The sequence below is a fragment of the Peromyscus eremicus genome, chromosome 6, assembly GCF_949786415.1.
Source record: "Peromyscus eremicus chromosome 6, PerEre_H2_v1, whole genome shotgun sequence".
In the NCBI taxonomy this organism is placed as follows: Eukaryota; Metazoa; Chordata; class Mammalia; order Rodentia; family Cricetidae; genus Peromyscus; species Peromyscus eremicus.
This window is the reverse complement of record NC_081421.1, coordinates 110530870-110675048: the sequence shown is the minus strand read 5'-3', so window position 1 is coordinate 110675048 and position 144179 is coordinate 110530870.

Here is a 144179-nt window from a genome sequence, read left to right as displayed (position 1 = left end):
AAGAAACATATATAGATGTAGACACTCACATTTACCCACAGAAAAATCCCATAAAAACACAAAACTGGAAATCATAATATAAATATAGGCTGTCTTGGTAGGCCTTGGTAAATAGTGTGATTAAAGGTTTATAGTTTTAAAAATACTGAGAAATTAAAGTTGGAAATGATATTTGCAATAGAAATATCATTAAATTCTTATGGAAATATGTTTAGTATTTTGAACTAAACTTAGTTTTACAGTCCGTGTGAGTTTATGATTACCCTGTACTAGATATTCTCTGACATGCATAAGAGATTATGAGATTTTATTCAGTTGAAACACACTGTATGCAAAACTGTGAAAGATTCATTGTACCAAGGAAAATATTGATTTAAAATACTTTTCACACTACACAAAATAGATCAGTGCTTAAATGACCTGTACCAGCTGAGGTTATTACTACATTATAAAGTAAATCATAAGGTCATTTTATTTTTAATTTTATTATTAAGCTAGAAGGCACTATTTGGTAGGACTTCATAATTTCATTTGTTTTCTTATATTTACTTGAAAATATGTGCAGTATATTAACTAACATAAAATTATAAAATGCTATATTTTAATATTGATACCCAGAATTTAGTACTGATTAATTTTGACTCTGACAGTCTACCAAATACATGATCATTACTTAAGTTAATGAATACTTGCTTGAAACCCAAATCAAAGAGTGCTAATTCATGATTGATTATCTGGCTCATGTCCATTGTGTTTGAAAAAGCAACTTGTTCCTTTTACTAATCCCATAAACTGTGCTCATCACACAATAGTTACCTGATACTATTTCATGGAGAAAGACAGACCTGCTTAGGAAGCCATTTTCTTTTTCATCAATCTTGTCAGTACATAAATAAGTGAGGCGCATATATATATATATATATATATATATATATATATATATATATATATGTATATGTGTATATATATATATATAATTTCTAGATACCTACACAATGTTATTAATCAATGTCTGTGTGCAATTGTAGGACTTGAAAACCTACACTTATTTCAGTAGACATTTACCTAAAAGTGCCATAAGATCTCTTAAGGAAATCTCCCTAGTATTTAGATCAAAACTTAGTTTGAAAGCACCCATCTATGTATCTAAAATGATGCCTTGAAAGTTTGAAACCTCACTTGAAGAATGGCTTTGGATACACTGTGATTTCCTAATGGTGAAGAACAGATGGGATTGATTGCAAGCTCAGTGTGAAACAGGAGGAAAATGCCTGCAGACATCCAAGCCTGGTAGGGATCAGTCATAAAAGCCCCACTAGCCCAGGCTTATCAGGGTGAACGATCCAGACTGATGAACACAAGGCAAAGTTTGTGCAGAAGAAGTGAAATTGGCCTAGTAATGACTTGATTACCGAAAGCAAACTATCACTTATGGAAGAGGATGCTCTAAGTAAACTAAAAGAGAGAGACATTCGGGTCTCACTAGGCTTCAAATAAAATGTTGCAAGATTTGTTTTAGTGGCAGTAGGAGATGCCCAGTAGTAATTTATGTTCTGGGAGGACTTTCTTATACAGAGTTAGCTCATCTCTTATTTCGGACCCCCTAAGTCTCCAAGAAAAAAAAAGAATGCAGTCAAATGGCAAATGAGAAACAAATATCCAGATAAGCCACAGTGGGATAAATTATGTAAATACCTAGGACTGTGGTAAATGGGCTCCTTGGAAAGCTCATTCTGGTCTACTTAACATCTGAGGAAGATAAAAAGAAGTAAATTGCAATTATGAAATAATAAAGGGCAGAAAGATCTTAATTGCCATCTGAGGATGGATAGAAGAATGGACTGCGGATTCATTTTGGTGTGCATTTTTTATAGCTCTTCAGGTACTTAGAAATGCATGGTGTGTATAAGCCATTATTCAGTTAATGAGATGCTAAACTACAATTTGCGTTGAAATTGTCCAGTGCTGCTTTTCATTAAAGAGATAATGACTCAAAAGATATTTTAGGTGTTGCTACAAGCTGCTGTTTTCATTCAATTTTTATTTGGCAAATTGGGTCACATTGTATTACAAGATGATCATCTGTCCTAGAACATGTTCACATTCCGTGATTGTGAAACAGGGAGATGATGGAATGTGATCACCCCTTTGCATCTGGCATGTGGCCCCAGCAGAATATCTCGGTGAAGCAAGTCAGCAGACCTTTATGCAATAACCTCAATTTTGCTCTAAGGCACTTTTGCGTATATTGAAATGTGCTCTTAGAGGGCAAAGTACCTGCAAGCATTCAGTCTGCTCCAACAGATCGAGTAGCACTGTTTGATGAGCAGAGATCTTGAGCTTTCTTAGATTTGTTGCAAAGAAGCTGAGGGTGTGGTCACCACAGAACTCATTAGCTGAAGGTAGGAATCACCTGGCAGTCACTAGCAGTTCTTTTGGAAGGAAAGCCTAGCCAAGCTCCAGGTAGCTTTCTAATCTGCCAGTTCTCTTGGTGCAGAGCTCTGTATCTAGAGTCTACATCTGGCAAAAGACCTTAGGGGGCAAAGTTGTAAGACTGGCTCAAAGAAGTAAAGTGTTTTAGTATAGTCGTGATTCCAATCACTGATGAGAATGTGGGGGAACTGTTCTACACATATTTTTGGAATTGAAAACTGTAGCACAGAAGTATGGTTCTCTGAAGGGTCTGGCATTTTCTTCTCTGAAAGGCTAGGGTGAAAATAGTCTCAGCTTTGTAGGCTTAACGATTTAACTCTACTCTTTAAAAGCAGACACACAGGGAATCAGAATGAATGAGGATGGCTCTTACATTAAATCTTTATTTATAAAAGCAGCAGTGGCCTCCAGCCTATACTTTGTACGCCCTTCTAGAAAGCCATGCAAAAACTAAAGCCTCGATCCACTAAACCTATTGCTATGTTGTGCCCAAAGCAAGGCATTTACACTAACTTTTAAAGTATTTGCCTGGACTAGGGAGATGTTTCACTAGACATGGCACTCAAAACCAAAACCAGCAAGCTCCAGACTTGCACAAAGAACCTGCTTAACCAGTGCTAGGGGAAGACATTCAAGGTCAACTTCAACCCTCCACAGATTCTCTCTCTATTTTTGTCTCTCTCTTATTCTCCCTCCACCCCCACCCCATCACACACACACACACACACACACACACACACACACACACACACACACACACATACACACACTGATATGCAAAATATAAATAAGGTTTACCCCCTAGGAACTAGGTGGGTAGCTGAGTTGGTAAATGGTTTGTCCCACAAGCATAAGGACTTGACTTCAGAAGCCCAGCCCCCAACTAAAAAGCTGGGCATAGAAGCAGGTACTTGCAATTCCAGTGCTGGAAAGAAGAAACAATATTTCATGGACTTTCTGTCCAGCAAGCGCAGCCAGCCAATATTCTTCAAGTTCAGAGAGAGATCTTGTCTCAAAAAATAAAGGGAAGAGTGATTAAGACATTTTATGTCAATATCCTTCTTCCACATGTGCATAGATAGACACACTCACTTGCCACATACATGCATAGACACATGTCATACACATACAAGCACTACACATTCAAATACCTTCCCCCTAATGTTCATTACAGTATTATCCATAATAGAAATATGTGATTTTCTTTAACAAGAAAATATTCAAAATGCTAACAAGAAGCAATCTGAAAATGTGTAATAATGTTGAAAACATCAGTGGATAAAATATGTATAATTAGAGACAGACAAAGAATACTCAAAACTACAATATTTCAGAAGTCTAGAATAGTAATAGGTATTAAATTTTTCAAACATAATACATTCGAAACAAAGAGAAATCACTGGACATATCCACATGTTAGGACAGTAGTCTTTCATTGACTATCTCGTATGATAGGATCTGTGCTTAGCTTTGGGGTCAGAGGAATATGTGGGAGTTCTGCCCTGAAATAACCATACAAACCAACAGAGTAATACAGCAGAGATGATGAAATTATGATATATCTTGTGGGCAATGAGGGAGGATTTTCTAGGGAGCTGTAACAGAATAAAGGTTAGGAGAATGACTCCACCAGAAAGGAATGTAGTAGTTTAAGGCTAGCATTGTTTAGTGGGGTAAGGGGAGAAATGAGGTCTACAGATCCTTGAGAACTTACTCTGACACACTGCAGAGCATAACCTTTATTCAGGGGGTCATATGGATGACAGAAGTAGACTGCAGTGAAAGGATTTAAATTTCAAGTCAAATAATCTTCTTTAAAAAATTCTTGCAATAATATGAAGGATCTATTATAGAACACAAGGAAAACAGATAAAAAGAGTAATTACGGGGCATATCACATTAAATCATTAGAGTTTTGTGACCTGGATATTACTTTTGCTAATTTTATGTTAGTCTTTCTGTCTTCTGCCTTTTGTTTGTAAAAATAGGCATAGTAATGCTTTCCCAGATGCAGTATTGTGAATGCAATAGAAAATAATGTCTGTAAAATCACTTTCTCAGTGCATATTTTATGGACTACATATATAATTGGAAGCTGGTATTGCCAATTATAATAATACTTGTTAGACATATTAGATAATTTAACAAATTAGTTTGAGAATAATGGGGAGGAAAGTACAGAGATATTAAATAGATCAGGGAAGAGAAGGTAAAGGAGGCATCTGAAGGACTCTTCTGTAGGATTAAATCATTAATCCACACTGGAATTGCAAGACAAAGGACTAAGCATGGAGTTGCATGCTTAAGAATGTTGCTCACAAACTAGGCATGGTGACACACAAAACACTTGGAAGGTACAGGTAGAAGGATCCCCTGGTGTTTAAGGCCTGCCTGTATTATGTAATGGTTACCAAGGCATTGATACATTATTTCACCATGCCTTCCCCAAAACAGAATGTCTCTAACATTGGAAAAAATAAATATTTTTATGTATAAAATAGTTGGAATGGGATCAAGTACTTATATAAAAAAAAATGTAACCTCAGTGGAGTTAGCTGTCAAAGGATGTGGATGACAATGCTGGCCTAGGCTGGGTTTATGGGTAATCTGAAGAAGAGAGAGGAGAAAACATCTATAGATACATGACAGGTACATGAAAACATAAATGCATGACTCTCCACTGAAGTACAGGAGATGCAGCATTACTTGATTACACCTTTCAACAGAGTGTTATGTTTCCTTCTGCATCAACTCTTGGCACAATTTGTACGCATCCATTAGGGTGAAATCCAGTTAAGTATGAAAGATGTGTCTATTATTGATATAAAACTTAAATGTTTTCTAAAGAATTCAAAGTCAGTGGGGAAACAGAGAAATAAATGACTAAGAAAAGAACCAAGTTTACTGTAATTTTATTGATAATACTATTGTTTGGTAATGTCACTTTCCTCCTAAGCTTCAATTGTGTTCTTTTTAGTGGATGTCTGAGCAGATGACACACAGCAGACCTGAATTCCTTCTCCTTCTCTTCAGATTCTAGTTCAGTCTGCTCTGAAATGTCTGACCATGCTCTGCACCATCATGCACTTCTTTATGTAGTGGAATCAGTTGAATAACTGTCTGATATATAACTTGCTAACTTCATGTTTCTGACTCTGATGTGGTAACATGTGCAAAGGATTGTATATATGCAAGTTAATTATGCATATTTCACTACCTGTGACAAGACCTCATTGACTCCCTTGACTTAGGAAACTTACTTGGTTAGGACGGCAGACTCCATCTTTATATCAGTCACACTGTTTTCCACACTATTCTGTCTTTGCTGAGTGTTTTTCATGTTGGTTTTAATAATCACCCAATATATTTAGCCTAACCTCTGCTATAATCTTTCCTTTGTGGACATAGTATTTGTTGATTATGCATTTGAAGAGGCTATTTCGCTGAAATTTGTTCAACTTTGTGTGGGACGTTTACCCAATCACCCCCACAGTTCCCCAGAGTTTTCTTGAGTGTGAGCAGCAGGAAATATTAGATAGAAGGATTTATTGTGGAGAATCTTGTGGAGATAAACAGATAGAAAATAAAGGATAGCCTCAAGAGGGCCTGGAACCTATTCCAACGGGCCCCGACTGTCTCTGCCCCAGGGTTTTTATAGAGACACCAAGGGGTGGAGCAAAAGACCTCCTCCCCCAGCACAGCCAAGTACAGACCATCTCAGACACCTGCACTCAGGCCCGTGGTCCTAATCATCCTCTATGTGGACCTGCTGGGTAAAGCCACGAGGAACCCGAGAACGGGTTCCCACAACTTTGCATTCATATTATAACACAGCAAATTAATTTACCCAAATTGGAAAGAAATGCAGTGACTTCATTCAGTTTTCTCTGTCAAAATCTCTTGGTTCCAAGTGTAAAAAGTTCATGAGAAATTAAAAGATGCAATTAGGTAGTTATACATCTATTTGTAATGCAATGAAGACAGAAAGATTCTAGAAAAATCAATTCCATATTATATCTGCCTCTGTGACATGTAATTTTTTTTTACTAAGTCACACTCTTTGACAGTGACATCACGTTAATATGGAATGCTTATCCAGGGATCAACTACTAGAAAAGTGTGACTTTTAGATATATGTTATCTTAGTTACTTTAGATACTAAAATTATAACTTTTATCAACCATAATTTTATTAAGCTCTCATTCTAACTTGATGAAATAGGACACAATATACCATTAATCTAAAAATATGACATTATGAAGTAATCAAATGTTGAGAAGCTATATTAAGCTTTCTATCTCATATGAAATATATCTGTAAAATGATATTGTATCCATTTAGAACCAGCAAGCAGGACTCATAAATTATGCCTGAAATGGGTAATTCTGAACAATGGAGTAAAATGGAGCAATAAAATATGAATTTAATGATTGACAAGAAATCAATGAAGAACTGAGTTGGCCATTTGGCCACATGCTCAAGAATTATAAATTTTGGTAGAACTGGTACAGTGTTAATTTTATGCACTTCACAGATTATGCATAATTTACTTAATCAAATTAATTGTGCATATATTTTTCAAAAATACTATGTTATTTGTTGAGTGAAAAAAGAAACACTTTCTGTGCTTTAAGATGAAGTGGGATGTGTATAAATGATGCCAAGTGTTGACCCCAAAGGCAACAAGAGATGCACATGCCATCTAGATATGACCAGTTTCCCACTTCAGGAATGAAACACATTCTCTGTAGAGTTGAAATCTCAGTCTAGCAAGACTAGATCCCAGAGGCTATGTCCTTGAATCTGTAGCCCCAACACTATTGTACCATCTAGCTTTTTATTAATTAAAGGATTGTAAATTATTCATCAAATGCCAGGATATTCCTCAAGTAACTTACATTTTCGCTTCAACACACACACACACACACACACACACACACACACACACACACACTAAAGTCTAACCACAAAGCTAATAAAAATGAGAAATTTTAAGAAACGAAAAAAAGAAAAAAATGTACACAAATAATTTTTATTAATAATTTTTATTTAAAGTACCTAGTCATAGACAGAAACAAAAGTGATAGCCATCATGTGTTTACCCATTTTAGTGTTTTAACTGGCATTTTATAAATTACATTATGACAAATTGAAAAGAATAAATCAGGGTCCATAACTTTAATGCCAAGGCTTGATCAATTTTAAAATAAATCTTGGAAAATTTTTACTCAAATAATGTTTGATCCTTTTCCACATATTAACTTAAGAAAGACTAGTATCGCCGGGCGGTGGTGGCGCACGCCTTTAATCCCAGCACTCGGGAGGCAGAGCCAGGCGGATCTCTGTGAGTTCGAGGCCAGCCTGGACTACCAAGTGAGTTCCAGGAAAGGCGCAAAGCTACACAGAGAAACCCTGTCTCGAAAAACCCAAAAAAAAAAAAAAAAAAAAAAAAAAAAAAAAAAAAAAAAAAAAAAAAAAAAAAAGAAAGACTAGTATCTATCTCTTATTTCTGTAAATAAAAAAAACATAATTGTTAGTGAAGATGATATGCCAGAAATGTTTTTGTTAAGAAGAATAAGTCAATGCTGCTAATTTCATGGTGGAAGATATAACAACAAATGACATAATTTGGAAGGTGAATAGTAGCTTGGCACAGAGAAGAGATGGTGAATTGGCTAAGTAGGAGAAGTATCCCCTTGCAGGGAGATTATTGAATATAGAAAAGTCAAACAAGCAATTGATTAAATTAACTTTAGTGTTTAGATAAACTCCCGGGTGTCTAAGCAAGTTAAAATCAAACAAATATAGAGGGATACTGATGTATTGCTTGCAGCCTGAATAGAGACAGATGGAATAGTTCATTCTAGGCCAAACTACTTAATAAAATATTTGCATCAGTAAACTCTGAAGTGCTCTCTGGAAGATAAATAGGATGGTGAAGACATTTCATCCTTTGTATCTAAGGGCTATCCCCCAGAGTTGTAGAGGGCTTTAGCCTGTACAGAAGCCTCATGGGAGTGGTAAAGTCTCTCTAGGAGCACAAACATATCCCACACTTGCTAAAGGATGATTGCTGTAGTTATGATAAGGGCATCTTATGAATTCAAACCTCACAGGGCATCATCTCATTTCTGATCTAGCTCCAAAAGCCTGGCACAAAATCTAAAACTACATTAGCAACATTGGTTCAGAGTAGCTCCCAGTGATACATTAGTCCAATGAAAAAGGAGTCCTGTAGAAGTTTTGGGGCCCAGGGAACCACTGAATTATCCTGATGGATAACACTTAAGAGATTCTATCAGAGAATAGATGTTGTTTATTTGTTGTTTCTCTGAGTTGCAGTAAAGGACTTTTAGGATAGAGCATCATTGTGAACATGCAGCTGCATCTTTCCTAACAAGGCCCTGCAGTCCAGAATCAGCTTGGGCATCAGCTCATTAGTAACACTCAAATTCTCAATCCAGCCCATTTGATTCACATATCAACCTGGATCAAAAGCACTGTTTCCTTTGGTCATTATATTTTAATTCTAACTTTAAACTTCTTCCAGTGTCATCTGTACCTCAGACAATCCCTTAGTCCCTAACTGGTACAAAGATCTGTGCAAATTATGCCTATAATCTACAACCTTGTAACTTCCTATCATTATAATACACACAGTAATTTGCCACCAGACTGCCTTGTTGATGCCTACATACTGCATCTTTGGTGATGATTCTAGCAAGGTTTAGTTTATTTCTTGTGCTTCTGGAGATGCGTGTGAAGAAACACATGTTACTTTAGGATTAACATGTGTATCAACATCACACTTTTCTTTAGTGTCTTTAAAGGAATCATAAGACCATAAGGCTTCTAATCTCTTGCTCTGTCTCCAAACATGACCAGCTCAATCACTTCAGACAAATGTAAATATATTCTTAAAAGGCCCTGAACTAAGCCATTCAACCTCAAGCAAGTACAGCCTTATATACTAGAAATGCAATAAATATTGAATGATGAACTGAAGCCATTCATAACCAACAATCTTCATCATCAGGAAATGTTTCCTCACTGCTGCTCTAGGTCCTTCCTATTTTATTTCCCCTTACTATGATCTCAGTAATGTAGAGAATATCTAGCAATCAATCTTTGTACTATATCTGTTCCTTACACGAAGACTATTATTAAATTTCCTTCATGATCCTCAAACCCACTTAGCTTTCTCTTCTGTAAGCTAAATAATTCATCTCCCTTTTCTACTTTAGTCATGTCTGGGATTTTTGAATTAAGCAGACGGAGAAATGCTGAAGCCACAGGCCATTTTTTAAAATCCAACATTACTTAATTGTGTTAAAAGTAATAAGTAAACAGGAACAGCGTGTGCAGATACTATCAGAATATGGATAAGTGATGTAAATTATCTAAGAATTCACTAACATCTGGATCATTTTATAATTTGCCTTTTCTATAAGATACAGTGTGTAGGCATCAATGATATTCAAAGAGAAAGAATAAAAAGTTGCAAGCTTCCTCCTACTCTATAGTCCTTAATTATACATACCCCTATTTCGCAGTTCCTCTGAACCACTAAAATTGTCCTGTACATTACCTACTAACTTCATTCTATAAAATAAAAAGTGTTTGGAGTCTTCCCTGTACTCTTGGTTGAACACTAGAAAGAAGAAAAATGGTTCATATATCTCTGGTGGTTTCAAAACAACAACAAAATCTTGAATTCCATTTAGAGAAGCTAAATGCAGAGAGTATAAGCTATTTATCAGCCTGGCACTCACTTTCAAAGAAGCAAAACATACAAAGTTCTTAAGTTGAAAAAAAAAATCATGGCAGAAGTTTGTCCATCATTTGCATTCCAAGTAATATAGCAGAAGGACATCCTAAATTGGTTTCTGTCATCACACCATGGACTTAAGAGAAATTAAATATCTTCCTACTAGGAGAGAATAAACTGTTCGGCATTGCTGGACAGATTCCAAGGTTAATGTGAAAGACTGGACAGCTACAGCTTGACTTGCCTTGTTTATGTGAATGAGTGACAACAAGTGACATGCAGATGGTAGAACTTCAATAGATGATCCCTCAAATTCTACAGCTTTTAATCTTTAATGTTCCCAGGAGATTGATGCACTTCCAAATATTTCATTTCAATGCAGTCTACTAGAAATAGCTGTGTCCTATCCCTCCCAGATATGTAACAATTTCTTGCCTTGAATCCAGGAGAGATCATTGAGAAAAGCTGCTCCCTCCTCAAGACAGGCTTGTTATAGGACTCTGTCATCCCCTTGACCTATATATGTTTGATAGTATTCTGTTGACACAAGGGGAGTATACACCTCAATTTTATTTTATTTTTTCGCCATCATTTATAGCTTTTTAAGAGTTCAATTCTACTAAGGGTTTGAGGAAATAAGGTGGGGTGTGGCTCAAATTTTGGAATGTTGTTATTAGTGAGGCAAAGTGGATAACTGGATTTCTGCAGAGTGTGTTTTCCCCAAGGAATGTACTCACTCTGCTTAATCAACTGGCAAACAAGACACCTAGGGTTATCTCTTTACCATGCTATTGCCCCATCAATAATGTAGACTGTCATTAAGAAGTCATTTCTCCCTTCTGGGCTGAATTTTGAGAGGTCCATCATATGGAGAAAAATAGGAGTTATGGTGTGGAGACCATGCATCACATTGTAATCTCAGAAATATGTTGTGCTATTCACCAGACAGTCCGTGAAGATACATTCCAAGGCATGCACCAGTGCATCACAAAATCTATAGGCTGAGACCACTGAACTCATTTCATTAGGACCTCTCAGTATTAAGATTATAATCATGCTTCAGGGCATACACTGATCACCAGCTGAGCTCAGGAAGATATTTTGCTCCCATGACAAGACTTCCCAGAGGTCAAATGCATTGCTGGAAGGTTTTTATTTTGCAAATATTTCTTTACTATCCCAAAATGTATTTTATTAGCTCTCTCTTCATGTTATAAATTTCTCAGATCATCAAGCAATCCTATAAGCAATTATGGTTATAAGCAATTACAATCTGAACTTTGATTTTTGTCTTCTTAAATTATTTTTGTCTCTCTTTTCAAACAGTAATCTTTCTGTTTTACTAAAGATGTATATAAGAATTACATATTAAGATTAATTGTTATTTAATAATAAGGCAGTTGTCTGAACTAGACACCAAATATATATATAGCCAGTAACAGCATTGAAACAAATAGATTCTATTTTCAGAAAATGTTTGTCTGTGTGCAAGATCATGTAGTAGTTTCCTGATGGCTCTGGTCACTCACCTGGTCAGCAGCTCAAAGGACACAAGAACAATCTCCCTCACTAGCTCTTGCTAAGGGCACATCCCTCATAGTAGCAGATGAGATGTCCTTGAAATGACACCCTTCCAACATCCTATCTGTCTAAATTACAGAAGTATAAATACAAAGGTAAAGAAATGGAGTTTTCATCTCCCTAACCAAGTAGACAGTGGAAAGAAGAGACATGATATACTAGTTAGATTTTTGTCAACTTTGAACACACTGGGTCATCTGGGAAGAGGGAACCACAACTGAGAAAATACCTCCATCAGATTGGCTTATGGGAAACTCTGTGTGTCATTTTCTTCGGTAATGATTTATGTGGAGGGGGGCGGGTCTATGTGGGTCATGTCACCCCTTGACAAGTGGCCTTGCACTGTATAATAAGATAGGAGGAGCAGGCCACGGAAAGCAATCCAGTGAGTGTCTTTTCTCAGTAGGCTCTGTTTCAGTTCCTGCTTCTAGGTCCCTGCTTAAGATTCTGTCTCAGCTTTCCACAGTGATGGATTGTAGCATGAAGTGTAAGTCAAACGGTCCCTTTCCTCTTCAAATTTCCTTTGGTCATGGTCTGTATCACAGAATAGAGAGCAAACTAAGAAACGTGAATATTAGAGGCATATCTTACTGCTGCTCTGTTAACAGGCTGCATCTGGAATGTTTGCCCATCGCTTCTTCTTTTTGACTATGGGTTCTTTTATCTCAGTTAATAACCCACAGATTCTCAAGGAAAGTGAGATACATTCCTAAGCAGTGACTTCTGGCCCCCCTATTGATAATATTAGTGAAAAAGCATAGCTTTAGATTTTTATTTTTACTATTCAGGGCATACTATCTGCACCATCACAATCTACCATTGAGTCTTCATCAGCTTAAAATATTACCTAGAGTGGCAGAGCTAATGATTTATCAACAGAGGGGGCAGCAAAGCAAATGACCTGGATTCAAAACCCACCTCTACCACTTAATTAGACAGTTATTAACTTTTTGTAGCTTCAGTTCCCAGGACTATATCTAGCTGCATTAGGAGTGATCTTCAGGGTAGGTGTAAGGATTACATTATGTAGCATATAGTAGATATTCAATAAACATTGAATAAACAGGTGTGCATAGGTATATGTGTGGCCCGCCATACATACTCATTCACTTGCATTACCAGAGCGTGAGAATGGAAGTCTTGGCTTCATTTAGAAATAGTATCAAAGAAAACTAACTCTTTGTAAATGCTGTCTGAGGCAGGGGTTTTGCTGTGCATTTCAGAGATTCAAGAACTTCAGAATAGGAAGGCATTTTTAGGAAGAGACTATCAAATTGCAGAAGGTGAATTTACTTTAAATCAATTGGCATATTTATCAATTTGTCTAATGACATTCGTCTAAAATGCTCATTTATCAAATATACTTTTGTCCATGTTAGGAGACTGTTAACTTGAGGGATTTTGGTGAACTTTCATAGTGTCTGTTTTGCCTGCTTTTGAAGGTTCCAAGGCATTGCCACCCAACTACAATTAACTGTTTTAACTGTTGTAAATGAATTTTAAAAACTGAAACAATTTATATTAAAAACTATTAAGAGTAGCATCATAGTGTATACGAAATGATATATCTATGATAATTTTTATTAGTAATATGATTATTAAGCTAATGGATATTTTAGGGTATTAGACATTAGAATAATTGGTTTTAGACAAGCTGACCCCCAAATCTCTTAAAGAATTGAGTGTGAAAGTAGCACCATCAATTTGAACTGACGTCATTTTGATGGGTTTTCTTTGTGATGAAATTCAGCTGTGGTTCAATCTATTGTTCCATTCACCATGAGGATTGCTAGCTTCAAATCCGTGACAGATTTCCAGAGTTGAAATCTGTGTGTCACATTGGCTGACCCTAGAGCCATGTGGCAAGAGTCTTTTTTTTTCTGCACCACCTTGACAAGAGCAGAGAAATCTGTTTCGACCTGGCTTTGAACTCAAACTGATATGCTCTATTTAATATTCTGGCTTCTTTCCATTTTGCCTGTTTTGGTAATGCACATTTCAAACATTGTCTCCTATGGTAAGATTTACTCTTAGCATCAGTTGTTCAGAATATAGGAAAAATAATTAAGAGGTGGAGGTGTGAGAATTTGCCTGTGGGGGAAAAATACAAGAGAATTCACAGATATTGGAACATGCAATTTCTACAACAACAACAACAAAAACGTTCTAATTTAGGAATGAATCAACAGTCTCTTTTGTTAAAATGGTGGCAAACACATGAGAACTTTTTTTAAAAAAATCGGTTTAATTCTCATTGATTCCTGCTCTTACACAGGAAGAGTCAATTCTTTCCTATTTTTTTTTGCTCAATAAAATTCTTCTCCAATTTTACAAAATTGAAGAATATTTGTTTTAATAAGAGTAGTTTTCCTGGCATTCAGAAGATGTTGAACTGCTAGGCAATCAGAGTTTGTTTAAAGTTCTGTCTGACTAAGTGATGATGTGAGCACATTGGTCCCATTGTAGTATAGCTAGCAGTGTGGAAATTGTCATCTGCCAACAAGTAATGGTGGTCATACTTCACTGCCACTCCAACTGCTCACAGTCCGGTTCAGCCTGCCACCCTGAGCTCCAGCCAGCTGTCAGGACTGTCACAGCTGCCATCTTATTTACTGCCATAAGCTTTCTTGGCATTGTGGACTCAGACACTGCTGAGATGGCTCCTGTCATTGGCTGTAAAAGGTACAGGGAGGAGAGACTCCGAGGAACCCTGGGAAGGTGCAACATGTTCCAGCCACCTGACTGTGGAACCAGCCGGTACTGAGTCTCTGAGGTTGTTCTTTCTTGACTGATAAGATTGGACAAGGCACAGTGGGCCCTCCAGAACTCCTATTCAGAACTGTTTTAATTGAATGTGTCACTGACAGGGCACAATCATTTGGGCTGTGGCATCTATTCCAAATAAAACAATTGTTTTAAAGTAATTGGTCTGACAGGAAGGCTGGCAGCCATTGAGGATAAGATGCATGTGTTGCTATGAGAAGAGACAGAAAACATGTTCCCTGTAATTGCCATGGCTGAGCTTTTAAACTTTTCCCCTTATTCCACATGAAATGCATCCTTTAAGAAATCTCTAATTTGAATAAACATTGAGCAATTCTGGAGACAACATTTTGCTTTTCATGTCTTTTACACACATAAGAGGTTCTTTCTTTGCTTTCTTAAATTATGCAGCCACAACAATTTACAATAAATTCAACAGGGGAAAAAATAAGTGGGACTGACTAGCTTGTTTCTGAATTTCAGTGTCGCTCTCATGGTTAGCAAGAGCTGATATGAGGATTGCAATTATGCAAACATAAGACAGAAGGTCAATTACATCACCTAGTTAGCATATCCAGACCCAAATTTCTACAGTATGTAAGCGGCTTCTCAGGAGAGTCACTATGTCTGCAAGAGGCAAAAGCAGCAGTTTTCTCCATTTGTCACATCCACACAAAGGATTGCATGGTAAATTATCCACTCTGGCTCACAGTCTTTGTATATCCAGACAAGAGCATGTCCCCTTCTATGTGAAAAACAACTATCCTTATAATAATGCTTTATAAATGATTTAATAAGTACAATATTATACTATTGCATTTTATATCTTTATATCATAATTTTAATGTAAGAATTGACTATACATGTGTATGAATGTGTGTGTGTGTGTGTGTGTGTGTGTGTTTCAGATTAATATAAAAGCCACATTTTTACTCTAGGTCACGAATGACTCTGTCTTCAACTTTCATCATATTTTACCACACGGAATATATTTTTTTCTATGAAAGTTCTAATTAATTCCCCCAATGCTTTCTTTTATAAACTGGAGTTTCTCCTATGAGTTACCAGGAACATCAAGCTACTATAGAGGTTAAACATGTGGGTTTAATACTGATATTGCTGGATTTGAAACCTAGATTGCAACATCTAATAGCTGAAAATTTAAAAGCATTACTTATTTCTTTGTGCCTCAGTTTCTTCCCCTGTGTAAAGGGTTCTATCTATTCATTTCTGCATCCACGCAGCAAGTATTCTATGTCCATATATATGGTGTAAGTGTTCTCAGTCTTTGGAATATAACAAGGAACTAGCCAAATATAATACTAGGGAAAATTCAGTTAACAAATAAATAGTATATATTTTAGGTAGAAATATTTGCAATTAACAAGGATAGAAGGATGGGGAATTCAGAGGTAATAAAAAAGTAACAATAATCTTGTATTAGATGGAATTTTCTAGAAAGTTTTCTTTTCAGAGTTGGCATTTGGTCATTTGAAGCTGATTGGGGGGGAGGGGAATCCTGTGAAGAGGATCCCAGGTGGGGAGAGAAAAAAAATACATAACTCTTAATTAACAAATTAAATACATTGTGTCTCTGTGCATTTGCGGAAGAGCAAAGAGATATGGTAAGAGTCATAGAAAAGACTCCGAGGAAACTGATGAGTAGTAGTCAGATAGGTAAACAGGGTTAGCTTTAGCCTTGGTGGTCTCATAAAAGAGCTCCATGTAAGGTGTGAGATGGGGACCTACTCCCTCCTCTGGGTCCTGGAGATCGTCTCTCCAAACACTGTAAAAAGAGCAGATTGCAAAAAATCAAGGCAAGAAAGGGGAGGCAGTTCTCTTGCAGTCATAGGTAACGCTGGAGAAAGGACATCAGCTTTGACTAAGGCTGCTGCCGTGGAGGTGGTGAAAGGTGACACGTTATTTGAGGATGAATTTGATGCAGGATGGAAGGAAAGGACTTTTCAAATATGGTGACATTGGCTCACAGCATCTAGGTGAAAAGTCATGCTGACTGCCAAGCTAGGACATGTTAGGGGAGGGGATAATTTGGGGGGATTCAAAATATCAGGTTTTTTTTTTTTTTTTAATGTTACATGTGGATTTGCAGCCAGTCATTAGTGTCTGGTCTGTGATAACTCTTTAATAAACTTCACACATTCTTGTAGCTATTGTCATTACCATTATAAATGATGACTAAGAATTTTTAGTTCCTAAATAAGTCTCATAAGCATAGTTTCCTCTCCATATACATGACAGCATGTTAGTTCAACCTCCACTATCTTTTTCTTTCGGATTCTTGGCATGGTGACCTAGCTGAGGATTATAACTCTCCCTCCACTGTAGCATATTTAGTGTGTTTTATTCACTGCCTGCAGAATCTCGTTCCTGACATGCAAGCATGATGGCTCTCCTCCCAAACTTAAGCACGTGCCTCAGAGGCTCTCTGTGCTCAGGAGAAAGAGCTCTGAGTCTGCAGTGATCCACTCCACTACCCCTTCTCTACGCAACCCTTTTATTTTTTCCAAGTTCCCAAATCCAAATCCCTTTAAATTTATAAATAATGACTGTTTCTCTGCGTTTTCACAAACCATTTCCTTTGCCTAGAATATCATTTTACTTCACAGTGTGTAACATAAATTGTCCTTAATTTAAGTCCTAATCGGGACTCACCCTTTCCACTGAAGCATTTTATAAATCCTGCCAAACAGTAGAGTGCACATTGTTTCATGCTTTATACTTAGCTATTTTACTGGAAACAGCACATTTCTTTATATGCAGAAATGCTACAATATTGTGTAGTCCTTAAAGTTTAGGAATTAGCTTCTTTATCTCTGAATGAATAATATGACTGTTAATGGCATATATATTATATTATATTCCTTTTCACTACTGCTACTACTAAGATCCAGATATCAGACAGAGACTGAAGTTCATTAGTGTACCATCAACATTATATCATGACATGCCATACCATATATATCACACATCATATCCATCATCATATCATGGTTGATTAACATAGGTTTTATGAAATTTAACTGATTCTTTTATTTTATTTTGAATTTTTCCATGACATGTATTTTTTGAAGCATTCAAATTCAAACTACTTGAAAAAATTTATTCCTGTTTTCTCAGACTATAGATCTCTCATATGCTATTTATGAATCACCTTTTCCTTAAAGTTTTATTATTCATTGGGATTTGGCCTACCCCTTCCAACTTATCATATCAAGCTGATATTTTTATTTTGGTTTCTAAATATGCAAGTTCTCATTATTTTACTATAATTGCATTTGTACATTTACTGTTTCTTTTTAAATTTTCTGATATTCTTGTTAATTTTTTAAATTAAAATAAAATTAAATCACTTACCCACTTCACTTTCTCCCCCATCACCTTTCCCACATTCCATTTAGTATTCTCTTCTGGACAATTCTATTATTTTACTCTTTTTCATCTTTCAATGATATGCCACAATTTTGACCTTGGAATAGGTGTTTGATAGTGACATGTTGGAATGAAAAGAACAGCACACCCATGATTACAAATCACAAATCAAATTCCATAATCACAAGTCCTCAAGCACAGGGTGATGGACTCCTGCATGATCTCTAGTGAAGCATCTTTGTGAAGACCTCAAGACAAAAGCTAATGAACATCTTATTTTTTACTTACATCATATGTAGAAATGAACTAAGGTAAAACTCAAACTTAGATTATCAATACTATTTTATATTTGGAGGCAGGTTTATAGTTAGTAAAATAAACACAGACTCATTTCACCTTGAATTTTCTAAGGATGAGGTCATAGGTGATATCTTCTTACCAATGAGGCAGGAATGCAGAAGCAATATAATCAAATCTTCCCAATTTCTTTTAGCATCAAAGTAGCCTCTATCTAAAATTAGCTGTTTATGGTGTTGTTGTTATTGCTGTTTTTATGTTATGCTCATCAACCTCTTGTTGGCCAAAACAATAAACTGGAAGTCTGGAGAACCACCTTTGTTCTACTGAAGACACCATGGAAGTAAAATTCTGCCTTCACCATGACTCAAATGGTTCAACTGGCATGGCTCCCAGAAACTCAGTGTTATCAATGGTAAATCCACCATTTCATTTGATTATATGCCATGCTTAGTTTTCACTCCTAACACCATACATTTTTAGACAGAAATTTTAAAAGAATCACTTCATTTGGCAGGGATTAAAAATCAAAATGAGAAAACATGAAAAGCTACTTCCAGTTCTCATATGAAGTTTAATGCCCAGGTTCCTCATCAGACACTGTCGGGGCAAACCCTCCTCTATTACTTTTTGTCAATGAAATTTTAAGAATAAAATCCCAGGACAAAGGACATTTTAAACTAATTAAAAACTGTCACAACTGTTCTAAGCAACCTGGGAGATATATAGAAAATTTACAGCCCATCATGTTACGTTTCCTTAGCAGAGCCATTGGCAAATGGTCAGCCTGTCATAAGAGTCCAATTAAATTATATAGCATTGCAAGCTTTCACTTCGCCAATGTCAGTAATGGGGCTCCTTCAGATGGCCCTTGATATCCACTCCTGGGTATTTTAATTTCCTGACAAATCTATCATCTAAAATTTACCATCAAGAATAGTCAGTCTCGGAGCTGTGATAAAACAGCACAACTTCTAGTATTTCCCTTAACCATGTAACAAAGGGACAATCTTTCTAGACCTTATTGTGGTTAAATACTATTATAACCTTCCCTGTGTATCTGCATACACACACATATTGACTTTCAGCCACGGATTTGATCAACTTGTAATGTATGAATATACAATATTTTAGACTATTTTAGAATATTTCCAAATATTCAAAATTCCCATGCTTCCTCCAATTCTCATTATGTTGTTAATAGTATCTTATATTTAGTCTGATGATCTAAACACAAGCTATTCATTCCCACTGAAAAGTCTTAAAGAGTATGTTTCAAGCATGAATGAGGACAGCTTGAAGTGGAAAACATTTTAAACACACGAGGTCAAAAGTACAAATGTAGATTGTCACTGGCTTTGAAACATTTCATGAACTGTATAAATATGCTTAGAATTTGAAGGGATTGAACTATACTTAGGATCCAAGGGGAGAAAGAAATTTATTGTTTTGAATTAACAATTTGTTTTTGACAGATCATATTAGAAGCTAGGATATTAAATAAATCATTTGCAAAAACTGAGCTGGGCGAAAAACAACAATGCATTCCATGTATTAGAGGAAGATGTTTCCTTTGTTTTCCAGTAGTGATGAACAGCTTTTTGAGAGATCAGATGATCTCTTGAATAGCTGGCGTGTAAGAACTGCTAGGTAGCATGATAGGGCAGTACATATGTGATGTCACAGGATGAATTGTGCCCCTTCCAAAGATGTGTTGATAAAAACAGAACAGGGGGCTTTTGTAGGGAAGAAAAGAGAACAGAAAACATGAGGCAGTCAGAATCAGGGAAGCCTGTGGCCAAGGGTAATAAATATGAAAGAGGAAACAATCTTATACTGGGATAGTAACATCTGACCCCCAGATAAGTATACTGGGGTGCACAATATATCAACCACACCTAGTAACTCAGAATGTAAGTGTATCTCAACAGAGTTTAGAGGTAATTAAAAGGAAATAAGTCTTTATCTAAGCTGAAATTCCTTTTAAGGGAAGGAGAACTACACACATATTTACATACACACACGTACATGCACACGCACACGCACACGCACACACTCAGCCTACAGAAGAAAGACTACTGTTGGGAGGCCCTGCTGGTTAGGTGTGGTAGTCTACCATAGCCTGGAAGCTTTCTCTAAGCTCAGCAACATGGAGGACTTCCCTCCTTAATCCCCCTCTCCACCACCCGGCATGGGCTTCCTGCTTTCTACCTGCCCTTATCTGAAGAATGTCTCTAAGCCTGGAGGACTGACATTATCTAAAAGCTGACGCTAAAAGCTTACTCTAAACCTGGATGCCTGATTTATCTCTAGTGTGACCCTTGGCTGAGTTTCCTGCTGGAAGCCTCGCCTGCTGCACATATGGTAACTAAGACTTGTACTAGGAGCTTTGCTATAGGGCCTTGCTGCCTTATGGTAGGAGTGTGCCACTTAAAGCGGATTAGGGTTTGTCTCCAGGCTTCCCAATCCTATATATTTCCTATACTTTGGAATAAAGTTGAGCTGATTCACCAAAGTCATCTCCCGGGGGTCCATCTACATCATATCCACAGCCGTCCAAACCCTGTTCCCTGCTTCTGCTCCCTCCACCTTCATGGACCAGTGCACCAATGATCCCAAGGAAGACATAGAGTCAAAGACTACAGGACAAAGGTAGCTGACTGCAAGGCAAGGAGCGAGGACTTAAAAGTAGCTAACCAGCCTACACCTAGGAGATGGACTTCAAAATTCCCAGAATTGTAAGAAATTACTTGGTACCCTTAGCCACCTAATCAGTGGTAGCAAAACACAAACTCATTATAAATCAATGGCATCCAGAATGGAACTGACAAATTTAACAAATATCTTGCACAAAGTCCATCAACCTAATTCCTGTAATAAGGAAGAAAGAGAACAAGAGTTTCCATTGAAGCTCCTTTGTCAAGGAGCATATGGAGTTGGACGATGTGGAAGACATGTGTCCCAAACTGCATTCTGATCTATACTACTCAATGGATGTTAAGCAGCAAATGGATTTAAAATAAGCAGCAAATGGAGTTAAAATAAGCAAGAGTGTTGTATTGTGGTAGAGAAGTTTGTTCATAAAATGAAAGTACTTCCTAAACACAAGCTTAACAAGGAAGACACAACACATAAGTGGTGTGGGAAAGCCCACAGGACCTCAATCCTACACGAAGAACTACAAGCAACTCAAGAATGCTGAGAGTTGGAAAAATACTGTTCCCCATGGAATAATCTTTCTCAGGGGAAGAGTATTTATATTATATAATTATGTAAGTATCATATAGCACACCTATTAGTTATCCAATACCAAATGGTCAACTCTAAAAACATACATGCATCACAATATTACTACATTATACAAATTGAGCTGATTGTACTTATTATTAAAAGATATATATGTATATGCATATACATGTAAGTATGTAAACAGAAATTAATAAAAAAAAAAGAGGCCAACAATTTGAAAGAGAACAAGGAGAATGTCCTGTATAGTTTTATGTCAGCTTGCCCCAAGCTGAAATTATCTGAAAGAAGAAAACCTCAATTGAGAAAATGCCTCCATAAGATCTGGCCATAGGGCTTTTTATTAATTAATGATTGATGGAAGAGGGCAGAGCCCATTGTGGGTGGTGCCATCCCTGGGCTGGTGGTCATGGGTTTTATAAGAATGTAGGCAAGCCATGATAAGCAAGCCAGTAAGCAGCACCCCTCCATGACATCTGCATCAGCTCCTGTATCCAGGTTCCTGCCCCGTTTGAGTTCCTGTCCTGACTTCTTCAATGATGGGCTAAAATGTGGAAGTGTAAGCTGAAGAAACCCTTTTCTCCCCATCTTGCTTTGGTTGTGGTGTTTCATCACAGCAATGGTAATCCTAACTAAAACAGAGAAGTATATGGTATGAGTGTTTATAGGGAGGGAAGGGAAGGGAGAAATGATGTAATTATAATATAATATATAAAATCAAAGAAATTAAAGAGGAAGCCCCATTGACATGAGCTGGGAGTAAGACAATAAGGATTTGAGTCCAAGATGAGAAGGTCCAGTAAGACTTGTGAAGAATCAGACTCTTTCACACTAACTGAGATTGAAAGAAGGGCCTCTGGTTTGATTAGCAGGGAGACTAGAATAGAGAGTAAGTAAATGGATTCCCTATGGCAGGTAAAGGTAGGAAATCCTATAACCCCAAGGTAGAACAAATCTTCACTTCCTTCTGGTTTATCACTCTCCCTTTCAGCACATCAGATATTTTATCTAAATATTCACACACAAGACAACAGGCTGTTAGAGAACTGATAAAGAGGTAAGGTTTGTTTGAGCAAGTATAGAGATCTAATAAGGATAAGGATTCAGTGGACTCTAGGTCTGGGGGTATTTGAATAAATCTAGTTAATTTATAAAATTCAGATGACAATGAAATGAGAATATGTATGGGAAAAACACAGTGCAAGCTTCTTTCTCCTACTGTTAATCATTGGTTGGTACTGGAGATAAATGGTAGGAGGACTAGTGTGGGGAGAAGGAATATTCTCAAATATATGTTTCAAATGAAGCAAGATGTAAGAGAAGGTAAAGAGGAGTAAGGGAATAATATACATTTGGATAATTGACTCCATAAGTTCTTGTTGCCCTTTTATAAGTGATCTAGTTTTGCACAGGCTTTATTTAAACATTCAAGAATAGCTAAAACTATAGATTTGGGTCCTGGAGAATTAAGAGCACTGGGTGCTCTTTTTCTAGAAGACCTAGGTTCTAATTCTAGTGTCTACATGATGGCTCACAACCATCTGTAACCCGAGTTCCAGGAGATCTCATGCCTCTTGACCTCTATAGGAATGAGATATATAGGTGTTACACAGACATATACACAGGCAAAACACCCATATTGATAAAAATAAAAATCACTTTTAAGTTTCAAAAATAGAATTTTAAGAAATAACTCATATTTATTAGAGAAATAACTTTACATGGAATACACACATACACGCACACACACAAATTCCCACATAAAGAAGAAAGGAATAAAAACAACCATGGAGATCAGAGAATGGAATTTTATAACTCAATTGAGTCTTTAACTGTGCTTTGTAAATAGAGTATGATTAGGGCTGGCAAGCATTAAGACAACCGGTTAGGCAAGATCTGTTCATTGATGCAATAGTAGCAGGAATGTTATGAGAGGAAGCAATCATTTTCTGGTTAGATTTTGGGCCTGTGCCACAATATGTAACTATGCCTAGTACCTTTAACTGAGCTAAGAACTATTATCTGGTCAGGTAATAGACCCTAGGATTGAATCTACTACTATAGTTCTGCTAAATGGACATAATAATACGTTTTCCACTGAGTATTTATCTTTATACTCATAGATTAGTAAAGCTCTCAACCATCATCAGAGAAGTTTATTTTTAAGTAAATAGTGGTTAATAGAGCAATGCATAGCTGCTCAACATGCAGAGAATAAAAGAGTGTGGACTGCTCATTACTAAACAGACTTCTATGTCATACCCCCTTTTCCCAAGTGGTGGGAAGATTGTGAAAAGCAGTTAGTAGAGATCTTGAGGTAGTAGATGACTACAATAAAACAGTGTTTTCCAAGCATGACAGGGCCAATGCACATGTGAATTCATAATGACTATGACTACATTCACAAGACCTACACAAGATCAAGCCAACAAAAATCCAAGCCTGGAAGAAGAAGAGGCTCACAAAGTCTCATCACTAGCTGAGAAGCTATTGGTAATTGATGACCGTTGGAGTAGGAAAGTCAGTTTTCTTCAGGGATATGACTCCTTAATGGTACCTATGCTACAGTAGATGGACTCAACACCCATGTGCATACTGGCAACACTAAGTGGACTCAGTGGACTTAAAAGAAAGAATACATAACACTAGGAGGAAATAGTGCTTTGTGAGCATAGGGGAAGAAATGGAGAGAAAGAAATGGTTGTGGATTTGATTAAAATACAGCATGTGCATGTATGAAATACTCAATACATATAAATCTAGAAAGGTTTTAAAAAAACAAAAGTGTTTGTTCAGCCACTCTGAGCAAAGTTTATGAATTAGGAGACTGGTGGAAATATTTAACCTGCCTGAGTGAGACAGCTTGAGAATATAAAGATTTTGAAGGCATCTTCTTACCCAGGAAGAAAATTATGCAGCAGAAATGGGCATTAGCACATTAGTATTCAGAAAGTGCAGGAAAGGGTGCACTCGGGAACTGGCATCTGTGGCAATAAAGAAAAGGAGGGAACAGAGATGGAATATGAGCTACAAGCTTTTGTCAATAAAGCTGGACTTGACCCTAGCAGAAACTCTGAAGCTAAGATGAACCTTCAGACATACAGCAACAGGATGAAGTCTTTGTAGTTTTATACAATTGCAGCTACTGAGAGAAGATTCCTTGTAGGAAGCAAGGGCAATTTTCTTAGACATGGCATTTGACTGCCTGCTGGAAGATTGACTCTTTGAGCCCTAAACATATATAGTCAACATGGTAGCATTTCCTACAGTACATTCTTTGTATTCTGAAATCCGGGGGTTTGTTTTGGCTTGGTCTAGTTTGGGGTTTTTGTTTGTTTGCTTGCTTGTTAATGTTTTAGAACAGATCTTCCAAGATTTGTGCTTCCTATTTTTCTTAAGAGAATGTAGAAGGTGAAGAAGAGTGTGACAAACTGTAGCCCCCCTGGTTTCAGGAAGGACAAATAATGCTTAGGGCCTGCCTACCACATCATGCTCTACCTACCACATCATGCTCTACCTATCACATTGTGCTCCACAGCTTTGTTTCCTCAGCTAGTACTTCAGTTGGACTATGCTGCTTACCTAGTAATATAAAAATGACTCTGATCCATATGCAATCTGAGCATAACTTCCCAGGCCATTAATTATATCTATGATATTCCAATCCCTGTAAAAACTGAGCAAAGGTGTAGAAATAGGTACTAAACCAAACCACAGGTGACTGTTTCCTTTCTGACTTTTTATGAGAATAAACAGTTTGACTAACAGAGTGAACTGGTCTTGGCAGGATGTTGACTTCTCCCCTGGCCTTTGGCCTAGGGAGACCTCTATTCTCAGTCAATAGTCACAACTTATTGTGTACTGTCTTAGTTAAGGTTTTTATTGCTGTGATAAAACACCATGACTAAAAGCAACTTGAAGGAGTATGTTTAAAATTACAGCCCATAGTCCATCATTCAGGAAAGTCAAGCCAGGTAATCAAGGCAAGATGGAGATGTAGGAGCTGATGTAGAAGCCATGAAATAATGCTGCTAACTGGTTTGCTCCTGTAGCTTACTCTGTTTACTTTCTTACACTGTCTAGGATCACTGTAGCTGGAGAGTTTCTCTCTGGACCCACCAAGCCCCAGCAGTCCTGCAGCCCACTTATAAAATAAACATACAGACACTTATATTATTTAAACTGCTCTGCCATTAGCTCAGGCATACCATTGTCTACCTCTTACTCTTATACTCAGCCCATTTTTGTTAATCTATATGTCGCCATGTGTTCTGTGGCTTTACCTGCTGCCTTTACATGATGCTCCCAGGACGGCAGGTTGGTGTCTCCTCCTCTCCGCCTTCCTGTTCCCAGAATTCTCTTCTCTGCTAGTCCTGCCTATAATTCCTGCCTGGCTACTGGCCAATCAGTATTTTATTTATACAGAGCAATATCCACAGCACTTCCCCCTTTCTTTCTTTTTTTTTTTTAAAAAGGAAGGTTTTAAATTTCACATAGTAAAATTATATATAACAAAACAATTATCAAGCAAGAATTACAGTTACAATATCTAGTCTATTTATAATATCTAGTCTATTTGTATTTGGCAAAATTAAAGAAGATATCCTATCTATCCTATATTTGTGAGTCTAAGGTTTCACATCTAACTTATCTTTTATCATAACTAAGAAAAATTATAACTATCTAGTCTTCAACTGCATCAAAGATCTCAGAAGGATATAATATTACCTGATGAATGGGAGAAGGATGAAGGATGCAAGCAACTTTCAAGAGTCTTGCGAGAGTATATATATATATATATATATATATATATATATATATATATATATCTGTATATATTCCTTTTTCTCTCTTCCAAGCCTATGTACATTTTTACACACATTATAAAGCATTTAAAGTCTTGTTCCATTTGAATCTGTCTTATTGTGAAATTATTGTTTTAAACTGCAACATTACTAGGGTTAAAATAGCAGCTTTGGATGGTGGCTCCACCCACCTCAGTTTCCCAACATGGCAGTGGTACATTTACCACCAGCTCTGGGAGCCATTAACTCTTAGAAACAGTGGTTCTATGCTTCTATCAAAGCAGTGTGTAGCTCAGAAACCTTTTTTTTTTTTTTTGTACTAGCAAAGACTAAATCTACCACACAGCATAATGTGCTGCTACTGCAGGTCAAGCGTGCACGCCAGGAACTTGCCATAGTAGCTCAAACCCACAGGCTGCTGCTAACTTGAGAGAGACAACTAGGAAGCTGTTTTTAGCTCTGTTTTAGAATCTTTTTTCTCAGGTTTTAGGTGGAAAGTCTTGTCAACCTGTTGGGCGCCATTTATAGCTGGAGTTTTCTAGTTTTCTAGTCCTACCTGGCCCATGGTCAGAACAAATTTCTCTCACCTGCCAATCCCGCAGCCACTCAGACCTAACCAAGTAAACACACAGAGACTTACATTGCTTAAACTGTTTGGCCTAATGGCTCAGGCTTCTAGCTAGCTGTTCTTATATCTTAAATTAACCCATTTCTATTAATCTATTCTTTGCCACATGGCTCATGGCTTACCAGTATCTTACATGTTGGTACTCATGGCAGGGGCTGGCAGTGTCTCCTGACTCAAGCCTTTCTGTTCCCAGAATTCTCTTCTCTGCTTGTCCCACCTATACTTTCTGCCTGGCTACTGGCCAATCAGCATTTTATTTACTCAGAGCAATATCCACAGCAGATCACCAGTACAGAAGGATACTGCCTACAGTGACCTGGATTTCCCGTATCAATCAGCAATTAAGAAACTGTACCCACAGATTCGAATACAGGCAGTCTTATAGAGCCATTTTCTCAATTTAAAGTCCCTCTTACATCCTGTACAATAAAACAACCTCTGGAGGCATCACGATCCCTGACTTCAAGCTGTACTATAGAGCTACAGTAATAAAAACAGCTTGGTACTGGCATAAAAACCGACATGTGGACCAATGGAATCGAATTGAAGACCCTGACATTAATCCGCACACCTATGAACAAATAATTTTTGACAAAGAAGCCAAAAGTGCACAATGGAAAAAAGAAAGCATCTTCAACAAATAGTGCTGGCAAAACTGGATATCAACATGTAGAAGGCTGCAAATAGATCCATATCTATCACCGTGCACAAAACTTAAGTCCAAGTGGATCAAGGACCTCAACATAAACCCAGCTACTCTGAACCTGCTAGAAGAGAAAGTAGGAAGTAGTCTTGAACGCATTGGCATAGGAGACCACTTTCTAAATAGAACACCAGTAGCACAGACACTGAGAGAAACAATCAATCAATGGGACCTCTTGAAACTGAGAAGCTTTTGTAGGGCAAAGGATACGGTCAACAAAGCAAAGCGACAGCCTACAGAATGGGAAAAGATATTCACCAATCCCACATCTGACAGAGGACTGATATCCAGAATATATAAGGAACTCAAGAAATTAGATATCAAAATGCCCAACAGTCCAATTAAGAAATGGGCTATAGAACTAAACAGAGAATTCTCAACAGAGGAAACTCAAATGGCTGAAAGACATTTAAGGAATTGCTCAACATCCCTAATCATCAGGGAAATGCAAATCAAAACAACTCTGAGATACCACCTTACGCCTGTCAGAATGGCTAAGATCAAAAACACTGAAGACACCTTATGCTGGAGAGGATGTGGAGCTAGGGGAACTCTCCTCCACTGCTGGTGGGAATGCAAGCTTGTACAACCACTTTGGAAATCAATATGGCGTTTTCTTAGAAAATTGGGAATCCATCTCCCCCAAGATCCAGCTATACCACTCTTGGGCATATACCCAAGGAATGCTCAACCACACCACAAGAGCACTTGTTCAGCTATGTTCATATCAGCATTGTTTGTAATAGCCAGAACATGGAAACAACCTAGATGCCCTTCAACTGAAGAATGGATAAACAAAATGTGGTACATATACACAATGGAATACTACTCAGCAGAGAAAAACAATGACATCATGAGGTTTGCAGACAAATGGATGGACCTAGAAAAAATCATCCTGAGTGAGGTATCCCAGACTCAGAAAGACAAACATGGTATGTACTCACTCATAACAGGATACTAGATGTGGAACAAGGATGACTGGACTGCTACTCACATCACCAGGCAGGCTACCTGGAAAACAGGACCCCAAGAAAGACACAGGGATCGCCCAATGACAGAGAAATGGAATGAGATCTACATGAACAGCCTGGACATGAGTGGGGGTAGTGAAGGGCGAGGGTCGAGGGAAAGAGAGCTTGGGTGAGTGGGAGATCCCAGCTGGATCAACAACAGAGAGGGAGAACAAGGAATAGGAGACCATGGTAAATGAAGACCACATGAGAATAGGAAGAAACAAAGTGCTAGAGAGGCCCACAGAAATCCACAAAGATACCTCCACAACAGACTGCTGGCAATAGTCGAGAGACAGTCCGAATTGACCTACTCTGGTGATGGGATGGCCAAACACCCTAATTGTCGTGCTAGAAACCCCATCCAACTACTGAGGGATCTGGATGCAGAGATCCATGACTAGGCCCCAGGTGGATCTCTGGGAGTCCAATTAGCGAGAATGAGGAGGGTTTATATGAGAGAGAATTGTTGAGACCAAGGTCGGATAAAGCACAGAGACAAATAGCCAAACAAACGGAAACACATGAAATATGAACCAATGGCTGAGGGGTCACCAACTGGATCAGGCCCTCTGAGTGGGTGAGACAGTTGATTGGCCTGATCTGTTTGGGAGGCATCCAGGCAGTGGCACTGGGTCCTGTGCTCATTGCATGAGTCGGCTGTTTGAAACCTGGGGCCTATGCAGGGTCGCTTGGCTCGGCCTGGGAGGAGGGGACTGGACCTACCTGGACTGAGTCCACCAGGTTGATCTCAGTCTGTGGGGAAGGCTTTGCCCTGGAGGAGATTAGAATGGGGGGCGGGCTGGGGGGAAGGTGAGGGGGGCGGGAGGGGGGAGAACAAGGGAATCTGTGCCTGTATGTAGAACTTAATTGTATTGCAAAATAAAAATTAAAAAAATAAAAAAAATAAAAAAAATAAAGTCCCTCTTACCAAATAACTCTAACTTGCATCAAATTGAAACACACACACACACACACACACACACACACACACACACACACACAAAAAGCAAAATTTTGGGCCTTGGTGGAAATGTTATCTTTTTGAAAATCAAAAGTATTACTCTAAAATGTAGTAAGAAAGTTGATAGAATAAGACATTTGTACTTACAACACAATTGGGTGAAGGGAACATCTCCTGCTTCATTTCTGGATCCAAACATTTACCTAGTGGAGATACAGCACTTTTGGTGTTTGAGGAATCCTTTGAGGGATGGTTGTCCATGATCTTAAGGTTTAATCTACATGCTCATACTTTAAACATGACTGACAGACAAGTCTATCGTGATTGCCTTTCCATAGTTTTCCTGGAAGCTCCTGGGCACTGTGCTATATGATGTAGGAAGCACATTCCTGTTCTGAAAACTCTTCATTGTGTAATGAACTCTTATTGCAACAGCCTCCTGATCATCATCTTTTATTGGTTTTGTTTATTCATATTAATTTGCATTCTTAGCTACCATCTGTCTTGCTCCTAAGGGAACCATGTTCTATTAACTATCTCCACAACCCGCTATGTGTCAGAAACACTTCCTTTTCTCTCCACCAATGACCCTACACCTGATTACAATTGTATACAGCTGGATTCTCTCTGTTATTTCTCCACAGCTCTCCTCCATTGTTTGAAAGATCTATAATCTGCCTTTGATACCGAAGAATATAGTCCCATAAAGTAAGAGCTCACCATAAACCTTAGTCCAATGGAAAAGTAGAACTGAGCTTTTTAGTGATATGGTCTCCTCACCACAAACATGCACCTTATTGCTTTGGTAAATGATGAATCCTCTGGGAACCCAGAGGAACATAACCACTGGTGATATGTCAGAAGCCACATGGTGTAATCCTTCTAATATGGCATGCTGTATATGGACTGGCACCTCTCTTTGTAAACTATGAGAATTATGGCATTTATACTCTTTGCTGATCTGTCCCTAGGTTTTGTTTTTATTTTAAGTATGTAGGACTCCTTCTAGCATAGCAGTGTGTTGTTAAAATCTGTTTCATTGTTAACTCTCATACCTCACCAAACGGCACCTGTATTTATAACTTATCTAGTATAAGCTTAAAGACAGTGGATAGAGACTCTTGAAGCATTCTTAGTGGATGTCAACAGAAGGAGGAAAAATCAATAAATGAATTGATAATATAATATACAAAATAATGAGCTTATGATCATGGTTGTGTATCAAATTATTTTTATTTGATTAGTGTTATAAAACAAACCAGACTGAATCTTGACTACTCAGACAACACTTAATTTTTCTGTAATATGCAATTTCTTTAGGACCCTGTAGGAATAACTTGTATCTCTTCTACTGAGCACCAGTCAAAATAGCTAAGGGCCTGAACCTGCAATCATATAAAGGGTTAATAGCGTATATGCTTGGAAATAAATGCTGTCAATCACTTGAAACCTTAGCCATAGATACTAGTGGAGACATGTGAATGAGGCAGGCCTAGAACTATTGTGTTGGGTGCAAAAAAAGAGGAATGAAGGGAGGGAGGAAGGGAGAACAAGACGGAGGGCTTGGTATTCCTCTGGCTTAGGCTTAGATTTTATACAGTACTTCATCTACCACATGTCATTTGTCACAATAGTCATAAAACCCTGATTTAATTTTAACTGGAGGGCAAATATTCCCAGCTCAGGTCTAGGATGGTGGCAAACAGAAGAGCACATGGCAAGTGGAAATGGTTCCACTCCATCTCTGAAAACTGCAAGTCACTGGACTAGAAATGCACAGCCCAAAAGGAATCTTATCAATTTGACAAACAATTACTTAGAGTTAACACCTGTACCTACTTATCTTGCTTTAGCACTGCTATCTGGGATAACAGGGGATTCATGGCCAACTTTGCTCAGTTTTATTTTAAAAGGTAAACCAATTTTTGAACTACAAGTCTTGTTAGGCTACCTAAAACTTATTATCTAAAGTAATTAACTACTATCACAAGCAGTACTTTATTCACTGATATGTGGAAGGAGTTGAATAATTGCAGTCTGAATGGGAGAGGAACATGGCCTACTTTATAATTGCTTTTCACGTATTTTTTTTTTCTATTGAAACCTCAGACCAGGAAACAGTTTGGACAACATTGTGAAATATTCTACAAAATATTTGTATATTTAATGCTCAATGGGGGAACAAAAGAAGTTCTTATTCTAATAAGAAGGTATTTTTTCTTAGTAAATATCAATGCACAATTATATTAAATTTTTATTAGCAATTATCCTGTGAAAAAAATAGTCCTTTGCTTGTTCATTCATTTCTGCCTTACTCTCTTTTAGGTGATAGCATTTGTGGATGTTTTTCCACAATTTGATTCATTCATAAATATGTTTTGTTTAATGTAAATATATACACTCACATTTCACAAAATGAAATGTGATTTACTAGAAAAGAGTAGCAAAAATGTAAAGCTTATTAGAACCAATTCTACACTTATCCACCATCCGAAATGAAAAGTCCATGACAAAGTTAAAACTTGAAAAATAATGAGCTTGATCTCCTATCTTATAACTCATGTCCATTACCTGTGTTCAGTTCTTTCTTAGCCCTTAATAGCCTTTATTGCTCTCTTTTCTACATTTTATAATGTACCAACATGTACATTTGTGGTTTTGTATAAGGTTGTTTGGCCTCATTTAATATTATAAGTTCTAAGTCCATTCATTTTTTACGAAGATTTTATAATTTCACTTTTCTTTAGTGCTCAATAGTATCAAATTTTCATTATTGATTCATCTGTTGATAGAAAATAGGTTGATTCCAATTCTTTGATGTCATCAATAAAGCATCAATAAACACTGGGGTGAAAATATCTCTTCAGTCTCATGGTTTTAGGGGTATATGCTCCAGAAAGAAAGAGTTGTCATACAGTATATCTGCTTTTAGATATTTGAGAACTCCTCCAACTAATTTCCACAATGGTTGTATTAGTTTGCATCCCTACCAACAGTGAATCAGGTTTCCTTTTTTTCTATACCCTCATCAATGTATGTTGTCATATTTGTTGATAACAGCCATGCTGAATGAGGTACTATCTCAAAGTAGTTTTAAATATCAGTCCCTGTGGCTAAGGGTATTGAATAAATTTAAAAATAATTATTGGCCATTTGTGTTTCTTTTTATGAAAACTGTCTATTCAGTTCATTTGACTGCTTGCTGATTGACAGTTTTATTTACCTGGTGTTTAATTTCTATAATTCTTATTAATTTCACAATGTTTGTGCCTTGTCTGCAGTGTGGCTGGCAAAGATTTTTATCCCATTCTGTGGAATGACAATTTACTTTGCTGATCATATCCTTTGCTCTACAGAAACTTTTAACCATCACACAAGCCCATCTGTCAGTACCTAGGGTTAATTTCTGTGATATTAGTGTTCCATACAAAAAGCTGTTTCCTATCCTAAGTCTTGAAGAGCAGAAAAAAAATATATTCAATCAGGAGAGTGGGAAATCAACTGGGAGGCTCAAAATGGCTATTCCAACATTACAGAAGTTCATGGAGATGTATAGAATGAAGCTCTTATTAATTTTGGTGTGTGACATTTATTTTATTTGCAATGGTTTTTTGATATTGTTTATATTTTTTTAAAGGACCAGTGCTAACATTCTTACTGACAGTGGGCATCTTGCTCTATAGATTTCAGTGCAAATGCTTGCAAGGTGATGTGTATTCGAGCCGGCTCTTAGCCCTTGCCTGCCTTACTCTCAAGATAGCACCAATGTGAATTCTGCACTTTAGCGTTAGCCCCTCTAAATAGATTCAATGGGAGATAAAAATTCAGGGTTAGGAATAGATCCCTGAAAATCAGACTGTCACTATGTGAAAATTCTCTTTTAGAAGAAAAGTTAACTATCATTTACTTCCCAATTTCCATTAAGAAATTGTTATTTTAGTCTACTGAATCCTACCTTTAGTCAATGTAGATACTCCACTGCCATATCTGTAATACTTTTCTTACTTTGTTTATATTCAGTGTCATGAAATTCCATGGCAGTTTAGCCTCTTTCTGCCTGATAATATTCTACCCAAGGATCTGAGATTCAAAAACCCAACTCAGTGATCAGTGCTAAAATAGCAAAAATTAAATAGTTACATAGCAAGTTGTGTAGGAATTTTTAAATGAGAAGAGCATGATCTTACTTTGGTATTAGTTCATGTTCCTGGCAGGGGTAGCAGAATGACATGGGGTACTAGATAAAAGTGTGAGATGAAGGAAGGCATTCTAGGGTGATAGCCTTGATGGTGACAGCATGGGACTCATGGTTAAAACTGGGGAAAGGGATCAAATTTTCTCTGTATCAAAGAGAAAACTCATTCCTCAGAAAATACTAGAAACCAAATTCAACAGCACCTTCAAAGGATGATTCACTATGATCAAGTGAAATTAGGGATGTAAAAATGACTCATTGCACACAAATAAAATATGTTGCATGTTACAATAACTTGTGTTCCACCGTTAAATGTAGAAAACTATTTGATAAAATTCTCTATATTTACCTGATAAAACTATCCATAAAGCACTTACAGAAGGAATGTGCTTCAACATGAGGAAAGTCACATTTAGCAAAGCAATAACTAGTGTTATACTCAATAATACAAAATTGAAAACATTGCTTTAGAAACAGGGACAAGAGAAGGATGACTGTCTTCAACATTTTGATTTAATATATTACTATAATTCCTTCCCAGGGTAATTAGGTAAAAATCATTATAATAAATCCAATAGGAAAGGAATATGTGAATTGATAATTTGACATGATATTAAATTTAAAACAATACCTAAAACTAGCAGAACTGACACATGAAGATACTAAAGTGGTAAAATAGAGTCAATACCTAAAAATGGGTAGCAGTTTTATATTTTAATGAAAAACAATACAAAACATTCAAGAAAATAATCTCATTCACAACAACTAAAATTCTTTAGGAATAAATGCAACAAAGGAGGTAAAATATCTGAAAACTGGGAACCATACTACACTAGCAAAAAACAATGGAATAAATATAAACAAGTGGAAAGATATTCTACTTATGTTTTGGAAGAATTAAAAATGTTAAAGTAGCCAATCTAACAGAGGTTCTATGCAGATTAAGAATGGTATAGATTATTTCAGTGCCAAAAAACACCATGAAATTACAAAAGTAATCCCAAGTAGGTAAGGTACTCTTCCATCCAGAAGAATAAAATTAGAGGCACCATACCACCTGACAAGCTGTATTAAAAAGCTATAGTAATTAAAATAGCATGCTAATAGGAAATAGTGGACAAATTGAGCTACAGAATAGAACTCTATACAGAATTTAGAAAAAAAAATCACAAATTTATTGTTTGTTCATTTTCAACAAATGTACCTGAAACACAAAATAAAAATACAATTTGTTCAATGATAGATTTTGGTTAAACTAGATATAGAGATGCAAAAGATGATATTGGACTTATCTCAAACTATCTACAGAAAACTCCAAATGGATTGATGGTGCCAATGACGACCTGAATGAATAAATCTACTTTTAAAAAAAGGTTAAAAACTACACGATATAAACTAGTCAATAAATTTTGGATTTGCTTGCAAATACATAGGCAATGAAAGCAAATAGAGATAAATAGAGTCATATCAAACCAGAATAAGATTCTGCATGGAGAAAGAAATAATCATTATAGAGAACCAACAAGCTACAGACTTGGATAGTTTTAAAACACACATTTAATATGGAGTAAATATCTAAACCACACAAGGAGCACAGTAACAAGAAAACACTCCAATTAAATCCACACAAAGAATATTAGTAGGCATTGCTCAAAAAAGACATACAATGAACAGATATCTGGAAAATATGTCATGGTAAATGATCAGGTAAATGCAAACTAAAACCATAATGAGCTAAGACTTCACAACTTTCATAATGATTATAATACAAAAAGATACCTTTACAGAAAGGGGAGAAAAGGTGTGGAAGACAGGACGCTTTGTGCATTGTGGGGGAGAATGTAAACTAGTATATCCTTTGTAGAAAACTATATAATATGATATTTTCAGTTCCTCATAATCAAAAGTAAAGTGAATATATAATGGGAAAACCTCAGTTCTATGGGACATGTAATATAAAAGCAAAGGATTTGTGACCAGAGATAAGAGATCAGCCTAGAAATCTTTCTGCTAAATAAGTAGGTCAGACACTGAAAGACAGATAAGGCAGGCATGCTCCCACTTACGTGTGACGCTTAAAACAACTTGGGGAGTAGACTGGCAGTTCCAGATTCTGAGAAGTGGGGAGTGTTTGGTAAAAGGTCCAGAATTTAAAGTATTTCAAAATAGTTAAGAGAGTACATTTCATTTTCCACCGAAAATAGAGATGATAGTCATGCTAATCAGCTTGACTTAATAATTGAATATTTAAGACATGGATTTTAACTGCATGTGCATCCCATGCATATGTGCAAGTATGCTTTGTCATTCTATATTAATGAAAATATAGGAGATCAAAAAGCCTGGGTTAGAGACGAGATAACGAAGAAAGAGTCAGAGGTGACTCCAAATCCCTCAATCTGGTTACTTAAAAATGACACCAAGCTTTTAAACAGATCAGTGCAGATCAGTTTCGGTCATCCTCAAAGTCTGGGTCAGTAGTTCTCACTTGAGTGGACAGGACCACCTGGAGGCCTGACAGACCACGCACAGGCCCAGCTCATGGGCATAGGTTTGGAGAGTCTGGAGCTTCAGCAGGTTTCCAGATGATTTTAGCAGATGTTCTAGTTTAAGAACCACTGGTTTAGATAAATCATCATTTTAGGGATATTGATTAATAGCAAAGATAACTTTTCAACGGAAGTCAGAAAATGTAATTCTATGACTAGGGGCTGTTTCTTTTTTAATGTGATTAAGCCTTTACTGGATTATAAGCAATCGCTTATTATCAAATAAATGGCCAGGCAATTGAATGATTATTTTAATTTCTGACATTTGGTTTTTTGCTTTGATTGAACTCTTCGACTAAATAAATCTTGCAGTTTTCCCTATTGTGTTAGATGGCTGCATTAAGCTGCGCCTGTTGCCTGTAACCAGTCAGGTGAGTATATAATTTTCTTGCTGTTCCCACACACACAGGAAGCAATACTTGCTAGCATAATGGAACACCAGGCACATATTTTCTGCTTTGTTACACTCACCCTCTTGCTCTTTGGGGTTTTAAATTTCCCATTGTGCCCTCATTCTTCCAGCAGAGGAAATTACACCACCCGCAGAAAGCATGCTGTGTTTTCCCATCCTGGTGGAAATGCAACAATGGTCATCCCGGAAGTGGGAAAGCACAGAGCACAGACAGCCATCACTGGATCTGGGTCATCCAGCTGCTGCTGGCTTGGGAACAAGCCAAGCAAGTTCCAAACTCCCCAGAACCTGTGTTTTATATGCAACTCATTTTCGCACAGCAAGCTCCTTCTGTGTGGCTGAAGTGGTGCCTGATGAGATGCACTGGAGTGATGGAGGCTTCAGGGGAGCAAGGACCCAGGGAGCGGATGCGGAGAGGACTGGGCTAAGATGTAAATGAGGTAAAGGTAATGGTAAAGGCCATCACTACCAGGCTTCGTTGCTTTCAATAACACAAATGCTTTCAACAAGATGAATTTCTAGGACAAGAGGAAGACAGCAGAAACACAATGCGATTGACGGACTGCTGTGGGCAACTGATTCTATTATGTTCAATAGGCTGAATCAGAGAACCTGCCCAAACGCTTCATACCTTGCAATGATATTCAAAAGAGAAAGATGAACAGAGGCAAAACTGAATTTAGTTTTCTTTTCTCAGTTTAACTTTGCCATACTCTTTCACATAATAGCCAAGGATACAAAGTTTCAGGATGTCCCCAAGTTAAAAACCTTGGTAAATAAATGGTACCTATCTCTCATTTAAGTAGCATAATTGAAACATAAATCAAAATATCACAATTCTCTCAATATGATAGCTATGCAAACAAAATCCCTTCTAAATCCTTGCATTATCTGCATCTATGGAATTATACGAAGACAGCAGATAATTAGTAAAACCTATCATAGTAGATTATCATAAGCTACTGCATGATGTGCTATTTTACTATATCTTTGCAATGTCAATAGGTATCTGTACATTTATTTAACTCTATTGGTTCACATTTTAAAATATTTTTGCTTTCCTTTCATTTAAAATTAACTTCCTAATTTTGGAAAGAAAGAAGTAAGATACATTTTATGAAATATTTTGCTAACATTTTCCTAAAAGCTATAATGCATATAAAAGCTATACATGCATACTCTATTTTTCTATGTTTGGTATTGTAGAAATGACCAACTAACTAAAACTTCAGGGCTAATCTTTCCATTGCATTTTCACTCATGGTTCCAACAGCCACAAGAAAAATCACTGTGCAATATCTACATTTCGGCTCCTCTGTTTGGTAAGTGAGTAGAGTAATAGTTTTGTTTTATATTAGGTTGTCTGTTAAAATGCTCAGGAGAAATGTGCTTCATAAATGCAAAGCTGCTAACATTTTTAAAAGATAATTGTGCTACACACCATGGGGACTAAGACACATACTGTACTAGGCAAACCTTGAAAATAGGACTGGCCTTCCTGTTCCCAAGGAAGGGTGACTCAGGAGTCTACTGGGGTGGACTCTGAGTGTTTCAAATGAGAAAGCACTTTTTAAACTAAAAAGAGGTTAAAGAAAGTACAGATTGGGGTGTTATTATTAAAAATATACATCTGTGTCACAATTGTATGCTGAATATAATAGTCCCCAGCTCTGGGGAAAATCTTTGAGCAATTTAACAGTAGTTTTTTGTTTTTTTTTAAATCCAGTAAAGCCTACTAGGTTTTATAGGCCCCATGTACAATTAGACCTAACTTTGCAAAAGAGAAAATGTGTATTACTTTCTACCCAAATCTTTTATTTCCTAATGATCAGACGAAGCACTTCTGTCCACATGGCGTTTTGGAAATTCTTGGGAATCAAATAAAACCCAAGAATTTTCACTGCCCCCAATATTAAATTGAATTTTGAATTTTAAGAGGCCTTCATCCAGTTGAGATCTCCACCCACAAATTTGTGCTCAGAAATGCTCTGGAAACTGAAAGCTGGAGAAAGAGGGCACTGCTCCAACCTAGTGGGCAACATAATCTGTTGGGGAAGGCATCAGTGTCATCCCCTCACAAGAATGATGTCATCTGGCTGTGCAAATATGGGTAAGAAATAACTCCAATAATGACAATTTTTAGTGGAGCAGGAACATGGAGAAAATAAAGCTAAAAGAAACAGCTTTATTTTTTTCCTTCTTTGCTTTCCTTCTTTCTTTTTGCTGTCAGATAACAACATAAGAAAATGTGAAATCTAAATTTTGCTTTAGGAAGTACGTTACGCTTATAGTAGAGTCAAGCATTGTTTTAGTGACTATGCTATGAAAGATACTATCCCACACATTGTAGATGCATGCATTGGCATATTTCAATGCCCTCTTTTATCTCCATCCATTTCTATGCTTTCATAATCATATGTTCTCACTCAGTGAGCACTTACCTTTGAAAAAAAATGGTATTTTAACACTCGACTGTCTCTTCAGCAAAAGTCATTTTATTGAAATAATAAAACAGACTGTATCCTGCTGAGCGTGATATTCCGCAAGGAGATGGGGAAAGGACCAGAGACTTGCCTAAGGTTGGTGGGTTTAAGGACACACAAACAAAATGCCTAGAGAGAAGAATAAACACCAAAAACTATACACTGTTGTGTGTCCATTCCAGTGAGGTAATAAATGAAGAAAGAGATAGTAATGTTCACACAAGGAAGCCTGAGGAGCAAGCATCCCTCCATTTGTAGTTTATCATTTCTCATTTGGGAGTCAGTTCTTACAGTCACTCATAGGTGGGCGGGTGGGCGAATAAGACAGTAGAGACAGAGGTAAAGTGATGGGAACGGAGACTTAAGTGCCCTTTTAGAATTGTTCATGAAGTAGATGCATTTCTATTAGAGAAAGAACCAAATAAAACTCTTCCACTTCTGCAGGTATTTTTCACCTGGAAAAGAAAGCAGAAAGCACAAATGATAATAATAAAGAAAGGCCAGCAGAATAACAAATAACCACACACAGTCACTTTGGATCTGTTCTGAAACAACAGAATAGACTTTAAAAAGCAGTAAAGACAATAAAAATTCAGCCATTGTGAAAGAAGGAAAGCCTGAGCTGCAATAAAGGCAGTCAATAAAGAAGCTCTCTCATTTAAACATCAAATGCACATTGTTTTGCAACACCTGTTATTCAGCCATAATAGCTTTCTTAACCTGTCAAAGTGTTTAAGCTGAGGAAAAGAAATGGGCCTCCAGCTGTGCAGTTCTGTGGAGAAAGCCTGTGCTGAGCGATATTAGTTTAATGAAATGTGTACAGATTGTAATTGTGGTAATAAGAGGGCAATTCCCCGAGGTGCCGTAGGAAGGCGGTGAGCTCAGCCAGGCAGAAAACAGAAGCACACAGGCTGAAGAGGGAAAATATGGCCTGCTTGGGAGAAAATGCAGGACTGAGTAGTAGGGAGAGGGGACTCCTATAAGGAGGTCTACCTCAGACCCAGTCTACAAAGGGTTAAAGCCCTTCCTAGAAACACAAGTGACCTGGAGCTAATGTGAATCAGTGTTCAAGCAACACTGCAGGTGCTTCAACCCGGTGTCATCAGCCCCTCAGTCCTCAACGCGGTGACCCCGACCTATCAGGAAGCCAGTCAGAGTGAGAGACATGCACAATCACAAGCAGGTGAGGATAAAGAAGAAATAAAAATAAACTGAGAACCACATAATCACTGCTGGCTCTTTGTGTTTATCTGGGCATCGGTTCAGGAAGGCTGGACATGCTTTAGGAGCATTGCTAGCAGCAGGGGCCTCTCTTGTCAGCTACTCCATAATGCGCCAGTATTTTCAAGTGCCTCGGTCGTTTGAAGTCCACAGAGCAGAAGCCCAAATGTGGAACCCTCAAGGAGAACCAGCGACGCCAGTTAGGAAATCCGAGCAGTGACTGGCAAGTCACTGGAGGTCTCGTGAGGCAGAAGCCTTGAGTTCAGCACTCCAGGGAGACCCAGTCACAAGGCTCCATTCAACCCTTGTGGGCTTTACTCTGATGCTCCACGGGGTTTCACGGTGCAGCTCACAGAAAGACCCTCTTGTTCTTCAAGCAAGGAATGAAATATGAAACGTTTTGAAATAAGCCAGGACATCCTGTTTCCCTTAACAAGGTCTGCCCTCAAGAGAAACGATTCACATAAAGTCTCATGTCGTGGCTGTGTTTTATCTGAGTGAGGGAAGGCAATACTGAACAGGGCCATCAAGCGTCACATCCCAAGTAAGACAGGCAAGAGCACTGAGAAGTGCTTGGAAGTTCACATCCTTTTGGTGCACAGCCTTAGTTAGAAACAAAGAACCAACCATGGGAATTTGGAATACTTGCCTTCTCTCTACATGCCTTAAAACCCTTCCTATCTTGGCTCCTTTAACTCAGTACATTATGTCTGGCTATTCACAAAGGATCACTAGGTTGCCTGACCTACATATAATCCCAGCTCTTGGGGCTGGGGGTAGGGAGTTGTGCAGGAAAGTCTGGAGTCCATGGCAAGCCTGACCTATGTTGTGAGACCCTGTCTCAAATAAAATGAAAAAGAAAAATTATAACAAGGATATTTTTCAGACTGTAAGTATTACCTCAAAGCTACTAAAGGTTAAAGAAGAGCCTATGCTGGAAGAGGTGGCACAGAGACAGACATTCCAAGAAGGACCAGAAGGACGCATTGGAAATCAATGATGCTGTATTGGAAGCAGAGAATGCCTAGATAATAGCAGAGCAGACACAGCTAGAAAGGGAACACTGAGCTTGAGGAAATCTCAACAGAAAGTACAAGATCCAAAAAGTAAAAAGTAACTGAAAAAAAATAGGGAATATGAAACAACCATAAGATATAATAAACGAAACTTGAGAATTCTCTAGAAAGAGAAAAGTACAAGTTCTAACAATCATAACAGAATTTCTCCTCAAATTACTCTGTCACAGAGTAAATGACAAATTCAATAATCTCACAAAATATCAAGTAGAGTAAAGGAATGGATGGTGTACATCAGCATATCTATTTCAAACTACAGAAATTCAAAGCAAAGGGAAACAATCCCCCAGAATTTTTTAGGAGGAAATGTATAGCATATCAGTGAATATATAACATATATAAATGGTTATATAAGCAAATATACAAAAGGGGCTTGAAGACAGAACTGAGCAGCACATATTGATCTGGCAGAGGAAACCATTTCAATTCCCAGCACCCATATGGTGGCTTAAACCATATGTAACTCAGTCCCAGGGAATATGATGCCCTCTTCTGGCATCTTCAGGTACTGCATGCACATAGTACACATACATGCAGGTAAAATGCTGATACACATTAAATAAAAATTAATAAGCCTTGAAAGAAAAATAAATAAATCTAGTTTATCTTCAGAAATTGTATTAGACAGCTCATTGATACAGTAAAAAATTAACTGAGATAATCTCTGTTAAGAGGACAGGCTCACTGTAGTCTGCTGACCCTGCTTTGAGCCTCTGCTCAAATGAAACAGAAGAAGTTTCAAGAAGAGTAGAGACTGGCTGGGTGATGGTGGCTCATACCTTTAATTCCAGCACTCAGAATGCAGAGGTAGGCAGATCTCTATGAGTTCAAAGCCAGGCTGGTCTACAAAGCATTTTCCAGTACAGCCAGGGTTACACACAGAAACTCTGTCTCAAAAAGCCAAAAAGAAACAGAAAGTAAAGAAGAATGAGACAAAGAGAGACTGAGATCCAACCTTTATGCCCTTCAATAACCCAACTCCTGTCCATCAGGGCTCACTTTCTATAAAGTCTCCTCATCAATAACACCACAGGCTCACAACCACCCATCAGTTTATGCATGTTTAAGACTCATTCAGATTCCAAACTGCGGCAAAAGTCATTTGAAAATGTGAAGAATATATCGACCTATTGAAATCTTCTGAGATAATCAAAAAATAAAATATTCCTTGTGTTCTGAATAAAACTGCCAGAGAAATAATTTCTCAAGCAAGATGTTTGCTGTTAGTACACTGGCCTTGCAGAAATGTTCAAGACCTCTTTAGAAAGAAAACATAATCCATACTAGAATCCCATGGCTAGGGTCATTGCTGGAGCACTTGCCTACCATGCACAAGACCCTGGGCTTGATCCCTGCACCAAGAAGGAAAGAAAGTCATATCAACAAAAGAATGGTAGAGTGTTCAAGAACAAATTGATGGGGACAGATGAAAAAATAATTTTTATGGTTTTAGTTGATCATAACAGCTAACAATTTATTCAAAAAACAATATCACACAGTTAATTATACACGCATACATCATGTATGTGACATGAATGACAGCAGTGATACACAGGATAAGAAGAGGTAATTCTGATTATTTCACTGTAAGGAAATACACTGCCTACCAAATTGCACAATGTTTTCTGAAAATGAGATTTGACTAATTTAGATATATTGTAAATTCTACAGCAACCTGTACAAGAAAAAAACATACAACTGATTTGTTAATAAAAGAAAGAAAATATACCCCTATTAAGTGCTTGTTACCCATAATACGCAGGGGAGGAGAGAGTCACCAAAAATTGGAACAGAGAGAAAATATGGAAGCTATAAATTTATATATAGTAGTAGTTACTGGGAGCAGTGTTGGTGAAGCCATGAATCAAAAGACGGATTTCCACAGTAAATTAACTTTAAACAAAAAGACACACATAAATGAAAAGGCTGGAAAAGGGTAAACCATGGCAGCCATAGCCAGAAGAAAGTAAAAGTACCTTTATTAGTTTCAGACCAAGCTGACTCCAGAGCAAGGAAAGTTATCAGCTGTAAAGGTAGTCATTACAATATGATAACAGTGTCAAGGCTCCAAAAGATACACGATTTTCTCATGAGCACTAGCCCTGGTGCATGACAACATGTCCAGTGAAAATGGCAGAATTCCCCTTCAGATTCAGCAACAGGCTGTGTGGCTGCTGCTGCAGAGCCCAGTGTCCACAGGTAGCAACAATGAACTAAAGCTTGAAAAAGCTGCAAGGGTCTTGAAAGTTTTCACCATGAACAACGAGACATGTTTGAGGTCTAAGGTGTGTTTAAGTTAACTTGCACATCATTCATTGTATACACATCTCAAACTATCTCAATGCCACATCCCTGTGTGTAGCTTTGTTTTTATGTCTCAATTAAAAGAAGCTTAAGCTTTTTTGGTTTTTTTTTTTAAAAAAACGGTAGATATTTGAGAGAAAAATAGGTCAACCCACTAATGTAGTTGGAGATGTCAATACTCATCTATCAAAAATAGACAGCCTACAGCAGAAAATTGGTGAGACACAGGTGCAGAGAGTCACCACTAATCAACCGCAGGTAACTGACACCTAATGAGCCTCATCCAACAACAGCAGAGCAAACATCCTGCCGAAGCTCACGTGGGCTCTCACGTCTGTCACACTCTAAGAAGGGAAAGCACAACTTAAGAATTGTAAAGACCAGAACTCACACGATGATTACTTCCAGACAACGGTGGTATTCAGTGAGAAGTCAATAGTGGAAGGCTAGTGAGAAAAAGGAAATCCTCGGAGATGCACAACACAACCATGGCTAGAGTGGTGGCATATGCTCAGGAGGCTGGCGCAGGATGATCATGGGTTTTATACCATAGGTCAAAGAAAAAAAAACCCATAAGAAAAATTTAACAAAACACTTGTAAATAAGTGAAAAGAACACACAGCCTCTAGATTTGTAGATATATACTAGAGCAGTGCATAGGGGGATAGTGCAACGTTGACTGCAAACATTAGAAAATGATAAAATTCTGAAAGCTACCATCTAAGTTCCTACCTCATGAAACCAGAATAATAAAAGCAAATTAAATCAAATGTAAACAGAACAAAAAATAATAAAAATCAGGTCAGCTCCAATGAAATTTAAAGCAGAATATCAATAAAGAAAATCAAATCCAAAGCTGGCTCTTTGAAGGATGATTAAAATCAATAAGCCTCTAACCAGGCTAACAAAGTAAAAAAGGAAGACACAAATTACCAAAATTGGAAGTGAAAATGAAACTTTACTTCAGCTCCCAAGGATATTAAAATGGAAATTTTATGAAAATATCTGTGTGCCTGTCTTAGTCCATTCCGATTGCTATAAGAAAATTTCATAAACAATATGTTTATCAGAAAGAAAATATTATTTTTTGGCAGATTTGATGTCTAGTAGGGAGTCGTTTCCTGATTTCGAATTGCACCTACTCAAGGTATTTTTGCAAGATGGATGGGCTTGGTAGCTCTCCAGTCTTAATAAGGCACGAATCCCCACCATGAAAATTCTACCCTTGAATTCTAATAACTGCCAAGGGACACACTTCAGTACTGTCAATAAAGGGACCAGGATTTCAAGAGAATTCACTAGAGAAACAAAATGCAAACCATAGCACCAAAATATGACAACATAGATGAAATCAGCCCATGCCTTGAAAAAAAAAAACACAAGAAAAAGTACATAAGCAGTGCTTCAGGATGTAAGACTGGCAACGGTGACAACTGCCTACAGACACACTGTGAACCAGCATGTGGAACTTTAAATTAAAAACACATTTCCAGCTGGTGATATGGTACATTGGTAGCATGTCACAGGCCCTGGGTTAAATCTCCAGCATCACATATGCAAAGAATTCCATCTCCATTAGTGCTGAAAAACACTAACTTTTAACAATTTATTTACTAATAAAATATTACAATAAAATGATAATATAATTTTATACAAGTATAGTAGAATATAAGCAAAATCAATATAAAGGAACATATACTATATGAAAGAATTCACAGAACAACATGAGTTGGGAGACACTTCTCATTTATAGTCAGAATATTGTCAAGATGTGAGTTATTGTAAATTTATGTATAGATTTGATATACTTCTAAAAAATCAATAACAGTAAAAGGATATTGCACAGCTGATTCTAAATTTATATAAAGAGACACAGACTCAAAAGTATCTAATAGAATATTGGATAACAATATACAAGCCTGTGGTTACCTGGTTTCAAACTGAATAGGCCACTGCAACTAGGTCATGTGACATTTATGGAGAAATAGGCCCAGTTCAATGGAACAGTCAGAGGCCCAGATGTCGAACCATGTACATATATAGTCAACTGATTTTTTTGGCCAAAAATTGAAAGCAATATTCTTTGCAATAAATGGCAGAATATTTGGACATCCATATATATGTCAGTTAGTCTAGCCAGAGATCATAGACCCTTAACAAAGTTAAGGCAGAGTTAAATGCAAGCACAAAACTATAAAGTAACTAAAGCAAATCATGGAGAGATGTTTAAAAGAGCCTTGAGTTTTGTGATGACTTTTAGGTACAACAACAAAGACATCATCTGTGAAAGAAAGAATTAACAAGCCAGACTACATTGAGCTTACAAACTTTGCTTTGCACAATACACTGTAAAGAGAATGAAAAATAAGGCACTGACTGGAAGAAAATGCATACAAAAGAACATATATGACAAATCATCCAAATATTCAAAGAATTATTAACACTTGGCAATTAAAAGCAAGAACTCAACAGAAAAATAGGTCAAAGACCTTAACAGACATCTCACCAAAAGAGAAAAATGGCAAATAATCATATAGGAAAATGCACTACACCATTCATCAGGAAACGTAAGTTAAACCAATAGGGAAATAGGGTTAAACACACGTTAAAATGACAGAACCCTAAGTACTACACCAAATGCCTTCAAGGATGGGGAGACCACAAAGTCATTCACTGCAGGTAGGAATACAAAATGATACAACTACTTAGAGTTTGAAAATTTCTTATAAAATCAATACACTTCTATGTGATACAGTAATCATACTTCCAGTCATTTAGCCAGAAATGTTGGACATATCTTCATACAAAAACCTGTTCATAGATACAGATATAAGGTTAGCTCATAGTTACTAAAATGTTGGAACAACCATGATATATTTTAGTAGGTGAATGAATAAATGAACAGCAACATACCCAGACAGACAATGAACTTTTATTCACCATTCGCAGGATATAGTCTACCAAGAAATAAATATATAAAAATATAAATGCATAATAAGTGGAAAACACTACATACTGTATTATTCTATGCTATTCTTGCGTAAGCAGACTATGAAATCTATGAATAAATAAGTGTTCTTCCAGGATGTAAAGAGGACGAGACAACAAAGCTAATCTGTCTGAGTCTATAATGATGGCAGCATGCCATTATACTTGTGTCCAGCCTGGTAGAATCAAGAGAAGCTATGGGAACTGTGCACCTTAGTGATGATATGTCAACATAAGCAGATAGGCAGCTGTACCAAAGTCACCACTGTGCTACACGATGATGAGAATGAGGGAAAATTAGGACTGTGTGCAGGAGCCCAGCACACAGAAAAATCTCTCTCCATTCCTCTCGGCTTTGCTGTGAATCTAAATTAATTTCAACAATAAAAATTGGGGGCTATGGATATAATTTATTCATTAAGGTGCTGACCTTTCAAGCATGAGGATATGAGTCAGATACCCAGAACCTGCTTATAAAAACCTGAACATGGTGGGGACCACTTGTAATCCCAGGGCCAGGGATTGAGAGAGACAGGCATATCCCTAGAACTCACTGCCCATCCAGGTCACCCGACTGAGTGAACTCCCGGCAAACATGAAATCTTGTCTCAAAAAAAAAAAAAAAATATGTGGATGGCACAAGGGACAACATTTGAGTTTCTCCTTTGACTCCAAATGTACATAAATGCCTATATATCTGTATCAGCATGAATAGCACAAACACAAAATAAAGTTAAAAAAATGAATAAAATGTTTCCCAAGTATTGCCTTACATTTGAATAAATATTTAACCACCTCACCTTCTATTATCTCCAAAAATGTACAGCCTTGGCAGGGGTGTTCATGGTAACTTCTTAGAAATCTAAAGTAATAAATTTATGTGAAACATTTTAAAATATATTTACTTTTCTGATCAATATTATATGTCCAGAGGTTGTTTTTTTAATAGCCGATCAGCTTAAATTAATCTTAAAAATACTGATCTGATAGTTTGATGTCTGTAAATTGTCTACATTTTCTTCTTGTATTAGTCAGACTCTTTATAAAAATAAAATGGATACAATGGTATATTAAAAGGGAACTTAATAGATTGCCTTACAATACAGTCAGAAGGTTTTCCTTCTAATTAAGTTCAAATTGAGTCAAATTAGCAACCAAGATTAGCTACCACACTTCACACTAATGTATACCCCTAACACTTAGGAGATGATTTATAACAAGAAATTTAAAATGCCATTCATGACCTGGCTTTACATATTCTTTCAGCTTCTCTATCTGATAGTCAAAGTCAATACTTTAAAATGGTGATACACATTCTAATTCCTATTGGTTTAATGTATCTGGACAGACCTAGACCAACAATTGTGGAGTGGTATGTGCTCTGAAGATTTGCACTGGGGGGTGGGGAGGCGCTACTCCAGCAAAGCAGCTGGATCAATGGATGGCTTGGAGTTTGCTATTAAGAGCGTACTTTTAAACCTTTATAAGAATTAAAATTACTTAGCACTGAATGTGTCCATTTTTCTTTTACCACATAATTATTAAACACTAAAGGCACACAAATGTTTAATTAAGTACTCAAAACCCACAACATGGTGCATTATCTGAGACGACTATTATCTACATGGCTTGCAGCGTTTCCATGAATAACATTCACTGTGATGTATTGAAAGACTTTGAAATATGAGCAAAATATGCTAAGTCCTTCGTTAACAATACTGCTGATAGTTTTATTAATTTCAAAAGCTCCTAAGGTGAAGAGGAATAATACTTCAATAATTACAATGCACAGCTTAAATTTTGAAGTTACTTGCAGATGCATGAGCCACTACAAGTGGTACCTCAGATAAAAGCTGAACCTAACCAGAATAATTCTACATTGTTTTTCCTTAGCATTACTCTGCCATCTGATCCACCTCTCATGGAACACGACCAAATCGTGAGAGACAAAGAGCAGCATATAAGGGCAAAAGACACAACCTTGAGGTTCACAGATGATGTTTAATTTCCCTCCCATGTTACGTACTGCTGTCTACACCCACAGGAACTACGGTTGCACCACAGAAATGTGAATTGTTTATCAGTTAGACTTTAGGAAAGTGAAGCTTTTTGAAGAAGACACAGTATTCTATTGTGTCAGGAGCTCCTCTGTCTTTCTTCCCTGACTAGCCGCCCCACTCCCATTTAATCCCCACCTATAGCCCTTCATGAGGAATATTAGCATCCTTCACTTAAGGAATAATTGATAAGGAAATTGAATATTAGAGGTACTAATTCATTTTCCAGACAAAATAGTTAACGGATAATAAAGATATGATTCAGAGCCAAATTCCTTCAATTTATCATCTCACTAGAGTTCTAGTGAGTAATAAAACTACAAACAAACTAGTTTTAAAAAAATTTTAGATAAGGTGTAAAACTATTTCTGAGACCATGTCGCAGACCAATATGATAAATATTGGAATATTCACCAATAGGAGAATATAGAGGACAACATTTATTTTCTTGATTAGAAACTGATTCACCCAGAACATATTGTGGAAAATATATCTAAATCTATGAAGATTATAAAGTAGATAGATGGTTTCTAAGAAAATTTTGAATTCCAATATTTTAAACTTTATGGCCATAACTTTGCTAACTGAATCCCCTTTGTCATTAGATCATGGTGTCTTTCTCAGACTCAGTTTCCTTTAGGGATGTCATATAAGCATAGCCAGCGTGGAGATCACAAGGAACACCTGGCAACAACATTGAAGCAAACCGTAACTCAGAAGCCACAGTTTCTGAATGGCAGTCAGTCTGTGCTTATCTAAGTAATAACAAAACAGACCATCGCCAATTGGAAACTCTTACTTGGAATACATCTTTAAAATATTATTCAATTGAAATCACAAGTGTAACAAACGGTTTTTGAAATGAAAACTGAGCCGTTACAGGGAGAAAACTCTATAATCTAGCACCAAACTCAGTTATCTTGACTCAACTTTATAATCTGTGTTTGTTCCCATGTGCCCTGGGTTTTTCTGAGATAAAATTTTAAACAATCAATTCAAGGAGCCTCATAGGCTGAGCATTCACCGCCTGTTTCTGTCCCTCCTGATAATAGTTAATAATAGGAGAGAGGATTTCTGAGACTTTCTCAGCTGGGACCCTGTATCGTGCACTGACACTATGGCCCTTCTCTGATCCAGGGTGTCATGTGAAGCACAGTGACTGATTCCTTGTGATATGGCCTGTCATGGAGCCAGATGCACCAGCTGGAAGACCACAGAACAAATTGCTGTGGCAAATGGAAACTTAGAGGTTAAAATTTCATATTATTTTTGGGGAATCATTCTATCTAAATTATAGGTAATCTTTCAAAAAGTAAGTGTGATGAATTATTAAGAACAAGAATAATTATCATTTTTAATGTAACATGTTTCTATATCATTCCTACACATATACCTTCACGTGATTGCTTTTAAAATTAAATTCAAAGGTCTCCTTGAGAACAAAACCAAAATTAAATTATTAGTATTATCTAAAGAAAGCTCAAATTGCTTGCCCATGTAATACTAACAAATTTCTTAAGGCATGGCAGAACTATTATTTTTCCACTGAATTCTGAAAGACTACTGAGGAGAAATGGTCCTTTTCCTAGGTGACCAATGCAAGAACTTGTGTTTGAGGAATGGGAAGTGTCCCTTCTCTCGAAGCAGTGAGCAACAGCTCCTGTCTTCCAGGGAGCGCCACCATGGGAAGATGTCTCCTTGGGGAATATGCTGATACAAGCTTCTCTCTATAATTTTGTGAAGATGGATGAAATGAGTGTGACTTGGTTCTTGTATCAGTTTGCATGAATGCAGCACACAAAAACTCTCCGTGTTAAATGTCTCTGAAAGTCTGTGAGTGCTAGAGAAATGCCTACCACCCCTTGTAAGTTCCAGACCCTCTCTCTCTGCCTTCTTTCTTTCCCTCTCTCTCCACTCCTTCCTCTCCCCCTCTCTCTCGCCTTCCCCCTTCCTCTCTCCTTGTGTATGTGCACACACATGTGGAGACCAGAAGTCTTCATCTAATGTCTTCCTCGGCCTCTCTCACTTTCTTCTTGAGACAGGCTTTCACACTGAACCCAAAACTTGTGGATATGGTTAGGCTGGCTACCCAGTTAATCTCCTCAGTGCTGGGTAACAGGTGCATGCCACCACACTGGATTTTTCTACAAGAGTGCTGGGGATCCTATCCCAGGTACTCATGGCTTTCACAGAAAGTGATTTATGGACTGAGCCATCTCCAAGCCCCTGATATTCTGTTTCCTGTGTACTTTTCCTATTCCCTATCTTTTCTATTCTTTTTCAAAGTCCAAAAATAGTTCTGATTTTAAGTCATCACTTTCAACCTGCAAAGTAAAAGGGGTCAATATCAAATGAATATGAATGAATTCTATTGATATCCAAGCAATTTCTTTAATTGTGAAAACAAAATTTCATGGCTCTTCCTTTAAAAAAAAAATACAACTGTATTGAACAGGATGCAAGTTGAAAATTGCACCATGGCTCATGTAAGAAAATTCTCCTACAATACTCATCTGATCAGAACTGTGCTTTCAAAGTTACTACATGTTGGCTCTTGTTCTGTGTGTTCATTTAATATACCCTCTTCTACAAATCCTTTCCAGTTAAGATTTAAAGGTTTTGTTTCTGATACCGTGTGAAATGAGCTAGAGTCAAACCAGTTTGTTTTTTTTTGTTTGTTTGTTTGTTTTTTGCTGTGACTGAGTTAAACATTATTTATTTTTATTCTGTTTTGGCCTTCAGCTTCAGCAGAATACTGAATATAATACAGGTTTCCTGCATTGAAAGGCCTGCTCAATATTAAGTCTTCTGTTTGTGCTTTCTGGCCTTGTAGGAGTTCTGCAGTGTTTACTTCAAGCTGGCCAAGGTTGGCCATCTATTCACCCTGCTTTGAATCTGAAGCAGTCGTAGGTTTTTCCAAGACAACCTGTCTATTTAGGTCCAGGCCTTTCCACCCTCGTCTCAGGAAAACTAATGACCAGAGATCCCTCTTCTCCTCTACTGTACTTTATTATATATTTCAAGGTTGAAAAAAAAGGATCAATGTTTTTCCTTTAAAATATGACAGAGCTATTTCTTGCTTGTAGAATAGATATCAGAGATTTTTCCCAGGGCTGCTTGTGATTCTAGATGGGGTAGTTTTACCATGTCGATCCAGCCTGATTGACTTCTCTACCCTTCATGAGAGTAATTTACTTGCCATCTTTCCAGACACCTCTGGTGACATTTTAAGGCAGCCTGTTTGTTTTCTTTAAGTGTGAGATACCAAAACCAATCTCCCTTGCATTTGTGTTCACCCAGAGGCTGAGACCATATTTTAAAAACTGAAAATAGAAGAATAAAAAAATAAAAAGATCATTGGAAGATGTAAAGCCTTAGTTCTGGCTTTGCCTAGGGTCCTCATCAAACATGAGGAGTAATGCTATCATCACCAGAGGACCTGGGTTCTGGGAGCTAAAAGTCTTCATATTAAATTGCCAATCAGCTGAATACTGGAGTTCCTAAGTAGGCAATTCTCATCATCAAGTTTCATTTTATTTCCTTATAATTACATTTCATCCATCATTTATTCTATTTCTCTTAGTTCTCACTACTTTCTTTCTATTACATTTTTTCTTTACTTGTCCTTTGAGGAAATATGCATTACAAAATGTTTTTGATAGTAGCAAATTTATTTTCATTTGCTTAGCAAAGAAATGTGAGGAAGGCAAAACAAGCCAGATGTGGTGGTGCATGTGTGCCTACACTCTCAGGTAATCAGGAGGCAGAAGCAAGAGAATTCCAAGTTCAGTGTCAGACTGAACAACCTAGGGAGGCCCTGTCTCAAACTTAAAAGGGCTAGTGGTGGAGAATTTGCCTGGTATGCGTAAGGTGTGAAGTTTAATTCCCAGTACCCAAATTAAAGGTAACTACAAAAGACAAAGAAATATGCTAAGGATGACAAGCATAGGATACACAAGATAAAATTATTGTCCCTAAGGATCTTATATCCTTATATTAAGAAAAATAACAACATGCTCACACCAAAGAATGATATGAGACAGATTCTGGTGAGTTCCCTAAAGTAATCAAATTATTGACTAATGGGCACTGGTTTCATGGCCTCCACTCTTCCCTGATTTAATGTTTACCTACCCTAAAGTCATAATGATATTAAAAATGCAATTCAGATCCCTGCTTTCTTTAAAACCTTTCCACAGCTTCCATTTGTTGCCAAAAAAAAAAAAAAAAATCAAACTCCACAGTTGGCGCTGTTCATGATTTGATCTGTTTATCTTTACAGCTTTGTAGCTATCACCTAACTTTCTCTTACTTGTATCCACCAAAAAAAAAATCATCCTGTTGACTGCTTCATCCCTTGCACCCAGCTGTGCCTAATGAATGGTAGCATACTAACAGATATTTTCATTAAAGAGAAAATGTTTGTTTGAAAATGCTGAATTCAAAGTTCTGACCTAACACTAAGACAAATACACCTATAAAAATGTAGCTAAAGCTTGAGATAGAAACTTGGGTTCATGCATTCTGATTCAGGAAACTTTGATTTATTGCTTATTGAGCAAACATGAAGAGCAGACTTCGTATCCCCAGTGCACAGGTGAAAGCAAGGTAGGTATGGTCACCACCTATAATCCCAGCATTCCCGCAGCAGAGACATGAGATCCCAAGGGCCAAGCAGGCTATCTACACTAATCAGAACCACGGAATTCCTGGATCAGCAGGACACCCTGCCTCAACAAACTGAGTGAGAAGAAAATACAACAATCTGTAGTCTACACATACACATATACACCTGTACCTATAAGTGCGTGTACACACACACACACACAAACACACACACACACACACACACACACACACACACACACACACACACCACACCACACCATATATACACAAAAATAAAATAAAATAAATGAGTTTATGATATAGATATTGGAAATGCCTGGGAATACATGATCCTTAGGAGAAGTTTCAAGCAAGAAAACAAAAATTAATTGATAGGTGATGGTGCTCTGCATGCCGTGAATTTGTTGCTCCCATTGGTTAATAAATAAAATGCTAATTGGCCAGTAGCCAGGCAGGAAGTATAGGTAGGATAAACAGACAAGGAGAATTCTGGGAAGAGGAAGGCTGAGTCAGGAGTCGACAACCAGACACAGAGGAAGCAAGATGTGAAGGCAGAATTGAGAAAAAGTACCAAGCCATGTGGCTAAACATAAATAAAAATTATGGGTTAATTTAAGTGTAAGAGCTAGTCAATAATAAGCCTGAGATAATGGCTGAGCAATTTTAATTAATATAAGCTTCTGAGTGACTATTTCAAAAGCAGCTGCGGGGTCTGTGAGGCTGGGCAGGACCAGAGAAAAATTCAGCTACAATTAATTTTAAAATAGTGCTATAAGAAGAAACAAGCATATTAAAGAAGGTGTGATTATTAGACTCGGAAAATAATGTAATTTTACAGAGAAGTTTCAAGTTGATGAAATTTGCTGAATTTTCTAAATGTATCTGACTGATAAAAACATCTTTCTCACTAGTCATCATTTAAGAAGGGGAAAAAAGAGAAATTAAATAAAAACTGATCAAAGGGGTAAAAAGTGAATGTGTATAAAAAACATCTTGTAAAGTAAAAGGTCAATTTTAAAATCAAATAGACAAGTAATTGTGGAAGTTTAAAGAAGTTTGAATAGTGTCATTATTTCTTAAGAAAATAATGTAAACAGTTCAGAAAGTTGATTAGGAGAAATGGGAAGAAGGTGGAAGAAAGAATTACGGGCACAGAATGAGATGGTGTCATGGCTGAGAACAGACACACAGTGTGAACAAATCCATCCAGAACTGTGCTAAGGCTAAGTTAGGTGAAATCACCTCTTCCAGGTACAAGAACCATGAACTGAGCCTAGGGCTCTGCTGTCTTAATTCCATGCACACAGTACAAGCAAACAAGGCCCCAAACAGAACCTGTGTGATGCTTGTGACTGCTGAAATTATATCATTGATGGGCTGTGGCCCCCAAATTGAGCTTTTTATTTATTTATTTTCAATGGCCTAATTCATTAGAGCAAGAACGTTGACGTTCTACATTCTACAATCACTAGCTAAGGGACGAAGATGAGAGACTATGAACAGCATAGGCCTGAGCTCAGCCCACACTCCCTGCCCACTCCTTCACTGCTTCCCTTTGGTTTTAGGTACCATTTCTGTTTTCCTTCACTTCTTTTCCTCGGAAAGCAAGCTCTCTGTGAGTCCCATTTTCTGCTTATTTTCTGCCTCCTTTCTTCCCTTCTCCCTGACCAACAAATGCCATGTAACAGACAGACTCATTCATCTCCACAGCCTTATCTGGAGGAGCATATGTTTCCTTTCTTTGAGGTCAGATTAACTATTCCTATATGCAACACAAAGAAGAAATATGCATTGGCAGTGGATTCTCCTAGGGCAAGTCATCTTTCCCGTCCACTGTGTTAAGCCAATTTAACATGCTTAAACATGCCTTTTGTCATTCACAACAAAAGCAAAAGGCAGCCGAATTCTGGTTAATAAATCATTTTCCGAGGCAGAAAGACTGCTCAGGAAATATGATGCCAAACATTTGAGGCTAAACTCTAAGGACTTTTAGTCACAAGTTGACCCAGTCTCTCCATGATTAAAACTGTTTAACAAAGACATTTCAAAGAATTTCAAAAAGCAGGAAGAATTTCTAAATTTAAAACAAGCTCACTAAGTAATTGAGGCACACTTTATTTTCACAGAGGGGTTTATTAGATAAATTATTTTTCTACAGAGAAGGGTGTGTAACGGTACAGACATATGTCAAGAGGGTATGAATTCTAGTCAATGTTAGCCTCCCCCTCTCTCTTCCTCTCTCTGCCTATGTGTGTATATGTGTGCTTAAGATTTAACTTGACAATTTCGACCTATTTGTACCTCCATTTTTTGTTAATTCAAATTAAATGCAATCAATTCCTATCAATAGTTACCAAATTGTACTTCGTAAAAAAAAAAAAAAATTACCATAAAAGACAGAATACCTCAGCACAACAGGGGAAAGAATTGACTTGGAATGACTGAAAAATGATAGACTAACACTTAAACCCCACATGCTAAACTGAGGGGGCTTACAGCTGGTCACAAACAACATGTGCACATACTCACACCTGCATACACATGCATAGAAATTCAATGAACTTCCCAAGTGCCAGCTTCTAGTAGGATCAACTGTAACTACTACTGCCAAATATCTGAGCATACCTAACTTCACATCCTCACGTTCAATTTTGTTCTGTTATAGAAGAATGAGTTGTGCTGTACACCCACTCATGCTAGGTGGTGCATGCATTCATTTTTGGTAAAAACATTTTCAGGTCAAGCGATATGTTTAGAAATCCATCTTCAGGTGGTCTGGGATGAATTTTTCTGGTTTGGCTCTTATCTTCTCCTCCTACCCAGCTGCTATATGGCATTTAAAGCTTGGACAGGCTTCCAAATTCTGAGTGAAGGGGACTCAAAGCTTTTGGACACACAGTTGCCACAGTTTGCAGACTTCCCTATTGCTATGCTTACTGATGGATGAAAGGGAGCCACAAATAATGCTGGCCAGATAACACATCCCTTTCCAATTTCTGAAAATGACGTTGTTTCTCGGTCAGGTGGGTAATATTGCAAACTACCATCATCCATATGGACACTGAGAGGAAAACTGGGTTGAATGGTTTTTAGGCTTTTAGCAAGCTGTGCTTTGACAAGAATTGTCCAGAGCTAGTAGAGATAAGTAGTTCTTCCCTGGCTAGTAGATGCCTTACTGTGGGCTCTCCAACAGTCTTCTGTATTTAAATGAACATGTAGCCTTCAAATAATGAGGGCCTTAATTTAGCTAAATGTACTTATAATAACCATAACGCTTACAGTCCAGTTACTGGGCAAAGTGATAAACATTCATTACCTCTTTTACATGAGAATGTTGAGCTGATAGAGAAAGTTATTTAGTACACCATTTGTGATTGTGTGTTATAGGCTCGCTGTGAGGAAAATAATGCTACTGTGGGGCAGCCTTTAAGTCCAAGCAAATTCTACACCACAGAGCTAACACTCGTCTTTGGAAGTGAATGTTCACTGAACTCTCATTCTACCATAAGAAATATTCTGGCTGTCTTACTTCATTAACACTCACAATGAATCCAAAGCATATTAACTCATTTTAAGAAGATGAGAGTGCCTTCACCCCTAAATTTTAGTCTCTCTGCTGTGGGATGGTACTTTCTTTAAGGAAAGAGAAACCTGAACCCCAACCCAGCCACAGACCCCTTGATCCCCAATCTGTCCTGCCTGTAAGATGTGCTGGGGCAGTGGTGATGCAGAACTTGTGGGAATGGCCAACCAATGTCTGGTTTAACTTGATACTCATGCCTCCAGAGGGAGCCCATGCCTGACAATGCTTGGATGGCCAGGAACTGGAGACTGGATGGATAGCCCAGAGACCTAGGGTAGAACCAAGCACAACTGGCCACAAAAGAAAGAAAGAAAGAAAGAATTCCTAATGATGTTCTGCTACACTCATAGATGGGTGCCTTATTCAATCTTCATCACAGGAACTTCCTTGGCAGCAGATGGGAATAGATGCAGAGAGCCACAGGCAGACATTATGTGAAGAGAAAGTCTAAATGGAGGCCTCTATGGGTCCCTCCACTTCGAGGAGGAGGAAAGGCTGTAGGAGTCAGAAAGCATGAAAGACACCTAGAGAACATGGCCACTGTGGTAGTTTTAATGTAATCGGCCCACATAATCTCATAGAGAGTGGCACTATTAGGAGGTGTGGCTTTGTTGGAGTAGGTATGGCCTTGCTGGAGGAAGTGTGTCACTGTGAGGATAGGCTTTGAGGTTTCCTATGCTCAAGATACTGCCCAGTCTCTCATTCAACTTTCTGTTGCCTGTAAGGTGTAGGACTCTCAGCTACACCAGCACCACATTTGCCTGGTGCCACCATGCCCCCCATCATGATGATAATGGACCAAACCTCAGAAACTGTAAGTGAGTCACCCCAATGAAATGTTTTCTTTGTAAGAGTTGCCATGGTCATGGTGTCTCTTAATAACAATAGAAACCAAACTAAGACACCCAGTGAATCAACTAAGCAGGGCTTATATGGGCTCTCAGAGACTGAAACAGCAACCATGGTGCCTGCAAGGGTCTGCTCTAGGTCCTCTACAAATATGTTATAGCTGTTAGCTTGGTGCTTTGTGGTACTCCTAAGAGTGAGAGTGGGTGTGTCTCTACTCTTTTGCCCGCTTTTGGGACTCCTATTTCTCTTCTTGGGTTGCTTTGTCTGTCCTCAATATAAAGGCTTTTGGCTTGTCTTGCTATTTTTTTTTTGTCCTGTTTGGTTATTGTCTCTTATAGGTCTGCTTTTTTCTGAAGGAAAATGGAGGAGGAGTGGATCTCAGGGAGAGGGTAGGTGGTGGGAGTATAGAGCTAGGAGGAGTGGAGGAATGGAAAACTGTGGTCGGGATGTATCATATGACAGAATATTTTCAAAAACAAAAAAAAAAAGATAAGAATGGGGGTAAACATGTACCATGTATTATAAATATCTTTAAAATATATAGTCTATGATCTTTTTCCCTTTTTCAAAATGCTGAAATAGTTTCCTATATACTTGGAACAAGATTCAATGCCAAATCACGTATTAAAACCCTACAATATCTTTCTAATAAAACTCTTTTATTTTAAGGATATTTTATTGAAAATAGTTTTTTAAAGTATGATACATTCTGGTTATGATTTCCCATCCCCCAACTCCTCAAATCCTGCCATGTCCCCACCGACCCAAATCTACACCCTTTATTTCTCTCTTTTATTAGGATGCAAACAGGCATATAATAATAATAAGGAGGAAAAGGAAGAAGGAGAAGGAGGAGGAGAAGGAGAAATAAAAGCAAATAAACCAGAATAGGACAAGACAAATAAAGAGAAAATTAAAAAGCCAAAGAAAAAGCTCAAGGAACTTATACAGATGCAGACACACACATTCTCACTCACAGAAATCCCATAAAAAACAAATAACCGGAAACCATAATATATATGAAAAGGACTTGTCAAGTCAAAGAAGTCCTAACAAAGGGACCCAACTCAACCCCTTTCCTTCTTATCATTTCAAGCTGATCCTGAGATTCAACACACACGTATCCAGGTCAAGGGGATGAGCTTGGTATTTTCCTGTCTGAAAACTATTCCCTTTATATTTTCATGTCATCTTGCCTCCTTCCTTTCACATTTCTGCTTAAGTGACACTCGTCAGAGGTTTTCTAATCTCCTATGGAAATGATATTTAATATCCTTTCCCATGTTAAGGGGAGACATGCGTATCAATGGAAATTATGTTTGTGGTTTTTTTTAATATCTATCTGTTTACCCTAATAGTATAGAGTCTGAAGTATGTGGATGTCCAATAAACATAAGCTTAATGTAAATGAACTCTTTACAATTGTTGGTGTTGGGTTGTGCCTTTAACATTATCAAGAGCAGCTGAGGCAAATTGATGTCAGATCACATATTTCATAGAAAATTGTTTATGCATTCAAAATTCTACTTAGAGTAACAAATAACAAATCTAGAGAGGAAAGAAATCAAATGAAGATTCATAGGTTCTTAAGTTATTGGAGAAATATATCTACCTATTAGTAGCAGAATCTAAAAAGAAATAATTATGTTCCCTCTTCTGCCTCATCTGTCATTCTTTTATTTTCTGTTTCCCCTCTGGTGAATTAGTGCTATTATTCTGTATTTATATGGTGATGCAGAATATTTTTGAGAGAGAACATATTTGGTTACCTTAATATTTGGATAATACCTCCCAATATTTAAGATGAAGTTCTACCCACAAGTAACACCTACATTAAATGTAGCCATAAAATGTGGCCATGATTCAATAAGATTTGTGTCCTCATAAGAAATGACTCCAGAGCTGGGCGGTGGTAGCAGACGCCTTTAATCCCAGCACTTGGGAGGCAGAGCCAGGCAGATCTCCGTGAGTTCGAGGCCAGCCTGGTCTACAGAGTGAGATCCAGGAAAGGCGCAAAGCTACACAGAGAAACCCTGTCTCGAAAAACCAAAAAAAAAAAAAAAAAAAAAAAAAAGAAAAGAAAAAGAAATGACTCCAAAAAAAAAATCCTGCTCATTAAAAATGTGTGTGTGTGTGTGTGTGTGTGTTACACATCAAGATAGATCAGGTGAGCAACCTGTCAAAATACTGGTTGTCCATAAGTTAATTTACCTTCGAAGAGAACTTGGCCAAGCTCCAAAACAATGAGAAAGCTAATTTCTCATGTTTATGCTTCCTGACTTATTGAATACCAGGAAAAAACAATCAAATAATAAAACAATTTTGTCATATTGAATTAAAGGACAAATGCCATACATCATCTTGAATTTGTATGATATTTAAATTAAGAAAATATATTGTTTTGTTTTAAACTTAATACAAGTTTTCTTATAAGCCCTGAAAGTATTAAATCCTGTCCAGTTCTAGGATAGCATTCTTCTTCGTATGACTAAATTATGGTGAATATGTTCTGCTATTTGGAAATTACTGTAGCGATAGGCAGCTACTATCTCCTATCCCTTGGGTAAATCATTGTTCAAATCTTAAGTTACCTCTTACTTCACCAATACTTTACACAACTTAGAGGTAGACTGTATTTTTTGTTTGGAGGGGGGAGGGAGAGGGGAGTCCTTTTATTGAAAATAGATTTTATTTTCCTCATAGAATATATCCTAGTTACAGTTTCCTCTCCTACTCATCTCAGTTCCTCCTTACTTCCCTTCCCATCTGGATCGACCCCCTTTCTGTCTCTCATTATAAACAAACAGGCAGACATACAATGGTGCAATATGCCTTTAATCTCAGCACTCAGGGGGCAAGGGTAGCTGGATCTCTAAGTTTGAGGCCAGCCTGGTCTATACAGCGAGTTCCAGGACAGCCAGTGCTACATAGAGAAACCCTACTTTGAAAAGCCAAAATATAATAATAAGAAGAAGAAGGAGGAGAAGGAGGAGGAGGAGGAGGAGGAGGAGGAGGAGGAGGAGGAGGGGGAGGAGGGGGAGGAGGAAAAGTCTTCAAGGAATAATAATAAAATAAAATATAAAGATAAAGGCAAACACATAGAACAAAACAAACATACCAAAGAAAAAGAGCCCAAGAAAAGGCACAAGAAACAGATGTAGATCCCAGTTCCTTGTTTGTACATTCAAGAAACACATAAAGACACTAAACAGGAAGCCATAATATGTATAGAGAGGACCTGTAGGGTAAAAAGAGAGAGGTTAGGAAAACATTCTATGATTTTGTTGAAAATACTTTCTTTGCCTTTGACCTGGGTTTATTCTTCTTCCTCTACACCTATTATTCTTGGGTTTGGGTCTTTTTATAGTATCCCAGATTTCCTGGATGTTTTGAGACAGGACTCACTTTAGATTCAACATTTTCTTTAACCAATGCATCCATTTCTTCTATCATTTCTTCAATGCCTGAGATTCTGTCTTCCATCTCTTGTACTCTTTTGGTGGGTCTTGCTTCTGTGGTTTGTGTTTGAGTTCCTAAATTATTCACTTCTGGATTTGTCTCAGTTTGAGTTTTCTTTATTCTTTTTCCACTTTTGTGTCTTGAACTGTTTTATTCATTTCCTTCTATTGTTTGTTTATGTTTCCATTGGTGTCTTTAAGAAATTTATTCATTTCCTGTTGTGGGCTGTTTTTACTCTTTTGGGGGGCCCACTACCCAGCTCCCAAATAAATCACACATGGAGGCTTACTCTTAATTATAAATACCAGCCTTAGCTTGGCTTGTACCTTGCCAGCTTTTCTTAACTTTAAATTATCCCATCTACCTTTTGCCTCTGGGCTTTTTCCTTTTCTTACTTCTGTATATCTTACTTTCGCTCTTATTCTGTGGCTGGCTATGTGGCTGGGTGGCTGGCCCCTAGAATTCTCCTCTCCTTGTTCTCTTGCTCTTTCTTCTTTTCCTCCCAGATTTCTCCTTTCATTTATTCTCTCTGTCTGCCAGCCCCACCTATCCTTTCTCCTACTATTGGCCATTCAGATCTTCATTATACAATCAAATGTTTTAGACAGGCAAAGTAATACCACTTCACAGAGTTAGATAAATGCAACATAAAAGAACGCAACACATCTTTGTATCATTAAACAAATGTTTCAGGGCACAAACAAATGTGACACATCTTAAGATAATATTCTACAACAATTTCCTCTTTAAAGAGCTCTATCATATTCATAAAAGCTCTTTTAAGGGTTTTGTTCTTGTGCTTCAGCTGTTTTGGAATACTAGGACCTGTGGTGGTAGGGTTGCTGGGCTCTACTGGAGACAGTGTCCTGGCTTATTGTGTTTTTACACTGTTGTCTAGGCGTCAAGGTTTGGGAAGGCTAATCCTAGGTGCTAATATCTGGTCTTGTCTTTGCTGGGTTGGTGTTCTGTTTTTTGGTTTTGTTCCCTCTACAGTTCTTAGGAGAGTATGGTGGCTGAGTGTTGCCTGGCAGGAAAGTCTTCCGTGGTCCTGATAGGTGTAGTCACTTGGGGTTTCAGGTAAATGTGTTTCTGTGAATTGGGAGCTGACACTTAGTAATAGGAAGGAGGAAAGCAGGGTGTTTTAGCAGGAACTACTTAGTCCCCTGGAAATGGTCTAAGGTCTAAGAGGGTGAAGAGAAGCCACAGCATGAAGTCTGCTTCAGAGCTGTGGATGAGACTCGGGGACAGGATTTGAAGGAACAGAAAGAGAGGTGAAGATCTGCTGTAGCCTACATGTTTCCTCAGTTGGAGTGGTCTGTGGCTTCCTAGGGATTGCCTGATGGAGTTGGTGTTGGGGAGGGGGAACAAAGCAAGGAGTGGGGGAAGGGAGGTTAAGAGGGAATGAGCTGTGTGATCCACCAGAGGTGAGGTCAGGGAGGCCTATGGGGGGCATCCCATCCCCACTTTTCCCCAGGGTACTCTTGAGCAGGAGCAGCAGGAAATATTAAATAGAAATATAGCTAGAGAGAGACAGGCAAAAAAACTCTGGGCCTGGATCCTAATCCATCAGGCCCAGAACTTTATTCCAAAGGGCTTTATATAATAATGCCAAGGGGCGGGGCAAAGGACCTACCCCTTGCTAGATACAGCCAAATGTAGACCCTTCCAAACACCTAGTACTCAGGCCCATGGTCCAATCATCCTCTTATGCAGTCCTGCTGGGTAAAGCCACTAGGAAACCTAGGTGGGCTCCATCTGAGGTCATCACAGGTATTCTGCTGCAGAGCTGGGGATGATACTAGGTGACTGGACTTGGAGGGATAGTAGTGAGGTGAAGCCTACCTGCTTCTCTGGCAAGAGTGGCCTGTGGGTTCCCAGAGGGTGCCTGCTGAAGTTAGGGGCTGTGATTGAGCAAAGAGTGGGGGTGATGGAGGTTAGGAGCAGAAGAATGTGGGATCCATAGGAGATGGGGGCAGTGTAGGGAAGGGAAGCAGAAAGAGGTGCTCTGTTGTAAAGATGGGGATGTGACTGATGGATTAGATTTGGAAGAGCAAAGGGAGAGATGAGGGTCTGCAGTCAGATCTGTTTCCCTCGCAGATGTGGTCTGCAAGTTCACAGGGAATGCTTTCTGAACCTGGGCCACCTTACAATCTCATCCAAAGGCCACATTCATGCTTCCCTAGAATACAACTACATTTCAGAATTAACACACAACTTGCTTAGATTTCATCAGAAAATTCATTAAGGACCGTAGCATTTTAGAAGGACAGTGGAGGATTTTGTTTAGAAAGCAGTTGGTAGGGGAATCCCTCCCCATAGAGTTTTGAGTGTGAAGGTCTATCAGTGTCAATCCTAATTGCCCTCAGTGTTTCCCACAATTGATGGAATTGAAGCCAAGAAATGTATAACATATCTCATCATTATGGCTCTCTCACTGTGGGGTTGATGGGCACACCTGGCCACAGCTGACCAAAGGCCATTCAGATTTGCTTTTATCTTATTGTTCTTGCAGACTAGAGTAGCCTTCAGACCCAAACACCTGTCATTTAAATGAAACATGGATCCATTAAAAATAATAAAGAAACCAATACAAGAATTTAAATCTATTTCAAATGGAAGAAAAGTAAAGTATATTAAAAGTATATTAACTATACTCTGAGAAACTATTCAAATGCCCAAATGGGCATAGTGTTAAACTATAAAGTGGCTATAAATATAAACTAACCATGACCTGTGAAGACATAACAACAGCACGTGATGAAAAGGTGGTTTAGGAACACAGAGGCTCTGGTGACTGTACAGGCCAAGTATTGTCTGACTATAGCCTGAGAAATACATGAAGATCATTTTATTGGTATCAAAGACAATGACAGTCTGAATCCCATGCTGTATCCCTGGTGTTTTGGCAGTTCTGATAAACTGATCCCTCAAACAGACAACTGCTTGGGAAAGACTACACAGGTGTGAATTAATGGCAGTAGTTAAAGAGGTCATTTTCTCACAGTAGAGGAATAATTGCCTATTGTTAAGAGCTCTCCAAATGTTCAAATAAGTCAAATGATCCCATGTATTCATATCAGTATTTGTGGTGTGTAGTGTTCAGAAAACCACAGAATTAGCATTCTATCTCAAAACCTGGCAGTATGCAATAATAATTTCACAAACTTTATTATTAATCACAAGTATCTATAATAGAGGCACTTTACTGCAAGTGGATTCTAAAAATAGAATGTAGAATACCTTAACAGATAACAAATTATTTTCAGCACAAAAATTCAGAAAGTAACAAATTCCAAATAAACAAGATTCTAACACTGATTTTTGTGTGTGGTAACTGCATTTTTGGCGTTAACGGCAGCAATTAATCAACTTTACTTATCATGGTTAATTAGAGTTCCATCCCAAAGCCATTATACGGGGCAGTGTGTTTTCTCATGAAGGCTGTGGCAGTTCCACAGTGGAACAGATGGCAAGGCAACTGGGTTTAGGTGAATAGTCTAGATAATGTCATACTAAGTGACATCTTTCAGCAGGAAGTCAGTTTCATTGGATGCTGGTGACCCTTTCACATACTACCAGCCTATTTGTGGCAATTCACCAGACCTGGTACCACTGACAAGTGAAAACAGAATTGTAAGCATCTTGGAATAGTAAAACAGTGCAACCTGGTTATCCCAAACACCTGAACTACTAGGCGAACCCATGCACTCTAACTACTTCAACAGGGGCGTGAAACACTTCACTGTCTGGAAGAACCATTAGCTTAATGGACAGCAATGTGGACTTTGTTGTATCAGTCATACATAATTATGACCTTTGGCTGAAAAACCAGAGTAATACAATATTGTCATTTGTTCATCGAATGTGTTTTTGCTTAAAAATGACTGAATGTAAATGTTTTCATAATATATATTTTATAGATAGATAGATTTCACAACATATATATTTCACTATTATATATATAATATATATATAACATATATATATATATATATTCTCACCTAATGAAAATAGACCTGATTCCTTAATTACTTTAAGCTCAGGGTAAATATGACATGAACTTAGGCTTAGCATGAATTTGCAACAGATTTGATTTCCCTTTCTACTTTCCTGGAACTCTGACTTGTTTGAGTTTAGCCCAGAGAGTCATTTTCATACCAGAACAAGAACCCTCACCGGTATTTAATCCTTTGAATTGAATCACTGCTTCAGCCAATTCCAGTAGACACCATGTAACTGGAACGGCCATGGCAGACACAAAGCTTCTCTCTGCCAACACTCTGTTTCATCTTTCCTGGGCAGCTTTATTACTGTGCATATGTTTATGAACATGAATTTCCTTGTCTAAAGATTCTAGTACAAAGGAAAAAGGTCTCTGCCTTTGAGAGTAAAACTAAAGCTTTAGAATGTGGTACATTTGATAGCAAAATGTGTAGCTGGGTAATTGTTATGCCAAAGCAAGAGTTGTTACTTTTGGCAGATTGTAATCATTTTCAAATTAGTTTGTTTTGTTGGCTGAAAAAAAAAAAAACACTCAGATTGTTTTTCATTGGCATATTTAAACCTTGTCTTAATGGCTACCTATTTCATTATTTCTAGAATCAATGGGTGTCATTGAGGAATTCTTTTTCTTGTAGACCAGGCTGGTCTGGAACTCACAGAAATCCACCTGACTCTACCTCCCGAGTGCTGGGATTAAAGAAAGGCATGTGTCACCACCGCCCAGTGAGGAATTCTTATAACCACTCAGTCTCATGTGCCTGAGTTCACATGATAAATCATCAGCGTGTATAGACAGAAAGGAAACAAGCATCCTGAACTGGAATCTTAATCTTTGGAATTAGCATAAATTTCATGTCATGTGCACATGACAACAGAGAAACAACCAATACATTCTGTTCATATTTGAGTCCTTTAGAGACTTATCTGGTGAGGTTGAGGCAGGTTGAAAGAACTGAAAACCAAATTCCCAAATGATCAACATTTCACCCAGGTTTGTCCATGTGCCCTGGTTTGCCAACATTCCACCAGCTAAGTAAGCCTTCTGACACAAGGCACAGTTAGTCATGCCCTGTAAAACAGAAGTTGTTTTGGCTTCTGTTTTCTGGCATGCTTCCATCCTCTCTCTGCCCTCCATTTAAGGCCCAAGCTACTTTCAATCTTTTGCTTATTTGGTGAAAAGGATGTTAAGGACACTTTTTTCTTTAAGAACTTTTTATGTGCATCTGTGTGTTGTGTCTGTGTCTGTGTGGATGTCAGCCACGTGAGTGCAGGCTCCCATAGAGATCAGAAGAGGGCATTAGATCCCCTGTAGCTTGAACTGAAAATAGTTGTGAGCCAAGGGACATGGATGCTATATTCTAAACCTGGGTGTTCTGGAACAGGAAATGCTCTTACTTCTGAGTCATTGCTCCCACCCATTATGGACATTTTTTTTAAAGCAGAGAGATGCAGATATTGTATTTAGATCTCTAGTTTTATGGTTATGCTCCAGTCTCACAACCATCATTTGAAGTGGACAGCATAGCCTATGACCATACCATCCCAATGTCATCTAAAGTAGCAGCATTAGTTGAATATTACAGTTGAAAGAACATGGGCCCAGAGTTTAGGTAACTCTTTGATACAAGCAAGAGACAATATTTGAACCCAAGTCTAAATGACTTTAGAACTAATTTTTTCTGTACTGTTGGTAATGGTAAAACCACTTCCCTATCTTGATTTACAGTTCTCAGTGGTTGCTAGAGGGTTTTAGGGAGTTTGTCTTTTAAAGAAAACTTATGCCAAGTTAAGGCCAAAGAAAGGAGAGTCTAGAGATCTTAATAAAAGGAGAAGGAGCAGTTTTGTCAGGGTGCTGTATAATTGCTATGTTAACATTTGGTCTCCTAGTGCTAGGCTGGTCCTCTAATCTGTATGTTGGAAAACAAGGTTTTATATATTTACATACTGCCACTCAGAGTTGAAGTTGCATAGCAGTGGGCTTGACTGCGATGCCTTGCAAACAGACTTTTTTCCAGAAAGACAGAAAGTCTAAGGAACAATTTGAGCATGATGTAAGTGCACAGTTGTTCATGTCTCTTTCATCAGTGAGCATGGCCAAGTAAAGGCACAGAACCTGATGCCCCCCAAATGGAGATACATGGGCACATAGAAAACACATACATGGTGATTCATGAAATATCAGTGATTTCCATTCACAACAGGCCTGAAAAGCCACACCTGCCCATAAGGACATTGCTGCTCTCTGACAGATTTAAATAATCTCCCCTTAACCACTTTGCACAGCTTCCAAATCAACCTTTTATCAAAATAAAGTGCCATATTGTGCCATTTTTTTAAGCCATCTAAATATGTGAGGACTTCTACCTTGGTTCCTAGAGCCTTGTTTTTTGTTTTTGTTTTTGTTTTTTTAATGAGGAACTGAAATGGTTCTTGAGGATTGTGTCACTCAAAACTAGTCTCATTTTTCCCCCAAAGACCAAAGATTCCGATCATGAGGATGTGAACAATGACTTTTAGGAATCCAAGTGTCTCCTCAAGGCAGCATTTTCTGTGTATAGAAGAGCCAAATAAGATGTTACTATCATGAAGTTTTAGAACCCTACCCAGAAAGAATGTAGTCAACTCAACAGCATGCCAGGATAGAACAGTAAAAGTTGTTCAGGCCATGGAAGGAGACTTAGCAGTACATTATCAGGCACCAGGGATGCTAAGCAATGATGTAAGAAATCACTCTTCCATGAAAAATGACCTTTGATAGCCTGAATTTTAAACAATTGTTATTGTTACTACCATTTCCCTCATCTACAAATAAGATTAGCATTATAACATTGTTTATTGCCTATTCGATGACAAAATATTTTTCTGCATTAAAATGATCAGGCAAAGTCTACTTATGAAGCTTGCACTGATTGATACACTATATGTGTGTGTGCGTGTGTGTATATATACATATACAGTGTCTACATAATAGTACAAATTCATAGCAGTTCAGAGTCTTTCAAATTGGATTTTAGTACAATTCATCTTTTTAATACCACAAAACCTCTTCTGCTTAATTAGATTGAAAATAAACACATTCTTGAGTGTTATTTGTTAGATTAGAAATGAACAAACAGAGAACAGTGATTATGAAGTCAAAGAAGTCAAACTCAGGCTCATTTAATTTTCTGGACTTGTGTGAGCAATTGGAGTTTCTATTTGTGCATAAAATAACAAGTAGTGGTACAAAGGGAGAAATGCAATACATCACACTTTGGTTCGAAATAATAAGGGGGATGATGATTTCCCCCTCCCCACACAAATATGACCCTAATTCCCAGAGCCTGTGCCTGTCACTAACACAGCACAATACACTCTGTAGGTTTGATTAAGTTACTGACCTTGAATCATCTATGTGGCACCAAGTCTCACAAGTGCTTTTAGAATTGAGAGAGGCTCAGGAGAAGGTGGTGAGAAGGAACCAGTAGAGATTGGGGGTCATCGCTAGGTTTTGGAGAAGTGAGGGACTGCCTCTAGAAATAGTCAAGTGCCAGAAAAGGGGTTTTCCTACAGAGGCTCCTGAAGGCACTAGGTTCTGAGCAGCTGGGTATTAGCCCCATGAGACTTGTTTTATACTTCTGCTTTCCAGACTGTATGATGATACATTTGTGCTGTGTGAATTGGGTAAGCATGCAGTGGTCTGATGCAACAGCAATGGGAAGCCAGGACAATAGGAAATGAATATCCTATTGGAATGACTAAAACTGAAAGCAACTCTGTTTTTAAAATGGCAATTATTTTATTAGCAAAGAGAAAATCAATATAATTATTGTTACCAAAATATTTGTCACAAGTTAGAAGTGTTTAAAAGAGTGTGACATATGCTTTATCTATAGCACTAGGACTAAGTTTCAAGAACTCTGCTGGCAGCATGAAGTTGCCTTCCACACCCTGCCAATTCCATATCCTCTCCTAGCTCTTCTCCCCTCTTATTATCATCCCCATTATAATGCTAAATGACTGGATTACTTATTTTAATTATGCCTATAGAAATATGTTATAATACTATAAAATAAAAGGCAAGAAGATAAATTACTTTAGTGTAGCAGGTATTCATTCCACCAATAGCTTTTGAGCACTAACTGCTTAAAGTATTGACTGCTTAAATCTGAGATGGTCACATGGGGTCACTCTTTTGGGTGGTGAGGACTGGATTAGACAGCATGATGCAGCATGTGATTGGTTCCCAGGCTTCCAAGGACACTGCAACTGGATTTACCTTACCCTGTATCAGTGATAAAACCCCTTAATAAATTTATATATATATATATATATATATGTGTGTGTGTGTGTGTGTGTGTGTGTGTGTGTGTGTGTGTGTGTATAGATAGATAGATAGATAGATAGATAGATAGATAGATAGATAGATATAGAGAGAGAGAGAAAGAGAGAGAGACACTATCAACATTCACATTATAAATGGCACCCAACATGGGGCACCATATGATAAAGGAAGTCAAATAATTACTTTACTGTTTATCATCAGTAAAATGTGTGCACAAATATCACAATACAGGATGAGGAATCTGAACCAAGTTGCCAGGCACTCCTGCTGCCTGCTTGGCACTCATTCCTTCTTCCAAGAGGCCCACACATTCCTCTGCCCCACCTTGTTTTTGGGTCATGTCCACGCCTCATGAAAACTCTTCCTCTTGGACCAAAACAGTCCTTGCAATTGGTTAGTTGACTGGTGACAGGATTCCCGTAACACTTTAGTAACACGGTTACTCTTACTTCAGGGATAAAACCATGTCTTATTTATCCCCAGCACTGAAGCAATCAACTGCTATCAAATAAAGGAACCAATAAAATGTGATTAATAAACAAACATTAAAAATAACTACAATTTTTTTATTTCTTTTAATTTTGAGATTATAATATAATTACATAATTTATCCCTTTTATCTATTCCCCCCAAAGCCTCCCATACGCCTTTTCCTTGCCTTCTTTTACATTCATGATCCTTTTTGTCATTAATTATTATTTATTTCTTTTATAAAATTTATTGGGCTCTTAAAGGTTTTATTTAGATCTATTTATTTTATTTTTGTGTGTGAATGGATCATATGCATGAATGAATATGTACCACATGCATGCCTAGTGCATTTAGAAGTCAGAAGAGGGCATTGTACCACATAGAATTGTAATGACAGAGGGCTGTGAGCTACCATGCAGGTGCTGGGAATCAAACCTGGATCCTCTGCAGTAGTACCATATGCACAAACTCACTGAGCCATCTCTCTGTCACCCTCCTAGGACTCTTTTAATATACCATTTCAAAGGCAGATGTTCACCAATATTTTTCTAGCTGCCCTCTTTTCAAAAATTTAAGTTTTTCTCCAGGTTCTCATAGCCTAGTTGTCCCATTACACAGTTCATGTCACACCCTGACACACAGAAAAACTAGTTCTGTGAGCTTTTTGTTTCTCCTGATAAACTGTAAGTTCTTGACAGTTATAAAGGTGCAATACATTTAAGCCAGTGGTCAATAACGAGGTTGAATAATTTGAATCTGTTACATAATAATTACTCTTTAATTTAATTAGAAATTGGCACATTTCCTACCTTAATTCTTTTAAATAATGTCTTAAAGGTATGTAAATTTTTCCCCATGCTTTTATACCTCTTCATATAAATCACACCTTTCCTCCTTAGCTTGGCTTATTCTAGTCCATAAACATTAAAAAAAAATTTTCCAGGAAGCTGTTGCTCAGAAATTTCAAAATATCTTATGTTTGTATCCCTTAAGGTAAATGAGTTTTTTCCTTCAATATCAAAATTAAACAATTAAAATAAGTCTCTGACATAAAGTCACTATACTACACTCTAGAATATTTTCACTCACTACAGTTAAATCTGAATCCTCATTACTGGCGAGCACATTAACACTGTGTGCTATATCTTGTCTTCTATTGAAGCCTATTGATTTACAGACATCCATGAAGCTGAAACAGTAGAGACTTTAATAAAAGGCTTAATGTGAAACTCTTCACAATGTAAAAATGTATCCCTCATAGTCTTCCTGGGACCTAAAATAATCTGAGTGTCAAACATGTCTCCACATACAGGGGAAGTAGAGAGCTAGAATTACATAGAGTCAAACTGTCTACTTCCACTTTCAATATACCACAAGCCCAAAGCAGGTGACACTACTATTTGCATGTGGTGCTTACACAGTTATGCTAAAGAGCTCCCAGAGAACAGGCAGATCTTCCAAAGCTGGATGAAAAAACATTAGTGTAACAACTGTAACAAAGAATGATTTTCAGTTCAAACATTCATATCAAAAATAAACCCACACTCCAGGATCTCAAGGTGGTCTACAACTACAGGCTAAATTTTGTGAAACACTGGACGGTTTTTTTCATGTGAGTATGAAATTTTTAATTTTTTTTTTGACAAAATGGAATTAGGCCAGAGGATACTGAGAAGATAGAGATTTCTCTCAGAGGGGACTAACCTCCAAAGCATAAAACTACTCTCTGTGAAAATGCAGAAGTTATATCACTACAAATAGAAAACCTATGCACATATCTTGTCCATAACATTAAAATAATTAAATATATACAGTATTAAGTGTATAGTTTCATTTATCACAGGTTTCAAATATCTCAGATGGTATCTGCAAAATGGTTCCTATCAAACATGAAAAGGAAGAGACAGGGCAAAAACACATCTCTGCCACATCTGTTAACCGGAGCAGGGACAGGCATCCCTGAGGGACAAGGGAAAGAGTGCACTGTGAAAATACAGAGTGGTATGCCAGGCTGTGAGTGTCGAGGAAGCCATGAACGGTAAGGAATTCATATAAACTATTGCAAGCTTGAGAGTGGCCTGTGGGAGAATTTCTACTAGGGAAATCAGCAAGTCCTACATAGGAAATTAGTTCCTACCTCATTCCTAGTAGCTTATTAGAACACTGAGTCTAGGATAGAGCAATACTGTTTCACTTTCTCATAAAAATCACTGTGAAATCAGAGAATATTCTTATTAAGGTCACCACACAATTGTATGTGGAATTTGGAGATAATGTTGGGATATAATTCTAAAATAATTTGTAAAAAAAAAATCAAAAGTGGTTTTAATTAAATTTTACCACCACACAATGAATGATAAGTAAAAAGAATTAAGGTGGTTTGAAGGGGTTTTTTTGTTATTTGATTGCTTAAAAAAAAACCCAACCTCAGAGATTGGAATACATATGAAGAAATAACACAACTGTGCTTACAGACCGGGAGTTTTGAAGAACTCAAGACTTAAATATTTCACTCACATCAAGGTCAATTTTAGAATATCTTACCTGAGCACTGGGCAAAACTTTAGATTTTGAAATATATAGCCTTTTCTGTGATTAATACATTGAAATTAAATCATTATTGTTCCTTCACAGTTATTTAGCATTTTAATTTATTTTTATATGTGATCTTAAATATGGTCTGATTTTTACTCAGGCCCTGAAATGAATGAACATTGAGTCACCACGATGGTTTCATTCCTTTGATTTAATGATGCCACCTCTATTATTTCAGGCTTCTACTTTGTTAATATTATTCCATTTGCATCCAAAATTTTTGGCTTCCTTATGGGATTGTCATGCTCTTTGCTCATCGTCACATCCTTTATGCCCCTTTGTCAATTCATGCCATCATTTTTCTCCAAATACTCCCTTTCTGCTTTGTGTAGAATATATGTAAACACAATTAACTATAGATTTTGCATGAGAGAAAACCTGTGGCATTTATATTCTTCCCGAGCTCCACATTGCCCTCTGTTGCTCCTCCCTTTGATCTTCTTTGGTGTGAATTCCATTTCTACTTTCATGCCCTTTCTTTTGAATATTCACTTAATGCCTATTTCCTATACCTTTATTTACAGATATATTAAAATATAGTTTTCTTCAAATAAAAATAGTTAAGTATAAAGTTAATATTTGACCAAGACTCAGACAAAAGTTCAATATCAGCAGTAAATAATAACCATGAAATCATGGAATTTACTATATATGTATAGGTAGATAAGGCATAAATAGACATTGATATAACCAAGACAATAGTTTTACTTTGTATTTCAGGCTGTCTTGAAAAATTTCTATGTATCCAATGTTACCGTCAACCTCTGTTTCCTCTTCCATCAAATTTCTGGACACAGGAGTTCCACTCTACCACAACTCCTGTTTTAGTATTTATGAACATTATTGAAATATCATTTAGTAGTCAAATTTGAAGAGTTTGATATTCTTCAGTGGAAATTCTTTCTCGATGATGTTGACTGCTCTAGTGTTCTTACATTTGTGATACACACAGATTATTGAAATAATGCCTGCTTCCCATGAAGTGTGGTATGTGACAAGCTTCTGTGGATGGTAATATTGGAAAAGTCACTTTACCACATTGAAAAGCTTTGGCTCTTTCAAATCCAGTTGTAAACAATGAGATGGTGTGATATAGTTTGTACATTTATACCAAGGTTTCTTATACTCTTTGAATAAGTTTTCTAAATGCTTTCGAATATATTTGTCACATACAAAATATGTTGAAGTGAATAAAGAGAACTGATTTTGAATCTGCTGACAAGAATGTCTGTAAAGCTGGATGGGGGAAAAGATCTGAACCATCAAAGCAAAGAAGATTCAGCAGGTAACTACAACCCACCTACTTTTTATGCAAGCCACACTATGTTGTTAATAAATTCTGTTAAGATGATATTAAAGAACGTATCTCCCTCAAGCAGTCTCTTAGATATGTAAAACCTGATATTTCATCTTGTTTGAAAATCTTATGTGAATGTAAATCAAGATGAGGCGGCAGAATGTTATTGAACTGAACAGTCATCTATTTGACCTCCAATGTCTAAAATAAAACCTAATATCAAATAAGACATTTTACAAGGAAATAAAATGGAAATCAACCTTCTTTATCCTATAATACTTAACCTGTGGAACATGTTTTGATTTAACATTTGAAACAGAATCTCTAGGGGGTTTTATTGTTTGGTTTAATATCTATTATTTTACTATAATCATGTTCATGTTGTTGTTACACTTAGTGTCTAAAATATCCCCACCCGGGCACATGTTTAATTCTGCTATCCAACTTCTTCAAATATGTAGAAGATGTGGAGCATTTAAGAGCCAGAGATTGAAGCTGGAGAGATGGCTCAGCAATTATGAGCACATGTTGTTTTTCCAGAGGACCTGGGTTCAGTTCCCAGCACACACAGTGAGGGGCTCACAACTATGTGTAACTCTGGTTCCAGGGGATCCTATGCTCTCTTCTGGCCTCCACTGGTACATCCACACACATGTCAAACATATGCAGGGATACACACATAAAGTAAAAGAAAAGAAGCCTTTTAAAAAAGAGAAGTGGGACTTGGCAGGCAGATGTGTGTCAGTGGGGATGGGTTTTTTGAGAAGACACCAGCCCTGGTTTTGGTCCCAGTTCTCTGTGTCCTGTCTGCTACCATGGGAACAAGCCTCTCCTACACATACCCACTGTTGTGAATTCTGCAACACACTTCCTACTCTAAAATACAAGCCAAAATAAACCTCTTTCTAATTTGCTTCTGTCAGATATTTAATAACTAATGCAAATTGGAATGTTTGACATCTCTTTTCACATTATCTATTTCCCTCAGACTCTTCTATTTTTCTCTGTCTTTCCTCATTTTAGAAATATTTATTCATTGGTACTTTGAATTGTGTACTTCTTCAGGTTTGCCTTCCATTTTTTCTTTTCCTTACATTTTTAGAGCTGTTTTGTTGATAGTTTGAATGGCACATTTCTTTTTATCACTGTGACTTTTAATGCTCACATTCAAAACAGATATCCTTGTAGTCTCTCACATCATTCAGATCTGCCCTCCCTTCATGTATATGTCTTGAAATTTTTAACCTTATTTCCCCAGGACTCTTCATCTTTGATGTTGACCTTACTCAGTCTATCTTCTGTAAATTTTATAATTTCCCAGAGCTTGTCTTTTTCTGTTTTTTTTTTATATTTTGTGAAAATCGTTCACATAATCACTAAAGCCACTAGCTTACTTTTCTTGTCCCTTTTCTCATTATTTGTAAGTATTGACTTTATTGAGATATAGCACACACACACACAATTCACCCTCTTAGTACTCAATGTTGTTTGGCATATTCGCAGTTATTTGTCCATCAACAAAATCAGTTGTGCACATTCCAACTATACCAAATACAAAATCTCATATACCTTTCTCACTTCCAAATTCTCCCAACTCCCTCTGTGCTAGGCAATTCTGATATAGTCACTGCCTATTTAGATTTAAAAGGCTGGTGTTTCATAGGCATATAATCATTTTGTGACCTTGCATTCCTCGTTCTTTTCAATCGACATTAAGTCAAAAAAAACTTACCTATTATATATCAGCATTTAATTAATTTAATTGTATTGGTGACTAATATTTCTTGTTTAGGTAGACTCTGTTTACCAATTCATGAGTTGAATAACATTTTGGCTATATATGCATATATATGTGTATATATGTATTTTGTTTATCATATGTAGTACTATTATCAATATCATTGTAGGGAGTTATGTGTGGATATGTGCTTCCTTTGTGGTTATATCTGTAGGATGGGGCTGTTGAGTTATATGTAGTCTTCATGTTTCACTGTATTAAAACTCTCTGAGATAATTCTAAAATCTATACCATTATTTTATTCCAAAGAGCTAAATACGAGGAGTCTAATTTCTCTATACCCTCAACAATGCTTGTTATCACTTAGAAAGAATTGTAGTCATCCTGATTTTTCCCTTGTGGATTAAATTTGCATTTCTCTAATGTCTAATGTGTGTATTGGCCACTTCGATGGTTTCTGTTCAGACCTTTTACTCTTCTTTGAGTTGTACTTCATTATCAAATTTTAAGAGTTCTTTATACATTTTGTTACATGTATTATTCTTTAATAACTGGATATGTCTACAAAAAATGTTTACATTTTCTGGTATTCCTTTTCAGTTTTTGATGTTGCACATGTAATATGATAAAAAAGAAACATATAGTTAATGTATATATTAAATCATGAGTACATATAATAATTTGTGCTAATTAATGCATTATTCATGTTTAAGTATGTATTTTCTTGTGATCCTTTATGTCTCTAACTGCAATCAATTACATTGATTATTGGTCACTGAGGGGAGGAGCCGTGCCTCAGAGACCTTGCCTTCTGGTGATTGAGGGTATGACATGTGAACAGCACCTCAGGGCCAGAGTCTTTTACTATAATTTACTCAGCCACCTCTGACCCAGTCCTTCTCCTCACTCTGCCTTCTAAATTCACCTTAACCCACATCAAATTACAAATTCTACACTCAGAGCAGTATGGAGTTCTATTTTTCTTTTTTAGATCCTATTTTTATTCAGTTTGAAATCAATATCATCACAGCTTCTGTCTGAATTGATATTGGTCTCTGACATTGTCCTTTGCCCTGGACTGTTTCTCTAAGGAAAAAAAAGAAAAGAAAAAATCAACTCTTAGACAAAGAGCAAGGAGATGAAAACTCTCAGCCAATTATATGCTGAGATGTTAACTTACTGCAGTTTCTGCTGGACCCCAGCTGTCCTCACTGGGTGTTCCCTCTGGCCTGCTCTACTGTGCTACTTCAGATTCAGATAAGTGAAGCAGACCTCTCTGCCCTGTAAACTGCAGTGTTCTTCCCTGTGTATGCATCTGGTTCTCCTCTGATATAACTCCCAGGGTCCCTGTTGCAGGTGGTGTCCTAAGCATCCTCCCTCAGCATGGGTCCCTTGAAGAATGTCTTGGGTCCTCAAATCCACATTGCCATTCTCTTTTCTATCTGATTTCCTTTTGAGAGATAGCCAGACTGGCCAGGATTGAGAAGCATTTTTCTTTCATGGCAACTATTACTGAAAAATTTCACCATATTTAAAGGATTCTTATTCTGTACCACTAGGTATCTTTGTCACTTTCCCTAAAGGCTTGATGGCATGTAACTCATATGTAAAAATGACCTTTAAAAATGTTGTTTGCAAAGATATCACTAGGAATTGATGGCAGGCTTACAACTTAAATACTTTTGCTAATAGCATAAGAGAGAGTGAGAGGGCAGTTTCTTGAGAGAAACGAGCAGCAAGAAAGAAGAGCCTTTTATCAAAGACACAATGTGGATGGAATTTTTAACTAACGGAGGCTATTAGGAACAGTGCAAAAATGGGAAAATAATGATAATACCACCTGAGAGGTTTTTTGTTTGTTTGTTTGTTTGTTTGTTTTTTTGTTTTTTGACAGGATGGCCCTCCAGAGCCTTGCAATGCTGCACATTGCCTTCTTTGTTTATATAGTCTAGGGCTGGATTTAGACTAAGCTGGGCCAGCCACAGATAATAACTCTTCTCCTCTGGTGCTCTTTAGAGCCCTGAAACCTAGAATGGTTTTGAGAAGTAATAACATATGAGCTTATTCTCTCTTTCATTTCTTCTCCCTTCCTTTCTTATTTTTTCCCTCTCCCTTTTCTTTATTTCTGACAGAATCTAGTTATACAGCCCAGGTTGCCCTGGAATTCTCTATACAGGACAGGATGGCCCCAAACATCAAATTGACAACTCTCGTGCTGAGCTGGGTGCAATACCATGCCTTTCCTGAGCTTATCCTTTTTCCGTATTTCATTTAGCTCTAACAATAAGACAATGCCTCCAGAAAAAGAAGGCCATCTCAAAAGCTTCTCTTTCTTTCAATGGCATGTAATGTGTCCCTCAGAGGACCTGACACAATTATCAGTGCTGGCGTAGCAGCGAGAACCTGTGTGAAGTTCTCCTTGCCCTGTGTTTGAGAAGAGTGGCCAGAATCCCACTTAGAACTTCAGCTTTCACTTCACTAGCAGTAGCCAATCGACAAGTTCCAAGTTTGTAATTGTATATTGATGAACTAACTTAGAAACCTCCCGCGGTTTCCAAGCACAGCATTACATTTTCCATTGATAGAGTGTGGAATTGGCTATTTGTATAGCTCTTTGACAACTTGGAATGATTTTTACATATTATAAAAAATTTCAGGTCTTTGCATGGTAGGCATACATCTTTGGAATACTAAGTTTTAAGCCTGTAATTATTTACATCTTTCACAAAGGTAAATAATAATCTGAACACATTGAGAATAACACCAATATACATTCTGCTCTAAATCACAAAAGGTGTCTCATTCAAATGTATCCAAACCTTAAAATTCAAGTTAACATAGATCCAAATCAAATATAAAAATCTCAGGCAACATGCACATTAACTTCAAGTTATTTCACACTCTGTAATTTCAGATTTAAACATTAATCAAAGCTGGTAATATTACTATGATAGTTATTCTTGATCTCAACACATTTTTTTCTGAAAAAAAATAATTAAATCTGTTACTTGACAAATTCATATATGTATAAAATGCATTCTGATCACTCTCATTCCATCATTATCTCCCTTTGGCCCTTGTCAATCCACACTCCTCAATTCTTCCCTACTAACCTCTTTCCTACCTCCATGCCTTTGTGCTTTAGACCAGGGATTTCTGTGTGACCACTGGTTTGGAACTGTCTCTGAGAGTCTGGTGACCTCATCTGTGGGTGCACAAGTGAAGACACTGACTTCCCTTGTCCCGTAACCTATTACTAGGCAGCAGTTCCTCAGTAGTGGATGGGAGCCATGAACTCCTTCCTCATCTATGAGGTTTTGTGAAGGCCCAGTGCAGAGAACCACAGATGATATAAGTTCAATGACTGGAAACACACTTTTCCAGCCAGAAGCTTTTCTATGTTCTAGACATTTGGTTGCACACAAAACAGTGGGAAGTTCTCCTTCTGATAGAGGTCATACCTGAGTGGAAGGGGCCATTAACAATAACTAAATATTGGATCATTTATATTAGAATTATAACTAAAAAAAGGGGGGAAAACATGGGAGTGATTATTGTGACCACATTATGCCACAGACATAGATAAACGTGTTTATGTCTTTCACAGTTTCAGGATTTATTGAATAACAATAAATTCACAAGGTTTAGTAGTTTTAATGACAGCAATTTGTCATACAATCTCCTCTACCTTGGTAATACAGCCCAAGAAAATGCAGATTCTTTCACTCCATTTTTTTCTAAGTGTTCTGAGACAGGGTTTCTCTGTGTAGCCCTGGCTGTCCTGGAAGTCACTCGGTAGATCAGGCTGGCCTCAAACTCCTAAAGATCCTCTTGCCTCTGCCTCCCAAGTGATGTGATTAAAGGCATGCACCACCACTGCCTGGCTCTTTTACTCCAAACTTAATTACTAATTTTAACTTTCATATTTTATCTCTCATATCATATATCATGCAATACCCATGTCTATACTTACATGTGTGGTTTGTAGAATGAATAAAAATTTAAAAGGCTGTGGCAAAGTATAGTTTCAGAAGTGAGCCAAGAGTGAGTCTGTACTGGTAAGATGATAATTTGGCCAGTGCTAGAAGGGAACTACTCCTAGAGCAGCTGGAGTCACAGTTTCAGAATCCAGCTGCAAGGTGAGAGGCCAAACCAGGATTTGCCATCAGGAAATGATAGGTGAACAGGTAGATAGACAGGCTGGACAGTAGGCTGTATCAATAGTAGGCAACTTAGTAGAACTGAAGGTCCAAGAACAAGTTCAGAATCATCTACTTGTCAGTCCATGGTGTGCACAACATGTATGAGATGATGGGTTGATGTGTTTCCAGCCATCTCAGTGTTAACTGTCCATTGCTTATGGGAGAAGTCAGGAGTTGCACCCTTTCAATGGTGTGGTATGTCTGATAAGCTCTTGGGATGGTTTCCTTGATACAAAATTTCCTCTAAAATCCCAATTTATCGTGATAATTTCATAGGGTGGCTCCTTTTTCACTACCAGGAAAAGTCATATAAATAAAGCTTTAAAGACAAGAAAGAATGTTGGTGGGAAAATCTGGGAGCAAGCATTCCAGGCAGCAGAAGTGAGAATAAACCAGCAGAAAACCAAGGAAAGCTACTTTGAGACACTTGGACAGTGGTTTAGACACTTGGAGGTGGAATAATAACTTCACAGTTATAGAGCATGAGTGGCATGACCATATGATCATGCATGTATGTACATTTCTCTGAGTGCAATCTGTTTGTACCTGAGGCCATAGCACATCCATGCCTGGTTTCATGAGGAACTGATATAGTTACTCTTGTAATTATAGACACTTGTGGAAGACTGTTGAAGTTTTCAACATAAATTTATCATGAGACTCAAAACCTAGAAAATGGCTTTTACTTTTTACTATCTATTTTTCCAAGGAACTTCTTTAAAAGTCACTGTTCGTTATAGTTATTGTGTTTTCATATGCTAAGATCCTTTACTCTTGTCAGCCACGGCTCTACTTGTGTGTTCCAAAGCTAGAAAACATGAGAACAAAATTATATTTAAAAAACTGCACTTGAAAAGAACCTCATTCATGAGAATCCTTTATTTTTACTACTGTCTTCTTAATCTTTATTAGGTTCTGGGAAGCAGCGCCATGCAAAAGGAAGTGATTGATTAGACTTTCACCATGCTCCTTCATCTGTGCTCATGTGTGGACCGATTTTCTAGTTTTCTGCAGTCAGAAGTTGTGCACTGTCTGAAACCAGCATAAAGGCTGACAATACAGACACCAGGGACTAGCCAAGGAGAGGAGCAGTTAAAAGGTAGAATGTACAGCACAAATGTGCCAAAGGCAAGTATTGCAATTGTCAAGCTCTTGAAAACATAGATTAAGAAAAAAGCCCCATGGTACATCCATTGATCAATCACACAAACACACATAGACACACACACACACACACACACACACACACACACAGTGAGTGAGAGAGAGCAGAGAGAGAGGGGATGGAGAGGACAAAGAAAAGGAGAGAAGGACAGAGATAGAGGGAATGAGGGAGGGAAAGTGGGGAGGGAGAGGGAAAGAGAGAGGAGAGAGTGTGTTTATTAGTCCCTGGATGCAACAAAAGGTAAATAACACTAAGCATTTCTATATTTAAAATCTTAAGACCCTGGAAAAAATAAACAACCATAAAAGTTAGACTGTAGCTCAAACGTACAGACAAATATACTAATGTTTCTTTGGTATTTTAAGCTATGATTTATGTCATCAGATCAAATATCACCTGTACTTAAGTCACTTTCTCTTATATTTTATCTAAATAATAGAATAATTTCTAAGACACTGAACTGGTTAGTGGGCAGAAACAGGTTGGAGATAAATATGACTAAAAATCATATACATTATATTATTTTACCATTTAATTTGTGTATATATACTGAGCAATGGGCTAGATATACAGAAGCTAGCTTGTGAATAGGGAGAGATTATTAACCATAAAACCATAATGTGTTTATCAGAGTCATTATGATCCCAGATTGTACCTACTGTGTGCACTCACCAAGGCCCACTGTGATCCCAGATTGTACCTACTGTGTGCACTCACCAAGGTCCACTGTGATCCCAGATTGTACCTACTGTGTGCACTCACCAAGGTCCACTGTGATCTGCTGTGGAATAATGCTTTTGTACTATGATTTAATAAAACACTGATTGGCCAGTAGCCAGGCAGGAAGTATAGGCAGGATAAGCAGACAAGGAGAATTCTGGGAGGAGGAGACACCAACCCACTATCCAGGGAGCAGCATGTAATGGCACACAGGTAAAGCCATAGACTATGTGGCGACATATAGATTAACAGAAATGGGCTGAGTTAAGTGTAAGAGCTAGTCAGTAGTTAGCCTGAGCTAATGGCTGAGCAGTTTTAATTAATATAAGTCTCTGTGTGTTTACTTGGGTCTGAGTGGCTATGGACTGGGTGGGACACAGAAAAACTTCAGCTACAATGATCCCAGATTGTACTTGTTGTATGCAATCACAATGATAAGTTCCTAATGTTTCTTGTTCCATGCTTGGAGGGTAACATGAGCATCTAATACATTTTCAAAGAGATTTCCAAAAAAAAAAAAAAAGACAGCATTTATAATATTTAAAACACACTGGGCAGTACACGGGAAACATAGTATAGATCTAAAATTTATTCTTCAAATTTTTCATATACTAAGGACGAGGCATCCTAGGTATGCTCCTTAATGATTTTTATATCAATGGCAGAGTACTCACTGATGAAAACATTAGTGATGCCCTCCATTGGAAATTTAACTAATTTAAACTATAAAGCTTAACACGCACAAGAATGACTGCAGTTTAATGGAGGAACTCGTCACAAATACTTGCATCCGTGACCAGGCTCCTCTGGTCAGATATCCCTTTGCTGAAGCCATTATTTAGCTGCCTTACCATGCCCACCTTTAAGTAGGTAAAACGACAGGGATTAAGGATCTGTGTCCTTTTTAATTATTTGTGATTTATAAAAATACCCATTATATATTTTAGTTACACAAATCCATCATTTGTGGGCATGAAGAAATTCTATGTATTCTTTCTCTTCTTGCACCTCACAGTAAGTGAATAACAAGTGGAATATTACTTTAGATTTGGCTCACTATCAGAATGGCATGAACATCACTCCATTGCCTGAATGCATAACAACCACAGACCACAGTCATGACTTTCCAACCTAATTTATACTACACATTGTCCACGGGAAAGGCTGTAGCATCCCAGAGATCAGCACCTGGTGATCTTGCAAGATCTCTCCCAGCTCCTTAGCTGCGCCAATTTTCCTTCTTCATCTTTCATGGTTCCAAACTTTTCTTCTTGCTGCTTTGCCCCATTCATACATTACCTTTCATTTGACTAATTGCTTCATGATGTAGGACTTGATCTTGATTGGCCTCATACAGGATCAGCTATGGTGACTGCTGTAGGAAAAAAGGGCTCCCTTCAGTTTCTTAAGTATTCATTCATCTGCATGATCTAGACTTTAGGTTGGAGTGAATAAAACAGCTACATGAAGACCATGTGCTACAAATTCTTATCTGCACATGGTCTTCATTTCTATGGAATTAGTATGTGCTCGTAGTTGCTGAAGCATGCTTATTTTAAGTTTAGTTTGTCAAGAAACTGGCAAATTGCCTTATAGAGAGGCTACATTGCTCTTTATTCTAATCAGAGTGTGACTGATCTAGCTCTCCACATCCTTGCCAGTTTTATGGTGGCTCTTTTGGAAATATTATCTTGGCCTTTTGATATGTATTCATGTTTTCTCATTGTGGTTTTAATTTGCATCTCCCCAAAGACAAACTAACTGCCTTTGGAGGCATTCTCCTGTTATTTGTGCTTTGTGTAGTCTCTGATAAAATGTCTCCTCTTGTCTTTGGCTGATTGTCTAGGTGCAATGTTTCTTCCTTTGGGTCCTTTTCCTCTCCCTTCTCTCTTTCTCTTTTGGTACATTGGCAATATGTGATTTGTAAATATTCTTTATCTACTAGGAATTATATTTTAATGACAAATCCACAAACTTTTTTAATCCCAACCAAGCAATTCTCCATCAGATATGGGACAAGCGTTGTCCAATTTAACTCTATTCTGATAATGTCTGCACAGCAGTGTGGTAAGATCCCACAGGGTAAGAACTCAGTCACACAGGACTGATCCTCCAGTTCAGATATCAATCTCTGCTCCAGGTTGAGGCCCGTGCCTCTAAACAACTGGCTATAAATCAGGGTCACCACAATCCCATATTTGTATTCAGTTAATTTGCTAAACTAGCTTGGAAAACACTTTATTAATATTTACCAATTTATTATTAAAGGTTACACCAGGGACAGAGATAAATAGCCAGACTGAGGACACTTAGAAAAGGGGTAAAAGAGCTTCTTACTCTCTTTGGAACAGAACCCTTCAGACAACTCCATCTGCTTATCATCCTGGGACTCTCCAAATTGTCTTCTTGAGGTTTCAAAAAGGTACCATTGCATGGTCACTGATGATGGCATCATCGGCCATGCTATTCAACTTTAATTTCTTCCCCTCACCCACCACAGAGGTTACAGGAGTCCCAAGTTCCAGGGTTCGCATCCTGGAGCCAAGTGCATGTGCTAACACACACACACACACACACACACACACACACACACACACACACACAAACTGTATTAGATTAAATGATATTCTTATAATTCATAAAACTCCAACAGATTTACAAGCCTTATGCCAAAACCCAGGGGAAGAGATTAAATAAATATGTATTATGTTATTATGTGATAATATCATTGTCAGACTTGTGCAGGACTATTTCTGTCTTTTACAACATTGTGTTATTCTATTTACCTTGTCTATATTAAATTTTTAAACAATCTTGTGATTATCTATAAATAGAACCTTGCTGAAATTTTTGTTTGATTTATCATTTTGATTTTGTTTTTTAAATTATGTGTATTACGTGAGAGTAAAGGCATGTGCACATGAGTGTGGGTGTTTGGAGAGGCTTTTTCTTTGAGATAAGATCTCACTCTGTAGCTGAGGCTAATCTAGAACTTGATATGTAGACTAGGGTGGCCTTGAACTCACAAAGATCCACTTGCCTCTACCCACAGAGTGCTGAGATCAAAGGCGTGTGCCACCATCCATGGCTTTTGTGTGATTTTCAATGTTATCTTGTTATCAGTGATCATAGATGATGGTGTATTAATTCTAATAACTAATTAGGGGATGTGAAGACACAAGTTACCTTCTCTGATTTTTTTATAACCTTACTGAACTCACTTATTATATTTCTAGGACAGTGTTGTAGGTTCCTTGGCATTTTCTCTGTTGATGATGTCATCTCAAAATACTGACTTATATTTCTTCCTTCTAATCTTCATTGTTTTATTTTCTTATGCTATATAAAATTTCTTTTGATGTGGTAACAGAAGAAATCATTCCCACTTCCAATATTAAGTGTAAGGCTAGTTGCAGGGAGCTTTGTTTGGGCAGTTGCTTGTTTTTGTATTTTCATGATCATTTGAACAAATGTGCCTTCAAAAGTTTTTATCAGGAATGGATACTGCATCAGTCTATGGTAAACTGGCACAATCATAATGATTTTTCTACTAGAACTCTTAATTGGGAGATAGCATTGATTATTGTTTTCAATTTTATATTGGACAATTGTTGAATTTCTGGAGTAAACATGGAATCTAATTATCTTTATGCATTGTTGAATTTTGTGTGAAAATATTTTTAGTGATTTTGCATCTACTTTTATGATGAATATATGCCTATAGCTTTTTTCCTTTTTTCTTTTCTTTGAAGATTAATGCCATTACCTAGTTTTGTAGTAGATAAATGACAGCTTTATAAAATAAATAGTCAGTTGTCCCTTCCTTTCTTGTTTTTCTGATATACATTCATAGAATTCATGTTAATTTTTCTTTAAACTTAGGTAGGGCTCTCCAGTGACATCATCCTGATACAAAATTTCCCTTTGGGGGGAATTTTAAATATTGACTTATAGTTCCTTATTTACTGCCTAGCTATACTACCTTAGCTGTAGCAAGCAAATTTTATATGTTATAGTTTAATTTTCATTTAGTGTCATGAATTACATCAGAGATTATTTAGAAGTTGTTGCTTAATTCTCAAACATTGAGAGATTTTCTGTCATTGCTTTCTAACTGATTTCTAATCTGATTCTGTGGTGGTTAGAGAACACTCAGAGAATGATCTTAATTATATTACATTTGTTAAAGTTTATTCTATCAACCAGGTCTTTCAACCAGATGTTCTGGGTTGCCAACATCTTCTGCTCTGAGTCAGGGATGTGAGACAAAAAGAAAACTACCAAAGGCTCCCACACTTGGCAGTCACTCAAGTCCTGAGCTCCGTGGTTTATTTGCCTTTTGTTAATCCAATGTCCCAGAGCGAGAAGGAAAGATTCCATAGATGCTCCCCCATTACAGTGAATTTTCACTGTCTTTTATATTACTATGACACCGATGATCACTGATTTGTGAAATAATCAAATTGATACCTATAATATTTGTATTCTGTGCAAAATATTTTTAAAAAATAACAACAGATTAACCAATCCCATTCTTAGCACATCCCTGCATCCTCTATAAACTCTATCATCTCCTCTGATTTGACATGAATCCTCCAACACCACTCCAAACATTTTCATCAGTGCAGTTAATTGACTAATTGGTGGAGATGGTCATAATGGTGGTAATTGGTGTAAAGCAAACACAAGATAAATGTGCTTGTGTGTACTCATAGAGGTTTATAAAAATGTCACACATACTAGTAAAAAATGAATTGGAAAGTTTTTCAGGTATCTTATCACAAGAATATATAGCTCAACAATATAAATAGGCTAAAAATTTCTAAAAGTGCAATAACTAGAAAAATATAAGGGAAAAACATAAACTTTATTAGTATTAAAATTATCTTCACTTTCTATGAAAGGAGCATACAGCACTAAAAAATGTTCAGCTATGTATAAACGTAAAATAAATGTCCAATTAGTTTAAAAAAAAACTATTCACAGAGGAGGAACCCTGCTTAGGTCAGTATTAAGTGATCAGACTTTATGTGTGTGTGTGTGTGTGTGTGTGTGTGTGTGTGTGTGTGTGTGTGTTTCTGGGGATGTTGCTCTGAGGTCTTTCTAGCATACAGTAAGTGCTGGGCTCTTCCTTATCAATAATTAGTAGGGTGTGGTGACATGCATCTTCAATCCTAGCACAGGTGAGATAGAGACTGGAAAAGTGAATTTAGAGTCATCCTCAGCTACCAAGACTGTAAGAAATCCATCTCAAACAATAATGTTAGTCAATATTAGCCAGAATTCTCTAAAGAGATAACTTTAGAGAACTGATAGAACACATAATTATTATATATAATATAATATAATATAATATAATATAATATAATATAATATAATATATATGTATGGAATTTATTAGATTGACTTACATGCTATTATCCAGGTAATTCAAAACTGACTGACTCACTCTGGCAAAGTCAAGAGTCTGAGAGTGGCCCAGTCCAGTAGATTACTGGATGTTGCAGTAGTTTTATCTAGCACCGAAGGCCTGGAGGATTTTTGGTGAGCTACTGGTCTTCGGCCCATGTCGGAAGCCTGAGGTAGCTGGTTTAAGTATTGATGAAGAATGCAGCAGTCACAGTAGCTAGATGGACTTGGCAGTAAGAGTAAAGGCAACCATAAAAAAATGAAGTTTCCTTCTATGTTCTCCCATGTTTTTTTCAGCCACCAGAAGGTGCTGTTCATGGTTATATGGGTCTTTCTGCTTCAAATAAGCTGACCAGGAAAGTCCCACACAGGAGTGCTCAGCATTTTAGTCTTGTCCAAATACAGACAAGCTGACAACTGAGATTAGCCATGACAAATAATAATAAGAAAGTAGACATGCTTTCTCAAAGATAAACTACTATTTATTGTATGGCCACATACTGTACACACTGAAGTTTAAATTCAGCACATTTGATAGAAAAAGCTTCCATGTCAATGTGCAATTAGTTATTCCTTTAGACACAGGTCACTGTCAGTTCTGGGAGTCACCCCTAACTAAAGCTCAGGGAAAATGTCATCTTCAAGCCTCACTCTCTTCATTTGCAAACACAAAATAACACTATTTAAGATGGAAAATTTAAACAAAATATACACAATTAACACAATTCTTAGCATATACTAGCTGCTAAATAACAAATGATTAAGTTATTGTTTATAATTCACTATTTATTGTCAAAAACGTGTTTTATTAGTCTGACAAAGGGGAGCTATGCATTTGGGTTCTAATATTGTCTGAGTTACAGATTTGACACCCATGTCTTGCAACATCATTTTTAGTGATAAAAATTACACTCAAAACAAAATACTCTATAATCAGGACCATGTACATGTTGTTGCGTTCATAATTATCCAGTACTTAAGATGCTATAGGTGCAAGTGTCTAACCAAAAACTATCTTTAGAAAGATCCAGTCTATCTAGCGTCCCTTTGTTTTATATGAGATCACTAAGTGACTAAACCATGGGGTTTGGAATAATCAGATTAAAATATAATGAAGTAAATTGCTATGGAGCATTAGAGAAGCTGTGAGATCATAGTTTCTAAACATTTCCTAAAAGTCAAAATGCTTTATTCCTCCTCACGGACCACCAGGGAACACTGACACTCTAATGGCAGCTGCGTTTCTTTCAAGCCAGTACATTTCGGACAAGGTTGAGAGTTTTGTCTTTTAATGCTTCACAGCCCCAATTAGGAACAAAATTAGCCACTATCACGGGATGAATGATTCTTTCACAGAAGACTTCTTACGAGTGTATTTGAATTGCAAATGTCAAAACCCCTCAAGAAAATGCAGCTAAAATAATAAATAAGGAGACAAGTTTTCCTAAGAGCAGTGGTAATTCATTATCAAGCAATTAACCTTGTAACAAGCCCACATTTCCAGTTTAGAATACTTCATTCAGTTTTGGAAATACGATTGTGGTAAAGGTTGGAGGCACAGGATAGTACTCAGATGTTAACCATTTACAAACAATTTTACATTAATGACAGGCAGGAGAGCCATCTGATTATGTTCTCCATTGAAGAAAGCTGACTGTTTGCCAAGAAGCTCTGCCTCTGGTTGTCTTTAAGTTTCAGTCCTTGGCCATCCAAAGGAAAATGCGAAATGGGGCTTCAGGTAATTAATTTTCTCACTCTGCCTTTCTTAGATTCTAATGAAGGCCTTCAGAAGTCTTTATGACAAATGAACAAAAACAGTGCAGAGCTCCAAATCTTTCAAACTACCTCCTTCATCTATCTGTAAAATTTTGTGATGTCCTGAATGATGCAAAGGACTAAGCTGATGATGGTCCAGCTGGCCAGGAGAAGACAGCAAAAAGAGCAGCTTCAGATAGGAGAGGTGGATTATTTGAAATTAAGATGTTAGCTACAAAGGCTCTTTGATAAAAGCTTTTTTGGGAAAAAATGTAAAGTAGAAAAAATGAAAGTATGAGATGTAAAGCTGATCCAGACCTATGAAAGCCTATTTGAGAATGCAGACATGGGGACAGCCAGTGACTCCTCAGTGTGGATGAGGCCACACCTCCTGGCATCTGCCTTGAGGCAGAAAGGACTGCCTGAATCAGTCACAGGACTGCTCTGCTCCACTTCCCTCAGAGATCACTTGCTGCATTTCTGGCTCTTTTTCTCCCAGTTCTAGTGTTTTCAGTACCTCAAAAGAACTCAAAAGTGCAGCACTGTGTGAACTCCCTGGAAGCTGTCAGAGGCACCTGCCTTTGAGCCCTTTCTCTTATCAAGGTGCATGAGTGGACTGACTTACTGACTTGCCTTTGTCTCGTTCCCCATCCAGTTCTACAGAATCCTGTGTCAGATACTTTGCTGGGAGTTAAAATGAGCTCTCTAGTTTTGTCACATTTAGCATCTTATGATGTCATATTGATCTCATTGATCTCTGGATGCTCAGAAAGAACTACATTGTGAACCATGGACTATGTGTCACAGGACTACATTTTGTTTAATCTAACAATATTTGTGAGAATGAAAAGATAATATTTATATGTGTATGTATATGTGTATGCATGTTCATGACTATGCAGGTGCATGTGTGTGCATGTATGGGGAGCCAGAAGACAACCTCAGATGCCATTCATTTTCTTTGAGACAGGGTCTTTTATTGGATTAGGGCTTGGCAAATTGGCTATACTATGGAAGAGCAAGCTTCAGGGATGCATCTGTCTCTGGCTCCCAGTGCTAGAAATACAAGCACAGGCCACCATGCCTGGTGTTTTCACAAGGATTCTGGGGCTTGAATTCAGATCCTCACACTTGCAAAGCAAGCTTTCCTGGCTGGGCCACCTCCCCAGCCTGGAAGGTTAATTTCAAAGATCCCCTGTAGCTAGAGTTTTCCTGCCTGGCCCATGGTCAGGGCAAATCTCTCTCACCTGCCAGTCCCACAGCTGTCAGACCCAACCAAGTAAACACAGAGACTTATATTGCTTACAAACTGTATGGCTGTACCAGGCTTCTTGCTAACTGTTCTTACAGCTTAAATTAATCCATTTCTATAAATCTATACCTTGCCACGTGGCTCATGGCTTACCGGCATCTTCACATGCTGTTTATCATAGTGGCATCTGGCAGTGTCTCTTTCTGCCTTCCTGTTCTTTCTTTTCTCCTCTCTGTTAGTCCCGCCTATACTTCCTGCCTAGCCACTGGCCAATCAGTGTTTTATTTATTGACCAATCAGAGCAACACATTTGCCATACAGAACATCCCACAGCAATCCCCTGTTTATTTCAGTTTCTACTTACCTAAACTTGGTATAAAACTCCTGTTGTCCCACAAACTTACTGGGTGGAAACTTAACATTAAAACAATAAATCCCTCTTTATTCCTCAATCATTCATGTTCTAGCTTATCCCTAGAATATTCAAATGGTGCAATATAGCACTTGTTGAAGGCTTGCTTTTCAAATTATAACCATTCTACAGTTTCTCCGATGCTTAACCAATCTTTGCTTCCGTGCTACCATTATCCATATCTCCATACCTTTAATGCTTGTGCCTCTAAAATACTGTTCAACACTGTCCCTGCAGCTTCCCCATCCATGGAGGAAATCTACCAAATATCCTTTCTGTATTTCACTCTCAAAGTCACCTCCCATCTTCCCATTGCTAACCCACCAGAGTGTCTTCATTTCATACCTCTGCTGACCTCACTGGAGCTCTTCAAGTTAAGTCCTTGCAGCACCAAGATTCTCTCTTGCTGCTCTCCCCCATCTTAGTAGCTATTCTGTTTCATTCTCCTATTCTAGTATGTTCTTTCTCTCTTTAGGTCATGAAATCTAGTGTTTTCTAAGATCAACCCTTGGATCTTATCTATGTTGATGTTTTCTTGGGATCTGGATTTTCTCCAGCAACAACTGATCAAGTCCTCACTTGAATTTCAGAAACAGATTTTTGAATGGACATTGCAGATTTGAAATCTCTTTGCAGTGCACTGCCTTTCTTCCCATCACCTTCTATGCCCACACAAAAATATACTCCTCTTTGTTAGCTGGAGACCAGATTAATGGCATCAATACCCACCAACAAGCAAGTCAGATTACAAATTCTGGTTATGTTTAAAGACAAGAGATACTTAGGTTTTTGACCCTGGCTAGGATAAACTTTTCTCTGGTCTGTTAATGAAATGCTAACAAGAAGTACAAAGGAGGCTGGAGTGATTGCTCCGTGGTTAAGAGCTTGTATGTCTTGTATATACTTGTACATACTTCTCTTAAAGAGGACCTGAATCAGGTTCCCAACACCTATGTCAGGAAGCTCACACCTGCCTGTAACTCTAGATGCAGGTGTTCTGACACTCAATGCTGCTCTTTTTGAGCATGTGTACTCATGAACACACAGGCACACATACATGCACACAATTTAGAACAACATTATTCATTACAAATGAAGCAAACAGGAGACTACTAGTGAATATAGTTGCATACTTTTCATTTTTCTTATGAATAGAACTCCTCAAACTTTGGTGTTTTTAGATCTCCACAAAGAAGAAGATATTTTCTGAGGCATATAATAAATAACTTCTGTCTTATGAGCTTTTAACCTATTGCTACATCGGAACTAATAAACTCTCACCTCTGATTACTCTGTTACTCTGATACCTTGAACTTAGAATTGTTAATGTCTCAGCATTTTAGTGATGGTCCTTTATCTGTGCCTCTGCAAGTATTTATATCTCCCAAGTGCTATTTGTAAGCAGATCTAGTCATAGCTCACCACAACATGATTACTCATTGGAAAAGGTGGAATTTTCTTTGCTTGTTTCCTCTGAGTAACAGTCTACACAGCACATGATTGAGTACTGTTGCTTCTACCTTTAAATACCTCTTGCCTATTGGTTTCTGGCTCACTGTTGTTTCTACCAATATCTCTCACATATAAAAGTCTCCAACCTAGTGTCTAATGTCAAACACTGTGTTCTTTCCTGTTCATTCTGAATTCCAGTATCACCAACTAAATCCCAGATAAATATAATGCTGCTTGACTCCTCAAAAATCCTTCAATGCCCTCTCAACACCTTCAGATAAACTCCACCTGTCACAGCACAGCAACAGACTCAAGACAAGCAAAGTCCAAATAAACTCTGAGATTTCATTTATTTCTGCTTTTATTTCTTTCTAAGTCTCAAAGGACTTCTAGTTCTTCAACCACATCCCACTTACACAAACCTGTATGCTTTCCAAACTGTGTGGAATAGTATATTCATTTTCAAACAAATCTTTTACAATGTCTGCTAGTCTACAGAACTCTTTTTAGATTTCTACATACAACTTACCTCAGACCACACAGATTCCATTTTCAAGCACATGCAGACATCAACTCCTTAACAACTCTTTCCTACCAGCTATGTTCAAGTCATCATGATCTTTGTGGGTTTTTTTTAATATTTTAAAAATTGAAATATAATTACATCGCTTCCCCCTTCCTTTTTTTCCATCCAATCTTTCCCATATACCTGCTGTTGTTACCTCCTGAAATCATTGCCTTCATGATCTTTTAGATAGTTTGGTGCTATATTCATCTAACCATCTATTGATCTGACTCACACCAACAGCAACCAGAAAGATCCTTTAAGTCCTGTGTCAAATCAGTATGTGTCTGTAAGAGATGCATTACAAAGTCCTCAAGATGCTTAAAATGGCCCAGAACACCAAACTGAATCTATTATTCTTCCTATACAAACAAACCTATTCTAAAATTTATTACAACAACAACAATAAACAATTTCATCTTGAGTGAGGTAACTCAGACTCAAAATGACAAATATTATCTGAATTCTCTTATATGTGGATGTTAGCTTTTAATCCTTCAGTGGGCATATTACTATCTATAGAATCACAGAAGTTATGTATAGAGTAAGAGCCTGGGGAAGGAGATGAACTCCTAAAGTAAGGGAAATAGAATATATAGTTATGGAGAGGTGGGACAGGGGAGAGTTGAAAAGAAGGATTAAATGGAGAGGGGGAGGAAAGAGGAAGGTAAGGGAGAGAATGGGGAGGGACAGCTAACAGTAAGTGCCATTTCAAGAGTCGTATAGATACCTACTACATTAGATGCTTCCTAAAATATATACATACATAAAAGAAATCTGCTGTGGATATCACTCTGTATAAATAAAATGCTGATTGGCCAGTAGCCAGGCAGGAAGTATAGGAGGGACAAGCAGAGAATTCTGGGAACAAGAAGGCTGAGTCAGGAGATGCTGCCAGCCACCAAGATGGGGAGCAGGATGTAAAGTACTGGTAAGCCACGAGCCATGTGGCAAGGTATAGATTAATAGAAATGGGTTAATTTAAGATAGAAGAACTAGATAACAAGAAGCCTGCCACAGCCATACAGTTTGTAAGCAATATAAGTCTCTGTGTTTACTCGGTTGGGTCTGAGCTGCTGTGGGACTGGCGGGTGAGAGAGATTTGTCCTGACCGTGGGCCAGGCAGGACTGGAGAAAACTCCAGCTACAGAAAGTTAAATGGACTCATCAAGTAACAGGGGTGACAAAACCCCAGCTAGAGCTCCTATGACTCCAAGTTAAACCTACAGTGCCAGGAACAGGTTACAGCTAATTGAGTTGTGGGCTGAAAGGGCCCCATGTAAACCTGAAACAACCCAGGTAGTCACCAAGGCTATTGGTGGCTCTCCACAGACTGATGGTAAGGCCCTATGACTAAGACAACACCTGCATAACTCACTGAACACAGAGAAATCAAGCTAGTGCCTAACTAGAGCCTTCATCCTACTGACCAGTGTTCATGGTACTAGAAGGTACTCTGCATGCTACCAGAAAGGAAAACTAAATACCAACCTAGCCACAAACCCTTCAATCTACAATGGTGGCCTGTTTGCACAAGACACTAGTTTAATAATGGAACAAAAGCTGTAGGAGTAACCATTCATTGTCTGACTGAGTTTAAGGACCATTCCGTGAGGTGGAACTGTAGCATGAAATTTAAAAGGTCTTATTAATAAAAAAATATGGAGCCAGATATTGGGGTGAACGCTGAAAGATCAGAGAAACAGAACAAGCCACATCCAACCTCACCTTGCCAACTTCTCAGCTGATCTTGTTTCCTCAAACTGAAAACCTCTGAATCCTCATCCTAATGGATCTCAGCTGAACTGCTGCTAGAAGCTAAAAGCTTAAAAAAGGATCTAGTTCCTGGTCCTCACACCTTATATACCTTTCTGCTTTCTGCCATCACTTCCTGGGATTAAAGGCGTGTGTCACCATGCGTGGCTGTTTCTAGTCTGGCTTTGAACTCACAGAGATCCAGATGGATCTCTGCCTCTGGAATGCCAGGATTAAAGGCATGTGCCATCACTTCCTATACCTATATTTAATATAGTGGCTGTTCTGTTCTCTGACCCCCCAGATAAAATTTATTAGGGTGCACAATATATTGGAGGACACAATATCACCACATGGAACCCCTGCCTGACACTTCTCATATGGTCAAGAATATGAGACTAGATAGGCCAGGGACCTAGGAGAAAGCCAAATACTACTGTTCAAATAAAGGAACATAGCAATAAAATGACTCCTAATGACATTCTGCTGTACTCACAGATCAGTGTCTCATTCAGCCATCAACAGAGAAGAATCCTCCTGCGGTAGATGGGAACTAATACAGAGACCCACAACAACCCAAGGAAACACTGTCTTCTGGACACAGAGACTGTGGCAGCATGCACAGGGCCTGCAAAGGTCCAAGCCAGATCGACTAACAGCACCAGGAGGGGAATTGGACACAAGCCTCCATCGCTAACCTAGAAGCTATATCCAACTGAGGACTACTCACCTCACCAGAAAAAATTAGTTTTCTCCAATTGAGTCTCACTGAGTATATAAACCATACTTAAGGGAAGTCCCAGGCCCACCAGTATATGTCAAACACAGAACAAACTCAGTTTTTGTTTGTTTTGGTTTTTTGGAGACATTATGTCTCATAATGGTTCGTTTGATTTTTTTTTTTTTTTTTTTTTTTTAGCTTTATTGTGTTTTGCTTATCTGTTATGGTGCCAAAAATGTTGTGGTTTTATGGGTTTTGTGTGACTGTGTGTGTGACCACCTGTGTACATGTTTCTTCTGATCTTTTATGTTTTTCTTTTCTTTTCTTTCTTTACTGTTTGTGTTTTTTTCTGTTATTTTTAAATTTGCTTGTTTGGTTTTTAAAGACAAGAGAAAGAAAGTGTGGAATTGGAAGGATGGGGAGGTGGGAAGAATCTAGAAGGAGACAAGGAAGAGAAAACTGTGATCAGAATACACTGTATTAAAATTTTTTCAATAAAATGTTAAAAATAAATGAATTAAAAATGAAACAAACACAAAAGCTCTTTAAAAATAAGAGACACTAAGAAATAAGTAGCAACAACTGATAGTAAACTAAGACAATATAAAAACTGTCTGACTGAGAGGACTCACTTGTTCTTTTTCTCCATCTCTCACTCTTCTTCTAAAAATATATTATCATATGCCTGCCTTCTCAATTTCAAAAGTTTACAGTATCTTTTGTCATATACAAAATCAAATCATCATTTTATGTTATGGAGTCTTTGCTAAGTGAAATGAGGGCTATATGACTATAAGCACAATACTGTTACAGTTACCTTGAAAACAAAAATGGACACTGACTAGCTCCACTCCAGTGACATACATGATTTTGGCAAAGTCAGTTTCTTCAAACACCTGACCTTGTCCACATGACCTTGTGAATAATTACCTCGCTTCTTTCCTGTCACAATTCTCCTTATTCACATTGTATCAACAGCAAGATGTCTTTCTGCCACAGCAATGAACCTCTACCTTTGCATTTTTCCATCTAATGACTTTACTCCATCAGATTACACACACACACACACACACACACACACACACACACGAAGATGAAAACTCTCCTCCTCACATGAAGATGCTTAACTAGGTCTACAATTGAATTAGTATTAAATATATTAACTGAATAACATACATATGCAATTTATTTAGTAATGTTTATAAGTATAAAACAGGGAAAGAGAGAGACACACACACAGAAGAAGTTAGAGCTTAAAGTTTATACACCAGCTCTTTGTTGATATTATTTATTTTTATTTTATTGGTATTTGTCTGCATGTGTATTTGTTTACCACACACATGCCTGGTGGAAGCAGAGGTGAAAAGATGATGTCAGATTATCTGGAAATAGAGGTACAGACAGTTGTGAGCACCATGTGGGTGCTGAAAATGAAACCAGGGTTCTCTGCAGGAGCCACAAGTTACTCCTAAAGCCTAAGACATCTCCTGCCCTGATAAGCCAGTTTTGTCAATGAGCAGTAGAAAATCTGAGAAGACAGTGACTCTGGTTTTGGAGAGTTCCTTGTGGGAATGGTGAGGAAGTAAAAGTCTGTTTGACAAGTTGTTTATGAAGAGTTTTCTTGGACTTTCTTCCTCCAGGTACGCATTGGGTACTTTTTACACATGATTTTACCATCTGCCTTCAGGAAGGAAACTATAGGCCAGGTGGCCCTTCCTGCCATTTCCTCAAGTGATGTAAAATAATTAGCATATCAGGGTATTACTTGTTATGTGGTGTGATCTGATCCCTGGCTAGCCAGGCTGATAAATAGATGACAGACAGACAGACAATAGATGGATGACAGATATGATTCTCTCACTAGTTAAAATGCATGCTACCCCAGTTATCAGCTTTGAGAGAGAATACTTTCCCCAACATTCTATTCCTCCTCAGCCTACTTCAGTCACATAACAACGTACAATTTCACCTATATTTCATGTTTTCTCTTCAATTATAAGAGAATAAATCTTCATGATAGGAGGTCTTGAATAGTATCTTTATTTCTAGAGCTCTGAGAAAAGAAATAAAGGAATACATGTATAAATATGTCAATTCACCTAAAAATGATTAAGTATGACCATATTTTTATTATATTAAAGGGAGTTTGCTACCAGTTTGGAGACATTTAAAAACCAAGGTCAGCCATCTTATAGGATATATACACATAAGCTCATCTATTTGCTCACCAAGAAGCTTATTCTCCAGGTGGACACCTTGCTGGGAGACCATTAATTCTTCTGGACATTTCACCAACCACAAGCAAACCTTAAAAGTCACAGTTGTTTTTATTCTATACTTTAATATACTTAAATCTAAAGGTAACCCTTAGTAATAAAGACACGATTATTTAAATGTGCTACAAAGGGCTAGGGAGATGGCTTAGCAGGTAGAGTGCCTCCTGTGCAGGCATGAGGCCTGGAGTTCAGACCCTCAGCTCCAGTATAAAACTAGGGCATGGTGGGACACTTCTGCAAGCTGAGTGCTTGACAGTCAGAGACAGGAGGATTCTAGGACTTGCTGGCCAGATATCCTAGCCAATGCATGAACCCCAAGTTCAATGAGAGAGCCTGTCTTATAAAACAGATGGAAAGAGATTAAGGAAGTACTCAACCCGGAACTAACTCTGGCTTCCATATGCACGTGAACTCATGTTCATCCCTATCCTTATGCACACATGCACACATTAATAATAGCACACACATATACCACATAGGCACAAACTCTAAGAATTAACACAAACATATTTACTGGATACATTAGTTTCCTTGTTTCCTAAGTACCAAGTATGGCTGTAGATGACATAAATTTATCTTATGACAGGTTAGAATTTCAAAGCCGAAATGCTGACAAGACCCCTTCATCCTCTTTTCTTGTCTCTTCCAGACTCTGGTGGCCTCTGGTGCTCTTGGCTGGTAGCCATTAGACTCCCATCTCTGCCTGCTTTCAAAACCCATTGTCCCTGTGTCTGTCTCTCTCTTAAGAGAATAGCAGTCACACAAGATGATGGGTCCACCCTCCTCCAGTATGATGTAACTTTAACTTCATTTTCAATAACTTTATTTCCAAATCAGATCACAGTCTGAGATACTGGAACTTGGATTTAATTTGTGGGGAAATTTTAAACCACACAGTTTGAAAATACAGCTATATAAGTTTTCAGTCATGAGTATTGTTTCTTTTTTCATTTAAATTTTATTTATTCAGCCATTCTTTTCTGGCATAATGACATGTTCTGAACAACAAAAATGACTGAACCTCTCCCTTACCTATTAGGAGATACAGAAACAAATATTTAAATACAATGTTTAGGTGTAATACTGCACTGGTAAAATGCCCTGGGAACACAGATGCAGGTGTGATTCATTCAGCTTGTGAGATCAAGCAAAACAATGCAAGATCATTTTTTATGTAGTACTGTGGATGTATGAGAGCTAGACAAGCAGAAAGATCAGAGAAGACATCCTAAACACAGGACCATTCAACATACATATATTGAGCACCTGCTGTGTGCTAAACGTGAAGGTTAGGAGCTGGCATGCTGATGTAATCTGTGTTTGTGTCTTGGGATACAGACATTAAATGTGTCTGTGTTGATGGAATGTTAATTTAGCAAGGAACCCAGAAGAGTAAACTGTTCATCATAATGAGATAGGATAGTTGCTCAGGAGGAGCTCTGAAACAGGTAAAGAAAAGAGATACTGAAGCTTGAATATCCTGTTAAGTGACATGAAATTATTATAAATACAGCCATGTGAAATAACTGAACCTTTTTTTTCTAAAAGCAGCCTCCTGGAGAGCATGTAGTACAGATTGAATAGTACCTCAGCATGCATTGCCCACAACATATTACCATTACAAGTCCAGGTTTTCACATGAACATAGAATGTGGTCAATGCTGGATGCTGCTTGCATGTATTTTTATCATCTTCCATAAAGTAGACAGTTAGATCCAATACAAACAGATGCTATGCAAATAGAGTATCTATATTACTTTTAGATATCAAGCTTTGAAAAATAGAAAGAGTACATACTAACTCAAAGATACTTTATTGATGTAAAGTTTTTCTATGCACTTGACATATTTTTAAAAATCCTCCTTTTGAACCACTGGGCTAAACAGTTAAAAGGATTTATAGGGAATCCTTTGTAGAGAACACAGTTTTTATAAACACAATTTTATCATTATCCTTCCTGTCTCAAGGATAGCTCAGAAAAAGAATATCGGAAGGACATGAAAATTCATAGAACAGATTTATGCCTATATATAGTGTGAGTATATGGTACAAAACATGTATTTGTATTAATATATCATTTATATGTATACACACATATACAGAGAGAGAGCAAGCAAGATAAAGCAAGAGAGGGAGAGAGAACTTTGGAAGCCAACTAAAACATTGACAGAAACTTTTGCTAAATCGTTAAGTATAAGCATAGAACGTCATAGAAGGACAAACTTCCCTCTGCACACTCAAGTTCCTTAGGTGGAGTGATACGTGCATTACACTGGGAAGAAACCTGGTTCATTGTAAAGGGTGTTAAGTACATGAGAGAGTTCACAAAGGAAAGTGCTGGACAAGAGGAGGCCGGAGTCTGGGTCTTGTCCACCCTGTCTCTGGGGGAAGAGAATGAGGCAAGGGCACTTATAGAAAGACAAAGGGCTTCATACAAGGTGAGGGGCAGGAAAAAAGGGCACACTTACAGGAAATCAAGTCACATTTGGGGGAGATAAATGAGCCCCTAGAAAAGGAGATGAGGGGAGGGCAGGGGGAAGGAAATGAGGGGAGATGGGGGAAGGGGAGAGCAGGAGAAAGAAGAGGAGAGAAGAGGAGAAGGGGGAGAAGAAAGGAGAGGAGGGGAGGACAAGGGAGGGGAGGGGAGGGCAGGATTTGAAAGGAGAGGAGTGGAGAAGGGAGGGAAAGGCAGAAGAAGGGAGGAGAGGAGAGGAGGGGAGAGGAGGGGAGGGGAGGGCAGGATTTGAAAGGAGAGGAGTAGAGGAGGGAAGGGAGGGGAGAGGAGAGGAGAGGAGAGGAGAGGAGAGGAGAGGAGAGGAGAGGAGAGGGATGATGCTGTGAGCATCTGTGTATTTGTGTCTCAACCCTTCAGCTCTCTAGGTGCCTCAGTCTCTCCTGACCATTCACTGGAAGGGCAAACCATGACATTCAGTCTTGACTTCTTTAGGAGTGGGGTATTGCTTTTCTGCAGAGAAAGGAGTTCAGTAACTGAATTTCCTTCAGTTCAAAATGTTTATAAACCAGTGGCCTGTTTCAGATGAGTTCAACCCAGAGAACAGAAAGATAGTCCTAGGACTCAACAGAAAAATAGAGGCATGTCATGCTGAGCATTTGACACTTCAGGAACAATCTAACATGGTGATCTCACTGTCACCAGGTAGTGGTCAAGGCTCTACAGGCTTCACTTCTAAGTCCTGGCACCGGAAGGCTAGCCTGGTCTGTTTCTGTCGCTGTCCTCCTTCCTTTCTCATTGGTTTTTAAAAAAGAATGAAAGCGATTTAAATTCTCCACGTTCTCCTTGCCTTAGTCCTTTTCTAAGGAGACTTTTGGTTTAGAAAAAAAAAAATCTACAGTCATGATGATGGTACAGCTCAGTTGTACACAGCATGTTTATTAGGTTTAATCCCCAGAACCACAGGAAGTGAGAAAGGAAGAGAAAAAAACAGGGAGGGAAGAAAAGAGGATGGGAAGGAAGGAGGGAGAAAGGGAAGGAGGGATGGACGAAGGGACGGAAGACTTCTATAGATGATAAAAGTTAAGGAACTCCTATTAGGACTTTAAAATACTGGCAAAAAGACACAGCCCTGTGTCACTGGAGGGGAGAGAGTCCTGCCTGTAAACACTGGGTCCTACAAGTCTGGACCCAGTGACTAAGTTTCCGTCATGAAGGACAAAGGACGGCACAGGCCGTGGCTGGAGGACTGGTTGTGGGCTTCCAGAGAGGGAAGATAGAGTGCATGCACAATTGTATCATGGCCGACCCTTCTGCACCAGCAATGCTGATTATGATTCCAGAACCATCCCACATGCTTTCAAATTATCTCTACTAAACATATGTGATGCAAGTTGTAATCTGAAGTGCTTTTCTATAAAAATATTAAAAATGCATTTCTCTTTCATGGACTGGTGCACTCTATAGTTCTACCACAAATGCTGCAGCCTTAACCCCTGTTCATTTCCATTTTTCACTCACTTTTATATCCAGATGAGAGGTTTCAAAGGCATTCTCATTTGCTGCGTATAAAAACTGAAGTGCAACGGGAATCCTTAGGAGAGCAAGCTGCCTCTGCCACACTCCATTATTTCCTGCACTGTCTGTGGTTACTGGGCATGAACTTCACAAAAGGCTTCCTTAGAAACCAAGGGCAAGATCCCACCTCAGTGAAAGAATCTATTAAACAAAATCAAAGCCCATGAGATCTGGAGAAAAGGAAAAACAAAGAGATGCCTGACCCTACATTTGCATGACAGAGTAAAGCCTCAGCACCATCTCTCTGGAGGTTTCGAACAATGACAGGGGGACAAAGACACCCTGAGCAGGAGGATGATTGCATTACAGTGTGATTGTGTACTCACTCGGCAATTAATTAACACAATAATTATTGGCCAATGTTTATTCATAACATATTCCTAATGTGCAAAACATAAAATCCACAGGCATGTATGTAGGTGTGTATGTATAGATATATATGTCTTTTTAGTAGGAGGGAAATTATACATAGACACCCACATTAAAGTCACATTAAGGTGACTTTAAAAGTACACACAGGAAATATATACTTTAATTTTCTCAGTACCTGTGTGTCTTCCGTGTATGTGTGAGTGGAGGCATGAGTTAGTTCTTTTCATCTATAGATCGAGGAGACAAAACTCACATTGCCAGATTCGGTGGCAAAAGCTCTTAGCCACTGAGCTACTCTCCAGCCCATGTTATACTTTTTGTTTGTTTATATTTTTGTTTGTTCGTGGTTGAAGCATGTTCTCATGTATCCCAGGCTGGCTTCAAATTCATCCCATAGCAGAGGATTCTTTTGAATATCTAATCACCCCGCCCTTACCTCCCAAATGCTAGAATGCACTATCACATCCAGTTTCATATGATGCTGTCGTTGAATCCGAAGTTTCATTCATAATAGATAAAAATTCTATCAGCGGAAAAAGCCATGGAAAGATTTCTTTCTTTTTTTTCCAGATACTAAATATAGGTTCCTAGGTCATAAGAGGCAACAAACAACAAACAAACAAACAAAAACAAAAACAAAACAAAACAAAAGCAGACCAACGGAAAAAAGCAGACCAGTGGTAAAAACCACATGGTCCAGGATTTAAAACCTGTTCAGTGAAAGTGTAATCTCTATTTGAGCAAGCTGAATGACCTCCCACGCTACAGCAGTTCAGACTTGTGCTGTGGCTGCATTATTTTCTGTTCACTGTTGGGAACCAGTGCCACAGTGTCGAAGCCAGTACCAAAACTTGCTGAGGGTGGGTATGATATCCTGCTGTTGTGACAAGTTCTACAACTCTAATGGCTGTGGCTTTCATTTGAGTCCTTTGCAGGCAGCGTTTGGCATGGGAGCACATATCATATAACCCTAGATTTGTGATCTGTGTTAAAAATAAAAACGAGGATTGTTTTCGTTCTTTTACAAATAAAACTTTCGGTTATGATTGCAAATCTACTTCATTTTTTTCTCAGTACTCTAATTTACATTTATCAAATCAAAAACATCGCAGTATAAGTGACTTTATAAAAAATGATATGTTGGAGCAACAACCCAATCCTGGTCCACACTGGTGCTTTCTGAATGTGTGTGACAGGAAATGTGGAAGCTCCCAGACAAATCCTTCTCTCCCCTCTCTCTATGATCCTCTCCTCCTCACTGCCTTGTCAGCCTCTGGGAGTGATATGTAAATTAGCAAGCCTGTGCACCAAGCTCTACAGTTAGTGGACAGCCTCAGCTGCTACAAAGTCTATTAGAGAGGTTGGCTGGACTCAGTCGCTTTAGGGAGGATCAAAACGCAGTCTACTGTCTTGCTTTGGGTCTACATTGAAAGTGAGGTATTTTTTTTTTCAGCAATTTTCCATCTAGTCTTGACACTCTGGGACTCGTGATGGTTGATAGGCAGGTGGATGATTGAGTTGTTTTCCAGTTAAGAAGTGCTTAGCAAAAGAGTTATGGGGCAAAGCAGCCAATAAAGCCATCTACAAAGACTAATGGGCAATGCTGACAGACCCATAAGCACAGCAGGGAGCATGCTTGGCTCTCTTTCCTGTCACAGGGTGCATTCTTGCTGCATTTGCAACATGCAGGACAATATCTGTCACAGAATTCATTTGGAATTTCAAAGACAAGGTCACCATGCATAAGTGTGAAACACTGGATTACTCTACCACCAGCTCCATGGAGTCTTTGTGATAGTGACTTCACTATCCTTGTGACAGTGAAGCACCTGGCTCCAGCATTCATAGGAAGAAAATGAGACAAATTCTGAGAATTCTTAGCGTATGGAGACTTTGATTTAGTTATGTTCAAAATCACCTCTTCAAAATGACAGAGCCTCCATTTTCTCTCAAGCCCCTCCACGGAAAAGCTGCTGGCTGGCCACAATTTTTACATCTCCTAATTCCAGCGGTGTTTCTACCACCTCTCTTCTTCCCACAGCAAGAGCAGCGGGAAGAAGAGAGAAGCTCCGCCTTAAAGCTGGACTGCTAGAATTCAGTCATAACTGGGCAACTAAGAAGCCTAATCTCATGAGAGACTAACATTTTCCATGAAATAAATCAGACTTGCTGTTTTTATTTGTGGGCAAAGAGCAAAGAGCTCCAGTCATGAGACTTGTGTTTAATGTGTAATCAGTCAAATGGGATATTCCAAAAGTGAAAACAAAACAAACCCAAAATCTGTTCGCCCAAGAATCTGTGAAAACACAGGCAGAGACAAAGTGAAACCTGCTAATTCCCTGGACTGGTTTATTTGTTCTTTTTTCAAACAACTTGAACAGCAACTGCCATCCAGGACTTATTTAACAGAGACAAAAATGAAGCACAGTTTTTTTCCTTGTATTGTTTTAAAATTGAGCTACTTTGTTAGTTCCTCTGTCAGTCACACCTGATAGTGTGAAAATAATTTAGGGATGAGGCATCCCACTTTGCCTCAGTGCTTCACGTGTTATTGTGTAGCAGTGTTGTGATCTTTCCAAAACTCTTCTAGAGGCTCAGGAATCAACTTGCAACTTAGATAATCAAAAAGGAAAACAGTACCTTGTACACACAACCAACAGGGAATCTCTGTATCAGCAAAGTTCACTGCTGTCAGGACACTGCAGTGCCCTTGGCTGTTTTAGCCTGTTTCATGGGGCGTAAACACTACATAGCAGTCTATCCAAGTAAGGCTTCATCTCTGCTATATACGAGCAGTAGAATCAGACCCTGGCTGGCATGTGCTTCTCAAATGCCTCATCAGATCAACAGCAGCAATGTCAGGTACCTTCTGCCTTAGAGAAACCAAGTAAGTAAGGATAGTTCTCACCTACATCTCTGAGTACTGCAAAGCACTGTGGGGGATGCTAACATGAGCCCTCTTCCTGCAGCTGGACGGCCCTTCCCTTATTGCCTCTGCTCCATTAAAAAAAAAAAAAAAACCCACTCACTTTGACTAGTGAGATAAGGAGGGTCTCACATCCTTGGCTGCCAATTTCACAAAGGGTTAGTGAAGTCTATGCTTTAATCTCCTGTCTCTATAATGAGGACTCAGTAGATGTAGGATTCTAATTTTCCTAATTGTAACTTATCTATGTGAACAGCCTACTTGCCCTGTAATCCTGAACACAGTGTCCAAATGTTGGAACTCAGGCAATTAATAAAGCTGTTCTCACATATCAAAACCTCAAGCTGTGTTCATATCACACCCCCAGGACAATAAAGTTTCAGCTGTCTAAATGCAGGGGGGCGGTCTAAACTTGAAGGGAAGAAGAAAGAAGTATATTGGTTCTCACCCCACCAGTCTGCCACATTCAATGCTCTGGGGTACTGTGCACATAGAAGACAATGGAACAGGCTGCTGTGAAAGGCCCCAAAGAGGAAGGTCAGAGTGAGAAAAACTAAGAAACTGCAAATGACATTTGTTACTGACTAAAAATAAGAGCGATGAAGAGTCAGAGAAAAACCTAGAGAGGAAATCTCAGGAAGGGCTGTGGGAATGTGTGGGCTATAGATCAAACCACATCAAGTCATTATTCTACATGAGGTCTCAGAATAGTGAGGCCCAGAAAATTTAGATGACCTGTACACATATGTGACAGTTATAAGCAACCTATTTGTTTAAGACATTCTTTATTTACATCATTTAATTACAAGAATATATCTGTGAATAGATAGAATAACAAGAATTTTACTATCCACACTTTGGGAACTGGCATGAAAAGCTAAGAATTAATTACTCTATGTTATATAGCTGGCAAGAAGTGAAGAGAGATTAGAAAGATATATAAGCAGGATTGAAATAATATATATGTTCTTTGATTCCTGGACAAAGTCAGCAATACATCACTTGGAATGCCTCATGCCTACAAACTCTCTTTCACAGAAGTAGTCAAACAGGAATATGAAGTTATTTATACTGAATTGGATTCTAAAACTAAAGAAATACTTTAGGGCTTAGTGATTGTGGTGTTTAGCCAGAGAGAGACTGAATCCTTCCAACAGTCACATTATCTTGGATGTGGATCTTTCCTTAGCAATCTTCAGAAGAGCTTCCATCCCTGTCATAGAGTTCACCTTGAAACAGCATGTTGGGAAACCCTCACACAGAGGCCCTAAGTAAGGTAAACTCTGACTACTAACCACAGGAACTGTTACATTAAAAATAAGTGTGGTTTAAACTTCTAACATTATGATAATTTAGTTTGTAGTGATAGATTACTAAGCAATTATTTATGCATCTTCTTTCAATAAAACAATTGGAATCCCCTCCTGTGTCAAAGGTGCAAGCATGCTTAACAATTACCTTTCCTCTTGCCTTCCTGCTTCACATGCTGCTTAAAGGTGCTGGAGAGGGTCCTAGGAGAAGCACTTACATTGTGATCTGGGATAGTAGACAAAGTCTTACCTTGTTCACTCTAATCCCCTGGCAGATTTAATACTCAGTTGTCCACTGTCAGGAACTGCAAGGTCCAAATCATTTATTATGGTGTGTTTAAGAATATTTCTATATTAACTAGTTCTTTTGACATAAACATTAATGGAGAGCATAATTCAGTCTCAAGGTACCTTATGGAACATTTATCCTGAATTGCTTTACCAAGGCCTGCAAACAGGTGATGAACATTTTCCTCTGATGATGCATGTAGCCCAGAACTATTGTGGCAGACAAAGGAAGGGAGGGAAGCCAGGAAAAAGAGATATCAACCTCTTCAGTTGTTTCCAGGCAGTTTTTCATTTACAATGTCCTTTTTATTAATGTTTCTTTCACTCATCTTTTTTTTTTTCCTTTTGCATGGGTTAGAGATGAGTAAGAAATTGGTTTAATCATTTTCTGAAAAATCAGCTAAATTCTAATGTTGTTTGATTACATCCAGTTGCAAAAATGTCAAGTGCATTTCCATTTAGAGTGCTTGCTTAAACAGCCGTGCAAATGGGCGACACCCAAAAATCAGCCTACAGCACGAGTGAGTTCTGCATTCTTTTCAACACACACTGGCATTAATCCACTCCCTTATTCTTGAAAATAATGCGTTTTTCCAGCACATCATTCCTTAAATGAGGGTGATCCATCACCACTGGAGATTCACCAACCAGGCACATTAATAAAAATAGACAGCTTCTGTGGTCTTTCCTTTCGGAAGGCTTGTTCCCCTTGAGAGCAATGTTTGGTTGTTTGTGCCAAAAATCCAACCCAGATGTTCCCACAAGTTCTGCTTCCCCTGGTGTAACATTTCCCTGGACTGTAATGCATGGCAGCTCTCATTCCAGGCTTCATTTAGAGGCCATTCATCTTAAAATGATTCACTCAACATAACGAAAAGGGATTGTTTTCCCTTCTTCTAAACATGGAGGGATTAGAAGTTATTGTATTAACTGTACAAGACATCCTAATCTCTGATCAGTCTGCTTTATAATGTGATTAAAACCCACACATACATCACCTGTATCCAAATGCCCATTTGATTAGTAATAGTGAGGTTAAAACCCACACATACATCACCTGTATCCAAATGCCCATTTGATTAGTAATAGTGAGGTTAAAACCCACACATACATCACCTGTATCCAAATGCCTACTTGACTAGTAATAGTGAGGTTCAAACATCTGGAAATTAGTAAAAATCTCAAACTTTTCCCAATTGTTCTTCAAATTTTAAAAATATCTGAATATGGGCCTAGAGATATGATTCAATGGTTAAGAGCATTTGCTGCTCTTCAGAGGACTCAAAATTCAATTTTTAGCATCACTATCAAGTGAATCATGACTGCCTGTGGCTTCAGCTTCAGGGCATCCAGTTCCTTCTTCTGGACTCTGTGGGCACTTGCACCTACATATGCACATACGCACACACAGACACATATGGGTATACATAGTTAAAAATAAAAATAGGTATTAAAAATGTAACTGGAATTGCTGCATTGAACAAGTCTGTAATATTGAAGTCTACAGAGGAAATGAGTATTCACATGTCAGTATCTATTAAGAATTAGTTAAGTGGTGTTTTATTGAATGGGATCACATGACCTGAATTTTCTCCTTAAACACCCATGAATTAACACCTAGTTATGTAACTTTACCTTCACATATTTCTTGTACACGCTTTAGTCTCTAAATCCGGCTATCCTGTTTCAGAAACCAGATTTTCCATCCACATGGTACAGTAAATTCTCCAACAGAACATTTTAAAATTAATGAACAGATTTACTTATCTTCTCCACACTTAATTTAACCTATAACAATGATTGAAATGATCCTAGCTTACACTATTGAATAAAATATTTAATCATTACTAATACTGGAAATAAAAATATCAATTGTAAATTAGCAAAAATCAAACAGTGTGTGTGTGTGTGTGTGTGTGTGTGTGTGTGTGTGTGTGTAGATGTAACCAACCGTCTTATTAAATAAGAAACACAGAGCCGATTCAGAGAAGAAAGCCAAGAGGTCAGAACTAAGAGCCTTACCCTTCCTGCTTCAGCTATCCTGCTTCAGCCAAGAGAGCTCTCCGAAAAAGAGACCTACTTCCTGTGTGTATGTCTTTAAATAGTCTAGATGTTCTGCCTTCTCATTGGTTGTAAACTAAACACGTGACTGCCTTGTCATTGCCTGTATGTACCGCCCTCCAGGTCCTTAAAGGCGTGCGCCACCACCGCCACGCACTTGCTATGGCTCTATAACTCTGACCCCCAGGCAACTTTATTTATTAACATACAATTAAAATCACATTTCAGTACAAGTAAAATACCACCACAGTGTGTGTGTGTGTGTGTCTGTGTCTGTGTCTGTGTATGTGTGTAGATACCTAGAAAGGTACAAAGTTCATAGGGCTGATCACTTCTTTTTCTTGTTGTTGTGATTCTTGGCAAACAGTTTCTAGGGAATTAAGTCAAGAAAAAGCTACTGAGAAAATATGTGTGGCTAGATTATAGCAATAGACTTATATGGTTGACCTATATAATGGTTATTTGAAGTAGAATACATGATATTCTAAGTAGAAACTGTGCTGAGTATTTAATTGCATGATGTTACTAAGACAAAGGGAAGAGTTTTCCATGAATCTAACCGTAAACCCAGATTTAAGATCAAGAAGTCATGTGTGTTTATCCTACAAAGAAAACGTGCCATAAGGAACTGTTGATCCAAGTCAGTTAGTTAATCATATCATCACAAAGAATCATATTGAAGAAATAAATGGAATCAATAAAGGCTGAGCACGGAAGAGGACCATGGTATGAAATGAAGGAGGAGACTGGGAATAGACTCATTTATATGATTAATATTTTTCTCAAATTTTCCTGAAGTTGGCTATGGATTTTACAGTGTCCCTGAGCACTAGGGTTCAAATTAACTCTAGCTCTTATGACTTCATTCCTCAAAGTCACAACTTGTTTTAGAATGTAGAAAATCACAGTAGAGGACACATCATCCAAACAACTAGAAAAGCCAGTAAGCTGAAACATCGTAGCTGCACAAATAAAAGAAATCAGGGAACTGAGTATGTAAAGAACCTAACGGAACTGAGACACAGAGAGTTCTGCACACTTGAGCAGCTGTCTCACCCCTGATGGAAGAATGAGGAGGAACGGCCCAGAGACAACTCTGGCAAACCTCCCGTAGCACATCAAAGGGAAGGGCTAAGTGTTGGGACCAGGAGCAGCTGCCTCATAACCACTGGCCCTTCCTCAGGGCGGCAGCATAGGACCTTCGGAAGGCCCGAAGCTTGGGCTCCAGGACAGGGTTTCTGAAGAGGCAGGACTGCCTGGGAAAGAGAGCTCCACAGTGACCCAGAAAGCTGGAGAGTGGGAGCAAATGAAAAGCAGATTATCAGCCACTTGCCAGTTCTCATCACAAGCCTTGCTATAGACGGGCATCTAAAGCGGGTTCTTCAAAGCATTTAAAACCGTTACTGAAAGGCGTTTAACCAAAGCTGCATGGAAACCCAGATGGAGGTTAAAAACAGAATAGTCTGATTTAGCCCTCATCACTAAAGGCTGAAAACTGAAGGGCGGCTCTGCTCTGGATAGGAACTCTTACTTTGGTTTCTTTCCTCTTTACCTACGTCTGACGTTTAAAAATAATGATAACGATGAGAGAAAAGAACAAGCAAGGGACCTTTGAAAGAAGAGAATAAGTGATGGAGTGGATGGTTCTGCCGGTGCAATTATCCGGCAGGAGCCTGAAATGAACCAGGAGGAACATGTCCAGAGGAGAAGGCAGACAACATGCATGTACAGAGAGAGATTTTTAGCAGAGCGGCAAACACTGTATAAATAAACATCAAAGGGAGAGCACAGTAATATGAGATTTCTATAAAACTGACAACAATCCCAATAAAAACAGAGAATTTGAAGATCACAGTCAGCAGAGATGATATACAAAACAAACCAAAATGAAAGGAAGAAAGGGGTCCAGAACATGTGAGATCTGGGGGACACCATCAAACAGTGTGATGCCTGGGTCACCGCGATCCTAGGACAGACACTCAGGAACTGCTGGTGTTGAAACTCACTGGCCCCTCACCTGCAACTACACAGCAACCAAGTGCTAGCACTCTGTCTCCCTTTTTCCTTCTGCAGTAACCAAGCGCTAGCACTCTGCCTCCCTTCTTCCTTCTGCAGTAACCAAGCGCTAGCACTCTGCCTCCCTTCTTCCTTTTGCCCTTTACACTTTGGGTCAGCTACTTAACCTTGCTAATAGGCTTGTTAATTACTCAAGGAATGCCTACTGAAAACTAGTAATAGGTTACCTATCTCTTTTCTCTCTCAAAGCTGAAGGAGAAAGACTGGAGTGAGGAGGCATCCTGCTGTCATGCTTTTACAAGTCCTATTCCAGACCCCAAAGCTCTCCAATCCTGTTATACCTACAGTCACCTTGGACTCCATGAACAGTAGCGTGTTAAAAGGAAGATGACACTGTGGACAAGACAGTTATCTACAGAGATGAGGCCTCACCCTGTAGCAGGAGCAGTCATCTTATGGCAACCAGAGTGCTTCCTTAAGCAATAGCAACTTTTATTTAGAGACCACACAGAACTAGAGCCAAGACGGTAATCAATTGAGACTGTGTTCATAATGCATGCTTCTCACTTTCTGTTCCAGTCCTTCAGCTGTTTAAAACTAAAATCCACATGAGTAGCCCAAAGACAGACCCCAGACAGTCTGGGCCCCTTCATCTGACTTTTCCCCAAATATGTACATTGATTAAATATCCTTTCTCTGCTTTTCACCATCTCTCCTCTGGGATAATGGCCAAGCCTAGTCTGCTGACGCTTCTGGAGCATGTGATTTTTGCCCTAAAACTCCAGTTACAATACCAGAGGTTACAAAATATATTCGGGGGAGTAGAAGGATGGAGAGATGGTTCCTCAGGTAACAGCCATTGGCTGTTCTTCTAGAGGATCCAAGTTTGATTCCCAGCATCCACATGGTAGCTCACAGCCACCTATAACTCTGGCTCCAGGTTATCTGGTGCCCTCTTCTAACCTTTGTGGGCACCAGGCATGCATGGGGGAATGTAGACATATTATTGTGCCAAAAGAAATAAAGAGATTATGGCTTAGATTTTCTCCAAAGAAATAAATCATGGCAACCCGTAATACAAGAAAGTCATCAGTAAGCCACAGAGCATAAGTGCAAGGAAAATTCTCTAAGTAGTTTCACCATAGTAAGCAAGTAAAAACTAAATATAAAGAGAAGAAAATCTTAGAAGCAACCAGAGAAAATGAGTGCTTATGTTGTTATGGCTGTAGCTGGCTTCTCATCCAACATAGGAAGGGCCAAGTACACATAATGGCATCTTTGTTGAAGGAAAGAGAGAGAACTGTGCAGTGGAATTCCACATCAAGTGAAAGTATTCCCCAAAGGCAAAAGACACATACTTTCTGAGTAACAGAAGCTGAGAAAATTTCTCCCTAGGCTACCTGCACTACGCACCATAATCCCACATCTTTCAGAAAATGGTAACATTTAGAAAGAGTTGGAATAAGTAATGAACCAGGTAGGATAAAATTATGAGTAAATATTATATAGGTTTTTTTTTTATCTACATAGACATGTAGATTTATTTTTAAAAAGTCTCAAAAGAATATTGACTTATTAAAGCAATGTCTCTAGCATTATAGAAATAAAATATGTGACAATAAGAACACATTCTATATTGTACATTTTTACATTGCTAATGAAATAGGATACTATTCATAGGCATGTTGTTATAAATTAGTTATAGCTGTTGTGACATGTGGAGTTATGGCTGTAAAGCTGATGCAGGTGATAAAATGGCATACTGAAATACATGATATACACTAACAACACATGAGTGGGGTGGGCTATAAACACATTTCAGACAAGAAGAATGAAGTATGAACATGACAAGCCCACAGTATTAATAAGTATATCCAGTTAAAAAAGAACTAATCAGAAAAAAACACGGTGACTTATTCAACACATTTCATGAAATGAATATTCACAAAAATGTTTACTTTGACCCCTTGAAGAATACTTAAGGACTGACCACTTGATATCGGCTAGTCAAGTGGTGTGCTGTTCCCTGGGGAGAGCTCTTTCTCCTGCCCTCCAGCATTCCTAATTGCCTGTGGTTCCTTGTCTAGGGCCTCCCGAGCTTTCCCCTCCGTGTTAGCATGTCTACTGGTATAGTCCTTACTCAGCTCATGTTCAGTCAGTCATGATGGTGAGACTACATGGGAGTAGCTCCTCTGACATGTCTAGGGCACACAGTTTTACTGCAAACTTCCTGTTCCTCTGGCTCTTACATCCCCCTCTTTAGCAATCAGTCCTGAGCCTTAGGTGGAGTTATGTTGTTGTATCTTTGGGAATGGGCTCCACAACTCTGTATTATATGGGGTTATATAGGAAAGTTCTTTTTTTATTATTTAAGAAGTATTTTTATTCATTTTACCCCTCTTATCCCTCTTCTCACTCCCCCCACCCCAGCCTCCCCCCCCCCCGTGACTCACCCCCTCCTTCCCCATTCCAAAAGGGTAAGGGCTCCCAGGGGGAGTCAGCAAAGCCTGGTACATTCAGTTGAAGCAGGACCAAGCCCCTGCCCCCGGCATCAAGGGTGAGCAAGGTGTCCCACCATAGGTAATGGGCTCTAGAAAGCCAGCTCATGTACCAGGGTTGGATCCTGATCCTACTGCCAGACCAAGCTACACAACTGTTTCCCATATGCAGAAGGCATAGTCTAGTCTATATGAGACGGTTTTAAGAGAGTAAAGGGAAGGGAGAAATGATGTAACTGTAATCTCAAGAAACAATTTTTAAAGATTACTTGATGGAAACCACTATAGTACATATACATTTTTTAAAAGTATCAGATTCTGATATCTACATCAATAAAAAGTATCTGATCACAAGTATTTTTGTTACATTATCAGCAAGCAATGGGTATACATAGAACATTTTTGTGTATAATTTAACTCTTATTTGGAAAATGATTTCTCTATAGACTGTTCATATAGTCAAATATGTTCATATAGAGTAACCTCATTGCTCTATTTAGAAAAAGCAATGCATTTTTCTAAACATTTCTAAACAGATTTCTATACGTGTTCTGTATAGAAAAAGTTGAAATTGAAGAATTGTGTGAAACAGAAAGTGAAGTTCCTGGAGTCACCCTATAGACCAATACATTTAACAGGCCATAAATATCAATCCATATTTGTTTAGATCATAAACAAAATTAGGGACAAATGTGTATATTTATATTTATAAAGTGTCACATGTATACATGTGCTTGCAAGTATCCTGAAGTATAACCTAATGTTCATATTATCAACTATACAAAGAAGCTATATTTCATGAATCAGTGCAGGTAATAATATCTGTCATTTATAACATCTATATGCTGAGTATTTTTCTCAGCACTTGACAAAGGCTAGCTGGTTTTTTCCTTTACAATAATCAGTGTGTTAGATATGACTATCTCCGTTTACTCCTGGGAGAAATGAAGAATAAAGAATCGGCTGAACTGTCAAGCTCACATCACACAGGGTAACAGAGCCTCTTATTCCCCTGAACCCACCTGGTAGCCTGCTGTGTCTATATGTGCCTTGGCCAATCTAATTAAGCTCTTATCTGTGGCCATTTAAACTTCTTTACTTTGAATCCATGCTGCAGTCTGCATTCTTGGCTCCCTGGCACTTGGGAGCCTTGCAGACCTAAGGAAGACTGCCTCTCTAGGGAAAGCTAATGCAAAGCATAGTAAACAATTTACTTGGGGACATGTATTTTATTTTATTTGGAATCAAACCCTGAGGCATCTATAGCCCCAAACATAGTCACATCTTACTCTCATAGTATGTATACTGTTGCTGGAGAATTTCTCTCCAACTCCCGCCACCAAGTCCGGCCAGTCTCAGAGCCCACTTATAAAATAAACACACAGACTCTTACATTATTTAAACTGCTTGGCCATTAGCTCAGGCCTGTTATTGTCTAGCTCTTACTCTTATATTTAGCCCATTTCTATTAATCTTTACTTTGCCACGTGGCTTGTGGCTTACCGGTACTTTACATCTTCCTTGTCCTGATGGCGGCTGGCAGTGTCTCTCTCTCAGCCTTCCACTCTCCAGAATTCTTTTCCTTGTCCCGCCTATACTTCCTGCCTAGCCAATGGCCAATCAGTGATTTATTTACTGACCAATCAGCAACACACTTGACATACAGACCATCCCACAGCACTTCCCCTTTTTCTTTTCTTAAAAAGGAAGGTTTTAACTTTAACATAGTAAAATTACATATAACAAAACAATTATCAAGCAAGAATTACAGTTACAATATTAAAGAAGAGATCCTATCTATCTTATATTTGTGAGTTTAAGGTTTAATATCTAACTTATCTTTTATTATAACTAAGGAAAATTGTAAGTATCTAGTCTTTAACCACATCAAAGACCTCAGAAGGATATACTACTACCTGAGAAATGGAGAAGGATATAAGCAACTTTTAGGAGTCTTGTAGGGTAGACAGAGACAGCTGGCAGCCTGGACAGTCATTCAAAGTTCTCTTGTAAAGTTGGGGCATCTGTCTTTAGCCCACAGGCCTAGAGTCTCTTATTTACTTTTCTCTGTGTCCTGTAGAATGTCTGGCAGTTTTTTCTGCAAAGCAGGAACCTGAAGGACCATTTTGTCAAGCAAAGTTCAGTGGTCACCTTTGTATGGGTCCTGCATGTCCAGTTGATCAGGCAGTCCAGGCAAGAACAGTTTCTTGCCCAAATGGCTATTTTTGTCAAGGTGAAGATAAACTCCGTATGGAGTGTCTTCGATGCCCATCCTCCTCTCTGAAGTAAATCGGTGCTGTCAGGAGCAGACATGTCTCATTGTCCAGAAAGTCTAAATTTTTAAAACATTTTAAATGCCATATTCTGTAGGTCTTTGAAGTGTTTGAAGACTACCTATCTATCTGAAATATAACTATGTATACCTAGAAGACTTAATTAACATGGCTACAAATATGATTATCATAGATGACTAATTATTAATCTATTTTTTAATTATCCATTATAATTTTAAATGAGTTACATAAACATAATACCTCAAACAAGAATAGAAATATATATATAGTATAACAAAATTAAGTTTAAATTTGTATCAATAAACTAAAATCTATAGCAATGTAAAACATTTTAAACAAGTTGTTACTCTTTAAAAGTAGGTTCATTAATCTACCCCTTCATCCTATCATATCTAAACTATCTCCCTTTTTGTTTTAGAAAGAGATTGTATTTATAATCAACCTGATTTAAATAAAAATATTGTTTTTTCTCTGTCCCACACCAGAGGGCTCTTCTGATTTGGGACACAAGAATCTCTTAACCATTTTTTTTTTTTTTTTTTTGAGCAATATGTCTGGGTTTAGAGGGGGAGTGAGCCAATTCCATCTCTAAAGCCAGCTTGGTATATTTGGGAATTTGGGCGTAGCTTCTCTTACTACTTCCTGCTGGAGGGGGGCGCTGTATCTTATGGGGACACGAAGAAAATTTTAGGATCATGGAGTAGTCCATGAGGCTGTATCGTCTGAGCCAGTTGCCTTGAAACCATTCTGGATGTTGAATCATCTGGGCCATGGTGTCACTGGAGACCTTTCAGGGGGTCTTGGCTGGTCAAACCTGATGTATCTTAATCTGGAACAAATCCATAGTCTCTGGCTTTCTGTGGAAACAAGAGCAGAGACTCTTTTCCAAAGCAACATATCCTTATATCCAAATTTTGAAGTCAAGGTACCTTTAAAATATACATTTTGGCATAACTCAACAGCTTTTACAATCAAATGTTTTTCTGCAGTTACGAATATCAAAGAGAACATAATCCAGATTCTCTGTGTGGTAGTCATCTTTACGTGGCTTTTTTTTTATATTAGCTTGAGCCTATTGCTTTAAAGTGCAGCCTTCTAAGCCTGAAACGGCACTGGCGCTGTGGCTGCTGGCTCCGCCCACTTCAGCTTCCCAACATGGCGGCAGTCCGCTTTCCGCCAGCTCTGGGAGCCATAACTCTCAGAAATAGTGGGTCTACACTTTTACCAAAGTAGCGTGTAGCCCAGAAACCTCTTTTTTTGTTTTGTACTAGCAAAGGCTAAATTCATCACACAGTTTAATGTGCTACTTGCAGAGGCCTCATTCCCACCATACTGCAGGTCGAGAGCGCACGCTAGGAACCCGCCAGTAGCTCAAACCGGCAGCTGCCGCTTATTTGAGAGAGACAATTAGGAAGCTGTTTTTAGGTCCGTTTTAGAATCTTTTTTCTAAGTTTTTAGGTGGAAACTCTTGCCCCACGTTGGGCGCCATTTGTTGCTGGAGAATTTCTCTCCAACTCCCGCCACCAAGTCCGGCCAGTCTCAGAGCCCACTTATAAAATAAACACACAGACTCTTACATTATTTAAACTGCTTGGCCATTAGCTCAGGCCTGTTATTGTCTAGCTCTTACTCTTATATTTAGCCCATTTCTATTAATCTTTACTTTGCCACGTGGCTTGTGGCTTACCGGTACTTTACATCTTCCTTGTCCTGATGGCGGCTGGCAGTGTCTCTCTCTCAGCCTTCCACTCTCCAGAATTCTTTTCCTTGTCCCGCCTATACTTCCTGCCTAGCCAATGGCCAATCAGTGATTTATTTACTGACCAATCAGCAACACACTTGACATACAGACCATCCCACAGCAGTATACTAACCTAATAGTCCCTCTACCCTGTATCTTCCCAAGACTGAATGAATACACAGCAACTCACGATGACAATAGCTCTGTCGGCCAGAACTAGTCAAACTAGCCTGGCCTGGATTCTCTTCCCTCTGCTAACCACCTTTCCACCAGAACTCTTAGAAAAAAAAAAGAGTCTTGTTGGTGGCTTCTCCTGGCTTCTGCCTCCTCTCCTCCTACTGTTCCTTAATGTGGCCCTTCCTGAAGTGCATGGTGTGCCTTCTTGTCTCAATGAAATGCAACTAATACATTCCTTTGCAATGGTATAAGTTCTATGTGTGGCTACTCTGTGGCTTTAATCAATTCAAATATTGCAGTTCCATATGAGAAAATTATCCTTGAATTATCCAAATACTTAAAAACGCAACCTTTGATCATTATTTCTCTCATTATTAGTGTTATTATACAACTTTTCCATGTAGTTATTTGTTTCATTTTCTTCCCTAAGAGGATTTGAACCAATTTTACCTCTTTCAGAAAAGCATTGCATGTTTGTGGTTGAATTGGAATAACTGAGATTTCAAGCTAATCAGTGTTGTCAAAAGACCTCATGTTCCCTGTAACTCTTTTACGATTAAAACCAGGTTCCTGGGAGTTGGCCTCTGTGGGAGGAACACCTGCTTAGAAAGTAAGAAGTGAGAAAAATGGATACACAAATCCCAAAGTGTGTTACGCTTGCCTGCTCTATAATGCAGATCTGTTAATAAGAGCCAGCTGTCCTTACAAGAGATATCGCTGCAGAGAACACGATTGCCAGCAGGTGCTCTTCCAAGGACAAGCAACTGGACAAGTGTCCTCTAACTCTTTGCAGATGACAGAAGAGGAAAGTGGGTTACAGACGTATTCGACAGAATTGATGAACAAATTCAGGAATCCTGTTGATAAACTTACAGTGGCATTCAATAACAGAGAACCGTAATTATGGAGAGAAATTGCATTTAAGATATCTCATGCAGGGTAAGTAGTTCTTGGGATCTTTGTGGCCAGGCATTTTCCCTCCATGTGCACCAATTTATACATGGAACTTCATATCTGACAATGAGGCAGATCTTACTTGCTCAAAACTTACTTCAGTGATCTATGTTTTCAGTCTAATGTAAAGGAATTTAAAGATCATGTGCTGGCTAGTTTTTGTCAACTGGACACAAACTAGAGTCACCTTGGAAGAGGGATCCTCAAATGAAGAGTTTCCTCTAGCAGAGTGGCTTGAAAACATATCTGTAGGAAATTTTTTTGATGAATGAGTGATGTGGGGATGTCCTGGCCACTGCGGGTAGTACTATAACTAGGCAGGTGGTCCTGAGGTATATAACAAAAAATTTTTTTTTTTAAATTGCAAGCTGAGCAAGCCACCCATAAGAAGCCAGTAAGCAGCATACTTCCCATGACCTTGGCCTCAGCTCCTCGGTCTAGGCTCTTGCTGTGAGTTCCTTCACTGACTTCCCTCAGTCATGGACTGTTACTTGGTCATACAGGATGAAATAAACTGGTTCTTCTCCAAGGTACTTTTGATTAGGGTTTTGTCATAGCAATAGAAAGCAAACAAGAGATTTTAATGATGCCTTAAACACACTTTCTAAACAACATCATTCTTTCTTGGTAATAGTTTCTAGAATGTCAATGACCATTTTTTACAAAATAAAACAGCAGAATGGCTCAGTGGAGAATGGTGCTTATCACTGACAACCAGACACCTAGATTTGATCCCTAGGATAGGTATGATGGGGGAGCAAACCAGCTCCTGCAATTTGTCCTCTAACCTCCACACCTACCCTATAGCATACATGCCCTGCCCCCCACATAAATGCATGTATACATACATGCATACGCACATACATACATACAAATAAATGTAAAACTAAGTTTTTAAAGAATATATTTTGTTGGAAAATGTGTTATGATAAATTTTAGTATTTATGGAAAGAAAATTGTGGAAGAAAATTTAGTTGCTAAATACATGGTTTATGTAGAATATTTCTAAAAATGGATCCTAGCTGAATCAGATCCTTCTGATAGAATTCATTCATTAAACCATGTGAACTTAAACAGTGGTTCATGTTACAAATCCTGAAAAATCTAAACCAATAAATTCTATTGCATGTTAATCCTCTAAATATCTGTGGATTAACTGAATTCTTCCCCAAAGTTGAATGAAACCAAAATGCAACCCAAAATATAATAAAGTAAAATTAATTTTTGCCTTAGGCTTAAAGTTTTCTTTCAAACCAAAAGCAAAAAAAAAAAAAAAAAAAAAGGATACTCTTGGGAGTGGAGAGGCATGAAAAGATGTTATAAAAAGCCAACAACTAATTCATGTAATCTGTAAATGTTTATTTAGTAAGAGAGGTCACTGACTTAGTGTTTCTGAGTGAGAAAACTGACAAGAAGATGGTGAAGATAACCTGAGAGACGTAGTGTCTTTGTTTGTTTGTTTTTCCTCACAGGGCTCTGTGAAAATTAAAATATGAACATATGTTTGACTAGCATATAGAAAAAATTTAAAAATTGTTAGTATACAAATTAACATTACATGAACAATGATAGTTTGGTTGTTTAATCAAAGATTTAAAAGATATTATCTAATGTTTCTATGATTTTGAGAAATAAACATACCATATAATATAAGCAATCATCTGCTCAAAACTGAATATACATTCAGTAGATATAACATTTCAAATTTTGAATGTTAACCTTGTCCAGGCTAGCTAAGTGCAACAGAGTGGCCTGTAGGCAAGTCCACAAGGTATTATCTTGATTAATGATTCATGTAGGAAGGCCCATCCCATTATGGGCAATACCTAGCCTAAACAGGTGTTTTTAGGCTGTATAAGAAAACAGTCTGAGCAAGCCAAGGAAAGCAAGGCAGCAAACAGTGTTCCTCCATTGTCTGCTTCAGTTTCCGACTCCAGATCCATGCCTTGAGTTCCTGCCCTGACTATCTTTCATGGAAGTCTACAATTCAAAGTTTAAATAAACCCTCTCCTCTTGATAATGCTTCTGGTTATTATTTTATCACAGCAATAAAAGCCTAAACTAGGCCTGTTACCTGTGATAACTTGATGGTAAGACCCTACTGCTGAAGGCTCCACTTTCTTGACTCATAGAACATGGAGTTATAAACCTGGTATTGACCTGGAAGCATCATCCCTACTGGCTTACTTTCACAGTGATGAAAAGTGCCACACAGGCTACTAGAGGAGAAAAGTAGCTATCATTCTCACCCAGGTGTGAACTCTGTAAACTAAAGTATGACTGGCCTGGCAAGGCACACCCATTGGTACAGTCATGGCACAAATATCACAGAAATAACCAACCATTTTCTGATTGGACTTAAGTCTTACTGTGCAATATGAACCACACCTGGCATCATTACAGAGAAAAAAACCTGTGATTAGACAAGTCATAGATCTTTTGGGAGAATCCACTACTATCATCACTGGACATAGTATTAAAATAACTCCTAATGACTTATTGCTAAGTTCAAAGATTAATGTACCTCTCATTCATTATCAAGGAAGCTTCTGTTTGCAGTGGATGGTAATTAACAGCAAAACCCACAACTGGCCAAAGTGCAGAAAATGAGGGACTGAGAAATACTTAGCCCTAAGTGGGACATCTACATCACATCCCCTCCTTCCAAGACTCGGGAGTCCTTGCAGAAGAGGGGTCAGAATGCATAACAGCCAGAGACAGTGGACAACTAGAAGCTACTTATTGCTGAATAATCTCTCTCTACCCCCTCATTGAACAAATGGCCTTGAAAATTCTAAGCAAACTCTCTATCATATGAGTTATCCAGCTTCCTCTTGTATAAGTTCTTAAGTTCTGTTTTCCCCCAACTAGGCTAAACTATTGCAAAGACAGAATTTTCTTCTAAAATCTGATATCCTTTCCCTTTAGGGCAATATTTCTCTATTAAAATATGTTGTGTACATTCCTCATGTTTTGGCAACTTGGAGGAAGTACATCATTAGACTCGAAAGAGTGCAAGCTTGTTGTTCATTTTATTCTTCTGTAATTTGTTTCCCAATTTTTTATTCAAAAAGCAAAGAAATCAGTGTTAGTTCATTCTTTCATTTGTTGATTCAGAAAATGTTGGAGAAATATCTACTGCCAGATACACATGCGGTGATGAAACCTAAAGACCACTCGATGTCAGTTGATACCTTAAGCAAAAAAACAAACAAACAAACAAACAAAAACAAAACTGTTAGCAATGTCTGAGAAACTATGATAAGGAAAGAAGGAACTTCCAATTCTATCATTTTTCTCCATGGTCATTATGAGGGTTAATATACAATTAACAACTCAATGGAGAAAAATAAGAATCCAACAATGTAGAGATTTGAGAGTCGTAGTTTTTTTGTTTTGTTTTGTTTTGTGTGCGTGTGTGTGTGTGTGTGTGTGTGTGTGTGTGTGAGAGTGTGTATATGTTGTTGGCTTTTTTGTTGTTTTATTTTTGTTTTTAGTTTTCCTATTTTATGTTTTACTTTCAACAAATAAACATTGACTTCTTGATTTTATTTGAATATTGTTTTCTAAAGGTAATGTTTGTGATGGCTATACACAGAATAGAAAGCAAGATTATGGGGAAGGTAAGATAACATCACTATGGAACTCACTTAAGGAATCATATATGTGTCAGGATTTCTTTCTAAGTGGTATTATGTATATCTTCCACAGCATGACAAAATGCTTTCTATTTAATAATGAATGCTATACTATAGTTTATGAGACACTGACTCTTTTACATAGATTATTTGCTTTCTTTATAAATAAACAGTGTTAAAAAAATGAAAAGATGAGAAAAGATGTGTGCAGGGTGGTACAACACACACCATACACTTTGAACACAGAACTTATAGGAACAGAGCAAAAACTGACCTGGAGGCCTCCACCTTAAGTACTGGCTTTCATAGCATCAGAAGATACTATGTAATCGGCCAAGTGAGAGGAAAAAATTGGTAATCATACCCAGCTGTAAAGCCTATGAACCACAACCACAACTGGGCTGGAAAGATATTCACAATTGTGAAATAGTGAATATTTCACTTTCATTTTCGGGAGTAAGGAATGGAGAATCCATTCCTTGTACTGTAAACCTAGAAAACTAACTGTTGCTGGAAAGGACATGGTCTCCAGAGAAGAAACTATTATTGCCATTTTCCTAAAAAATAAAATAAAATAAAATTGCTAAATTTTTCTAAATATTCATCCATTATGCCTCAGGTAAGTGTGGTTCTCACCCCTCTTCAAAAGAGTTTCTTTTTGGGATTAAAGGCATGCGCCTTTAATCCCAGCACTTGGGAGGCAGAGCCTGGAAGATCTCTAGAAGTTCGGGGCCACAAAGTTTGATCTACAAAGCAAGATCCAGGACAGGCACTAGAACTACACAGAGAAACTCTGTCTCGGAAAAAAAAAAAAGTTTCTTTTTACAACTGATGGAGACAATTACAGAGACCCAGAACTGGTCAACTATAGAGGATAATTGACCATGAAGTGCTCAACCTCAATTCGTACATCTGCAATGCACTTAAGTTTGAAAGAAAATCACAGAGGAGGGTGAGAAAAGATTGTAGGAAACAGAGTACCAGGAGGTCTTCTGTGGCTAGATAGCATCCCTTAGACATGATAGGGCAAATGCATCCATGCAATCTCCACAATATGATTGTGTCAATAAGACCAGCATGATGACACTACAAGTGGCCATGCGAATGTGGAAGGGGGAGTTCCAAAACATCTCACCCCTAGATGAAGAGAGCTACAGGCAACTGAGGACTGCTGAAAGAGGGAGGATCTATTTCCTCTAGAGCTGAGTTCCCACATAGCTTGGTCATTTCCAATTAGTCAGCCATCACACACACACACACACACACACACACACACACACACACACACACACACACGAGACATGAAGGGGCAGCAGGAGGGATGAAGATTCAATGCTTATATATATGGAGTCTTCAAAAACATCTTTTGAATACATATACATTGGGTTATGATGTAGCTCAATGTCACAGCAAATAAAATAAATTAACAATAACAACAACAACAAATGAACAACTAGTAAGTCTCAGAGTTTCAGTTCAACTTTACCTAGTCAATTCTCTTATATTTGCAAGTGTTTATTGAATACCCACCGGGTGTCAAATCTTGGTGGTGAAATAATCAATCATCACGGTTGTTACCAATTAAAAAGAAAACTTTTCCCTTTCCCCCCCACTGTTTTATATGATTTGGCAGAACTCTGAAATAATTAGCATATACATTATGTAGTTTTTAAAGGGATGATACAGAAAGTTATATACAATTTCTTTCTCTGTACACAGAACTATCAGTTCTTCTGTAATAACATTTTTGTTAGAAAACTGTACATTAAAAAGAAATATAAAAAAATTTATGGTTGATAGCAAGTGCAAATGGGAACTGAGTCTGCAAGTGATTTTGAGATAGAAAAAATGAGACAAATCAAAATCTGCTGTGGAAAGTTACTTAGAAGTGCTGATAAATAAAGGAGTGGGAGCTACAGACATCCATGATGCTGAGAGAACACCAGGGAAGGGGGCTCAGTCTCCCTAGTTATGTATGTTTGACTTATTGGGGGAAACTATAGTAAACTCTTCATACATAATTTCAGTACTCTGTTCCTATAAACCGCCCAAGGGATATTTTTTAAATTCAAGATTAGTTTGTTTATTCAATAATATCTATTGAATTCCAAGAAAGCCATCTAAATACCTCCTGGTATAGATAAATCCCATTGATTTACCATTTACCCGCCAATTTTTACAGTTTATTCATTTATTTTTTTTAGTTAGTAAAATCAGACAGGTTTTAGGATGCTGCAAACTGCACCCAGGTCTTTGCACATGGTAAGCAAGTGTTTGATCATTGAGCTCCAGCTTTGCCCATAGTCATCTGCTATCCATTCTCTTCCCTTGGATGTCAAATAATTCCTCACTTTCAAACTGCATACCCGAGTGCTGTGGGATGGTCTGTATGTCAAGTGTGTTGCTGATTGGTCAGTAAATAAATCACTGATTGGCCATTGGCTAGGCAGGAAGTATAGGCGGGACAAGGAAAAGAATTCTGGGAAGTGGAAGGCTGAGGGAGGGACACTGCCAGCCGCCATCAGGACAAGGAAGATGTAAGGTACCAGTAAGCCATGAGCCATGTGGCAAAGTAAAGATTAATAGAAATGGGCTAAATATAAGAGTAAGAGCTAGACAATAACAGGCCTGAGCTAATGGCCAAGCAGTTTAAATAATGTAAGAGTCTGTGTGTTTATTTTATAAGTGGGCTCTGAGACTGGCGGGACTTGGTGGTGGGAGCTGGAGAGAAATTCTCCAGCAACACCCGAGACTTCCTCCCAAAGGTGTTCATCTCAGTGTCTTCAATCCTCTTTTTCTCAGAGGCTTAGGCCCACATCTAGGATGGCATCCTGGTTTTCTCTTTCTTTGTTTATTTCACTCACACTTCTAATGTTAGGCAATCCTGTTGGCTCTTCCACCAAATATGCTGTGTCTGACCAGCTCTCTCTGATTCCTCCATTATCACCCATCTCTCAAACGAACCTGGGCTCCTATTTCTGTCACTAGGCTCTCATTGTTCTCTTTTCAAAAGAGACAAGAGTAATCTTGTTAAAATCTAAGTCAAGTGGTTCCAAAATGTTCTAAATTCTTCTCTGGTACCTCATTCCACTCAGAGCAACCTTGGTCTTCAAGACACTTCCATTATTTTTATGCCTTCATTTCCTGTTCCCTCCTAGAGGGTGCACCGTCATTCCTTACTTAACACACTTTGACTTCTGACTTCGTAGAAGCTCTTTCCTAATCATCATCCACTCTTGCTTGATTTCCTCTCAAGCTGACTTCTTCTCAGTGGGACCTTCCTCGACTATTTAGGCTAAAATCCACTCTCTCTCTCTCTCTCTCTCTCTCTCTCTCTCTCTCTCTCTCTCACACACACACACACACACACACACACACACATCATCCTTCCTCCTCTACTTTCCTCTCTTGCTACTTCTATGTAATTGATTTAGCATCTGATCCCACCCTACCATCACAGGCATCATGAGAACAGGGTATCATTGCTTTGCTGTATTGCAAGTATCGAACACATTGTGGGGACAGAGCTGACACCAAACATTTAGTAAATGGATACGTGAATGACCCGTGGGATCTTAACAGTAGGGCGAAATAGAGCAGGGGGAGATAGGACGGGAAGCAGGGAGTTTGTTCAAGGAAATTTCTGACCTGTAGGCATGACTTTTCTTATCAAATGGCTTAAGTAGCAATAATTGATCACTACCAGCCTTTTTATTTTCACTTTCCTCCTTTACCAGCCCCACTGCCCAAATCTCTCCCGATCCCACACCCTTTGGCATTGGTAGCTTCTGGCAAGTCTGCCACACCCAAATAGCTCCCATCACAGCCTTTTTCCAGCTAATACATGAATTAGAAACAAGGCTTTCCAGCATTAACTGAATACAAGGGTTTTATGTTTCAATGCCCCCGGTTTGCATAATGAGAATATTTCTAAGAGAATAAATAAAAACAGTCCTTGGAGTCTTTCACACTGGAAGTTATTTAACTGGGCTGGAAATCATTTTGGAAAAGACATTGTACAGTCAGTGTTGAGGTCATAAAAAGGGAGTAAATAATTAGAAAGTGGGATTGAAAAGTTGCATTTAGTTTTATATTTCACAAGATCACTGGCTAGTACTTTTCATCACATTTTATGAAAGTCATCTGCTACACAGTGAGCTCAAGCAAACACAAACGACCTCTTTTCCATCTCTGAGGCCCACATCACAATGATTCAGAAGTGCTGTATTCAGAATATAATTCACACACAATTATGTTCCATATTTGTAAGAAATCTAGTACATAAATCTCTAAATGGAACAGTTTAACCAACTTTAAAAGAATGAGCAGCTGAATGGACTCATAATGATATAATGTAGAAGCATAAAAATTGAAAGAATATAGCCACCTTGTAAATTTTCTCCATTTCATATTTATGCTCTCTCTTCTATTTATTGTATCATATATCAAATTATTCTGCTTTCTTAGAAAGCCATTTTTATAAGAATAGCACTGAGGACACAAGTCATGCAACTCTGAAGGAGAAACATGAAAATACCTACCCTCCCACGTGCTCCAGACAGCCTTGTAGTGATGCTTGTAAGGCTTTAAAGTGAAAAAACGTCCCGTGGGCATCAGTGAAGTGGCAATATTTGGAGGCTCACTAAGCTGAGATTTCTTGTGGATAAGCAAGGATTCTGGATGAATGTGCACATTTGGAAATCAACATAACCCTAGACTTTCAACAGGCAGCTAGTAGGAGTCATGAATAACATAGTGGACTCCCCCCAACAAAAGTAAGTGGCATTGTATCTTGAACAATCCTTCATCTTGAGTGTCAAAAGTTAAGGTGGGTAATATACACAGTGGTCTTAAAAATAATGTAGACAACTCTCAATAAGACTGGATTGTTTAAACTGCTACTAAATTGTCTCTTGAATTTCCATTTCATGATTAGTGAAAGGCTTACTACTTTTGATAAGATGGCATCCAAAGATATGGTACAAAAGATGTAAGTAATATTTGCCACTTCTTTGCTTAAAATTACATTTATCTCACAGGATTTGGCTTATAATTTAAAAAAATCTTCTATCTCTTGACATCGAATACTTAGAGTATGTTTTGATTAACCATTATCAAATATTCATATTTATCATTCTCTCATATATTTATGGCCTTCCAAAATTTCATCTCTGAATATTCTTTTATTAGAGAAATTTAACATTTCTCAGAGGAAGGCCATGCTATCCATCTTTATTTATCTATAACAGCAATTCAGATGTGTAAATATTTTTAATTTATAGGGCACTTGCATTTATAAAATAACCATATGCCAGAAAATTCTTTTAGCCTAAGCACATCTTTACAGGACATAAATTTTACTCAGAGGTGAATATGTAACAGAGGTTTACTAAAGCTAATGCAATATAGTAAGGAGTAGAATTTAAAAGCTGCATATATTTTCCATATAAAAATTAATAAAGAAAAATTTTATTAGTGAAATTGATTCAAGGTTAGGTGTCTTCTCACAGACATGCATGACCTGTCTATACCTATAGAACTTTGAAAGATATGAAGGTAGGAGACTGGTGATATACTGGATATCAATTTTAAACCTTCTACTGGCATGTGGTAGACAAGCAAGGAACTGTTGGATTCATCTATGCAAAAGAGGAAACTGAGGACAGGAATCCAAGTTATGAATTATGAAATACAAAACCCAATTTTAGGTCTTTGATCTATCAGTATGAATTCCTCTCTTAAATTTTGCATGTTTTTAGTAGCCACAAAGAAGGAAGCATAAAGAAAAAAAGGAGCTAAAACCCATACAGGAGTAAAATTGGGAATTAGAGCTGTTGCCTAATGCTTACATACATATTTTATGATTAATAAAAATTTATTTCAGTAAATTTCATCAGTAGGGGAATTTTAATATTGCTCATTTACCATAAGATAAAACATAAATCTTTTACATGAACATTTATCTACCTATTTATCATAATCTTTCAATATACCTACCTACATTTCTAACTTTCTATATGTCTACCATGAATAAAGTATATGAATAAAAATCTACAAGGAAATATTTCTTGGTTACAATAATGACTTCAGTGAAATTACTCACGACAAGACAGCCATGACAGGACACCCAGACGGCTCCGTGAGTGCAGTGACAGCCTAACTCAGATCCTAGACAGATGTATGGAAGTAGAGCACTGACTTTTGAAAACTGCACTCTTGCCGGGCGGTGGTGGCACATGCCTTTAATCCCAGCACTTGGGAGGCAGAGGCAGGTGGATGTCTGTGAGTTCGAGGCCACCCTGGTCTACAAAGCCAGTTCCAAGAAAGGTGCAAAACTACACAGAAAAACCCTGTCTCAAAAAACCAAAAAAAGAAAAAAAGAAAAAATAAATAAAAAGAAAACTGCGCTCTTACTTCCATACAGACACCATGATACATACACACGCATGTGAACACACACACACACACACACACACACACACACACACTAAACTATAGTGTAAGAGATGGAGAGACTGCTCAGCAAATAACAGAATCTTGCTGAGAAACCAGGTTCGGCTCACCACCATCGGTAACTCCAATTCCAAGGGATCAGATGTCTTTGTGGGTAACAGGCATGCACAAGGTGCATCTGATGTGAGATTTTGCACTAGTTATATATCAGCTGTATATTTTGACATACTCATATGGAAAGTATGCTAAAATGACCTATTTACTAGTCTTTTCTGTGAAAATTAAATGGTGGAATACATACAACATATTTTGCAAATGAGACAATAAAATTCTGAAAGTACAGATTCATGTTATATAATTTTTGTTTACAATCAAGAGTGAGAATTAGAAGACCAGACAAAATCATGCATGTTCACTATGATATCTGTATTGTAACATTCTGTCAAACTGGTGTGATTTGTGCTATATTAAGAAAGTCTCCTGATTATGATTTTCATTTTAAGGCATCTTTTATTGCTTGAAATTAACTAGTATAAGATTTAGAAATTTAAATTTCTATTTTAGGAAATACCCAAAATTAAAAAAATTAAGTTCACAATAAAACATTACCTTATCTAAATTTGATTTAAATTTTGGTGATTTAATACTTTATTTAACAGATATACAATATAGTTGAACTTTTGTACAAGTTTATTTTAGTTCTTCATTGGTCCCCCTTTCAGCAATGCTTAAAATATTAAATCATGTTAAATCCTGAAAGATAGAAATCAATGGTCAGTGAATGGTAAAGTGTTCCTAACTACTATGGTTTTATTTTGCATCCTTGGATACACTCATAAGTTGTTAAGTTCAAAGCTATTTTCCAGGTATAAGTTCACGTACAAGCTGAATTTGACTCTCTCAATTAACTGCTGATACACGCATTTTTAACTTTTTGTCCAATAAATGGTGTTTCAGTCATATTCTAGCATCCCATACATATCTCACTTAGCTGTAGCTGTTTGACATCAATATATATAATCCAAAATTCAAAATCCCATATCAGATCTGGCAATTAATCTTGTCTTTGTAAAGATTCTGCCTCAGTGCTCCAACCCAGCACTTGCTATATTTGCTTTAAATGAGCATACATATTCTTTGAAAGAAACCTAGTTACCTATTCATTTTCAAAGAATTGAGAAGCTACATGAAGTCATGTGATCTGTCTATAGTTGGTGACTGGTGCTTCACTATAAATATCTTGCCTGCTGATGTTCACACTCTGCTACAATCCTCTCCCCAAAAGTGGGGTAGAAAATGAATTGTTTCTACTACTTGAAATAGGTCCCTCCTCTGATTACTACCCTTGTGTAAGCTGACTGATTTGTTCTCATTGGACCAATGAAGGATACAGGCAGTGCTCTGTTGAGAATACCCTTCCTCACGGCAAGGAGCTGCTGACAGCCTACAGCTTCCAGCTCAATGTGACAGCCATATTATGTCAGGGCCTTTATTACATGCAGTCACAAGGAAATATATTCTGTAATGATCTGAAAGTGAGTACTTTCCCAAGTGAGCCTTCCAATGAAAATGCTACTCAACCGCTACCTGGCGCTCATCCAGTGAGAACTTGTCCAGGGAGCCATGCAAGCTGTGTTGGGATTCCTGATCTACTGGACTATGAGGCTATAATGGTGAGCTATTTTAAGCACTAGTGTTGTGGCAATTTAATATGAAGCAATATAAAACTCTGGATGAGAAAAATGCTAGTCAGAATGTTCCAGAAGGAGGAATGAAGAAGACATTTCCGTTTCCTTAAGAAAACAGTTCTGCACAGTTGGTGTTTCCTCAGCTGTCTTAGCTACAGTTTTGGAACAAATCCAAAGTGACTGGAACTCAGAGGACAATCCAGCCAAGTATACAGGGGCTTTCCTTCTTCTCAAGTTCAAGTATTTTTATTCAGAAAAATGAAAAGTCATCTCCTGAGTCATTATTATTCAGCATCAAGAATGAAATGTTTGAATTGAGATTTTGCAGTAGCTCGAGGGGAAAAAATATCACTATTCTTTTGTTTTTATTGTATCCCTTCATTTTCTTGGGTGCCCTTTATAAAAAGTCAAGACATACCCAGGGAAAAAGACTGAATTTTAGAGACTTTGGAGTTCTGTTGCCTAGTTGCATAGACTATTAAATGTCAGAGAATCATCTGGAAGGGAGGTTAAAAGTGTTTGTAAATTACTATTATTTTTGGCTATTGTAAATTTGTGAAGAGCATCCAGAAGAAATTTAGCCAGGGATACTGACAAGCAGTGCAAAGTGTCTTGATACCTCATGTCCAGTTTCTCTCATGGTCATAACAGCACACAAGTCTAACATGCTACAACAACAAGATTGTATTAGCTTACAAGTAAACAATCTGCAAGGCCTGGCTGTTGCTTTGCCCTGAGTCAACAAGGTCAAAACCTAGGTATCCTGGGAATGCTTTAACTGGGATACTAGGAGAAAATCCATTCCTTACCTCACTTAGAATCCCATCTGTTAACATAACTCAACACCATGGGGTTGGCTATACCCTTTTTCCTTATGGCTGTTGGATGCAATCTTCAGCTTCTAGTTGCTGACAGTATTCTTTCGCTCACGGCCACCTTCTCCAATCCCAAAGCCAGAAACAATGGCTTGAAGCATTCTCATATTTCAACTTTACCTTCCTCTCTCTCCAAACTTTCTCATCTGCTGCATCTCTGTCCATCTAAAGAGAGAAATTCCTCAGCTTTTCAGGGCTGCTGGACTGCACATCACCAAAATAATCTCCCACCTCAAAGATGGGGGCCTTCTTCACATCCTTTTGTCAGATAATTGTACTATTATATTCATAGATTTGGGGACTAGAGAAAGGGTACCTTAGGAAGTCATTGTTCTACCTACCAAAGGATTCTTAAATTAAGATAAAAATAACAACCTAAATGATTAAGAGCTCAATGGAACCAGAAAGATCTTTAAATTCTGAGAAATAGTGTCCCAAAGGACTATTATTGTTTATATTATGTAATCTTGATTTAGAATTGGTCAAATCTGCCTGGAGTAAGGAATGTAACTTTTATCAAGCTTTTTTCTTTCACTTAAAAATTTTTTATCAATGCTGGAGAGAATGCTCATTGGTTATTTCCAGGGAAAGTCAGACAAATTCTTAATTATGCAAGAATAAATATTCAAATTGAGAAATTTCTTATTGAGAGAATAAAATTTAGATCTTCCATTTCATATACATATATATATTATAATTAACTTAATTTCACATATCAATCACATATTCCACCATCCTCCCTCCTCCCACCCCTGAGCCCTCCCCCCCAGTCCACCCCCCATTCCTACCTCCTCCAAGGCAAGGTCTCCCTTGGGGAGTCAGCCCAGCCTGGTAGACTCAGCCCAGGCAGGTCCAGTACCCTCCTCCCTACACCAAGGCTAAGCAAAGTGTCCCAGCATAGGCCCCAGGCTCCAAAAAGCACCAAGGACAGGTCCTGGTTCCACTGCCTGGGGGCCTCCCAAACAGTTCAAGCTAATCAACTGTCTCACTTATCCAGAGGGCCTGGTCCAGTTCCATGGGGCTCCTCAGCCATTGGTTCACTGTTCATGTGCTTCCACTAGTTTGGCTATTTGTCCCTGTGTTTTTTCCAATCATGGTCTCAATATCTCTCGCTCATACAATCCCTCCTCTCTCTAACTGATTGGGCTCCTGGAGCTCCACCTGGGGCTTGGCCATGGATCTCTGCATCTGCTTCCATCAGACAATGGATGAGAGTTCTATCATGACAGCCAGATGTTTGGCCATCCAATCACCAGAGCAGGTCAGCTCAGGTACTGTCTTGACCATTGCCAGTAGTCTACAGTGGAGGTATCTTTGTGGATTTCTGGGGATCTCTCTAGCACTCTGCTTCTTCCTATTCCCCTGGGGTCTTCATTCATCATGGTATCTCCCTCCCCATTCTCCCACACTGCTCCTGATCCAGCTGGTACCTCCAGCCCCCCTAAGCTCTCTTTCCCCTGACCCTTGGCTTCCATTAATCGCCCACCCCCAGTTTGCTCAGCCACTTTGGAAATCAATATGGTGTTTTCTTAGAAAATTGGGAATCAACTTCCCTCAAGACCCAGCTATACCACTCTTGAGCATATACCCAAGGAATGCTCAGTCATACCACAAGAACACATGCTCAACTATGTTCATAGCAGCATTATTTGTAATAGCCAGAATCTGAAAACAGCCTAGATGCCCTTCAACTGAAGAATGGATAAAGAAAATGTGATACATATACATAATGGAGTACTACTCAGCAGAGAAAAACAATGACATCATGAGGTTTGGGGGAAAATGGATGGAACTAGAAAAAAATCATCCTGAGTGAGGTAACCCAGACTCAGAAAGACAAACATGGTATGTACTCATTCATAAGTGGATACTAGATGTAAAGCAAAGGATAACCAGATTGCAACTCACAACTCCAGGGATGCTACCTAGTAAAGAGGACCCTAAGAAAGACACAGGGATCACCCAAAGACAGAGAAATGGATGAGATCTACATGAGATCTTTCATTTCTATTCATGCCTCTCTAAGCCATGTAAGAAAAACTGGGCAGCTATAGTTTAAGAAATTCCTGATCTTCATCACCAATTCCAGTTTGTTCTCAGAACTTATTGCCATGATTTCCATGTGGTGCCACAGGTTCCCCACCATGATGGGCTCTAGACCTCTGGACTTAATGTCAAAGAACGCTTTCATCTGTTAGCTGCTGTGGCTGTAGTGTTTTATCACAGCAACAGAAAAGTAACTAAAGCAACAGGACCTCATTTTTTCTTTATGAGTGAATAATATTCTCTTCAGTATGTATAGAACACATTTTCCATATTTATCTGATGGTGACTTAATTTTGTAATCTTGGCATAGAATTAATCTGTTCTAGAATATGTGATAAATTCTATTGTTAATTTTTTTGTTTTGTGTATTATTAAGAAATTTTCTATTCATTTGACATACCAACCACAGATCCCCCTCTCCTCCTACCCCCCCAGCTTCCCCCCAACCCACCCCCTATTCCCACCTCCTTCAAGGCAAGGCCTCCCATGGGGTGTCAGCAGAGCCTGGTACATTTAACTGAGGCAGGTACAAGCCCCTCCCCCTACACCAAGGCTGTGTAAGGTGTCCTGCCATAGGCACTGGGCTCCAAAAAGCCCTCACATGCACCAGGGACAGATCCTGGTCCTACTTCGAGGGGGCCCCTTAAGCAGGTCAAGCTAAACAACTGTCTGGCCTATGCAGAGGGCCTAGTCCAGTCCCATGGGGGCTCCACAGCTGTTGGTCCACAGTTCATGAGTTCTCACTAGTTTGGTTTGATTGTCTCTGTAGGTTTCCCCATCATGAACTTGCCCCTTGTTCATAGAATCCCTCTTCTCTCTATTCAACTGGATTCCTGGTGCTCTGCCTTGTGCTTGGCTGTGGATCTCTGCATCTGCTTCCATCAGTTATTAGATGAAGGCTCTATGGTGACAGTGAGGGTATTCACCAATCTGATTACTGGAGTAGGCCAGTTCAGGCACCCTATCCACTATTGCTAGTAGTCTAAAGTGGGGTTATTCTTGTGGATTCCTGGGAACTCCCCTAGCACCCTCTTTCTCCCTGTTCCCTTGATGTCTCCCTCTATCATGGTATCTCTTTCCTTGCTCTCCCACTCTGTACCTGTTCTAGCTCAACCATCCTATTCCCTCATGTTCTCATCCCCCACCCCCTTCCCTCCATTGTCCTCCCCTTACCCTCAGTTTACTCATGGAGAGCTCATCTATTTTCCCTTCCTAAGGTGATTCATGCATCCCTCTTAGGGTTCTCCTTGTTAGCTAGCTTCTCTGGAGCTGTGGGTTGTAGTCTGGTAATCTTTTGCTTTACATCTAATATCCACTTATGAGTGAGTACATACCTTGTTTGTCCTTTTTTTACGGGAACTGTTTTTGATGACAATTGCATTCCCATCAGCAAGGAACAATATTTTAATTTTTCTACATTCTTGCTCATACTCAAATACTTACTATATCTATTTCCTTTTGCATATTAGTCCTAGTTTTGTTACAGGACCCTGAAGAGACTAGGATAATCAGTGTCATTGATGTCTTTCTATGTGTTTGATGTTGGTTGGCCTATCTTCTTGGGAGGAAATTTCTTTTCAAGTCCTTTCTTCTTCCTTAAATCAGCTTGCTTCACTTTGTCACAATTACCTATTTTAGTATTTGACTCTCATGAAATATATTATTTAAAAGAATTTCCTACCACTGTGAGTTGTCTTTTATTTTCTCTTTCAATATGATCCTTTGATACATAAAAAAATTAAATTTAGAATACAATTTATATATTTTTGCTTTTGTTGCATGTAATTTTGGTACCATATTTGAAAACTACTTCAAAATCCAAGATCATCAGGGTTGACATATCTTTTTTCTATAACAATATTGTAGTTATAGTTCTCATATGAAGGTCTTTCTTTGATCCACATACAATTCACACTGACTCTATTTTTTCTTTTTAAAAATATAATTTATTATCATTATTACTATTGTGCATGTGATATGCATATGGGTATGTATGGCATGGCATGTGCATAGAGGGCAGAGAATAACTATGAAGTTGGTTCACTCTTCCCAGCTTTACAAGGATTCTGGGATTGAATGTAGGTCACTAGCTTTCCACAATGAGGCTTTACATATTGCTGGCTCAACTTCATTTTTTCTAAGATTTCAATTCAGATAACAAAATATCTTGTTAATGCATTATTATTTGTAATAGCTTGACACAAATATTGAATTATTCTTTTGTTTCAAAGGGAAACCTAAAGAATGAATAGTGTGGCTCTTTACTGTGCTATATACATAAATAAATGAGGGAATGAAGATCAGAGACTTTTTAAACTATAGCTGCCCAGTTTTTCTTGCATGGTTTCAAGAAACATGAAGAGAAATAGAAGGATCTATGTTTTCTTTTTTCAATGAGAAATTTCTTAAATTCAAATATTCACTGTTGCATAATTAAGAATTTGTTTGATTTTTTTCCTTTGAAGATGTCTGTATTAACTCCCCATTTCTATGATGAGGCAATTAACTCCAAAGGAAATGGGTTATTTTTGCTGACAATTCTAAACTTTCAGATTGAATGGTTGTATTAGTTTGGGCCCATGGTGAAGGGAGGACACCAGGAGAGGAATACATATGAAGTGACTCAGAAACTTCATGAACTAGTAACAAAGAAAAGAGAAAGAGACAAAGGTCCCACAATCTCTTCCAAGGGATGATCTTAGTGTCTTAAGTCAAGGTCCCGTCTCCAGGAGGCTCCACCATATGCCACTAGCAATCAGGGTTAGAAAGTCATTAACACATGGAATGCAGGGGTATACTCATCCAGCCATAGAATAACCTGAAAACTCATGAGATGTCATAAACAATGGGTAATTCCTTTGTTATCCTTTATTGAGCCCTGGACAACATTTGGTAGTTTGTACTAACAGGGCCAATATTTACTATAGAATGTCCTTAGATAATTTAAGCCAATGAAATTGCTTAATACAGGAAGGGCCCTGCCCATATTATCATCCTATATGATTATAGGACAAGGTTTTGACCAAGTGGGCATCAATCCTACCTCTGGAAGGTGGAAGGTGGCTATGGATTAAACTCAGCTATATGGCCACTGTTTCAGTCAATTATGCCTGCAAAATAAATCATCAGGAAGTATCTGGATACTAAAGCTTGAGGAACTATCCTGATTGTCAATACAGAATCTCCAATTCCAGAATTGTATTATGACATTTCAATTCACAGAGGTATGAAAAACATAATCACAGTATCATATGTATTCCGTGTTCATTCTTAAATGCTGCATTCAGTAAGTTATACATGATATTCAGTACTTCATTATACAAAGGGTTTATGTTAGGTGATTTTTGCTCTGGTTTAGGCTAATACAAGTATTGTGAGCACAGGGGCCACTTGGGCAGCCTATAGTATTTGAATGTTGGCTAAGTCCATTTTTTTTGCCTCAAGACATTTTTATTTGGTGGAGGGACACTTATGCAGACATAACCTCATCAGAAGTCTAAGGACATCACACTGACAAGAAATGTAATGATGTCTCTGTGTACAATGGAAGTATTGCACCTCTCCCAAACATTTTTCTACATTTCTTCTGTTTGGCTGGTTCTAATTTGTATCCTATTTCTATGATAAAACTATATAGATTTTCAGTAAGTTTTGTGGTTTTCATAAATCAGGGAATATGAAGACTATTATTAGGATGCATGAAGCAACTGATCAGAACCTCAAATATGTAGTAAATCTCCAAGTCTGGGCTAGTCTTCTGGAAGGGTGTGCCCTTGTTCTGGTTTTTCACATCCTGGTGCCAACTCAAAGACTGAACACCAGAAGAAATAGGAAGCTACTCATGGGTCAGAATTTCCATATTGCTCTGTATGCACTCATACTCACATCAAATCCAAAGCAACTGAATTGCCACCATTATAGAGATATAGTTGAAAACCACATATCCCCAGAGGAATCTGTTAAAATAGCTAGGAAATAAAAATAACTTATATGTCATCTAACTGATGAATAGATAATGAAAGTGAGGTACATATATTCCATGGGGCACTGCAATTCTATTCAGCTAAAGAAAACTGAAATTTGTAGGCAAATGGAAGAAGCTAGGAATATTTTACTGAGTATGATAACCCACACCCAGAAGGACAAATGCTGCATATTGTATAGTTGTGTTTCTGCTCAGAATCTTTAGATGTGAATATATAATATGAAATAACTACAAAAACTCGGAAAGTCAAAAGGATGTTGGGGGGTATGGAGAAGGAACTGTAAAGAGGGGAACAGAAGAACACAGGTGCTATGAAGGGGAAATGGGAAAAATGAGAGGGAAGAGGGATAACTAACATTAAGTGTGTTTGAAAAGCCGTGGGAAGTCATTATACTTTTTTATTTTACATATATTTATGTACACGTGGTTTAAATGAAATTGTGTCACTTGGGGTGATAATGCTTCCCCCAGAAGCTATAGCCGATCTAACAAAAATACGAGGACCAAACATGAAAAAACTCCTTTCCAATTGTTGGTCAAGGAATCCAAGAATCTCTCCAAAACAATATGTGCTATTGCCATTTCCTTTAGCTGCCTCCTAGAAATTGAAGGTAAGCCCCTATTAATGAAGACATTGTACATTTCAGACACAGCACTTGGAGAAATCTAACTGGATATGATCTGGCAGTCTCCTCCATGAGTACTACCTCTCATATACAAATCTTAGCAATGACCACCATGTAAAAACATTTCCAAAGGCTCAATAGTAGTACTTATTATATCTTGGATTTAACCTACTTCTGTGTCATTAAAATAAATTTCTTCTCGGTATGAAAGAATTAATGCCTGGTACTATAAACATATCCAGCTACCTGTGGCTGCTTAGGCCATTGACCCAGGAGAGAAACCACCATTCACACGTTCCTAGAACCAGTATTATCTGTAAGTGCATTCCAAACACTTATCCATGCACCCACAAATAAGTGCAGCTCTTGTCCCGCATCAAAGAAGCTTCTTTTTGCAGTAGATAGAGACCACATACAGAAAGTCACAACTGATCAAAATGTAGATAACTGACTGACCATGAAATGATGCAACTGATACATACATAACACTAAGACTTGGGGAAATTCCTGAAAGAGAGGGCTGGAATATTGTAAGAGTCAGAATACGAGGGTGTCTACCGTAAGACTGTGTCTTCTGTGTATGAGAGGGAAGTTGCACCCATGAAATTACAATAATATGGATACCTAAACAAGACCCAAATAATGACAACACCAGATGACAAGCCAACCCGAAAGGGGCGAGTCACACACCTGTATGAAAACCCCACCCCTCTATGAAGACCTGTAAGGAATTAAAGATTGCTGGTGGAGGATAATCACTCTTCCTCAGGGACCAGCACCCTAAATGTTGTTTAATAACAAGTGTTCAACCCTAAAAACATGCACATGTGACCAACACTGAATGGATTCAGCAGGTGTATGTGTGTGTATATGTATACAGAATATATATTATAAATAAGTAATAATGATAACTGTAAAAGGGGGCCATGAATTTGAGAGGAGCAGGGAAAATGGAGTCATGGGAGGAGTTGAAAGGAGAGGGAGAGGAAATGATGTGAATACAGGATTCATATGTGAAATTTACAAAACCTTCTAACTAAATGTAGCTGTGATTGAAAACACATCAGTATGTCATTAATCACCTGTGTCTAAAGCCATTTACTCTGAGAGATGAGGCCAAGAAACTGTTGCTGATGATGTGAAGAATAAGCACTTCTAGGAAGAATGCTGACATATGATAATTTTCAAGTCCCAGAAGACATCAGACACTCTAGAAGCATGAGGCTGTAAAAAGAAGGGGCAAAATGTTGAACAAGCATGACATAGTATCATCACAGCTGATCACAAGCTGCATCATTTTGCCTGAGGCTAACCATACATTTTTTACATAAAAATTGGTAATCTCAAAATCCATATAAAATACAATGGATGTTTATGTTGCTTTTGTAAGAATGTCTAAATTCTTTCCCCGTAAGAGAGAGAGCATCGAAAGGGCAGAGCAGCCCCATACAACAAACTTGCAATGCAACCCAATGGCCTTCGTTTGTGGCTGTAATGCTTCCTCTATTACAGACAAGTGAGCTGAGTAACCATGTAACACATTCACGTGACACACTAAAGTGCCTCATGAATTGTGAAACAAGTGCATTAAATATTCATTGAGCAGTACTTCTCTCTAGTACTAAATTGCACAGAATATTCAAAAATCGGATTATTCAGAAATGATGTTTATATGTAATTATTTTATAATTATTATCAAATTGTAATACATTTTCACAATAAAGACAAATGTGGGAAATATATGTGGGTATAATATATTGAAACATATAAAATGAGCAAGTACATAAACACTTGAGAGTCATTACTTACTAATGAACAGAATTTTATGAGAGGATTTTGTATGAGGACATTTCTGAGAAGACCAATGCACATCAAACTATAGGCAAATCAGGGATGGGGGTGTATATGGGCTAGTCAGAACAGAGTGTGTCAGAATAAAAGGAAACATAGTTCAAACAGGAAATATTACAAATGTAGAAACTAGTGAGGCATTCTTAAGGCCAATGATAAGCAATGAGGCATGGAGAAGTTCAGTTCAGGAGGATCCCCTCTGCTCTCCTGAGGTGTTGAGATATAGTAGTAGTTAATTAAAGGCTTAACACAAACTGCAGCTATACTGTGGAAGAGAGCTAGATAAGAGTGGAAAGGGGGCAGGGCGACAAGTAAGAAGTTGTTCTCATTTCCTGTTGTTGTTGTTAATAAACACTATGACAGAAAGCCACTTCAGAGAGGAATGGGCTTATTTCATCTTACCCTTTAAAGGTAAGTTGAGACAAGACCCTACAAGCAGGACTGTTTGCTATTCCATACAGCATTACCTCTGGCCAGGGACCTCACTCATAGCCAAAGTACAAGAACAGTAGAATCTAAGGAGGACTACTATTTGCTGGATTGCTCTCAGGCCCCTGCTTAGCTAGTTTTCTTGTACAACTCAGGGCCACCTGCCTCGGAGTGGTGCTGCCCACACTGAGGTAGGCTATTCTGTATCAACGAATGATTAAGAGGACTCCCTATGGACATGCCCATAAGCCAATCTTATCTAGGAAACTCCTCAATGATGACTTCTCAGATGATTCTAGACTGGGTCAAGTTGACAATTAAAGCTAGCTAGGACAAAAGTTATTAAAATAAACTTGTTAAGTAACTATGAGTGGAATTTACAGGAGCAGATTAAGAAAGGTGAGGAATTGAACTGAAGGTCATACAAAGATTTGATCTTCAATGGCAATGCCATCCACCATACAAAAGAACAGTAACTGATGATTGGGTTAGTGTATAGTATAGATTAAACATATCCCAACCCAAACTCATATGTTGAAATTCTAGACCTGGAGGTGATGGTACTAGGAGATGGGAGTGTTGGGAGAAGAATAGATCATAGGAGTAGAGCACCCATGATGACATTAGTGTCATTTATAAAAGAAATCCAATCCTCCCTCTCTCTCCCTCTCTCCCTCCCTCCCTCCCTCCCTTTCTTCCTTCCTTCCTTCCTTCCCTCCCTCTCTCTCTCCCATCCTCCTTTCCTTCCTTCCCTCTAATAAGAACACAGTAAGAAGATTGACTATGAACTAAATAAAAATGGGCCCTCAGTAGACACTAAATCTGCTAGTGCTTTGATCTCAGAGTTATAACTTCAGAAATAAGCACCTGGTTTGTTTTGTTTTGTTTTGTTTTGTTTAAATGGCCCAGTTTATAATATTTTGGTATAGAAATCCAACTAGACCAAGATCAGGGAAAGAGTAGTCATTAAGTAGTTCAGTTTTAATATGTAGTGATTTAGACACCAGTGGACATTCCAGTGTATGTCTTCATAGGACAGATCTAGACGTAAAGGTGGTAATCAAGAGAAAACCCACATGGTGATTCATGTAACTTAATCCAGTTGAATGCCACAAATAGGTGAAATCACACACAGAAAGTAGTGAGATGAATCAGAGAGAAAGAAAGAAATGACAGTCATCCAGAGGAAATCTACTGTAAAGTGAGGACATGACAGAGAATCTAGGAAGGACTTGTGAGTAATAACCCAAAAGGCAGAAAGAAAATAAGGAAAAGGGTGAGGTATAGCTTATGAGTGTCTTTCAACAATGTGGAAGCTAGTAGTGCCACTTGCCATACATAAGAAAAACTAAAACTTGATGTTCAGATTTGAGAGTTAGGAGACTTGAAGGTGACTTTCAGTCAGTCATATCATTAGTCTAAAATTTGACACCAAGAATGAAGAGGCAGCAAGAAGATAGAGAGAGTAAGGCAGAGCTTAGCTGAATGAGTGGCTTCTCTTATGTGAACTGAAGAAAAGGCCCATTGGAGAGCTAAAGGACAGAGTAAAGGAAAGAAAGGACAAAAAGTGGGAGGGTTTGCTGTTAGATGGGAAGTTTGACTAAAGGACCAAGTCTCATAACTTAAGCAAAGACACGATACACTAAAAAGGAAAAGCCAGGTTGTTCTGTGCTGGAGGAATCCTCAAGGGCTTTGCAGAGGGAGTAATGCTTGCATGGAGTCTTGAAGGCAGATGGTGAAGACAGGAAAAGAGATGAATAGTAGTTCAGGCAGGGAGCATTCTGAAGATACTAGGAGAGCTGCAGATCTGTTTTACAGAAGCTCTAAGAGGCGAAGAGCTAGCAGTCTAAGTGGAAACTGAGAAATGGCTTTACTCTTGGAATCTCTCCATAAAAAATGCAAACCAAACTTAATTAAACTGAAAGAGTTTGATGGCAATATCATATTTTGCTAACTATAATCCAATATTGCAGCATATTGTCATTTTTTTGTATAAAATACAATGTCAGAAAAGGAAAGGTATTAGCTCAAAATCCAACACTTACACTCACCACATGGGGACTGAGGACTTAAGTCTAGCTTCTTTGGCTTTCATTTGTAGGATAATTTTATTTTCAGTTACATGTGTATGATATAAAGGTTATTTTAACAAACATAATATAAATAATAAGGGAATCATTCATACTGATTTTATTCAAAAGATGAAAGCCATTAATAAACATTGTGTTCTTCATTAAAAGTCCTTCAAATCTGTGCACTCTTTACTACATCATTGAAATGTTGTAGATACTCATATTGAGAAATTCTAAATAAACTGAATAGGTTTAAATGAACTTTTCTGTATCTTCATAAAATATATTGAGCGATTTAAAACATATTTTAATGTTTAGGCCTTTGCATGTTATTTAACACTGAGTTTCACTTTTTTCAAGATTCTAAATGATATTCACACGTGTGAATCACTGTATGTATTGCATATTGTTATCTTATAATAAACTTCTATATACTATACAATGGAATCAATGAAAGAAACTAGCATACCAGATTGTAACTACTCTTCTTTCAAAAACACAAAAGACTTGTTTTATATAACTTAATGAATGGCCAAAAAAGCATACACAAAAAATATTGCTTTGTCCTTCTGCATTCTCATTGGAATTATCATACTACTTTTGTGGTAAGTTGTCAAAATTTGTTCAGCTGTGTTGAAAGAACAGGAAAAATAAACTCACAAAATAAAGTTATACATAATACCTGAAGTAGTCATGTATATCCACTATAATGGAATAAGATATGATTTGCATGCAGAAGATAGCATCTTGTACTATCAAGGAGCATCCATAGAATAATGGCTGACAGTGGCCTGTCAGATACAAAGCCAAAACTACATAGGACTTTCTCCCATCCAACAATGACATGCAATGTCCCTGGCAAAAGTCAGTGTGTGGTGATGGACAGACTATAGATAGATAGATGATAGATAGATAGATAGATAGATAGATAGATAGATAGATAGATAGATATATAGACGGTTGGATTATATACACCTGAGAGATATATATATAGATTACAGATATATAAATAGATTGATTGATAATAGATAAATGATAGACAACTGATATACATATAGATGATATATAGATAGGTATATAGATAATAAATAAACGACTGATAGAAATATATATACAGATAAAAGAAGATAGATGGATGATAAATGGATAAGCAATAGATGATAGATATGTGAGTGATTGATAGGTAGATTAGACAGAAGATAAATAAGATATACAAGAGATGATAAACAAAGACAACAGGTAGTTTTCTGTGTGAACTTGGTTGGCTAGGCAATGGTACCTTACTGATAAATGTCAGTCTAGATATTGTAGAAATACTTTCTGATGTGATTAACATACAAATTCTTAAATTGGACAAGCATAATAGCTTCTGTAAGGTGTTTAAAGTCTTTCATACTTACACAACAAATCTCAGATTTGACGGCTTATAAACAACAGAAATTGCTTCTCATATTTTTGGAGGTTATGAAATCCAAAATCAAGGCATTAGCAGATTCATCTATTGAAGTTTATCTTGCCAGCATGTGGCATCTTCTGATAATCTTCACCAGGGAAGAGTTAGCTAGTTTTCTGGAGTGTCTTGTGTAAGGGCAATAGTGAGGCAGAGCAGACATGATCTAATGACCTCTCACTGCTCCTTTGAACACTGTCTTATTATTAGGATTCGAAGTATGAATCTTACAGACCCAAGCATTAAGTCATTGCAGAGAGAAAAGACTGAGGTCCCTGAGGAATTGAGGCAACCTGACTCTTGCCAAATCCTGTGCTACAGTTTTGACATGGTCTGTTCTAGAACTTAACAGATATGGTTAGAATTTTAAGCCTGTTGGTGTGCTCCACAAATTCCAAATTTGCCATTCTCCATAACTGAGAGTCAAGTTTTAAAAGATGTATCTCAATGGGTTGGTGAATGGATGGGTGGATAGGTGGATGGATGGATATGTGGGTGGGCAGATGGATGGATGGATGGATGGATGGATGGATGGATGGATGGATGGATGGGATAGGTGTCTGAGTGGGTGGATGGATGGATGGATGGATGGATGGATGGATAGATGGATGGGATAGGTGTCTGAGTGGGTGGATGGATGGATGGATGGATGGATGGATGGATGGATGGATGGATAGGAGAGTGGCTGAATAGATGAATGGAGAGGTGGGTTGGTGGGTGGATGGATGAATAGATGGATTGAGATGGAGACATTGAGGTATGAAGGAATGGAAGGATTTACCTTGGAGAGGAGTTAATACAATATAGTCAGATCACCATGAGGCCCAAAGAATTTGCACATTGTCTATCTCCCACTTGAACCCCCTAATACATTTCTAGAATGAGCCAGCCTAAA